This window comes from Salvelinus fontinalis, chromosome 33, assembly GCF_029448725.1.
Source record: "Salvelinus fontinalis isolate EN_2023a chromosome 33, ASM2944872v1, whole genome shotgun sequence".
In the NCBI taxonomy this organism is placed as follows: Eukaryota; Metazoa; Chordata; class Actinopteri; order Salmoniformes; family Salmonidae; genus Salvelinus; species Salvelinus fontinalis.
In genome coordinates this window covers 25,922,851-26,045,569 of record NC_074697.1, presented here as the reverse complement: position 1 = coordinate 26,045,569, position 122,719 = coordinate 25,922,851, and the positions used below count along the sequence as shown (strand labels likewise).

The window sequence follows — 122,719 nt, the reverse complement described above, 5'->3', positions numbered from 1 at the left end:
TTTTCTTCACACGAATGAAGGGGATTTAGGCCTGGTCTCAAAAAAAGTATATCCATTGCGTTAAAGAAAAAATGTAAGAAAAAATCTTCCAGGTGAATAATCACTTCATCATTTTTTTTCATAATTTCACCTTTATTTAACCAGGTAGGCCATTTGAGAACAAGTTCTCATTTACAACTGCGACCTGGCCAAGATAAAGCAAAGCAGTGCGACAAAAACAACACAGAGTTACACATGGAATAAACAAATGTACAGTCAATAACAGAATAGAATAATCTATATACAGTGTGTGCAAATGTAAGATTAGGGAGGTAAGGCAATAAATCGGCCATAGTAGCGAAATAATTACAATTTAGCAATTAAACACTGGAGTGGTAGATGTGCAGATGATGATGTACAAGTAGAGAATACTGGGGTGCAAAAGAGCAAAAATAAATAACAATATGGGGATGAGGTAGTTTGGTGGGCTATTTACAGATGGCCTGTGTACGGGTGCAGTGATCGATAAGCTGCTCTGACAGCTAATGCTTAAAGTTAGTGAGGGAGATATAAGGCTCCAGCTTCAGGGATTTTTGCAATTCGTTCCAGTCATTGGCAGCAGAGAACTGGAAGGAAAGGAGGCCAAAGGAGGATTTGGCTTTGGGGATGACCAGTGAAATATACCTGCTGGAGCGCATGCTACAGGTGGTGTTGCTATGGTGACCAGTGAGCTGAGATAAGGTGGGGCTTTACCTAGCAAAGACTTATAGATGACCTATATGAAGCGACAAATATGAAGCGAGGGCCAGCCAACGAGAGCATACAGGTCGCAGTGGTGGGTAGCATATGGGGCTTAGGTGACAAAACGGATGGCACTGTGATAGACTACATCCAATTTGCTGAGTAGAGTGTTGGAGGCTATTTTGTAAATGACATCACCGAAGTCAAGGATCGGTAGGACAGTCAGTTTTACGAGGGTATGTTTGGCAGCATGAGTGAAGGATGCTTTGTTGTGAAATAGGAAGCTGATTCTAGATTTAATTTTGGATTGGAGATGCTTAATGTGAGTCTGGAAGGAGAGTTTACAGTCTAAACAGACACCTAGGTTTTGTAGTTGTCCACATATTCTAAGTCAGAACCGTCCAGAGTAGTGATGCTAGTCGGGCGGGCGGGCGGGTGCGGGCAGCGATCGGTTGAAGAGCATGTATTTCGTTTTACTATTATTTAAGAGCAGTTGGAGGCCACGGAAGGAGTGTTGTATGGCATTGAAGCTCGTCTGGAGGTTTGTTAACACAGTGTCCAAAGAAGGGCCAGAAGTATACAGAATGGTGTTGTCTGCGTAGAGGTGGATCAGAGAATCACCAGCAGCAAGAGTGACATCATTGATATATACAGAGAAAAGAGTCGGCCAGAGAATTTAACCCTTTGGCATCCCCATAGAGACTGCCAGAGGTCCGGACAACAGGCCCTCCAATTTGACACACTGAACTCTATCTGAGAAGTAGTTGGTGAACCAGACGAGGCAGTCATTTGAGAAACCAAAGCTGTTGAGTCTGCCGATAAGAATGTGGTGATTGACAGAATCGAAAGACTTGGCCAGGTCGATGAAGACGGCTTTTATCGATGGCGGTTATGATATCGTTTAGGACCTTGAGCGTGGCTGAGGTGCACCCATGACCAGCTCGGAAACCAGATTGCATAGCGGAGAATGTACGTTGGGATTTAAAATGGTCGGTGATCTGTTTGTTAACTTGGCTTTCGAAGATTTTAGAAAAGCCGGGCAGGATAGATATAAGTCTGTAACAGTTTGGGTCTAGAGTGTCTCCTCGTTTGAAGAGGGGGGTGACCGCGGAAGCTTTCCAATCTTTAGGGATCTCAGGCGATACGAAAGAGGTTGAACAGGCTGGTAGTAGGGGTTGCAACAATTGCGGCGGATAATTTTAGAAAGAGAGGGTCCAGATTGTCTAGCCCAGCTGATTTGTAGGGGTCCAGATTTTGCAGCTCTTTCAGAACATCAGCTATCTGGATTTGTGTTAAGGAGAAATGGGGGAGGCTTGGGTAAGTTGCTGTGGGGGGTGCAGGGCTGTTAACCAGGGCAGGGGTAGCAAGGTGGAAAGCATGGCCAGCCGTAGAAAAATGCTTTTTGAAATCTCGATTATCGTGGATTTATCGGTTGTGACAGTGTTTCCTAGCCTCAGTGCAGTGGGCAGCTGGGAGGAGGTGCTCTTATTCTCCATGGACTTTACAGTGTCCAAAAACTTTTTGGAATTTGTGGTACAGGATGAACATTTCTGTTTGAAAGAGCTAGCCTTTGCTTTCCTAACTGACTGTGTGTATTGGTTCCTAAGTTACCTGAAAATTTGCATATCGTGGGGGCTATTTGATGCTAATGCAGTACGCCACAGGATGTTTTTGTGCTGGTCAAGGGCAATCAAGTCTGGAGTGAACCAAGGGCTATATCTGTTCTTAGTTCTGTTCTGATACTCGGTCATAAGAGACGGTAGCAGCAACATTTTGTACAAAATAAGTTACAAACTTACAAAAACACACACAAAATAGCACAGGCGGTTTGGAGCCCGTAAAACAGCAGCCATCCCCCCCCCGGCACCATTATCCACAATCATGCTTAGGATCATGTATAAAAATGCTGGGCAGGCCATTATTTTGGCTATCATGGCTATGCCCCCATAGGATGACAATACCCCCATCAACATGGAAAGAATGGTTACAGAATGGTTTGATGAGCATGAAAACGATGCCGTGGCCGTCTCAGTCACCAGATCTCAACTCAAATGAACAATTATGGGAGAATCTGGAGTGCCGCCTGAGACAACATTTTCCACCACCATCAACAAAACACCAAATCATGGAATTTCTTGTGGAAGAATGGTGTCGCATCACTCCGATAGAGTTCCAGACACTTGTAGAATCTATACCAAGGTGCATTGAAGCTTTTTTGGCTTGTGGTGGCCCAAAGCCCTATTAAGACACTTTCTGTTGGTGTTTCCTTTATTTTGGCAGTTACCTGTATGTTCCCAAACACAAAACAGTAAACATGTAGAAAAAAATGGTTTGCTGACAGTAACTGGTGGGCCCCCCTGGCCACCACAGATGGTTCTGGTGGTAAGGGGGAGCAGGCGGAATTATTAAACACAGACACAGAACAACCACGATGCCAGGACAACAACCTCTCCTTCAAAGTGATCAAGACAAAGGAGATGATCGTGGACTACAGGAAAAGGAGGGCCGAGCACGCTCCCATTCTCATTGACAGGGCTGTAGTGGAGAAGGTTGAGAGCTTCAAGATCCTTGGTGTTCACATCACCATCAAACTATCATGGTCCAAACACACCAAGACAGTCATGAAGAGGGCACGACAACACTTATTCCCCTCAGGAGACTGAAAAGATTTGTCATGGGTGCTCAGATCCTCAAAAAAGTTCTACAGCTGCACCATCGAGAGCATCCTGACTGGTTGCATCACCGCCTGGTATTGCAACTGCTCAGCCTCTGACCGCAAGGCGCTACAGAGGGTAAAACGTACGGTCCAGTACATCACTGGGGCCAAGCTTCCTGCCATCCAGGACCTCTATACCAGGCGGTATCAGAGGAAGGCCCAAAATATTGCCAAAGACTCCAGCCACCCTAGTCATAGACTGTTCTCTCTGTTACCGCACGACAAGCGGTACCGGAGCGCCAAGTCTAGGTCCAAAAGGCATCTTAACAGCTTCTACCCCCATTCCATAAGACTGCTGAACAGCTAATCAAATGGCTACCCGGACTATATTCATTGACCCCCCCCCTCTTTTTTTATGCTGCTGCTACTCACTGTTTATTATCTACGCATAATAGTTACTTTACCCCTACCTACATGTACATATTACCTAAATTACCTCGACTATCCTGTACCCCCCGCACATTGACTCGGTACCGGTACCCCCTGTATATAGCCTCTATTGTTATTTTATTGTTGCTCTTTTATTTGTTTTACTTTAGTTTATTTAGTAAATAACTCTTATTTTTCTTAACTGCATTGTTGGTTAAGGGCTTGTAAGTAAGCAGAAGAATTAGGATTGTACCCACTAATTTAAAAAATCAAGAAAATCCAGAAAAGCAATGCACACACATTCCACCACAACGCCCTCACCTACAGAGATGAACCTAGAAAAAGAATCCCATCAGCCAGCTTGTTCTGGGGCTCTGTTCACAAACAGAAACAGACCTCACAGAGCCCCAGGACAGCAACACAATTAGACCCAACAAAATGTTGAGAAAACAAAAAGATCACTATTTGACACACTGGAAAGAACCAACCAAAAAACAGAGCAAACTGGAATGCTATCTGGCCCTGAACAGAGAGTACACAGTAGCAGAATACCTGACCACTGTGATTGACCCAAAATTATGAAAATCCTTGATTACATACAGACTCGGTGAGCATAACCTTGCTATTGAGTGAGGCTGCTGTAGGCAGACGTGGCTCTCAAAAGAAGAAATGCTCACAAAATGAGGTGGAAACTGAGCTGCACTTCCTTACCTCCTGACAAAGTTATGACCATATTAGAGACACATATTTCTCACAGATCACACAGACTCACAAAGAATTTGAAAACAAATCAAATATTGATAAACTCCCATATCTATTAGGTAAAATAACACAATGTGCAATCACAGCAGCAAGATTTGTGACCCGTTGCCATGAAAACAGGGCTACCAGTGGAGCACAAACAACACTGTAAATACAACCAATATTAATCTGTTTACTTATCTTCCCTTACTATTAATACTACAACTATTTGCAAGATGTCAAAACACTGTACATAGCTGATAATATAACATTTGAAATGTCGTTATCCTTTTGAAACCTTTATGAGTGCAATATTGTACATTTGATTCATGTTGTTTTGTGTTCCTTCTCACTTTTAGTTATTGTTTATTTCACTTGCTTTGGCAATGTAAACATGTTTCCCATGCCAAAAAAGCCTCTTTGAACTGAATTGAGAGAAAGAGAGACAAAGAGAGAGAGAGAGAGAGAGAGAGAGAGAGAGAGAGAGAGAGAGAGAGAGAGAGGGGGGGGGGGTGGAGGCTAAGTAAAGAGAGGGGTGGAGGAAGAGAGAATGTGAGGGGAGGTAGGGAAGGATGGAAAGAAGAATGGGGGAAGACAGAGAGCATCCCGTTTCCTCACAGAGAGAATCATGGCACAGGATGGACTATACATCCTTAAAACATCAACTCTGGGCTAAAAATATCTCCGGCGCTGCACAGTAAGGGGGCGGGGTGGAAATGGGGTGGGGGTTAGGGGGGCATGGGAAGGGGAAGGGGAGCCAAGTGGGATAGTCAGGAGGAAAGCTAGTGAGAAACACTTCTCCGGAGGACGGTTATGTTGGGATAAGACTGAGTGTGAGTGAAAAGGGGCGAGATGGAGGGGGGATGGGATGGCGGGGTATTATTTAAGCAGTTGTAATCTAACCCCCTGGCTGTATCTATCTACCTCCACAGAACAGAACGAGGACTCAAATGAACTATCCTGTCATTAATTATAGGCTCTGGCTCTATAAACACTTCTCTGAGCCTGACCTGGTGGAGGGAGGGAGGGAGTGGAGGGAAGGGAAGAGGGAACCATGGGTTAGGGGCTTCTGCTGTTCTCAGGGTGAGCATTAGCAGGCCTCCATCGTTGTAGCAGCTGGAGTACCTATAGTATTACGGGGGGTTGTAGAGCTAAGTTTACATCCCTTCAGATATGTTAATGAAACCAAGGCCTGGTAAGAATAAGGGAGCATATGAGTGAGGGGTGGCAGGAGCGATGTCTTTCCCAGGGCAGACTGTAAGAAAGAATAGGCTCTGGACTGGACACTACCCAGACCCTGGTGAAAATCACTGACAAGCAGCAACATCTTCCCTCTCATCGCCCTGCCGTTGATAAGCCTCACTGCACCTTCACAGATCACAGCATAGATGAGCTGAGTGAGCCTGGCAGATCTACTTGTGTCACTTATGTTGCTATCAGCGCTAACACAATGGGACTAGGATGGAGTTACTGATTGTCCAAAACACACCGAAGAGAGAGTCACAAGGGAGGCTGTTTAACACTATCTCCCTCTTTACAAAGCAGGCAAGCCACTCCAGCTGACCCCTCTCTCTCTCCAGCTTCACATTGTGCTGCTCTCTTACCCTCCTCTCTAGCCCTCTTCTCTCTTTACCAGCTTTCTCTCACGCCTCTAATGACAGTATGTGTTTCACAAGCATTCAGAAAACCCCTCTTCTAATTACATGACAAGCATCTCGTTCTAGGCGGCTAATGAAGAGGAATAGTTAGTGGCGGTGCTGGGACCGGAGCCCAGGCTGGACAGAGGAGGGGAGGGGGCTGCGTGGGTGTTCGTTTTGGAGCCAGCAGCTTATCAAGGGCACGCTGGACTCAGCATCTTGTTCTTCCTCCTCTTTCCTCCTTTTCCCCTCTCTCCCCTTCTTTCATCTTTATTTTTTGCTTCTTGAGCTAAAACTAAGTTAAAGGCAGTCAGTTAACTCTGAAATGTTTTACAACACTGTTGTATTTCAGAAGAGACATATGGAGGCGATGATTTCAATCACTGTGTTGCAACTTGCAGTTAGTTGGTACATTAGCTGATCTTGAATTACAATTCTGAGAAATAACATTCCATTGGGTCAAAATCAAACTCTGTATACGTGCCACAACCTTCAAAAATGCATTTGCATTGCTCTTCTACCAAAGTTTTCAAGGGGCTTTAAAAATACTTTTACTTTCTGTCCCCTTTACTCAAGAGGTGAAGTGGGATGCATTTGTTTTAATAGTACTGTGACAGTGTCATGACCCCGTAGATATTTCAAGACAACAACTTGTGAGCTGAGATGAGCAACAGTCAAATTCAGGGGGAAATGCTCTTTAGATTGAACTCAACAACACAGTCCCTGACTGAGGGGAGGGAGAGAGAGAGAGAGAGAGAGAGAGAGAGAGAGAGAGCGAGAGAGAGAGAGAGAGAGAGAGAGAGAGAGAGCGAGAGAGAGAGAGAGAGAGAGAGAGAGAGAGAGAGAGAGAGAGAGAGAGAGAGAGAGAGAGAGAGAGAGAGAGAGAGAGAGAGAGAGAGAAAGAGAGAGAGAGACTCTTACACTCTTACACTCGCCCAAGCCAACGGCATGTACCAGATGCTCAGCAGGCTCTGCTCACACTTACTGGCCTGAGGCCAAACCATGACCAACAACATTGGACACTTTATGGAACAAAAAGCCTTCACTATATCATCCTGGAATATCCAAGGCCTGAGGTCATCTGCCTTTGGCCTAAAGAGCAAGAACCCGGACTTCACCAAAGAAATCGGTAATGCAGACATTGTCATCCTGCAAGAAACCTGGTATAGAGGAGACGGACTCACTGGTTGCCCTCTAGGTTACAGAGAGCTGGTAGTCCCATCCACCAAACTACCAGGTGTGAAACAGGGAAGGGACTCAGGGGGAATGCTAATTTGGTATAGAGCAGACCTAACTCACTCCATTAAATTAATCAAAACAGGAACATTTTACATTTGGCTAGAAATTCAAAAGGAAATGATCTTAACAGAGAAAAATGTCCTCCTGTGTGCTACCTATATCCCCCCACTAGAATCCCCATACTTTAATGAAGACAGCTTCTCCATCCTGGAGGGGGAAATCAATCATTTCCAGGCCCAGGGACATGTATTAGTCTGTGGCGACCTAAATGCCAGAACTGGACACGAACCTGACACCCTCAGCACACAGGGGGACAAACACCTGCCTGCAGGTGACAGCATTCCCTCCCCCATATGCCCCCCTAGGCATAACTATGACAACATAACCAACAAAAACGGGTCACAACTCCTGCAGCTCTGTCGCACGCTGGGTATGTACATAGTCAATGGTAGGCTTCGAGGGGACTCCTATGGTAGGTACACCTATAGCTCATCTCTTGGCAGTAGCACTGTAGACTACTTTATCACTGACCTCAACCCAGAGTCTCTCAGAGCGTTCACAGTCAGCCCACTGACACCCCTATCAGATCACAGCAAAATTACAGTCTACTTGAACAGAGCAATACTCAATCATGAGGCATCAAAGCCAAAGGAACTGAGTAACATTAAGAAATGCTATAGATGGAAGGAATGCAGTTTGGAAACCTACCAAAAAACAATTAGGCAACAGCAAATCCAATCCCTTTTAGACAACTTCCTGGGTAAAACGTTCCACTGCAATAGTGAAGGTGTAAACTTGGCAGTAGAAAATCTTAACAGTATATTTGACCTCTCAGCTTCCCTATCAAATCTAAAAATCTCAAATAGAAAACCGAAGAAAATGAACAACAATGACAAATGGTTTGATGAAGAATGCAAAAATCTAAGAAATAAATTGAGAAACCTGTCCAACCAAAAACATAGAGACCCGGAAAACCTGAGTCTACGCCTTCACTATGGTGAATCACTAAAACAATACAGAAATACACTACGGAAAAAGAAGGAACAGCATGTCAGAAATCAGCTCAATGTAATTGAAGAATCCATAGACTCTAACCAATTCTGGGAAAATTGGAAAACACTAAACAAACAACAACACGAAGAATTATCTATCCAAAATGGAGATGTATGGGTAAACCACTTCTCCAATCTTTTTGGCTCTATAACAAAGAATAAAGAGCAAAAACATATACATGATCAAATACAAATACTAGAATCAACTATTAAAAACTACCAGAACCCACTGGATTCTCCAATTACCTTGAATGAGTTACAGGACAAAATAAAAACCCTCCAACCCAAAAAGGCCTGTGGTGTTGATGGTATCCTTAATGAAATGATCAAATATACAGACAACAAATTCCAATTGGCTATACTAAAACTCTTTAACATCGTCCTTAGCTCTGGCATCTTCCCCAATATTTGGAACCAAGGACTGATCACCCCAATCCACAAAAGTGGAGACAAATTTGACCCCAATAACTACCGTGGAATATGCGTCAACAGTAACCTTGGTAAAATACTCTGCATTATCATTAACAGCAGACTCGTACATTTCCTCAATGAACACAATGTACTGAGCAAATGTCAAATTGGCTTTTTACCAAATTACCGTACAACAGACCATGTATTCACCCTACACACCCTAATTGACAACCAAACAAACCAAAACAAAGGCAAAGTCTTCTCATGCTTTGTTGATTTCAAAAAAGCCTTCGACTCAATTTGGCATGAGGGTCTGCTATACAAATTGATGGAAAGTGGTGTTGGGGGTAAAACATACGACATTATAAAATCCATGTACACAAACAACAAGTGTGCGGTTAAAATTGGCAAAAAACACACACATTTCTTCACACAGGGTCGTGGGGTGAGACAGGGATGCAGCTTAAGCCCCACCCTCTTCAACATATATATCAACGAATTGGCGCGGGCACTAGAACAGTCTGCAGCACCCGGTCTCACCCTACTAGAATCCGAAGTCAAATGTCTACTGTTTGCTGATGATCTGGTGCTTCTGTCACCAACCAAGGAGGGCCTACAGCAGCACCTAGATCTTCTGCACAGATTCTGTCAGACCTGGGCCCTGACAGTAAATCTCAGTAAGACCAAAATAATGGTGTTCCAAAAAAGGTCCAGTCGCCAGGACCACAAATTCCATCTAGACACCGTTGCCCTAGAGCACACAAAAAACTATACATACCTCGGCCTAAACATCAGCACCACAGGTAACTTCCACAAAGCTGTGAACGATCTGAGAGACAAGGCAAGAAGGGCATTCTATGCCATCAAAAGGAACATAAATTTCAACATACCAATTAGGATCTGGCTAAAAATACTTGAATCAGTCATAGAGCCCATTGCCCTTTATGGTTGTGAGGTCTGGGGTCCGCTCACCAACCAAGATTTCACAAAATGGGGCAAACACCAAATTGAGACTCTGCATGCAGAATTCTGCAAAAATATCCTCCGTGTACAACGCAGAACACCAAATAATGCATGCAGAGCAGAATTAGGCCGATACCCACTAATTATCAAAATCCAGAAAAGAGCCGTTAAATTCTACAACCACCTAAAAGGAAGCGATTCCCAAACCTTCCATAACAAAGCCATCACCTACAGAGAGATGAACCTGGAGAAGAGTCCCCTAAGCAAACTGGTCCTAGGGCTCTGTTCACAAACACAAACACACCCCACAAAGCCCCAGGACAACAGCACAATTAGACCCAACCAAATCATGAGAAAACAAAAAGATAATTACTTGACACATTGGAAAGAATTAACAAAAAAACAGAGCAAACTAGAATGCTATTTGGCCCTAAACAGAGAGTACACAGTGGCAGAATACCTGACCACTGTGACTGACCCAAACTTAAGGAAAGCTTTGACTATGTACAGACTCAGTGAGCATAGCCTTGCTATTGAGAAAGGCCGCCGTAGGCAGACATGGCTCTCAAGAGAAGACAGGCTATGTGCACACTGCCCACAAAATGAGGTGGAAACCGAGCTGCACTTCCTAACCTCCTGCCCAATGTATGACCATATTAGAGACACATATTTCCCTCAGATCACACAGATCCACAAAGAATTCGAAAACAAATCCAATTTTGATAAACTCCCATATCTACTGGGTGAAATTCCACAGTGTGCCATCACAGCAGCAAGATTTGTGACCTGTTGCCACAAGAAAAGGGCAACCAGTGAAGAACAAACACCATTGTAAATACAACCCATATTTATGCTTACTTATTTTAACTTGTGTGCTTTAACCATTTGTACATTGTTACAACACTGTATATATTTAATATGACACTCGTAATGTCTTTATTGTTTTGAAACTTCTGTATGTGTAATGTTTACTGTTAATTCGTTTTGTTTGTTTCACTTTTGTGTATTGTCTACCTCATTTGCTTTGGCAATGTTAACACATGTTTCCCATGCCAATAAAGCCCCTTGAATTGAAATTGAATTGAATTGAATTGAGAGAGAGAGACAGAGAGAGAGAAAGAGAGAGACACACACACATAGAGAGAGAGAGAGAGAGAGAGAGAGAGAGAGAGAGAGAGAGAGAGAGAGAGAGAGAGAGAGAGAGAGAGAGAGAGAGAGAGAGAGAGAGAGAGAGACACACACATAGAGAGAGAGACACACACACATAGAGAGAGAGAGAGAGAGAGACACACACACAGAGAGAGAGAGAGAGAGAGAGAGAGAGAGAGAGAGAGAGAGAGAGAGAGAGAGAGAGAGAGAGAGAGAGAGACACACAGAGAGAGACAGAGAGAGAGAGACACACAGAGAGAGACAGAGAGAGAGAGACACACACAGAGAGAGAGAGACACAGAGAGAGAGAGACACAGAGAGAGAGAGATGCAGAGAGAGAGAGACACACAGAGAGAGAGAGACACAGAGAGAGAGAGACACAGAGAGAGAGACACACAGAGAGAGACACACAGAGAGACCCACACAGAGAGAGGGGGATTCAGCATGTGATTCTGTGAAACCAGGTCTGTCAAGGCAATGCTTAAACAGAAGATCCCTGTCCTGGGCCATCCCTCATGAAACACTCCAGAAACATGAACTATCTGGAGCGATTGTACGCTCCCAAACCATCAAATACTGAGGATGTTAGTCTGATTTAGTAGGCCTATTTAGGCCTGTTTAGACAACTTGCCAAAGGGATTGGTGCCTTAATTAAAGATAATATATCTCCCAAGACCTCTGCTTCACAGTCAGACTGCAACAAACTCCCAGTTCTTTGAGTCAGAGTGAGACCTAACCTACCTAACCACTGCCACTTCTGTATAAACACTCAAACTAATACAGAGAGCCTTTATATGACTTTAGTATTCATTGAGTTGAGTACTCCAGTGTTTCACACTTTCTTTTTCCCAATGTCAATATAGCTTCTTAGCCTTTTCAACGACCTAAAACTCTACAACAGTGACCGCACATGGATAGTGTAATACAATATGACATCCTCACTTTAGTCATTTGAATTGGGGATTTAATAAAAAAATGTCTCGGCAAGGAATAAAACAAGTCTTGAGCAGAAAGATCAGGCCTCTACCTCTCAAAGCACCACATTTCAGAAACAGAAACACACAGGGACCAAAATAGACGTTCTCCTCATAAAGAGCTCCTTCTTTGTAGTCGGCGTAGCAACATCTGCGGGCCAGTTTCTTCGGGGGGGAAAGGAAAGGATTCGGGCATCATATCAAAGAGAGTGGCCATCTCCTGTGTGAGGGGAGTGGGAGGAGAACTCCCCATTCTCACTCTCCTTAGAAAGGGATGAACGCAGCCCAACCTACAGCAATCAGAACACTGCTAATAAAAGACCATTAATATCACCTGTCAGTGCTATCTTTAGAAGATCCAAAAATGAGAAAGTGAGACAAAGGATTTATGGTCTGCACCCACTCAACACACCACAGGACACCGTTGGGGAAAGGGGGAGGGTGTTGATTAAAACAATACTGGGAATTGGGATGACAGACGCATATTGTCAACGAGAGATGAGAACAGGACAGAGATCTTCTTAATGATATTCTGAATGATTTCTGATGTTCTTCTGGCTTATCTGATCCATGGAAGGAACCCTGGGAAGTACTGCTCTTACCTTTTACCTCCGTTTAAACACAATAGTTCACCCCAAAATTGAAGTGTGCCAGCTATACCATGCCAACCCTGTGTCAATTCATTGAGGACTGAGACCTGCAGAACTCTCCTGATGCCTAAAGTAAAACATTGTGAAATAAATAACAAGAGTACATACAGTGCCTTTGGAAAGTACTCAGATCTCATTACTTTTTCCACATTTTGTTACGTTACAGCCTTATTCTAAAATTGATTAAATAAAACAATTTCCTAAGCAATCTACACACAATAACCCATAAGGACAAAGCAATAACAGGTTTTTAGACATTTTTGCACATGTATCACAAATAAAAAAACAGAAAAAACTTATTTATATAAGTATTCAGACCCTTTGCTATGAGACTCGAAATTGAGCTCAGGTACATCCTGTTTCCATTGATCGTCCTTGAGATGTTTCTACAACTTGATTGGAGTCCACCTGTGCTAAATTCAATTGATTGGACATGATTTGGAAAGGCACACACCTGTCTATATAAGGTCCCACAGTTGATAGTGTATGTCAGAGCAAAAACCAAGCCATGAGGTAGCAGGAATTGTCTATAGAGCTCTGAGACAGGATTATGTCAAGGCACAGATCTGGGGAAGGGTACCAAAACATTTCTGCAGCATTGAAGGTCCCCAAGAACACAGTGGCCTCCATCATCTCTAGCGAGACCTGAAAATAGCTGAGCAGCAACGCTCCCAATCCAACCGTACAGAACTTGAGAGAATCTGCAGACAAGAATGGGAGAAACTCCCCAAATACAGTTGTGCCAAGCTTGTAGCGTCATACCCAAGAAGACTCGAGGCTGTAATCACTGCCAAATGTGCTTCAAGAAAGTACTGACTGAGTAAAGGGTCTGAATAATTATGTAAATGTAATTTTTTTTTTGGTTTGTTTTTTATTTGCAAACATTTTGAAAAACAGTTTTTGCTTTGTCATTATAGAACATTCTGTGTAGATTGACGAGGGAAAAACTATTCAATAAATAGTTTTATTGAATAGTTGATTGAATAGTTAATTGAAACTATTCAATGAATAGTTTCCTTTTGTCAGGCTGTAACCTGACAAAATGTGAAAAAAGTCAAGGGGTCTGAGTACTTTCCAAAGGCACTGTATAACTGTAGTTTTACTAAGACAAAAATCAGGAGGGAAACTGTGAACTGTGAACGTCAAGTAACACCATGCCTTTGGTGAAAGTACAGTTGGCAATAAGAAAGTTCCCACTGAATGATGGGGTTTACTGGTGGCGATGGCAGGGTGTTCACTATCTGTTTAATGTAAAGCATGACTGCAGTTGAGCCAGAGAGAGAAGGAAAGACTGAGAGAGAGTGACTGAGCGGAAAAAGGTGGCACAATAATGGGGAGGTGAAAGGCATGAGGCCAAGTGATGAGAGCTGCTTCATGTGGAGCAGAAGTGTATCGGGGCCTCCCCTTTGAACTCCCAACGTCGATAATTGAAACAGCATTGAGAGGGCATCAGAAGAGATCTGGATCGCATTCCTCCCCCTTTATTAAATTTAGCTCATCAGAGGGGTGAGCCTGATTTCCTCTCTCCGCATGGCAATAACTCATCTCCTCCCCTTTTGCCCCCGACGTGTTGCCCATGTGTGCCCTAAGGGGGCCAAGGGAGAAAAGGGGGGCCGGGGGCGAGAGGCCCGCGTCAGGGCTTCAAACGGGGCGCTGAGAAAGTACAGGCCGCCCACCCCAGCCCAGCTTGCCACTGGGCTCCTTGTCTACAGCACTCCTTCACGCCTCTCACCTTGGACTTGAAAGCACCCCCAAGATATTTCTTTAAAGAGGCAGCCACTGCCAGGGGCTTGGACCGTGCACTTTCTAATTCAAACAAATGTTGTACCAGGGTCAAGAGAACCAGGGTCAAGAGAACCAGGGTCAAGAGAACAAAGGTGTTTCAGATGAGTCGCAAGTGTTGAGCTGATAAAAACCTGATTTTCCCTCCTCACCATGATGTTTTCCAGTAGAATGTTTTTTTTACAGATAGATAAATACATATAGTACAGTTAATAACCAACTGGATAGATACATCTCCTGTTGTTACCTGTGTATAACAGCACCCTATCAGACAGAGGGCTTGTAGATTTCACAGAGCGTGGAATCACCTCTTCTCATTTCGCAGACGAGTAGCTGAGGTTTCCGTCAGGGCTCTAATCAGCGTCACACATGCATGGCCTGGGTGGGGCTGAACGGCGCTGAGGCACCAGCCACTAGAGAGCTCTGGAGGGGCAAATAGATGACAAATATTAAAGGGCATCCTTTAGTGACCCGGAGGCAGCCATGAGCCACAACGACATGTACTGTTTGCGACACCTTGGTGGTGACACACTGTTGATGAGCACATGCTTCCTGACACCAGGCAGGACAGAAAAAGCCCTTGGCCTGTATGTTCTAACAACTGACTGACCACTCCCTTGGTCTCACCCTGGCTTGACTCTTCCCCCGATGTGATTCTGTGTGGCCTGTGTGCACATAACTGGTGGCTTATTCCAGGCCACACAGGAAGCCTATCCATTGTCATCCATTGTCACCATTATTAGCTCAGTTGGCTTCCCTCTAACTCTTGCTTTGGTATGTTCCTGTCTCCTCTCCTCCTGTCTCCTTATGACAACCTAAACTGGAAATAAAAATGAATTTCATATTTCCAAGTTCCAACTACACCTGCAAAACCAACCGAGCTGATCATATCTTTGGCTTGATAGTAAGAATACAAGTTGACTTGTAAAGTCCACGATTGACAAACCTGTATAGGATTGATGATGAAAACCCAGATGCATCACGAAACAATTAGACGTTTTTCTATTTGGATAACAGCAGTTCGGTTACTTAGCGAATGTATGGAAAACCCCAAAAGGATTTTGAGTGGGTCTCGGTAGGATTCGAGGGTGGGACTTAAATCCGGCAAGTGCATTGTCCTTCCTCCTTGGACTCACGGCAAGCCCAGGTACAGCATCAGTGCATTGTCTATCGCTGAACTGTCACAGCCAAGTAGCGTGCAGAGCGCACCACTCAACCAGCCTGCAAGAAGTTTCACTCACAACACACGGTAAGGTTATATACTCTTACCAATTTTACAAATCCAGTAGATATATGTTGGTAGAAAATAATATTGTTTACATATAAATAGGTGAAAAAATAGGAATTTGATGTGTCGTGTTGTAAAGCTCGCTTTGAAGTGCTGTTGCGCTTCCCGGGAGGAATGCTGTTGGAGCGTGCATGAACCGTACAATCTGTTGCATTTTGAATGAAACGGAGAAGACATGGTTTTTCTTTCTTCAAACGTACATCAAAATAGTTACAAGAAAAATATTACAGATGAATAATATTTTTTGGTATATGTGCATTCATATGCAATAGCATTGTCACGTGCGTCTCTGTTTGGATTCTCTGCTGTGCCATTGGCCACTGACCCAGTCATTTGGAAAACATGTTTATATTTCCAAACACAGACGTAAAGCCAAATTATATTTATTTTTAATATTAAGACAATTGTTTTTTCGAAAATATATTTACAAAAATGTAGTACCTCACAATGAACTGCAAAGTATTTTGTGTCCTAATGTAATTTTGTGATAGACAGATAACCTATTTTTCTCTTTGTAGTCAATTACACTAGTTATCACTTGAAAATGATAAAGTCTTTGTTATGTGTGCTAAATAAGGTCTACATGCTAGGCTAATTGTCCCTGCCCACGTAGTCAGTCAGCTCCCCTGGACAAGCTCTCATCTCAGCTGGGTTTCTGCTCCCCCTGTCTGTGGATGTTGCTGCTAGTAAACACTTGAGAGATGCCCAAAGTGAGTGGGAGGGAGGGGGGGAGAGAGAGAGAGGACAAGGAGGGAAGGAGTGGTGGAACATCAGGCAAATTGAACCTTTATTTAACTAGGCAAGTCAGTTAAGTGATCACCTATCAACACTGGAGATAGTGTGACTAAACATGTTCAATTCGGAATATTGAAAAAATCTGCCTAATATAAATGTCCAAATATGCAGAGACAATAGCAACTGAATTCATTATAATTTGACTGGAATGTTGTAGGCTAGAATTTAGTATCTGTTATTGCATTGTTGTCCGTGCAAATGTAAAATTTGGGGGGGAAGTTCTTGTTCATTGAAGATCCTCTATTTCTAAACCCTTTTCCATCAAGTGATTATGTCATTTAAAGGCAACATTGCAAAAAGGAAGAATTCTAACAATGTTGTTTGGGATGTCTGCATTAGATGATACACAGGGCAGTGTGGGGTGGTGCCACTCTATGTTGACCTGTGGTGGCAGGTTATTGTAGTCACACACAAACACAGTGTAAACAGTGTGTGATTGATAGGGGCCCCGCCCGGCTGTTTGTATGCTGATTGCTTCCACAGGCCTGCTGCTCCATCCAAACCCCAGGATGAGTTACTACATGGATCCAGTTTCCTCCTACCCGACCCTTCACCCCTGTGACCGTCTGGGCGCGATGGTAAGACCCCGACCACCATAAATCACACTGCTGTTACAGACTGTGGATGGGCTAGCTCCCTACCACACGCCACAGTGTAGGCAGAGTGTGTTAGCACAGTACCTCTGGATTCCATCAACCTAGCTACCGCAATACTGACTGTCCATGTCAACTTAGTTCAACACTGGGGTGTTAGATTTACTAGAAAAAATGGACACTATTTGTTGTTAAACAAAATCCACTATCAGTTCTCCATTCTAGACCACTATGGGCCAGAGGTGAGTATAAGGTAGACATTGTCTTGGGAGGCTGAGGTGGAATAAAATATAGACTATAGTTCCAATCACCTCTGGATTGCACAACCTGCTCCACAAAACAATGATTACCTCCTAACCATGTCGGCAGTAAATATCTTAGTGTGAGGCCTAACCATCACTGAGTCTATTTAGAGCCATGCAGAGCAGCCCCACAGAACAACACAACACTTTACCACGTAATACCATCTTGATGTGCTGTAGAGCAGACTATGTGTTAACAGTCTTTTTAACACCATCCAAATGAAAGGACCATATGAATACAGTCTGTTTGATCACAGGAATCAGGGACATTGGGATTCCTGTCATTTGAGCTCTGAAAGGTGAAGGTTGACAAGCGTTGGCAGAAATGTTGCCATTTGTATGCAGAATGCAGCCCCGTTAGACAAAGAGGACGAGGTCACATGCAAATATCAACCCAACCTGGCTCTGGTACAAAACATGGAGGGATAAAGCTCCCTCGCCCCTAATTGGCTCAGGTGGTTCTGTTTGCCTTTGAAATTGAGATTACTGTACCCGAGGCCAGACGTGTTCGAAAGGTGAACCTGGGTTGCCACTGCTTTTCCTACGAATTGACATGTATTAGTAGAGAAAAGGCCTCTGATTCCCCTGCCCTCTTCCTTGGTAATTTTCCATGTTATTCTGGATGCAAAGAGGGTGTTAATGTGAAAGAAATGGCAGAGGTTTCCATGTTTTGTGACCATGTCCTGTAACAAGGCAGTTAACCCACTGTTCCTAGGCTGTCATTGAAAATAAGAATTTGTTCTTAACTGACTTCCCTAGTTAAATAAAGGTTAAAAAAAGGAATAACTGTGGAAGATGCTGTAGTTGAATTGCCCCTGACTCTCCTACTTTTATAAATCAGATGTGTGACATCAAAGGTTCATCCACAAAAGGAATGGGGAACTCCAAGCAACCTGCTTTTGCTGGACCTCCAATATCACTTTACAACAGTGGAGGCTGCTGAGGGGAGGACGGCGCATAATAATGGCTACAACAGAGCAAATGGAATGGCATCAAACAAATGGAAACAGTGTGTTCGATGTATTTCATACCATTCCACTTATTCCGCTCCAGCCGTTACCACAAGCCCATCCTCCCCAATTAAGGTGCCCCAACCTCCTGTGCTTTACAGTGCCGATACGACTGCCCCGCTTCCGCTGGCTATCACTCCCCTCTCCCTGCCAGACTGAACTGATAGTGCCGTCATCAGCCCACGTACCCCCTAGAGACTTCCCTAGATTAGTCCCCTCTCACTCACTATTAGCTGGCTGTAAAGCTGACAGCCTACTGATAAACCCAGCATCGCTTTAACAAGAGTCCTTATCAGATGGGCAGTCAGTCAGGTACCCTGGTCTGAGGTCTCTGCTCCTAGCCAGGCCTGTAGTGAAGACCAACCAGTCAGTTTAGTGGTGAGGTGACAGGAGCCACCACTATTGTCCCTATGGTGAGGTGATAGATGGAAACTGATACTGCAGAGGCTCCTATGCTTCTTGCTACTGGTCATCACATCCCTGCCAGGTGTGCATCAAATGTCACTTCCAGAGTGTGAACACCCATATCTTGAAGTAATGCATCAGAACTGCATCAGAACTGCATCATGTTCCATGTGCTTGCTTAGTGTGATTTTGAGTCAATGGACGTTTTTCTCAGAATAGTCCTGACCGTTATCTACTCACCTGATATATAATGTATCCACATACATACAGTATTCATATCTGGTCTTCCCCCTAACTACTCATTCACTTTGGACCTCCCCTCAGTCCAATCTCACATGTGAACAACAGGATGAAACAAAGATAAACCTATTGAATCAAATGTAGCCTTCATTGTATCTGTACGGAAAGCATAAAACAAAACCAGCTCCACTCCAAAATAGTATTTTTAAAACTCTAGCTTGGTCTCTTCTCCCCTTACAATCAAGCTCGTTGACGTTCTCGCAGTAAGTCAGTAAACTGTTGTATCACGTTATGTACAGCAAGTAAACCCAGTTTGAAAGTAAACAAGACGTGAGGTTGAGATACTGTGCCTTGCTGTTGTTGTAGGAACCAGGTTAGGGCTGGGCAATACATCGTCTTTTAAGGTATGCTGGTATGGATTTTTATAATACCATCTAAAAAGGTGATTTAGTACACTGCTACATAAATGAAAAATTCTAAGAATTTGAGTACTTCAATGTCATTTTTGTCCTAGTTTGGCTGAGTATAAAACAATTGGAATGGAGAAAGCCCATTAAAACCACTTATAATTCATTTGTTGCCATCCTCGGATTATGCACTACTCATAAAACAGATTTAAAACGTATATTATTCAGAAACTTAAAATACCACCAAATACCTCCATATCATCAAAAATAAGAACCATATTGTGATATTATACTTTGGCAATATCGCCCAGCGCTAGATCATGTCCAGGCCCAGTGACTTAACCCCCTGCTGTTTGTTGCCTTTACAGAGGCAGAGTGGAGGGGTGGCTATGGGACCACTGACCCAGCTCCCTGGTATGATGGTTCACCCCCAGCAGCAGCAGCACTACCCACCTTCCAGACCCCTCTACCCCCAGGATGTCACCCTGCAGGAGGTCCCCAACGGACATGACCTCGCACCCACAGGTAGGAGCCAAAGTAAGCCTCTCACTAAGACCAAATCCTACAGAACACAGTTTTTTTGCCTGTTTGTTCATGTCACTGCACTTAAAACAGCAAATTAACCAAGCAAAGTAAAATATGCCTTGCATTGCCTCATATAAAGGGAAACTAGATTGGGGTAAAAACGGAAATGAGATTGGGGGTGAAATATATTGTTCATTGTGAATGATGTGTTCACTGGAAACAAAGGACTTTGTGTGGAGGGGCGTGGTAAATGAACTGTGACTCACACACAGGCACCCACCTCCCCATCCCCACATCTTACATGGACACGCACGCACACACACCAGTCCAGGCAGTCCGTCTTGCTCCAGAGTGCTGCATGCACAGCGGCTGGGTGAGTGGACCCTGTGGGTCTCCTCCTCCCTGGGGACCATGGTGACGTTGACCCCAGGGCCTTTACCAGATGCCTTCTCCTCTCCTCCTCTGGGGACCGCCACATGCCCCGCATTTTTCTTCCTGCACTCTTTTTTTCCTACCGATTATTTTAAACTGGAACATTCCTCCCAGTGCGTTGTCTCTGTTTGACTCTGGCCTCCCTCGTTCTTAAGAGTGATTTATTCAGGGGACTGGGACACACGCCATGGGGAGTGGGGGTTGCTTAGGCCGGGCACCAGCTTTCTTCCATCTCCACCCAGGCTGGATGCAGGGGCACAGGAGGCAGGAGGGTCAAAGGGCGGCCGTATTTTTCCCAAGCCTCTGGTTCCCCTCGGGGGGATTGGGTCAGGGCTGGATCTGATGGGATTTGCTGATGTTTGTTGCTGGAGACACTCCTTTGGAGCCTCCAGTGCTTCCAATGCTAAACCGTTGACATAAACATTATCAAGTGGAAAAAAACGACCTCCAGTTGACCTCCTCTCCATCATGATGGTGATCATGCAAACCACTGCCGTTCATTCGTCCGCGCAATGCAACCACCTGTAGATGAAATTAGAGTTATTTAGTGACCCCACTGAGTGTCATTTGCATGTTGTTGCGTAGCCTCCCAGTATATGGAGCTGGAATCTCCAAACCAGGTCAGTAACCCTTGACACACTCCACTGCCTGAAACCATTGATCTGACCCATATGTTTCTCAAATTAAAATATTTTGACTTCTTAACGAGAGTCATTTGAGGTCATCTCAATAACCTACTGAGAAAATCAACTAGTAAGGATAGCCGTGAAGAAGTCTTCTTTGGCTGACTGTGCCACCAGCAGATGTGCTCTTTCTTTCCTGAAGCCACACTTTACCATGTGTGTAAGCTTGGCCCGCTTATCAGGCCACTCCTGCACCTTGCTTAGCTTTGAACACATTTGTGTGTGCTTCCCTTTCATATTTTACAGCCCGAGTCACAGCGCACGATTAATCAATGCCATATTTCTGTTAATGAACACGCATTACATTTTTCCTTTCATGGAACCAATGCAATTAAACACAGATACCACCTAAACTGCTGTTGAGTCAGGCTAACATTATGGAAAATGACTGTCTGTGTGTCAGTATCCACCTAGAATGTCCAATACAGTATACAAATTGTGAAGAACCTCTTTCTGTTTCACTATGTGTATGACCAATACAAACTGCCCTGGTTCCCTTTCACAGAGATGACAGATACATAATATCAGCACATGTGCACTGAGTACTGGGTCCAGTAATGAAAATGTTCTCTACTTTTAATTGAGGAACACAACTCAAAGTTTGAAAGACTGACTTCCTCATTCAGTACTGTAACACCCTTTTCGTTTACATGAGAGGACTTTGTTGGACTTTGGATTTATAGTGTGCTGTTACAGTAACTGTGAGAGAGAGCTGAGAGCAGATGTGGTGAAGGGATGTTGTATGTTGAAGGGCCTTTGCATGTTTGGCCCTGAGCCCACTGTCACACACAGCTTCCTGACATCCGCCATGCCATAGCACTGTTTACAATACCCCCCCCCACTCTCCTCTCTTTTCCACCCGTCTCCTTTCCACTCTATGCTCCGCTCTTCTCCTCTTCCAGAAACCTGGCCACTCTCACACCACTGGGTCTGATCATAAACGCCCACTTAGAGATCCATGGTGTGTGTGCTGCACAGTCTCACTGAAACACAGAAATGCACACACAAACACACACACACACACACACACACACACACACACACACACACACACACACACACACACACACACACACACACACACACACACACACACACACACACACACACACACACACACACACACACACACACACTTCCGGTAGTCGCTCACACCACACATGTCCATTCATTAAATTCACACCAGTTTTCTGGCATGTATTGTATTACTGTATCCTCCCATTCAGTAAAAAACCCACTTCCACACACATCCACTCCCAGGCACCTATGATCTCACTGTACATTTAAACATACACTCCCATTTAGAACACACAGCTGTGATATGGAACCCAGGGACCATTGGCCTAGGTTTTAATTGATGTGATTTAACAGCTGGATAGTAGGGAGGAGGGAGGGGATAGAGGGGGGGGGGGGGTCACAGGGCCAGAGCTGGGGGTGGTGGGAGAGAGGGAGGGAGGAGGAGAGTAAATGAGGGGAGGGGGGAGAGATTGTGGGGGGGGTCGCCTCTGATGAGGGGCACGTATTTTATACGAGTAAACAGGCAGGCTGCGGGGGTCTGGAGGTTATGGGAAAGGAGGAAACAGCGATGCTAATCAGGCCGGCACACACTTCCCCCGACAATAAAACAAAATGAGGGGAGAATGGAAAAAAGAGAGACAACTCTGGAGCAGAGGGTCACAGCGCAGCCCCACTTCGCTAGGCTATGTTTTTGTTGTAGTAGTGTAGTAGTGACATTGGCTTTGTTTGTAGTGATAGCTGATAATACCATCAGGCATACTTAAAAAATGTTCTCTAGAGAGCTTCTGTGTGTAGTGGCAATGACCAGTCCTGGGAAAGGTAAGTGGGGTCAGTTCCTCTACAGTGACTAACCAGTGACTACATATACAGAACATTCAGTCTTCAAGGACATATAGTACAATCACTGGGAGCGGTGATGCAACTAATGCCAACTCATTGGAAAGATGGAAAATGTGGGTAAAGATCTCTATTGTAAAAATGCTATTGTGTGGCTTAGTAATACAAACTGTCATTACACCCTTATGAGTGTGTCAGGACTGAACAATGTGTCAGTGTCGATAACAGGTAATGACTATGTCATTGTTCTAATCATAATGGTATCATAATCATATCACATTTGGAATAGAGTGAGCTTTTATAGTCAACCAATCAATCCAGCTAATGATTTTAACACAATATTGTAATGAAGACAAGCTTCTAATCAACAGGCTGTAGTGTAGCTGAGGAGATGAGGGGCTTTCCTTTAGCTGCAGGGGGTGGTGGAGCTTTATCAGTGAGCTCTCTCTCTAGCTCTGATAGAGAAGGAGAAATGCCTGGGGGGGGATTGAATTATCTGCACAATGGAGGGATGGGGGGCACATGGTAGCGCTAATGGAGGAAGAGATGTCCTTTTTATCGAAGCTAATTGTTCAGAAAGAACTGAACTTATGTTCAGGCAGGCCCAGCATACTCACTCAAACATACATACATACGGTCACTCACCACGCACGCACACACAGATGCACACACAAACACACAGCCTGTAGTTCTGTCCCTACTGGACGCCTGTGATCTCAGCAGGACTGCATCCAGCCTGTCTCATCCCCAGACGGCTAAGAGACAAGGGCCAACAAGGATCCCACTGTGTCATTAGTGTGTGTGTGTGTGTGTGTGTGTGTGAATGAATGAGTGACTGGTCAATAACTCGCTAAGTGGTACCTAAGAACAGGGAGGCCAATCCAGTCATGCCATACCGATTGGCTGGTGGTAACAGAATAATATTTTTCATTTCACTACGCTTCTCCACCACCAACCCTAGGGTCTGGGTTTCATATTGTAGCAAAAAGACAAACATGTCAAGGTGTTGCATTTTAAGGTACATAAAGAAACAACAGCTCGCCAACAATTCCCCAGCCTAGCCATTGTTTCTAAGCAAAGCATACTGTAATACATCCTTGTAAATATGATCATATCTAAAACCAGGGGGAGGCATGTCATCGTGATGTAATCAAGGAATGACATCCAAAACTTAAAGAGAGGGACCAATGTCAAAAGAAGGTGAGCTTCAATCCCCAGGATATAGTATAGGTCATAGGTTAAACTTTCAGCTAGCTAGCTGTCAGTTAACCCCTGGTAGCAGCAGCTGGTCATTTCAATTAGCTAGCTGTCAGTTAACCCCTGGTAGCAGCAGCAGGTCCTTTCAATTAGCTAGCTACCTGTCAGTTAACCTCTGGTAGCAGCAGCAGGTCCTTTTAGCTAGCTACCTGTCAGTTAACCCCTGGTAGCAGCAGCAGGTCCTTTTAGCTAGCTACCTGTCAGTTAACCTCTGGTAGCAGCAGCAGGTCCTTTTTAGCTAGCTACCTGTCAGTTAACCCCTTGGTAGCAGCAGCAGGTCCTTTTAGCTAGCTACCTGTCAGTTAACCCCTTGGTAGCAGCAGCAGGTCCTTTTAGCTAGCTACCTGTCAGTTAACCTCTGGTAGCAGCAGCAGGTCCTTTTAGCTAGCTACCTGTCAGTTAACCTCTGGTAGCAGCAGCAGGTCCTTTTAGCTAGCTACCTGTCAGTTAACCTCTGGTAGCAGCAGCAGGTCCTTTTAGCTAGCTACCTGTCAGTTAACCTCTGGTAGCAGCAGCAGGTCCTTTTTAGCTAGCTACCTGTCAGTTAACCCCTTGGTAGCAGCAGCAGGTCCTTTTAGCTAGCTACCTGTCAGTTAACCTCTGGTAGCAGCAGCAGGTCCTTTTAGCTAGCTACCTGTCAGTTAACCTCTGGTAGCAGCAGCAGGTCCTTTTAGCTAGCTATCTGTCAGTTAACCTCTGGTAGCAGCAGCAGGTCCTTTTAGCTAGCTACCTGTCAGTTAACCTCTGGTAGCAGCAGCAGGTCCTTTTAGCTAGCTACCTGTCAGTTAACCTCTGGTAGCAGCAGCAGGTGCACCAGACACATGTCTGGATTAAAGAGAAGCAGTCAGCCATCAGATGTGCCCGAGGAGCAGCTTTGCTTTAGCTATGGGTGCTAAAATGCAATGCCATTGCATGAACCCCTAACTGTCAAAACCATGGCAACAGCATTTGCCAGGTGAAGAAGCGAGACATTGAAACCCAAGTGCACATGTTGCCTTATCTGTGGGACATGATGGTGGTGCTGCTCAACCTCATTGGGAGGACTGTCACTTACACTTAAAATTACATAGAGACCTTTTCATTCCCATGACCATTCATCCTGTAACTGTACAATGTATAAATTACAGTACAATGACCAGTGACTAACTTGACGTGGTAGTATCCAGGAAACTGTTTGTGTGGTTAACAACAGCAGCCCCAGTTCTTACAGATGTAGTATCTTAATTTGAGACAGTTTGCTACAGCCGGAAAATAATTCTGCAGCAACAGGAAATGTGAATTATTATGTGGATTATAATTAATGGACAAGTCTGAAATTACAAACTTGAGAAGCCTTTTTAAACCTCAAATACAGTGCACGTTTTACATGTCCTGCATTGCAATCCTGCAAATTAAGATCCTACATCTGTAACTGGCTTTTGTAATAAATTAATCAACTTTAATATTTCCTCTCAGAGTTTCTCTTTGAACCATTGATTTTAGTAAAGAGAGACCCAGCTCTTATTCCCTCTGTTGTAACGCTCATGGAAATGAGTTTAGCCTGTCAGAAATATAATACTGAATGAAAACCAGAGTGTATTAACCAAGTGGAAATGGGTACATCCCCTCTACATTTTTGTCTGCATGCGATTATATGTGTATGTGGAGCTCTCAAAACATTAAACAAAAGTTTATATTCAACTTGACCTATTTCCAGAACTTAGTAAGTTTCAAACTAAGATATTAAGTACATCGATAGATAGATTAATACCTACTTTAAATGTTCACCATTAACACATGGATGGTACTTATAAGGGAGCGAGAGGGGGCATAATGAAAAGTGGCCTTGAAAAGGCCATTCAGCTAGCTCCGGTCCAGATATTAGTCAGCAACACTATTAGTCTTAATGGCTGCCCTCAGGCACAAAGGACATGGGCTGTCCTTTTAAGAGTAGATACAAGGAGCTCATTAAGCCAAAACAAAGAGGGCAGTGAGAGGGAGAGAGTGGAGAGAGACTGACTGACTGACTGAAATGAAGTAAGCGGTACCTTTAAACCACCCCTCCCCTCACACCCACCCATTTGACAGCTCCTTGTGAGGAGTAGTAAGACCGCAGAGGCCACACAACATCTCTGCCTGGCATTTCCACTATGGCTCATATCCAGGTTTGCTAATGGAAAGATCCCTATATAAAAATCCATACATGATCAATACCCCTGGCTTCCCTACCTCCCAATCCCATTTGGAGATAATGATACGTACATGCAGAATCATATTGCCTTGCAAATTAGGATGGATCATATTGACTTATCTAGCTATGTTATTTTGTGTATGCAGACCTGTGTAGATTGGATGCTGATACATTGGCTAAATCCTATGTCACTATATTGTTTGTTTGGGGCATTAATTCTACAGCTCACACACAATGAAACTATTGTACTTTATCTGTCTATTTCTACCAGTAATATTGTCTTGGACAGACCCTCCTACTGTTGTCAACATAACTAGGTTCCACTAAAGAAGCAGAGCAACCTGCATGTAAAAAATTGCAATGACAATCTGTTACAATGGCAGGTAATTTCTTTGTGGTTGGCATTGTTTCAAGTGGAGCACCAGCACTCTTTCTCTCTCACTCAGATATTCAGTCATTCTCCTACAAGAGGCATAACTAAATCTTGATTCAATATCCAAAATAACACATTGAGTGTCCCTCATCAGAGTAGCCTGAAAAACAGACTCAAATATAAAAAGGATCTTAGAGATTAAACAGTAACACATACAAATCAAATCAGCAGTGATGGCCATGATGACAGGGGCCCCAATTCTATTTGTGTCGATAAACAGACGATTGATCCAGTTATTTGGAACTCTCTGTGTCCACTGAGTGATTTGGATGTGTTTCAAGTTTCAGCAGCATCAAATCCTGTGCATTCCCCCAAGACGTCATCCCTTTTCTAAAGCCTGAGAGGTAGTTATGTAAATAGGCATGCTTGTTTTTTATTGATCAGTACAAGGTGAACAGGAAATAATCTGAGGTGTTTATGAGGGCCGGTTGCAAATTATGAGGACGCTTGGACCCTTGGAATTGGACACAGACGGACCCCTTCACCTGGGATGCTTTGTATACTGCTCTGTATGCTGGTCTATCAGATGTTTAACAATCCTCCCACACCTTTCTTTTAACTTGTGCTTAAGGCTGACTGTGAGAATGTTTCATAAACAATGCGAATTGTATAGGGTTATTGACTCACTGTATTAGGTCTCTATCTGCATAATTATGTAATTTGTTCAACATTTTAATTGAAGACCTTATGTTACGTTATGGGGGAGTCTTTGACATTAGGATTATAGAACATGGATGAACTTCTGTAGGTCTATTGTTGTGTGTAAAAACTCTAAACAAAACGTATCTCTAAATACAAGAAGTAGCCTAACTAATCAGATGTCCAAAATAGCCTACTGTCAGCCTCTGAATTTGACTAATTTGCGGGAACATGTGGATCATTGTTTCTCACAGAAAGACAGTGGACAAGAACGTAATTGAATTGTGAATCACTGGTGGAGTTCGTTTTGCATCGCCTGGTGCTCCGGTTGAGTGTAGATGTCACTTAATGGAATGTTCTAAAATGAGAACTCTCCTCACCCGGGGAACCGGGCCATGCAAAACGAACTTGAGCACTAGCGGTCGAAACGCCGCCCCTTCAGATGTCAAGTCGTACATTTAGGCTCCACAGAGGGAACAACCTTTTCCGTGCTTCTCAGTCAGCGCGACAGAAACGCCCTGACGGAGATAGAGGGAGAGAGGGAGAAAGCCATTGAATTGAGAGAGAGAGAGAGAGAGAGAGAGAGAGCGTGAGAGAGAGTAGAGGAGAGAGAAGTTTGTAGCCTACTGGAGAAATGTTGGTTGAGATAAATTGAAGCGGGAGGATAAGAAAAAACGCAATATTGTTTTTGAGTAAATCATAACTTTATTGGACGGCAAGGGAATAAAACCTTTTTTTATAAATTGTCTCGGAACTATTGTGTTAGAGAGAGAGACAAAAATAGAGCATCCCGTTATCGAACAAATTGATCTGATGATCATGACGGCAGCTGTCGATATGAAACCGACGTTAACCATCATAAAGTCTGAAAGAATGGACGGTGAGTAAATCAACTTTTTAACTTTGACATAATATAACATTGTAATTACAGTAGCCTGTGCTCCGTATGTTTCATATTACCCGGTCCATAGCGGCTTGCATTTCAAACTTGCGTCAACTTTTGTAAGGCAAAATGCTATCCTATGTAGTGCAACATGTATCAGTGGAGGTGATAAGTATTTCCCTATGATAAAGCCATCATGTAGCCTAACGGGACATAATGTCCGCGTCCTATCGCATCTCCATAATTGTTGTGTATGCATGAACAAGACAACATGTTTCGATAAATGTTTGTGGTTCCAGACAGTTGTGTTGGATAAAATAATGGACAAGGGAAAATGCATGTATTTTGTTTTACATGACTTTTATACAATTTAGGTTACAGTACATTATGCTTGGTTTATAACCTACTCCTAACCTACAAAATGAATGATATCCCCCGTTTACATAGTTGTATTTCTTAATCTTCTATCTCATGTTCAGTAGAAATGATGCAGGGACTATTCTGTCTATACTGGTCTAAAGCTCTGTATCACAAGGCTAGACTGTAGGCTGCTGCTGCTGAACCCTGCGCTAGACTGACAATCATATTTCAGAGGATGAAGAGTTCATTTATGAGGAGACATGATTGAACTATTTTACCTGTATGAACACTTACTTCAACTATGGTAAATAACGTAAGACTAAAGCAATCAGTGTGACATTGTGCATAAGCGTGTTAAAAAAATAATATTTGAATTTGACAGTTGACACATTTCCTTATTCATAAAAAGTTTGTTAATTTGAACACATTATTATTTATGTAGGTTTACAGTAGCCTTGTGCCTGTTGTGTATGCCTTTGGTATAATAGTAAAAAAAGTCTGTCCAAATGATTTCCCTCTAGAGAGTAAGCCTTCTCTTTCATCCTGAGATCATGCCTCTCCGGGCACCTACTATCACAGTCCCATCTCCTCTCCCAATCACATCCCATCTAACGGCCTCTCCCAGTCTCCCTCCCTGGCCACCCAGAGTTGCCCCAGCCCCAGCACAGGGAGGGGGGGTGTCATATCAGGCATGCTGCTCTGTCTGCATGGGAGACCACGCCCAGTCATCAGTATTCCCACTCTCCTTTCCCCCTCTCATCTCCTCCTTGCTGAGTGGTTTAGCTGGCGTCTCCAGAGAGAACCAGAGGCAGACGGGGTGATGAGTGTGCAGGCCTAAGGGCTGGATATCCTGCCTGCTGCCCGTAAGGCCAGGCCAGGTTGCACTGGGCTGTGGCATGGAGACAAGCCCACACAACACAGTGTTTGTGTCTGTATTTAGATCCTTGTGGTTTAATTCCCCTCAAAGTGACTCGGTTCTTTTACACAGAGAATCAGGCTGATTTCACTCTTTCTTTCTTCATTGATAGGGCTGACTGGGCTTTAGTAGCTAACATCAGGCTAATAATAAGACAAGTTTTTAGCTTCAGAAGTGTGCCAGCTGTTAAGGTGGCAAAGGCTTGAGACGTCATGGAAACATAATACATACTGTAACCCGATACGCTGAAAAAAAGGAAGAACGTGTAATGACTCCTTGAGGTGAAGCACTGGTGATGTGTTCACCACTTTAATTCAGATTACACCTGCAGAAGGTGCACACACGCACACACACACACACACACGCACACACACACACACACACACACGCACACACACACACACACACACACACACACACACACACACACACACACACACACACACACACACACACACACACACACACACACACACACACACACACACACACACACACACACACACACACACACACACACACACACAGGAATGGTAACACACTCATATAAAAAAGTTGCTGACAGCTGCAGTGGGGTTGCCAAAACATACTGCTATCTTGCAAAGCCATTTCGCAATGCTAGCTCCCTCTTCCTCTACCGACCATGTGTGCTGGGGTCAGGCTGTAGCTGCCAAGACTCTCTACATCAGACATACACATTCCGTCTACTCCTTCCCAGTTTCCATGTAGCTAGCTTCTCTCACTGCAAATAGGACAGTAGACCAGTGGCCCACTGATGAACTGAACCCTTCCTGCTCCTTCTGATCCAAAGAGGAAATTGCAATGTTCCTCGGTGGCTGGTTTATACTACAACAGCCCTTTGTCTGTGAATGGTGGAAAGGGTTAAGTGAGCTATAGAGTGATGATACTTAGGCAGAGGATTTGGTTAGTAACATTTACACTAAGATACAGGTATAACTTTTTTCTGTCTCTTTTTCTCTCTATGCGCACATGCACGCATGCGCAGAAACACACACACACACACACACACACACACACACACACACACACACACACACACACACACACACACACACACACACACACACACACACACACACACACACACACACACACACACACACACACACACACACACACACACACACACACAGAGCAAGACAATAGGATTAAGTGGTTGGAGTACATCTCATTGTCTTGTTTATTTTTCTATCTTTGTGAAGGTGCAGTGAGTGTCAGTTTACTGAAGCTTTTTTCACTCTATCCCACTGAGGTAATTCTTTTTAAGTGCCTACAGGCTGTGGTGGAGGTTAGGGGTGATCCAAAACAAAGCTGTTTATATTCCACAAAGCAGGTTCCCGAGTTACAGTAGTGGTACTGACATAGTAGATCCTTCATTCCTTCATTCCCACACACAGTAGTGCCAATGATATATTGGGAAATACAAGTTTTCCACATGCAAGTGAACAGTTGGCAATAAAGTGCTCCAATATTGAATTAGATATGTACTGTAAGCCCAGTATAACGTTGAGCATGGTGCAGGAGCTGATTACCCCATTTATCAAGTAGCCATAACAGAACTAGAAAGCTATGGAGTGGAGCTGCCAAGGCTTAGATAAGTCCGATTTCTTCTCAAGATGGAGGGTGTCGGTTTGCAATATAACGGCCTCTTTTTCTGATTTCAAAAGAATGTAGCTTATGGCTTCTTTACAGTACTGTATATACACTACTCCTACCATCCTGTATCCTGTATAAGAACATGTGCTGTCCTGTACTGACTGAGTCCTCCCTGCACGGTCTATGATCCCGCTCTCTCTGTTCGTCAGGTCTGCAGGTCAGGGTTAATTGACTGAGAGGAATGTGTGCGGCAGGCAGGACTGCTCGGTCACAGTCTCCCTTTTATCTGATTAAGACGCTGCTTGTCTTAACTGGCCCGCAGCACTACCAGGCCGGACGGCTGCACTCAGAACCCCTTATGCTACCACACACCCTAGCCACACACAGCCAGCCAGGGCTCTCAACGGGCCAGGAGCCAGAGGCTCGACCCATCTCTCCCCGGGTGGGTGCCTGTTGGCATGGTGAGGTGTGTTTTCCTCCTGGGCATGGTGGCTTGAATAAGCGTGTGTCGGCTGAGGGCTGGTTTGACGTTTTCAGCGCTCCTTCAGTAGTGGGGTATAAAATGCAAAATGTGCCCGTGTTTGATCCCGCCTGGCCACTTGGCAGCTGTGCAAACAGCGGTGGGGCGATTCAGCCTCCTCTGATGTGGGCTGCTGCTTCTGGACCCAACAGAACAAACATGTTTGCTCAGGTCCATTTCACTTTGCTGAGTCAAGTAATGGCCAACCAGGATGTTAGATCAAGAGCACTTTTCGGTGCCTGGTATTTGGTGCTGTGCCCATAGTAATTAGACAGTGTTTACCTTAACAATGTATCCATGATGCCAGGCTGCCGTTGTGCCCAGTGGGCATTGGATGCCCAGTCTCCTGAATGGGCCACAGTCTAATTTTATGCAGAGCAGACGTTGGTAGAATGGTTGTCTATGAGGAGAAGTACTTTACTACTGGCCACAATGACACAGTGTCTCTGCTGTCAATGGGCTGTGATGTCACCCTATAATATCATTAAATGGGTATCTTCTCCTCCCTCCTCATCCTTCATTCATTCATCTCTTTGACCGTGGTCTTCCCCTGTTAATCTGTGAAATGTTATTGTGAATGGGCAATATCGGGATGACTGCACGCATTAATTTAGCCTTTTAGAGTTTAGTCATATACAATAGGTGTGCTACCTTGTGATACATCAGTGTACTAAATAGTAAGCATATGTGGAGAGAGAGGGAGCAAGAAAGGCATTTGAAGGTGTGACATACTGTAAGATGTGCTGAAGCATAGGTATGTGTGGAATCATGTTGAAAAATGTAATTTGGTAGTATAATGGTATGTGAACTTCTTGAAAGATCATTTCTTTTGACCGTGTCAGAAACATCAGAGAAGATTAATCTCTTGGAGTGTAGCCTTCACCAATAAGTCTTCTCGAGACAGCAACCAAAACAAAGAAACATCATGTCCCTGAGTTTTACATCCTCCCCCCTCTCATTCCTCCTCTCCTCCTCTCCCTCTCTCCCTCCTCTTTCCCATCCTCTCTGTGGGCCACATGAGCATCTCTCAGTCTAACGTCACCTCAGGCCTTGATGTGGCGTCGGCTTGTCTCATCCCAGCCGTCTGTCAGTCTCTGCTAATCACTGAGTCACAGCACCAGCCGCACCACCGCATGCCACTGGCTGCCTCCTGCCGCCACAGGCCCTTCCTCTCCCCATTACTCCACATTACTGGACTGACTGGGAGAGCTGACTGGGAACTGACTAGTGGGGTCCACGCTGCCTCACCAAACCATGGCCAACCATCTCCCACGCATCCCACCATTCCCTGTGCATGGCACTACATGTATTTCTGTCCCCATATTGCTGTTTTACAGTTCCTCATCAGGAGGTTGTTTGCCCAGAGTAAGAATACCTTGCCTGGTATACACATCAATCTGGTGTCCTCCGAGGCCAGCCCGGTCTTTTGTTTACGGCCAGCGGCCCAGATTTTCCTCTTTCCTTTTTGTATGCATTTTCTGTTTTCTGCAGACCACCTGTTTTTGGAGTCAGCATGAGTGCTGCTTTTGTAATCAGGCTAGTAGTGAACGTCCCATGAGCCACAGCCTGCGCTTTAATGTCTGTCAACCCTACTATATCAGAGGGGTATTGACAAGCAGTTCTCCTCTACTTAGCAAGGAACAATAAGGAAAGCTGTGGCGGAGGAGGAGAGTTCTATGATGTAGGTGAGGCTCTGTGGCACTCTCATGTCGAGTCGGGTCTCAGTGACGCAGGCACAGTCAAATCGGAGGCGCATGTGCCCTTACCTTGCCCTGCTCTGGACCCCAAGGAGGGGAGGTTGGGGCCAGGGCTCAGGCTGTGGTTGGTTGGGAGTTGGGTGTTTGGAACAGCTGGATGCCTTAGCTTGGCCTGGGTCCTTCTCTCTCTTTCTTCATATCTGCATATTTGGGATGGAGTGAGTGGCCTGGCCTGGCAATCTCCAGACTGTGTGTTGCTAACGACAATTACTGTGGGCATCTGGAGGAGGCCCAAGGGTCCGTCCTAATGAGAACTTGACAGCGTTCACTTCCATCACTACAGAGCTGCTGGGACACAGTCCACTGGCAGTTTCTCATAAAACCACATGAAGAGGTCTCTCTACGTGCTCCTATCCTCAGCCCTCAGAGCTCAGACTCCAGTGTGTTTTTTTGGGGAACTTCTTAGGAAGAAATGACAAATAGTGAGTAAATGATGACATTTATTTAGATAGACTGATTGCTTGCATTATGTTTACTCACGTCAAGAGGAACACAATGTTAAGTTCAGTCATTCGTTGACGGTGTGAGTCACATCTACTCAATGTTTTGGAGGAGTCTGTGTGTGTGAGTGTTTGCACGCTCGCGTGCATGTGTTCCATGAGTTGCTGTTATCCATCTGTTACACATCATGATCAGCACACACACAGCTATCTCATTTTGTCTGAAGTGTTGCATTGCGTCAAAAACACCTACATTGAGATAAAGAGGTGAAAAGTAAGTAGATGTTTGATATGTTTTACCAATATACGATTGTTTTCCTCTCACTCAAACATCAATTTCAACTCTAAAACATCACTGTTCCATTGAAAATAGAGATTAATTCATCTATTTGAACTCCAACCATTTTCTAAGGGGCCACAGTCATTCTCTGACTCATTAGAGGCACACAAGAACGCTGTGGGAAGCACATTAGTGATTGTAAAACACAAGAGGAATGTATGGCACGCAACATGAAAACAATGTGGTCTGGAGGGAATTTATTTATCCACTATCCATCTGTCGCCCATGCTTTAGAATGAGCAGAGCACATTGAGCTGTATGATCTAGAACTGTATCCATATAGTATTTGTGTGCGTAGAGTGTCACAAACAGAACTGTGGAATTAATTAATATTCTGTTAATATGACGGATTCCCTCTACTTTCAGGCGGTAACGCTTCCCGCCACATTTCAGAACAGTGTCAGGACACTGTAGTCACGGAATGTTGCAGTTTGGGCTGAAAACGGGACAGGCATGGTGGGTTTGTTAGAAGAATCTAAGCGAGCGAGTAAACTGTTTGTCAGATATGTCGTGTGTTTGATTTAATGCCTAAACAGTTCCCTCAGAGCATCCCCTGTGTGTTTACAGCAGGGCTGGGGCCAGGGAAAGCTGCTACATGCCGCTAAGCTCACACCACCTGCTCTGCTCTCTGGCATGGTAGTCTAACAGATAGCCAGAGCCCTGCTAACTCACAAAGAACATGGAACAGCCTTTTCCTGCTTTTTCCCATGTTTTTTGTCTTGGGTAGATTGAAGTGTTCTGAAATATGCTGTAGGCGTTTTTCATAGGGAGCTGGGGCATTGCACAATGTGTATGTATTTTTGCAGAGTGAGACATTTTGCAACCCAGTCGTCACTTCTACTTTGAAGACGCATAAAACCATCTGCTCTTTCTCTATGATTGAAGTATTGAGTGTATGATCGTGCGTAGTAAGACATGTAGGCGGCTGGCGTGGATGGTGAGCATGAGCCATTAGTAAGAGCTTTGTCTCTGTTTTCCCCTCTGCAGTAAGCAGGGAATTTCCACCAGCTTTCAAGAGAAATACTTAGCATCCACCAGGCATAGCCTTGGATCAATTGAAAAAGGCAGTTAATGTCATCACACATGAACTGAGACTGGTAAACAATATGGACGAGTTAATGTACTTACTATACATCAGAGCTAGAATTTCAAACATAGAGAAGAGAGAGAAATAAAGAAGAGAAGCTGTGGGGGCATTAGTCTCTTTTAGCCTCAGAGCCTGGAGAGCTGTGTGTTTTGTATTGGAAAGAGAGACATACTGTAGTTATAGGTCTGGTCAACAGTAGTAATAGTTACAGGTCTGGTCAACAGTAGTAGTAGTTACAGGTCTGGTCAACAGTAATAGTAGTTACAGGTCTGGTCAACAGTAGTAGCAGTTACGGGTCTGGTCAACAGTAGTAGCAGTTACGGGTCTGGTCAACAGTAGTAGTAGTTACAGGTCTGGTCAACAGTAGTAATAGTTACAGGTCTGGTCAACAGTAGTAGTAGTTACAGGTCTGGTCAACAGTAGTAGTAGTTACAGGTCTGGTCAACAGTAGTAGTAGTTACAGGTCTGGTCAACAGTAGTAGTAGTTACAGGTCTGGTCAACAGTAGTAGTAGTTACAGGTCTGGTCAACAGTAGTAGTAGTTACAGGTCTGGTCAACAGTAGTAGTAGTTACAGGTCTGGTCAACAGTAGTAGTAGTTACGGGTCTGGTCAACAGTAGTAATAGTTACAGGTCTGGTCAACAGTAGTAATAGTTACAGGTCTGGTCAACAGTAGTAGTAGTTACAGGTCTGGTCAACAGTAGTAGTAGTTACAGGTCTGGTCAACAGTAGTAGTAGTTACAGGTCTGGTCAACAGTAGTAATAGTTACAGGTCTGGTCAACAGTAGTAATAGTTACAGGTCTGGTCAACAGTAGTAGTAGTTACAGGTCTGGTCAACAGTAGTAGTAGTTATAGGTCTGGTCAACAGTAATAGTAGTTACAGGTCTGGTCAACAGTAGTAATAGATACAGGTCTGGTCAACAGTAGTAGTAGTTACAGGTCTGGTCAACAGTAGTAGTAGTTACAGGTCTGGTCAACAGTAGTAGTAGTTACAGGTCTGGTCAACAGTAGTAATAGTTATAGGTCTGGTCAACAGTAATAGTAGTTACAGGTCTGGTCAACAGTAGTAATAGATACAGGTCTGGTCAACAGTAGTAGTAGTTACAGGTCTGGTCAACAGTAGTAGTAGTTACAGGTCTGGTCAACAGTAATAGTAGTTACAGGTCTGGTCAACAGTAGTAGTAGTTACAGGTCTGGTCAACAGTAGTAATAGTTACAGGTCTGGTCAACAGTAGTAGTAGTTACAGGTCTGGTCAACAGTAGTAGTAGTTACAGGTCTGGTCAACAGTAGTAGTAGTTACAGGTCTGGTCAACAGTAGTAGTAGTTACAGGTCTGGTCAACAGTAGTAGTAGTTACAGGTCTGGTCAACAGTAGTAGTAGTTACAGGTCTGGTCAACAGTAGTAATAGTTACAGGTCTGGTCAACAGTAGTAATAGTTACAGGTCTGGTCAACAGTAGTAATAGTTAGAGGTCTGGTCAACAGTAGTAGTAGTTACAGGTCTGGTCAACAGTAGTAATAGTTACAGGTCTGGTCAACAGTAATAGTAGTTACAGGTCTGGTCAACAGTAGTAATAGTTAGAGGTCTGGTCAACAGTAGTAGTAGTTACAGGTCTGCTCAACAGTAATAGTAGTTACAGGTCTGGTCAACAGTAATAGTAGTTACGGGTCTGGTCAACAGTAGTAGTAGTTATAGGTCTGGTCAACAGTAGTAATAGTTACAGGTCTGGTCAACAGTAGTAGTAGTTACAGGTCTGGTCAACAGTAGTAGTAGTTACAGGTCTGGTCAACAGTAGTAGTAGTTACAGGTCTGGTCAACAGTAATAGTAGTTACAGGTCTGGTCAACAGTAGTAGTAGTTACAGGTCTGGTCAACAGTAGTAATAGTTACAGGTCTGGTCAACAGTAGTAGTAGTTACAGGTCTGGTCAACAGTAGTAGTAGTTATAGGTCTGGTCAACAGTAGTAGTAGTTACAGGTCTGGTCAACAGTAGTAGTAGTTACAGGTCTGGTCAACAGTAGTAGTAGTTACAGGTCTGGTCAACAGTAGTAGTAGTTACAGGTCTGGTCAACAGTAGTAGTAGTTACAGGTCTGGTCAACAGTAGTAATAGTTAGAGGTCTGGTCAACAGTAGTAGTAGTTACAGGTCTGGTCAACAGTAGTAGTAGTTACAGGTCTGGTCAACAGTAGTAGTAGTTACAGGTCTGGCCAACAGTAGTAATAGTTACAGGTCTGGTCAACAGTAGTAGTAGTTACAGGTCTGGTCAACAGTAGTAGTAGTTACAGGTCTGGTCAACAGTAGTAGTAGTTACAGGTCTGGTCAACAGTAGTAGTAGTTACAGGTCTGGTCAACAGTAATAGTAGTTACAGGTCTGGTCAACAGTAATAGTAGTTACAGGTCTGGTCAACAGTAATAGTAGTTACAGGTCTGGTCAACAGTAGTAGTAGTTACAGGTCTGGTCAACAGTAGTAATAGTTACAGGTCTGGTCAACAGTAGTAGTAGTTACAGGTCTGGTCAACAGTAGTAGTAGTTACAGGTCTGGTCAACAGTAGTAGTAGTTATAGGTCTGGTCAACAGTAATAGTAGTTACAGGTCTGGTCAACAGTAATAGTAGTTACAGGTCTGGTCAACAGTAATAGTAGTTACAGGTCTGGTCAACAGTAATAGTAGTTACAGGTCTGGTCAACAGTAGTAGTAGTTACAGGTCTGGTCAACAGTAGTAGTAGTTACAGGTCTGGTCAAAAGTAGTAGTAGTTATAGGTCTGGTCAACAGTAGTAGTAGTTACAGGTCTGGTCAACAGAATTAGTAGTTACAGGTCTGGTCAACAGTAGTAGTAGTTACAGGTCTGGTCAACAGTGGTAATAGTTACAGGTCTGGTCAACAGTAGTAGTAGTTACAGGTCTGGTCAACAGTAGTAGTAGTTACAGGTCTGGTCAACAGTAGTAGTAGTTATAGGTCTGGTCAACAGTAATAGTAGTTACAGGTCTGGTCAACAGTAGTAGTAGTTACAGATCTGGTCAACAGTAGTAATAGATACAGGTCTGGTCAACAGTAGTAATAGTTACAGGTCCGGAGGCTGAGCACCACATGCTTGTGAAGGGAGTGGGCGCCCAGCAGACAGCGGTGGAGCCCTAAGAATAGCTGCAGTGTTCCAACAAGGAGGGATGGATGGATGGTGGGATAGCCCCAGCCTGTGACCTCAGAGCAGCGCCTGGACTGGCCCATGGTCGGCCCTGATGTAACGCAACTGCTCTGCCTGCCCGGCAGCTTCCTCTAGCGAGTGCCGAGCGGCCTCTTCTATTACTGTCTCTGTCCCTCACATGGGAATCCAAATAGAACAAGCAGTCCTCTCAGGACATAGACTACCCTCTGAACCCCCCCACCACTTCATTCCCCTGCTGAATGGTCTCTCTTTATGTCAGCAGGGTTTATGACACTTCGCTCCCAGACTGGGACTGATAGGAATCCCCATCAAAGCTCTATCAGATAGCGGTGTCACCTCTGGACATTGGGTCCCTGAGTGAGTTGGACCCCCTGGTGGTACCCACCACGCTGCCTAATAACCTATAAAGCCGTGGAGGGATATTTTCCATAAAGGGGTTAACCGGGGTTGGCCCTGAAATGACCGACTCGCTCAACCCACCACTCACCTCTCTCTTTCTTTCTAGGAAGTGACACCTTAGCCTCAGGAAGTGGACCCTCTCGCATACTGAAATGCAGCCTTACAGTGCTGCAGAGAGAGAAAGAGAGGTGTATTGTCAGCCACGGATGTTATTCTCACATCGGACTGAAATAAATCAGCCCTTTATGGCTTTAAAAGCATTTCACTGCTGAAATATTTGACAGTCCACTGAATAGCCCTATAGACATTCTCCCCACTTTGATCGCACACCCACTGTCTTTCTCTCTCACACACACAGTGACAGACCTAAATGGACACACACACATTCATACACACTCAGTCTAGGACTATTTATAGCCACATGATAGCACAGTGTCTCTTTCTCCCATTGTGTGGGTGGAAGTTGCCTGCTCCATGCATATCGAGGCAGCGTCGTAGCAGGGGGTTTATGAATGAACGCATCAGTCTCAGCCAGAGACAGCATCGTAGCAGGGTGTTTATGAATGAACGCATCAGTCTCAGCCAGAGACAGCATCGTAGCAGGGGGTTTATGAATGAAGGCAGCAGTCTCAGCCAGAGACAGCATCGTAGCAGGGTGTTTATGAAGGAACGCAGCAGTCTCAGCCAGAGACAGCATCGTAGCAGGGTGTTTATGAAGGAACGCAGCAGTCTCAGCCAGAGACAGCATCGTAGCAGGGTGTTTATGAAGGAACGCAGCAGTCTCAGCCAGAGACAGCATCGTAGCAGGGTGTTTATGAAGGAACGCAGCAGTCTCAGCCAGACAGCATCGTAGCAGGGTGTTTATGAAGGAACGCAGCAGTCTCAGCCAGAGACAGCATCGTAGCAGGGTGTTTATGAAGGAACGCAGCAGTCTCAGCCAGAGACAGCGTCGTAGCAGGGTGTTTATGAAGGAACGCAGCAGTCTCAGCCAGAGACAGCATCGTAGCAGGGTGTTTATGAAGGAACGCAGCAGTCTCAGCCAGAGACAGCATCGTAGCAGGGTGTTTATGAAGGAACGCAGCAGTCTCAGCCAGAGACAGCGTCGTAGCAGGGTGTTTATGAAGGAACGCAGCAGTCTCAGCCAGAGACAGCATCGTAGCAGGGTGTTTATGAAGGAACGCAGCAGTCTCAGCCAGAGACAGCATCGTAGCAGGGTGTTTATGAAGGAACGCAGCAGTCTCAGCCAGAGACAGCATCGTAGCAGGGTGTTTATGAATGAACGCATCAGTCTCAGCCAGAGACAGCATCGTAGCAGGGGGTTTATGAATGAAGGCAGCAGTCTCAGCCAGAGACAGCATCGTAGCAGGGTGTTTATGAAGGAACGCAGCAGTCTCAGCCAGAGACAGCATCGTAGCAGGGTGTTTATGAAGGAACGCAGCAGTCTCAGCCAGAGACAGCATCGTAGCAGGGTGTTTATGAAGGAACGCAGCAGTCTCAGCCAGAGACAGCATCGTAGCAGGGTGTTTATGAATGAACGCATCAGTCTCAGCCAGAGACAGCATCGTAGCAGGGGGTTTATGAATGAAGGCAGCAGTCTCAGCCAGAGACAGCATCGTAGCAGGGTGTTTATGAAGGAACGCAGCAGTCTCAGCCAGAGACAGTATCGTAGCAGGGTGTTTATGAAGGAACGCAGCAGTCTCAGCCAGAGACAGCATCGTAGCAGGGTGTTTATGAAGGAACGCAGCAGTCTCAGCCAGAGACAGCATCGTAGCAGGGGGTTTATGAAGGAACGCAGCAGTCTCAGCCAGAGACAGCGTCGTAGCAGGGTGTTTATGAATGAACACACCAGTCTCAGCCAGAGACAGCGTCGTAGCAGGGTGTTTATGAATGAACGCAGCAGTCTCAGCCAGAGACAGCATCGTAGCAGGGTGTTTATGAAGGAACACAGCAGTCTCAGCCAGACAGCATCGTAGCAGGGTGTTTATGAAGGAACGCAGCAGTCTCAGCCAGAGACAGCATCGTAGCAGGGTGTTTATGAAGGAACGCAGCAGTCTCAGCCAGAGACAGCATCGTAGCAGGGTGTTTATGAATGAACACAGCAGTCTCAGCCAGAGGCAACGTTGTAGCAGGGAGTTTATGAATGAACACAGCAGTCTCAGCCAGAGACAGCGTCGTAGCAGGGTGTTTATGAAGGAACGCAGCAGTCTCAGCCAGAGACAGCATCGTAGCAGGGTGTTTATGAAGGAACGCAGCAGTCTCAGCCAGAGACAGCATCGTAGCAGGGGGTTTATGAAGGAACGCAGCAGTCTCAGCCAGAGACAGCGTCGTAGCAGGGTGTTTATGAATGAACACACCAGTCTCAGCCAGAGACAGCGTCGTAGCAGGGTGTTTATGAATGAACACACCAGTCTCAGCCAGAGACAGCGTCGTAGCAGGGTGTTTATGAATGAACACAGCAGTCTCAGCCAGAGGCAACGTTGTAGCAGGGAGTTTATGAATGAACACAGCAGTCTCAGCCAGAGGCAGGGAGGAGAGGCAGGGAGGAGAGGCAGGGAGGAGAGGCAGGGAGGAGAGGCAGGGAGGAGAGGCAGGGAGGAGAGGCAGGGAGGAGAGGCAGGGAGGAGGCACCGTTCCAGACACTGAGAGTGTGTGAGAGCAGAGGGAGCACTTTGAGGCCTGTGATCAACTCACATTACAGCTCAATGACTCATCCTTCCAGTCTCCCTCCACTCCACTCCCCTCACCCACCCTACCCCACCCGCCTTGGTCTGCCGCACCCCAGCCCCACCACGGTTCCTTAGGGCCATGGCCCTGGCCACAAAATCCCAATTTCACGCCCTCGCTCCGGCGCACAGGCGAAGAAGGCTGCTAATTTGGTTCACTTGTGCCTCCCTCCTCCTCCTGTTCCCGACTGCTAACAGACCTGGCGGCCAGAGGTGTGGACTGGAACCTTTTGTCTGCAGGGAAGGTTAGGAGTGGGGGAAGGGAGATGGTTAGTACGGCACGCACAGCATCCATTCAGTAGGTGTCTCTCGGGACAGATATCATAGTGGCACTCCGCACATCAAGCACTCACTGACATTACTCACAGGATGACACCAGAGCAGTGGCTGTCAATATATTTTACAGTATATCTACAGCACATCTCTCTCCCAATGTCTGTCAATGATTATATAGTCCCATTTTACATACCACTTCTAATTAAAATTGGAATGATCCGTATGTTCTCTTAATTGGCAGGCAATAAAACTATTTACCACAAGCCACATGCAGACACGGTCCTCCCTTCCTCCACTCTGTAATCTAAGTTGTGGGTGTCATAGATCACCAACCTTACCCTTCTTCTGTCATAATCACACCCCATATTAAACCCAATCACACTGTCAGTCCACTAAATGGATGGGTCTTATCCTATGATAGACTACCACTCTGTGTTAGAGGTGGCTAGCGGATGCTTATTAACGCTCAGTGATAGTGACCTGCTCTGCCCAGCCTGCCATAATGGGACTCTCAGGCATTGAAACTATATCAGGACCTCATATTTTAGCAGAGACTCTAGACCCAAGCCTGCCTCCCTAGTTAATGGATGGACAGTACATTAGCTATCTTACAGAGAACTGCATAGGCTGTTTAGAGAGGGAGTGAGCACCATTCTCAGTATACTGTATGAAATGTAATCATTTGTAATGTGTAAAACAGAATCATATTCAGTTCAGACTATAGGAGCTTCATGCACCAGGAAATATCATGTTCAAGTTAAAACATGAATGTTATGCAGTACATTGGTTAAGTACAGACACACACACATTGGTTAAGTACAGACATACACACATTGGTTAAGTACAGACACACGCACATTGGTTAAGTACAGACACACGCACATTGGTTAAGTACAGACACACGCACATTGGTTAAGTACAGACACACGCACATTGGTTAAGTACAGACACACGCACATTGGTTAAGTACAGACACACACACATTGGTTAAGTACAGACACACGCACATTGGTTAAGTACAGACACTCGCACATTGGTTAAGTACAGACACTCGCACATTGGTTAAGTACAGACCCTCGCACATTGGTTAAGTACAGACCCTCGCACATTGGTTAAGTACAGACCCTCGCACATTGGTTAAGTACAGACCCTCGCACATTGGTTAAGTACAGACCCTCGCACATTGGTTAAGTACAGACACACGCACATTGGTTAAGTACAGACCCTCGCACATTGGTTAAGTACAGACCCTCGCACATTGGTTAAGTACAGACACACGCACATTGGTTAAGTACAGACACACGCACATTGGTTAAGTACAGACCCTCGCACATTGGTTAAGTACAGACCCTCGCACATTGGTTAAGTACAGACCCTCGCACATTGGTTAAGTACAGACCCTCGCACATTGGTTAAGTACAGACACACGCACATTGGTTAAGTCTTAACTAGGACACCTGTCTTTTCTAGGTTTTTTAAACCGCCTGTTTCAGCTGTTTCTGAAGGATCTGAAGCCCCACCTGCTCACCCAGAGGGAGCTATGTGTGTCTTTGAGTTGGTTTGAAAGTGCAGACAAACTCCGCTCGATCCATCTCAAATAAAATGCAACATTCCCTCAGTCTTTGCCTTTGATAGATATCAAAGCCCAGGCACAGTCTGACTCTGAGCATGCTCCATCTCATCTCAGACTGCGACCGCTCTCCGCTTGTGCTATCTAACACTACATAGTTACTCAACAACCAGCCGCCTTGGTGAAGACGGTCAAGTTGACCGTGCAGTCAGGGACATGGTGTACGCTATACAGTCAGGTCTCGTTTTATTTTAATTTCAGAATGCTTTCAGAATCGGAGCCTGTTTTGCTGCGTGATGTCGAGGGCCTTGTCTGACAAAAGCCTCTACAGTCTTTTGCAAAATGATACTAAAATAGCTTGATACTATAGAAATTTGTAACCTAGCCAACAGAGTGGATACTCTAATATGCAGTATAATCAGGTCTTCCAAATGGAGAGAGAGGGAGCATGGAGGCCTAATCCAATCACACACCGTTAGTGTTACGGTTCGCCTCCATTTGGGCACTCTGCATAATGTGGCCTGTCAGCTTCCAGCAGTTAAACAGAGAGAGAGCCTTGGGTTCCATTCAGGCAGTGTTGGGTTACAGTTCCACAGCCCAACGAGGAGAGATAGCTGTTGTGCATTTCATATGAAGTCGGGAACATTGACGAGCGTTGAAAACACGCATGAACTGCACATCGCCAAGGCCTCCCCTTCGCTGGGCTGGCAGATCAAACCAGGGCAGAGATGCCAGAACATCTGTGGCGTTGAGAGACAGCAGAGTGGTGACAAAACATCTCCAATCTCCCTCCGGGCCTGCTTGTGATCTGGTAGTTTACCTCACACGGCGAGGGGTGATAGAGACAGAGTGACATACAGCCGTGGTAGTCATTTATGCCTTTCTTTGTTATGAAATGCGGTGTGGGGATTTCTATATTTATTCACAGTAGATTGTCTGTCTCTCTGTCTGTCTCTCTGTCTGTGTTTGTCTCTCTCTCTCTCTTTTCATGTCTTTGTTTTTTCAGACTGTTGCCATCTTGATCCGAGTAGAGTTTTAGCACTCTAGTCTAGCTCTCCTGCCCTGGGGGCTTTCCCTCTCCCCCTCCCTCCATCCACCCCTCTGTAATCTGGTAGAGTTGAATTAGATCAGTGCGAGTCATCGTGCACTGTTTAAAGCCATCAAAGAGTGCTCTGTCTCCTGCTGTGGGCCCACTGGCTGTGAGGAGAGAACAGTGAGCCTGTGTGTCTGGGACCCCAGAGACACCCCTCACCCTTCATACACCCCCTCGACCCCCTCCAGCTTGGCAGGGCTCAGGGTGACATCATCACCTCGTCCCTAACCTCTGACCCTTGCCGTTTGACCACCGTGGTGTCGGGGTGACAGTAGACCCTCTGTGTGTCAAGGGAGGACATAGTTAGGAGGTCACAGTGGCCACTGATAGGTATTAGCCCCACCTTGTGAGTCCCACCCAGGGTGTGACCAGGTCAGTGAGAATGGCCTCTGAAAGCCTCTTAAAGCCCTTCTACCTTGTCAATGTGTGAGTCATTCATGTATTATATTGCCAAACAAACAACCCTTCGCTTTGAGGCACTTTGACAACACGGAGAGTGGAAGCTGGAGCATGTATTGTTTGTGGACACACGTATCTGACCAATGTGTTTGCGCCAGCTACCTTATAGTATAATTGATTCTCTCCCAAGTTGATACACTGTCTGTCTGGACAGTGTGTGTGTGTGGCCCTGTGCTCTGTCTCTGACTGCTAGTCTCTCTCTCCTGTGTGACTGACAGATCTGGAGTGTGGAGACGTGCCCCTGCTCACTCCAGGGAGTAAAGAGATGATGTCGCAGGCTCTGAAGGACACGTTCAGCGGCTTCACAAAGGAACAGCAACGACTGGCTATTCCCAAAGGTAAGGCACTTAAACAAGGGATTACTTTCTCTTTTTGTGTCTTTCTCTCTATTTCTCTTTCTCTCCCTCTATTTCTTGTTCTATCTCTCACTTTACATGTATATTTTTAGATTAACCACTGTGGCATGTTTCCCTATACACACTCAAAACCTAAACCCTTCCTCTCAGTATGACTAAAGATAGCTAAGTGGTGACATTATATTCAAAATGACAGATTGAGTGTACTAGTTGTCAGACAGACTGTAGGAATCAGAGAAAGCTGGGGTAGAGAGACATACAAAAATGATTCATTATGGTTCTTCGATTGAGGCATACCGAAGAGCTCATCATTTTCTTAATAGCAGGTCTATATTGGGTTTCCCCAGTCCAGCCCTACCAGGCAGTCTGCAAATAGCTGGGGTTTCACTGACAGTCTATTGTTACTGTCACCACGTATCTGCACCACTCCTCCTCTTACCTCTAATAGCAGCAGCAGGTCTAAAATCATGACCCACTGAAACTGCTAATGAAAATGAATGTGCTAGAGAAATGGCTCTGTGGCCTGATAATACCTCATCTCCATTCTAGTTCAGGGGAGTGTAGATTAAACCAGAGGAGTGGACTGGAGGTGTTTTGTGACCATGTATATGACTGTGACCTCAGGTAGCTCTTCAGTGACATGTCCCTCCCTCTCCCCCCATGTCCTTCTCAGACCCCAGGCAGTGGACAGAGAGCCACGTGGGAGAGTGGCTGACGTGGACGGTGAACGAGTTCAGCCTGAAGAGTGTGGACTTCCACAAGTTTTGTATGAACGGGGCCAGTCTGTGTGCTTTGGGGAAGGAACGCTTCCTCGATCTAGCTCCTGACTTTGTGGGCGACATTCTCTGGGAACATCTAGAGATGCTTCAGAAAGGTAGGCCCAGGCTATGGCATGATTGTACTACAGTAACCATAATGCTCCGTACAACATATCAATCAGTGTTGGGCTCAATTCGAATTGAAGTAATTTAATATTCAGAAATGTAAAAACTTTTTATATAAATACTTTTCAGTTTATTGAGAAGTAATTAAAAAAAGAAATGCCTTTGATATATTATTAAATTGTGATTTCGCTTTACTTCCTGAATTGACTACCTTCAATGAAAAATTGAGCCCAACCCTGGTATCAATCACAAGCCTCAGAAATGCTTACTGTTCCGGTCACATTAGCTGTAGTGTGTATTGAAGCACAGCATTGTCTATCTTTGTGCAAAACGATTTCAAGTGTTAGCGCTGTTAGCATTTACATGGTAATCTGAGATGAAGAGGAAGACCTCCCGTTCCTCCTGGTCATTAATATTTAATCAGCTAGGCCCAACCATACTGCATGCAGTGTGTTTATGGCTATTATAGGATACATGAAATCAATGACGGGGTCAGTGACAGTTGATATCTATTTTTCATGAAGAAGACACAAAGCATTTCCCTGTCAACGGCCTGACCTCTACCTTCCAGGAATCCCACTATACCTCAGACTACTTTGTCAGTAAGTATCACTGAGGGGACTACATCCTATGTACTGTAAGTCTGGATCTAATGCATCAATGGTTTGTTAATCCCTCTCTATCTTTCTCTCCTCCTCCCTTTCTCTCACCCCCCCCCCCCCCCCCCCCCCCCCTCTCTCTCCTCATCCGCCTCCTACTCCTGTGTTTCTCCAGGCTATGGCATTGAACATGCCCAGTGCGTTCCTCCCTCTGAATACTCCGAGCCGGGCTTCATCACAGAGTCCTACCAGACCCTTCACCCAATCAGCTCAGAGGACCTGCTGTCACTCAAGTACGAGAGTGAATACCCCAACGTCATCCTCCGGGACATGCCCCTCAATCCAGTTCAGGGGGACTACTTCTCCGTCAAACAGGAGGTGGTCTCCCCCGACAACATGTGTGTGGGCCGCATCAGCAGAGGTGAGGGGTTACACACAAGATAGTGAAGGAAATGGTTGGAAATCAAGGTTTAGTGTAGTGTGGCTGTTACAGCTGCTGTATTTTAGGTGCCCTATCTCAAAGAGGAACAAGTTAACTTGGGTAATTGGCGCCATTACGTGAGTAGGCCTTTAGTCCATGTCTCAGTTCTGCATAAGACTGAGACTCTGATTCAATCTGATTCAATCCATACAGTATGAATCTATGATAGATATGATTTGTGTGAGTCTTGAGGTCTAGCTAATTGTGTTGGGTTTGTGAACATCACTGTGATCGTGTGATTTTGCTGATGTTCTCCAATCTTGCCCTGCCACATCACTCATGTACCAGGATAGTAGAAAGGAGGCCCTATAGCTGGCTTGTGGATCAAGCAAACTCGCCTCGAGGACAAAATAAATTAATTGTTTGTGTCAGGAGTGAGAAGTGAACAAAGCCACATGGTTCATTAGAGCTGTCTGTCCCTATAGCTTTCATGTAAAACAGCTCAAGCGAGGTAACTTTAAAAAACAACCACATTTTTTTTTCTCTCTCTCAACTTTCTCATCTCTGTTTCTCACATCTCAACCTTGAGGCTGTTCTCAGCAAGGACAGAGAGTGACAGAGTGTCAGAGAGCGTGGGTTTTCTTTCTCAAGAATCGCTCTGTTTACTTTGTCACATGCACATCTGTTTGCTTTCCCACTGATCGTTTGGAGAAGAATTAACAGTGCGGTTTACATTGATACCAATAAAGCTGGGATTTTCTTCTCAAATCCCCCAGCTGAACAAATGAATAGGGGGTATCAGGGATTTTACAGTACACAGGACCAATCCAGTGGACTGACTGGGCATTCGCCTGCAAGGTATGTCCAGGCCTCGTACATAATAAATCCCAGGGTTTTTGGCAGCGCATTGTGCTTTCTCAATGTGGGAAAGTATTTGTGGCACCACCGAAAACCACACGTGGCTTCAATTTGTGCAATTGAAGATTTCAGCATCAGTCGAGGCACTGGATTATCTTTCATTCTTTAATAGCTCTCAGTTGAAATGCTCCTTTTATCTTTGCCAAGGCCAGAAATAGCAATTCAATTTGTATTGATCTTCTTCCAATTAGACAAAACCAAATGCCAGTTGCGTATGCTAAACTGAGTGTGAAATGAAGGGGCCAAGACCATACATTGCGTTATACAGAACAAAGAAGCTCAGTGAGAGTGTAATTTACTGCCAATGTCTAATGTGTATTCCAGCTATAAATATTGTCCTCTGTCAAATCGTAATGTCCCTGCTCAATACGATTTACTTTCAGACAATTATATTATCATTCCCTCTCACACCTTGAGACAATACAACTAACAGCTTCTGCTCTCTGTCTCTCAGGTAAGCTGGGAGGACAGGACTCGTTTGAGAGCATTGAGAGCTTTGAAAGCTGTGACCGTCTGACCCAGTCCTGGAGCAGCCAGTCTTCCTTCAACAGTCTGCAGCGCGTCCCATCCTACGACAACTTTGACTCCGAGGACTACCCCAATGCCCTACACGGACACAAGCCCAAGGGAACCTTCAAGGACTACGTCAGGGAGCGCTCAGACCTCAGCAAGGACAAACCTGTCATCCCCGCCGCAGCACTCGCAGGATACACAGGTCAGACGAAATTAATGAATGAATGATGTCATCAATAAATCCATCAATCAAATGTATTAATAAAGCCCTTTAACATCAGCAGATGTCACAAAGTGCTTATGCCAGAAACCCAGCTTAAAACCCCAAACAGCAAGCAATGCAGATGTAGAAGCACAGTGGCTAGGAAAAACTCCCTAGAAAGGCAGAAACTTAGGAAGAAACCTAGAGAGGAACCAGGCTCTGAGGGGTGGCCAGTCCTCTTTTGGCTGTGCCGGGTTGAGATTATAAGAGTACATGGCCATTGAGGCCAGATTGTTCTTCAAGATTATCAAACGTTTATAGATGACCAGCAGGGTCAAATAATAATCCCAGTTACACCCGGACAGGGCCAACCAGGCAGGATATAACCCCACCCACTTTGCCAAAGCACAGCCCCCATACCACTAGAGGGATATCAACAGACCACCAACATACTACCCTGAGACAAGGCTGAGTATAGCCCACAAAGATCTCCTGCACCGCACAAGCACGTGGGGGAGCAAGACCAGAAGATCACGTCAGTGACACAACCCACTCAAGTCGAGTAGAGCAAAAAAAGCCTGGCACGACGTGACACACATATCCTAGGGACGGCATGGCAGAGCACTAGTAAGCTAGTGACTCAGCCCCCGTAATAGGGTCAGAGGCAGAAAATCCCAGTGGAGAGAGGGGAGCCGGCCAGACAGAGACAGCAAGGGTGGTTCGTCATTCCAGTGCCTTGCCGTTCACCTTCGCACCCCTGGGCCATACTACACTCAATCATAGGACCTACTGAAGAGATGAGTCTTCAGTAAAGACTTAAATGTTGAGACCATTCCATGAAAATTGAGCTCTAAGCTCTGCCTCCAGCTGTTTGCTTCGAAATTCTAGGGACATTAAGGAGGCCTGCGTCTTGTGACCATAACGTACATGTAGGTATGTATGTATGTGTAGCAGGACCAAATCGGAGAGATGGGTATGAGCAAGTCCATGTAATGCTTTGTAGGGTAACAGTAAAACATTGAAATCAGCCCTAGCCTTAACAGGAAGCCTGTGTAGAATGGCTAGCACTGGAATAATATGATACAAATTTTTGTCAAGATTCTAGCAGCCGTATTTAGCACTAACTGAAGTTTATTTATCTCTTTATCCAGGTAGCCAGAGAGTTAGCAACACCTCCGTCTTCGCGCAATGCGCGGGGGATATGGTCAATAGTGTAACCAGGAGGAGGGGCCTCATTTAACAAAGTCAATTCATCAGGCTTGAGCCATGTTTCAGTCAGGCCAATCACACCAAGGTTATGATCAGTGATTAGTTCATTGACTATGACTGCTTTGGAAGTGAGGGATCTAACATTAGGTAACCCTATTTTGAGATGTGAGATATCACAATCTCATTCAATAATGACAGGCATGGAGTAGGTCTTTATTCCAGTGAGATTGCTAAGGCGAACACCGCCATGTTTAGTTTTGCCCAACCTAGATCGAGGCACAGAGACGGTCTCAGTGGGGATAGCTGAGCTGACTACACTGACTGTGCTAATGTCAGACTCCACTAAGCTGTCAGCCTGCTGCCTGGCCTGCACCCTATCTCATTGTGAAGCTAGAGGAGTTCGAGCCCTCTCTTTATTGATAGATAAGATGACTAAATGCAGGTTACAGTTTAAAAAATGTGCGATTAACTACAATAGGCATGGCCAAACATTCATCCCTGTTACTTCTTACAGGCGTGTTTATGCCACCCAACTGGGCCCTATGTTACATGTTTGCCAGGCAGTTGCAGCAGTTGTACATACTGTAGGTGTACCTCAATGTAACTGGGTCTCCGTAACTGTCAGCACAGCTTGTGGCTGAGAGCGTTTATATACACTCCTCTATATCAGCCTCTGTGGCACTGCAGGCCCAGAGTCATGCACTTACAGGAAACACTTGCTCTCAGCCTCTTCTCTTCTCTCCATCTCGCGTTGTCTTGCACTTTTGACTTTGTCATCTGCACCGTTTTATCTGTGGCCGCATCTCAACCAATTTTCCAGGTCGTCTTGGCAACCCGGGTGCAAACACAAAACGATACCTGCCCTGTGCACTTAACACTTGAGTAGATTTATCTGTTCATCTGTTATAGCCCCTTTCTTTCTACCTGATGAAAAAACTACTCTATCTTCTATTTAAACAGAAAGAAACACATTTTAGAAGTAAAAAAAAAGATCCAAGGTCTGGCACATTCTATTTTAGTATTCTTTTTATGAGGTTTTCAGTTCGTTGCTACTTAAATCCCTATTCACCATTTGACATTTTGGAACCTATACAGAAAAACCACATGATTTCACATGTGGAAAATCACATGATTTCACATGAAATTCATGTGGTTTTTCCGTAAGGGAATGGAATTCTCAATTTTTCAAAGTAGAGCTCATATACAGTATATAGACAGTGCATTCAGAAAGTATTCAGACCCCTTGACCTTTTCCACATTTTGTTACGTTACAGCCTTATTCTAAAATTGATAAAATTGTTTTTTCCCCTCATGACTCTACACACAATAACCCATAATGACAAAGCGAGAATAGGTTTTAAGAAATTCTTGCGCATTTATTACAAATTGTGTTTTTACATCTTGATTGGAGTCCACCTGTGGTAAATTCAATTGATTGGACATGATTTGGAAAAGCTGTCTATATAAGGTCCCACAGTTGACAGTGCATGTCAGAGCAAAAACCAAGCCATGAGGTCAAAGGGAATTGTCCGTAGAGCTCCGAGACAGGATTGTGTCGAGGCACAGATCTGGGGAAGGGTACCAAAACATTTCTGCAGCATTGAAGGTCCCCAAGAACACAGTGGTCTCCATTATTCTTAAATGGAAGATGTTTGGAACCACCAAGACTTCCTAGAGCTGGCTGCCCGGGCCAACCTGAGCAATTAGGGGAGAATGGCATTGCTTAGGGAGGTGACCAAGAAGCCGATGGTCACTCTAACAGTGTTCCTCGGTGGAGATGGGAGAACCTTCCAGAAGAACAACCATCTCTGCAGTACTCCACCAATCAGGCCTTTATAATAGAATGGCCAGACAGAAGCCACTCCTCAGTAAAAGGCACATGACAACCTGCTTGGTGTTTGCCAAAAGGCACATAAAGGACTCTCTGACAATAAGAAACAAGATTCTCTGGTCTGATGAAACCAAGATTGAACTCTTTGGCCTGAATGCCAAGCGTCACGTCTGGAGGAAACCTGGCACCATCCCTATGGTGAAGCATGGTGGTGGCAGCATCATGCTGTGGGGATGTTTTTCAGCGGCAGGGACTGGGAGACTAGTCAGTACGGAGGAAAAGAGCAAAGTACAGAGAGATCCTTGATGAAATCCTGCTCCAGAGCGTTCAGGATCTCAGACTGGGGCGAAGGTTCCCCTTCCAACAGGACAATGACGCTAAGCACACAGCAAAGACAACACAGGAGTGGCTTCGGGACAAGTCTCTGAATGTCCTTGAGTGGCCCAGCCAGAGCCCGGACTTGAACCCAATCAAACATCTCTGGAGAGTCCTGAAAATAGCTGTGCTGCAACAGTCCCCATCCAACCTGACAGAGCTTGAGAGGATCTGCAGAGAAGAATAGGATAAACTCCCCAAATACAGGTGTGCCAAGCTTGTAGCGTAACACCCAAGAAGAATCGAGGCTGTAATCGCTGCCAAAGGCGCTTCAACAAAGTACTGATTAAAGGTACTGAATTCTTGTGTAAATGTCATATTTCAGGTTTTTTTTTGTAATACATTTGCAAAAAATCTAAAAACCTGTGTTTGCTTGGTGGTATTGTGTGTAGACTGATGAGGAAAAACAACGATTTCATCCATTTTAGAATAAGGCTGTAAAGTAACAAAATGTGGAAGAAGTCTAGGAGTCTGAATACTTTCCTAATGCACTGTACATCTATGGAGACTGAGAAGCAATTTAAGGGGAAACAGTCTCTCAATAACTTTAATGCACTAGAAAGACTAGTCCTTTGGGGACTTTCTCCCCTCTGTATTAAATTGCAGTCACAAGGTCGCTAGTAGGGAAGAAGGGAAATGCCAGAATACACACTGTACGTCACTGACAACGTATACTTCAGATTGCTTGAAGCATTGCCTACATTTGGCATCTCAAGGTCATTTTTGATCTGCAAGGTTGTCTGTACTAATCAATTATGTAAATTACCTAATTCATGCATTAATCTTTTGATGATAATTGTATACTTACAGAGACGTACATTAGATGTAAATTAGAAATGTAAGATAAAGTGAAAGATAGATATAAACAATTGGCATGCCCTCATTGAAGCCTTTGACATTAGTATTATAAAGCCAGCTTGTGGTAAGATGTAGAATCTTAATTTGATCCACCCTGTTGAAGGAGAACTTTCCTGCAATGGTTTTAAAAGGCTTCTGAAGTTTGTAATTTCCACTTAGAAATTTCAGACTTGATTTTCCCTTATGAAAAATGTATCATCCCCTACAAAAATGTCCATTAATTATAATCCACATAATAATTCACATTTCCTGTTGCTGCAGGATTATTTTCCTGCTGTAGTAAACTGGCTCAAATTGAGATCCTACATCTGTAGGCTATTTGCTCCATGTCATCATGCATGCACGCATTTCTGCAAAGTAATTCACTTCCCTATGTGTACAATGATGTAGCATTAGATACAAAGCTACCATAGACTCATGTTCAGAGGCTAATGCATGTTCACATATTTTCATTGGAGTCAGAATATGTTCTCAGAGCTCAGAACTAAAGAGAAGAAAAGAAACATAAGACTTCAATATGCCTATGTCTAGCTGGCAACAACCATTGTTATTAACTGTTATCACCCTGTATCCTGTCCTGCAGCCAAGAGAAAGACCACCCCCATTAGGCCCCCAAGCAACAAATGCATTTTCTTACTATGTGAAAAATAGAGAGAATCTGCCAAAAAAGAGTAAGACGTGTATGTAGTATCTCAAATAGCTGTTGATGAAAACGTGTTTTGGCTTCCTGTCCCAGTAGCTGTGCACTGACAGGCACACACACGGTTCTCTGTCACACACAGTGATGAGTTGGTGTGATAAAGAAGGTGTGAGATAAGTGAGGCTCAGTCAGTCGTCAACTCAGAGGTTGACTGTGTTTCTCATCACCAATCACACTTCTGTCAGCTCTTGGGATGCAGCAGGCAGCCAGCCACAGTACCTTGGACAATTACAGCCTACTTCTCTCTCTCTCTCTCTCTCTCTCTCTCTCTCTCTCTCTCTCTCTCTCTCTCTCTCTACCCTGCATAGGCTTTACAGATGAGACTGTAGCCTAAGGGCAGATCCTTAACAGTACTATGAATGCCAGACCCCCACCCTTTCTCCACCGTAGATGTTTTTTCAATGAGGCCCATTGAGCTTGGAGGCTTTTAACATATTTTTGGAGATTTTTTGGGGGGGTCGCCAACATTTTCGTGTGAGCGCTCGAGGGGGTTGGAAACGGGCACTGTTGTATCATCCTTATGTGGGCCCACTGTTACAATAGCGGGATTCTTGGAATGTGACTTGATCTGGAGGATTATTTGCTGAAGTTTGGGTATTGCGTCTTTGCATTCATGTTCATAACTGAGTGAAGAGGGTAGAAGGCCTGGATTGAAAATGGCTTATTTTGCTTTCAAGTGTTCAACCCACGGTCCCATTTCTCTGAAAGCTTTGGTTTGTGTTGTATAAGGGTGCATTTATGAGCCAGTTCTGGGAGGTAACAGCTCTGCTCTGCTACAGCTTTGCTAAGCAGCCAGTGCATAGGCAGGTGTGATTTGAACTGAGTGGGGTTTTCTGTCTGTACAGAAAACCACAAGATCAAAGAGTACGGAAGCTTTGTTTTTCTCTTCTGCTACTCTTTTTCTTTTCAACACACATGTTGAAAAGCAGTAACCCCAGCAGTTCTGGTTGTCACATTTAGGCCATTTGTTAAGTCTACAAATATACAGTATATATTTTTTTATTCAAATTGTAGGTAATTGTATTAAACTGCTTTTATAGTATATTGCATTATCAGTGCATACCTGCACATTACAGAAGGCAACAACATTTATTTACCAATTAGATTAAATGTAATGTTTCTAATGGCTGATCTCTGGGAGTCTACACCACACACACACACACACACACACACACACACACACACACACACACACACACACACACACACACACACACACACACACACACACACACACACACACACACACACACATATGAAGACCCCCTCTTTTTTTAAACCACAGTGATTTCATTGCCATGGAATTCATACAGTCAGACAAAAATATGCTGTGAACTCCAGCTCCAGATACTGCAGAGGGAAAAGTGTACACAAAGGGATTCATGATGAATGGGACCCTTGTCTGTGAAAACACTGATTTCTCTCCACTATCTTGCCTTGTGCACGTCTGATTTAGAATTGAATATTTGTCTTTTTATAGTAGGAAATGAATGACCCTAAGATGAGTAGTTAATGAGAAGCATGAGGAGAACAGTCAGTCACAGATATGCTGTGTTTGCATGTGGCTGATGATGACATGTTCTGTAATACTGATCTGTATTATAGTGAAAACAAGACTGCTCTCTCTGTGTTCTAACCTTGTTCTCCTCTCTCTCCCTTATCCTGGTTCTGCTCTGCAGGCAGTGGCCCCATCCAGCTGTGGCAGTTTCTGCTGGAGCTTCTGACGGACAAATCCTGTCAGTCCTTCATCAGCTGGACGGGAGACGGCTGGGAGTTCAAGCTGTCCGACCCTGACGAGGTGAGAGGTCATGACCCCCCCCACCACTGACCTTACATGGCATGGGGGCCCAAAACAGTTAGACTGATGAGGTTGATGTCTTTTTAATGTGACGCCAACAACACTGTCATTTGCCTCACTTAGACTTAGAGGAACCTTAGTGGTATCAAGTACATTTAGCTACATTAAATATTGATCCATGTCAAGAGAAGACATGTACACGATAACACTGTATTGTGAGGTTAGTGCAGAGCTTTGTCTCAAGTTGGATACACAGTGTAACAGGGTGCCTTTTCCCTCTGTGACTCAGGTGGCTCGGAGGTGGGGGAAGAGGAAAAACAAGCCCAAGATGAACTACGAAAAGCTGAGCCGAGGCCTGCGCTACTACTACGACAAGAACATCATCCACAAGACATCAGGGAAGCGCTACGTCTACCGCTTTGTCTGTGACTTAAAAAGCCTGCTGGGATACACCCCCGAGGAGCTCCACGCCATGCTGGACGTCAAGCCTGATGTGGACGAGTGAAAACAGAGGGATGAGAGAAGAGAAGAAGAAGAGGAGAGTAAAGGAGCTGAGGGGACTGGGGCTCAGAGATTGATATTTACCGTCCGGTTAAAGGGGGCGTCCATTTTGAGACCAAACATGTTCATTCTTAACACCTAAACTGTGGTCTGTATCATTTTGAGCTGTTGTCAAACGATGTTCAGAAAGGAAGCACTATGCCAAATGTGACAATTCATAATTTGTTGCATTTGAGATAGATACAGGTATTACTTAGTAACTCAAGGCACATGGAAAGCTATCAATTAGAATAGAGTGGCCATTTAGCCTAAGTAGGACAAAAAACTGTCATTGAGGAAGAGGGCCAAGAGACAGTGAAGGATTCATCTTAGGGAAGGACATTGCATGGATGGAGAGTTCCTTCTATGGAATTTGTTGCCAAATAAAAAATGGAAAGTAGTGGAAGTAGGTCACTGTCTCTATGCCACTGCACACAATAGGCATTGGGTAGAGTTCTCAGCTTGGACCAAAAAAGTATTTTTATTTTTTACCGTTGTTTCAGAAGCATAATGTTTGTGCCAGTATTATCGTTGAGATTGTACTGTTGAGTCTCAGTCCGACCAGGGTTCCCCCGTTTAGTTTTTTTTATGCTGATGAAGCTATTCTGAAACTAAACATTGCACCGTTTAAGGCTAAGTTAGTCCTGTCTCCTCTCTGCGAAAGCCCAATAACTGAAACATGCTGATTTGGTTATACAGACGACACTAGACACTGGCCTTTTTACTCATTTTCATAGGTTGGATGGAGAGTAACTTACTCATACCAAGAGCAGTTGATAGACAACTGAAAGTAACCGTTGCTTTAAAACTGACGCTTTCACCTTTGCACATTTGCCGCTTCACTATAGAAATATACTGTCTGCCACCAGGACTTTGCAGATTGCATACATTACTGTCCTGCCACCAGTAATAAAAGTCCTTAGACACCCTTTCTGTGGTGAGTTTTGAAAGTATTTGGACATAAAAGAGACAAACGTGCTCAATCTGTATATTAAGTGGTTTTCCATGCCCCCATTTTAGCATTGTTTTAGACGAGAACAAAGAGGGAGGGACCTGTTGTCAACAGATTGAATTGCGAGCCATGTACATGAGGGATTGGTTTTGTCGGAAAGCTTAGGAATGTAGAGTATACTGTATTTTTGTGTGTTATGTGGTGTTCTCTGAATGAAGGGAAACTGCCATAGATAGGTAAGGTATATCGAGGATGCATTATGGTAGTAGGATGAAAAGATAAGGGTTCGAAGCAAGGAGTATAAACTTTGGATGACTGTTTGAATAAGAGGACTGGGTGGTTTTGGGAGGGAAGCGTGGAGTTGTGAAGTTAAAGAGAATGATCATCATTATGGCATGAGGATGAGATTAATGCTTGTGCCGCTGCACAGCTTGGAGGCTTTTGTTAACTGAAGTGTTTGTATTGATGCTCCCTTTCACCACTTTCGGAGGAGGTAGAGATCTATAGAAAACAGGACTACCATAAACAGTTGGGCTAAAGGACTACTTGGAGAGATGTGGCATTATATGCTATTTTCTTACCATGCTTTGTACATGCTTTTCTATTGTTTCTAAGACAGAAGGACATCCTATTCAGTATATGGAATCGATAAATGAAATTATATGCCCTGAATACTGTATGTACTTGTGCGGCTTGTTCCCACTGGTTGTCGTCAGTGGGAACATGACTGTACGCAGGCATTAGGGGAAAAGCCGAAGTCAAGAAATATCATCTTAAAATACAAATGTTATTGTTTACAGTGGCTGAATGTTACCCATATTGATGAAAATAGGTTTTGAAATGTCTATTTGTACAGATTGTATTTCATAACGCTTTATTAAGACCCAGATTAAACAAATAAGCAAGAGACAAAGCAGGAATAATAACCAAACCCATGTGAGGTCTAGGCGATAGATAGGGCTTTGGGTATGTCCACCATCTTGGAGGACAGGGACCGTTATTCCCTCACGTTCAAAGTGTTGTTTCTGCTTTGATCTTTTGATTTGTTGGAAAGCACTCAGCGTTAGGACTCAGCGAAGAGATTTGGCTGGACTGACTGTAGTTCCCCCTTGAGATTATAGGAAAGCGATATCTTTCCATATTAGTTACGTTTTAGTTGGGCAACTGACCACAGAGTTGGTACTTCAAGTGTCAGTCAGCATAAACACACACACACCCACACACACACATGTAATTGTGTAGAAAAGATTGAATTCTCTTGAACAAATCAATCCACCCAATCTCTGTGGTTCCGTCCTTTATGCACGCTACATTTCCAGGATTCACATCACTGTTTGATTATTACTGTTCAGATGTTTTTACTTCAAAGAATGTTTTTTTTAATGTTAGGACAACTGTTCAGATATTTAAATATATGCTTAACTTGTTGTTGACGATGCCTTCCAGCTCCAAGCCAGTCACCATTTTGAGTAGATCAGAATATAATATCTTTGTCTGTTTAAATGGAACATATACTGTGTCTGTTTGGACTTCAAAGTCAAGTTTGTTTCAGTAAATGTCATATACGTTAAGTTGTAGACACAAGTATTGCACAGCTATTTCTAAATGGACTAAATACATACATACACAGATACCTTAACATATTACCATATCTCAAACTGATCCATTAGGAAACCTGTTTTGTTATGGATGGTGTTGTTTTTTGTATATTTTATAGTGTTTCTGTATTTTTGTTAATGAGATACTTTTTATGTATTTAGTTCACAAACATTTGAATATTTTTCAATAATTTATATTTTATAAAAGAAAAAGACACAGACAGCTGGTGCTTTCATGGGAAATAAAGGTAGCACAGGAAAAAATGTAGCGATTTTCTTTCGATATAGAGAATAGACCTTTCTGTTAAAGAAAAAGGCTGATGCTGGCCCATCATTGATTTCTGCTGGAAAGTTTTATAAACTGAAGCTTCTATTTCTTAATGTACTTTAAAAAAAATTGTCATAAAAATATATGTCAACAAATATTTCATACTTTTGTGTGTATTGTGTGGTTATTTCTTCTGATATTACCAGAGCAAAAAAGGCTTTTGAAACGTTACATCTATACTGTAACTTACAGTACATTGAGCTCTTAACATGAAAGAAATCAGAAATTGCAGTCATAGAAATTGCAGTCTTAGTCAGCTCTTTGTAAACACAATAAAAGTAGATACAGAATTTTCTCCTGTACACATCATTATCCTCAAAATATTTCTGTGTACTCATTTTAATAACTACCTGGGCATATACTAGGCCTATACACATCACACATTGCATATTAATAACTCACATCCAAAACCTACCTGAGCAAGTCAGTATCTCACTCAACCATGATACCACTTAAGACTGTGTTTACACAGGCAGCCCATTTCTGATCTTTTTCCTACTAATTGGTCTTTTGACCAATAAAATCTGGTATTTTCACATCAGATCTTATTCAGAGCTGATCTGATTGGTCAAAATACCAATTAGTGAAAGAAAAGATCAGAATTGGGCTGCCTGTGTAAATGCAGCCGAATACAGTACATCTACAATGTGCAGATTAATAGTATGTGTTGGTCTCAGTTTGGGCCTGGTGGCAGATCCAGGTCCCCTCTGAAAGGCATGCTGGGATGTCGCTTCCACGGCGATGGGTGATGTCAAAGCAGAAGCAGGCACACTGGGCCCATTCATGTGTTTGTAACCATAGGGTCCTAGCAATTCCACTTCAAATAAAAACCATACAGGCCATGGCCCGCTCCCCAGCCGCTGCCCTGGCCGACACAGCACAGCTGTCTGGCTCCTATAGAACAGCACACTGGATAAAAGGCCAAGGACCAGTCCCAATACAGACTAGTGTTTTCATCCCACTGTCACAGAATGGTCTTTACCAAACTAAGCTTGATCAGTTATTGGCATAAAAATGAAAAATGTTGTATTCCTTTACTGGGATGATAATGTATAATGGCTTGGTATGAGATGTCACATCAGAACAGAGGCTAGACCTTGAAATCCGTACCATATTTAAGACGTTTTGTACATCAAAAACCAATTAGGAAGATCCTTGCTGAGATGTTCAATAGCGTGCAATATGCTCATGGTTCAAATGAGCTGTAGGGAACAAGCTTAGGTTAGAACTTGACTATTAAAACTATAGTCTCAGACTCCTTAACAATGGTATCATTTTTACTGGGACTTGGATGCAACATGACTAAAACGTCTCGTACCTGCAACTTTTTATAAATACAGTAGACAGGATGTAGATGCTGACACTCACGCATGCACGCATACGAGCACGTACACACAGACACACTGGCTAATTTTCTAATGGACTGGAGGAGCATGTGCAGAGGGTGGCTTAGGTGATGCAGGTGGCTCTTCTAACATTTACGATTCCACCCCGTGGGCCTGTGATCCAGACCAGACACTATAACCAGGCCCCTCGTGCCAAAGAACCCGGAACAAAACTCAACACATCATGATACCATTCACACCTGTTGGTTTCACATCCAAAGAGAGAGAGAGATAAAGCACTCAGATGAGGTGTGGACTTCACATGGTAATTTGTTTGTATCTCACTCAACTCACAGACCCCCAAAACTAAATCACTGCTAAATAGAGAAAAGAGAGAGAACATAACAGCGGAATAGAAAAGTAAACCGTAGCGCCTGGTGGTGGCACCAAGATGTCAGGAGACGGAGATGTCTGCCTCCCTGTCTGAGACCCCATGTCGCTCACAGCTTACTCCACTCCAGAAATGGAGAGAGACGCATTTGTCAGACTTCAACCCAAATATTTATCTAAAGGCCTCGCTTGCGAAGCTTCATCTGTCTCCTACGCCTAGTCTTTTAAACAGGAGTGAGAAAGGAGGAGGAGGATGAGGATGAGCATGAGGAGGAGGATAGAGCACACTAAGGTTCAGACTGAGATAGCTGCACTACAGAGGTTGGTGAATTGTGTTGTTCAACACGGTTCAGGATGACATGTTGTTAAGATGAAAAGACTGAGATGCAGGGGAAGAATAGAGTAGGAGGAGGATAGGACCTTTGACTGGCTCTGTGCTGTGTTTACTGCCATTAGATTCTCCTAACCACCGGACCGTACCAGGCAAAACTCCTAGCCCTATTTAGTAAGCACTCTATGTTGTGCAGGCCTATTGCGTAGTTGGTTAAGCAATTTGTCTAGGATGGTAGAACCCATAATACCTCCCTGATCTCTGCCTCTCTCAGTACTTAATCACAGCTCCTCTGTAGGGAGAGAGGGAGAGTGTGACGCAGACAGATACAGCTCACTGCTTCCATTACGCAGAGAAGGCATGAAATATGACCAACATTCCCCTTGGCCCCCCATTGGCAGTAACACAACAGAGTTGGTTCTATTCTGGTCTTATTGTTCTCCATGGTAGAGTTTGCTTGTTTGAGTTAATATGGACCCAGGGTAGGAGTGGTGTCTGGGGAACACATAAACACATTGGTCCATGTCCGTTTCAAGAGACACTATCTTTTCCAACGGTCTGACCCTTCTCATGGTTACTGCTGTGACCAAACATCATTCAGAGACGAAGGATTTACACAATCACCACAGTTGTCAGAGACTGAGTAAACACCCAGAAAATAGTGACACTTTTAAGATGTTTGACATTTACGGAACATTCATGTAATTAACAAACTTGATTGACATACAAAAGAAGACATTGTATTTAGTATGACTTCCCACTCCGGAAAAAGGAGGTAGTCAATCTCCTGCTTTTTTTCTTTTCATTCTCATTCATCTGTGTGTATTGTGGTGGAGGAGATGGGTTGACCCACATGTCATTGCAGGTGGAGGACTGTATTATACAGGTTTATGAAGGTCACGGCTGGGGCATCCTCAGCTTGGGCTGCAATTTGCATTTTTATTGCTGTTGTCGCATCCCCAGTTAATATGCCATTGACTCCCAAAGGCACCCCTGGTCCTCGTGGTAGCCCTGCTGAAATGAGAGGCAGTCTTGGGGCTGGTGGACTGCCCGCCCTGCATTCATGAGGGCCTGGGTACCAGGGACCTGGCATTCTGGGCAGGAAATGGAGTGGCTTCACATGGTAATGTGGACTTTCCATTAGTAATGGTGATTGATTTACAACCCAGGCACTACAGTACCTGTCAGATACAGGGCCACACTGAGGGGGTTGGCTTCATTGTGAGGAGGTGAAGGAGTAGATGTGTGTTTGAGGAGGGAGTGGAGTGGTCTTGCCCGGTTAAGGGGAGAGTGTGGAGGGTTGGTGGGGTGAAGGGATGGTCGTGAATGTGTGGAGCCACTCTCCTGCATTGATTACAAAATGTCTTCTCCAGACCACAAGAACAAAGGGGAACGGTAATACGCTATAATTTATTTTCCTGAATAAAGGTCATTTTCAATTCTGGTTCTTAAGAGGCCAATTTATTACTTGACTTGAATACAGACACTGCATTTGATATTTATAGGTCTAGAAGCGTTTCAGTTGGACATACTGTAAGAATGTGATTCCATGCATGTGTTCCTCTGTCTGTACAAGTGGATTGTGTGTGTGTGAGCATGCACGGGTGTTTGTGTGTGTGTGTGTGTGCAGCTGGATTAGAACAGGTTTTGGTCACTGTCCAGTTGTAGGACCGAATGTTTTCACTTCTCTTTTACAGCGGGTCGGCTGGGATTCAACAACTTTCCCAGGACATCTGCTCAGAGCGCCCACGTTAGAGCCCTTGGCCAATCAGACGGCATTGAACGCCCCTCAGACCAGTGTGTGCGTGCTTTGATTGGCAGCTGGAGCCAGGGCCCAGAAAGGGAAGGCCTGAGAATTTTCCGAAACATTTTCATCTCTGCCTTGGTTCTCGCCAACATCTGCTTCCAATCACAGTCAGCGAGTAGCCCCCCCATCCCCCCAGTCTGGCTTTCTTACAAACACACACCAGTCCCATGCTGGCCACCCCCTCAACCCCTGCCACTGCTGCCGCCCACCCCTCAAAGGCCCACAGTCCTCTCGCTTTCTGCTATGGACCCTCCACTCCCTAGCCCTCTCTATTCCCCCTCGCTTCTAATGACTCCTTGCATTACATTCATGATGAGGAAGATTTTTTCCATGGTTAGGATTTGAAAGCTTTCAAATAACCTTCAACAACTGAGGGAAGTGTTAATTGTCTAGCTTTGTCTCAGGTTCATTAAGTCTGTCAGCAAATTAAGTTGATTTCATTACATATGATAAAGTCATTATTACAAATCAAAACAATATTATCTTCTAATGTCCTTGGTAAGAAATATAACTGGCTTGAGAGGAGATGTTTTCCATTGTGGGTGTGAGAGTTGTGGGTGGGTGAAGAGTGAGTGGATCAGATACGAATGTCTTAAATTAAGGTAAAGTGAACACACAGACACTAACACACTAACACACACGCACACACACAGCTGCATCATGGAACTGCTGCTCTCAGCACCCCACTCCCACCCTCTCCCTGAGAAAACAGAGTCAACCCTTTTCCTTCTTCACCAAAGCCCCATGGCTTCCACTCTCTGTCTTTTCTCTTTCTTCTTGTATGTAGCTTGCCTTTCCCCCTTTACTAATGCTTCCAACCCCTTAGCCCCTCCCCCTTAATTAAACTACTTCAGCCTCATGTGTGGTCAGTTGTAGCTCTTCTTGCGTGACTTTCAAACATGCAGATTGAGTCAATAAACAGTGAAAACCCTGCTTATCATAGCAGGCACTTTCCATACATATTCAGAAATAAGCATGGTGAATAACTGTAGTCTAACAAAAACACACAATCTAAGGAGCTCTTACTGGAGTTCTCAGCGGCATTCGCAGGAGGTTGTCTTACTGTATTACTTCTGCCTCTGAGGCTTCAAGGCTAAACATGGGAAACAAGTTTCCTGGAGAGAAAAGTTAGTCAGAGAAAGGTTAAGGATTTTTCCAACTCCCACTAACATGTGCTGTACAACCTGTACTGTGCAGTACATGTGCTGTTGACAAACAATGAATGTCAAATTCTGTACATCAATAAATCAAGGGCAATGAACACTGTAGCTGTGATGCCAGTAGTGAACCACAACCTACCATCATTTAGTGAACAGCCACTGATAAAGAGTATAACAAACATGTTAGCTCTAAGGCACAAACACAAGTCATGGGTTTCTAGTGACCTAAGATGTAGATACAGACTGTTCTTGAGCTTCCTTCCCATTGACCTTTGACCCTTAACATCATTGGCTCTCTGGCCTGCTCCTGCTGAAGCTGTTGTGATTTAGTGCCCAGTAGTGCTGACTGCTCTTCCTGGGTAATCCAGGGCCTGGCCTGGACCTGGCCTGGCAGTAAATCTACTGTCTCTGTCTAGGGAGATAGGGTCAAACTGCAGACAGGGTTCTTAGGTTGTATCCTTTGCCTAAGACATTTTCTGGTAAATCGCATTGATTCAACCTAGACTGAATGCAAGTAAAACATTACGAGAGATATTTTGATGGACCGTCTTCTTGCCTGTATTTCCTGCACAGGCACTTGTGAAAGTAGAAGAGTTGAGTAAACCTTAGGTTACTTCTGACTGCGGGAATTGAGGTCTCCTTGGCAGAGAGCAGAGCTGAGGAGGCAGTAGACAGGCAGGTCATGTTTGGTCTATGGTCTCTGGTTACAGTGGTCTCTCACCCCTCCACCTCTCATCACTTCACCAGTCTACTCTCACCGTCCACCAGCCTCTCAGAGGTGGCAGTAATAACAAAAATAACAAAAATAGAACAACACGAAACAGTCCTGTCAGGTGCAGAAACACAAACCAGAAAATAACTAACCACAAAAATCATGTGGGAAAAAGCTACCTAAGTATGGTTCTCAATCAGAGACAACAATAGACAGCTGCCTCTGATTGAGAACCACACCCGGCCAAACAACAAAGAAATACAAAACATAGAAAATGAACATAGAATGCCCACCCAAATCACACCCTGACCAAACCAAAATAGAGACATAAAAAGCTCTCTGCGGTCAGGGCATGACAAACGCTTCCGCAATAGGGATTGAATAGAGCCCTAAGTATCTTTCAATATTTTTAAGGCTGATTAATCATGTTATAAATTTATAATACATCTCTATAGCTACTTTACAAATGGCTCCTCAACTGAAGCTAAAGGACAAACCGGGTGACACTTTAAAATGTAAGCAGTTTAGAAAATAAAATGCAAAATCTTCACAAAGTCTTACTTTGATTTAAAACACTAGAAAGTTACAGCAGATATTGTCCTTGTGAGGAATTCAACCCTCCCTCTCTCTTCAAATGGCCACACTGAGTAAAGTAATCTGTGACAACCTTTGGCATCTCAGAGGTTAAAGCTTTGTGGGAAAGGACAAGAGCATTTAGAGTTTGTGTGAAGGCAGACATACACAACATGAATGAACTCACACAACATTAATTAACACATTTTCTTGCAATAACACATTAAAATATATCCTCTCTGCTTTGAGCCATAAACTGGGTTGCATGTAAACTTACACAAGAAAACATTCCTAAATTGATCGGTCTGCTGGCCGGTGGCTTTGCCAGTGGTTAGGGCAGCCAGGCCGGCAGGGGAGAAGGCCACTGGGACTTGGGAGGTGCTCTGAGTGGTTTGCTGCCCATGAGTGGGCATCTAGATGGACAGCTATGAGCCCTAAACTGGCAGAAGATGGTCACAAGCAGAGTTGCATATCATTGCTCTTTGGGGTTGCAGTTGCTAATGGAAATACAATGTTCTTCAAGGGAACTCTCAAGAGCTCCTAAAGGTCAGAGATCATAGTCACTCTTACGTTTTCATTTATTTATTTTCTGTATTTAAAATGTCACAACCTTACTGTTGTAATATGGAAACATCTGAAGGAGTTGATAGACAGGCGATTATGGCTAGATAAGGTTTCAGTTTGGCAAGAACATGGAAACATGGTCTCTTTTCACTGTAGTTCAAAGGTTAACACTGTCTACATTTGGTTTCTTGAAGTCATTCCTGGAGTCGTTTGACCCCCAAGCTCTAAAGTTAGTCAGTGGCACATTTTTTGCTTGTTCAGAACACACAACAAAATCATCATCTCCCATGGCTATTTTCAGTGGAAGGCAAAATTCTACAAACCCACAGTGTACAATACCTAGAATTAAGCTTGGTAAGTCCCACCACTTCTTTCCAAGGAAGCTGAAATCATGCAATCAACTAAGCCATGTTGCCAGTAGTATTTTTCCACAGAATCGTTCTACATGACTAAGTAGACACATCAGGCCACTCTTACTTCTCTCACTGTCTCAGTGTGATGTCACAAGATGGCACTGTCCAAGATGACACTGTCCAACAAGATGGCACTGTCCAAGATGACACTGTCCAACAAGATGACACTGTCCAACAAGATGACACTGTCCAACAAGATGACACTGTCCAAAAAGATGACACTGTCCAAGATGACACTGTCCAACAAGATGACACTGTCCAAGATGACACAGTCCAACAAGATGACACTGTCCAAGATGACACTGTCCAACAAGTTGACACAGTCCAACAAGATGACACTGTCCAAGATGACACTGTCCAACAAGATGACACTGTCCAAGATGACACTGTCCAACAAGATGACACTGTCCAACAAGATGACACTGTCCAATATGACACTGTCCAACAAGATGACACTGTCCAAGATGACACTATCCAAGATAACACTGTCCAACAAGATGACACTGTCCAACAAGATGACACTGTCCAAGATGACACTGTCCAACAAGATGACACTGTCCAAGATGACACTGTCCAACAAGATGACACTGTCCAAGATGACACTGTCCAACAAGATGACACTGTCCAACAAGATGACACTGTCCAACAAGATGACACTGTCCAAGATGACACTGTCTAAGATGACACTGTCCAACAATAGGACACTATCCAAGATGACACTGTCCAACAAGATGACACTGTCCAAGATGACACTGTCCAACAAGATGACACTGTCCAAGATGACACTGTCCAAGATGACACTGTCCAAGATGACACTGTCCAACAAGATGACACTGTCCAACAAGATGACACTGTCCAAGATGACACAGTCCAACAAGATGACACTGTCCAAGATGACACTGTCCAAGATGACACTGTCCAACAAGATGACACTGTCCAAGATGACACTGTCCAACAAGATGACACTGTCCAAGATGACACTGTCCAACAAGATGACACTGTCCAACAAGATGACACTGTCCAAGATGACACTGTCCAACAAGATGACACTGTCCAACAAGATGACACTGTCCAACAAGATTACACTGTCCAACAAGATTACACTGTCCAAGATGACACTGTCCAAGATGACACTGTTCAAGATGACACTGTCCAAGATGACACTGTCCAACAAGATGACACTGTCCAAGATGACACTGTCCAACAAGATGACACTGTCCAACAAGATGACACTGTCCAAGATGACACTGTCCAACAAGATGACACTGTCCAACAAGATGGCACTGTCCAAGATGACACTGTCCAACAAGATGGCACTGTCCAAGATGATACTGTCCAACAAGATGGCACTGTCCAAGATGACACTGTCCAACAAGATGACACTGTCCAACAAGATGACACTGTCCAAGATGACACTGTCCAACAAGATGACACTGTCCAACAAGATGACACTGTCCAAGATGACACTGTCCAACAAGATGACACTGTCCAACAAGATGACACTGTCCAACAAGATGACACTGTCCAACAAGATGACACTGTCCAAGATGACACTGTCCAAGATGACACTGTCCAACAAGAGGACACTATCCAAGATGACACTGTCCAACAAGATGACACTGTCCAACAAGATGACACTGTCCAAGATGACACTGTCCAACAAGATGACACTGTCCAACAAGATGACACTGTCCAAGATGACACTGTCCAAGATGACACTGTCCAAGATGACACTGTCCAACAAGATGACACTGTCCAACAAGATGACACTGTCCAAGATGACACTGTCCAACAAGATGACACTGTCCAAGATGACACTGTCCAAGATGACACTGTCCAACAAGATGACACTGTCCAAGATGACACTATCCAACAAGATGACACTGTCCAAGATGACACTGTCCAACAAGATGACACTGTCCAACAAGATGACACTGTCCAAGATGACACTGTCCAACAAGATGACACTGTCCAAGATGACACTGTCCAACAAGATGACACTGTCCAACAAGATTACACTGTCCAAGATGACACTGTCCAAGATGACACTGTCCAAGATGACACTGTCCAACAAGATGACACTGTCCAAGATGACACTGTCCAACAAGATGACACTGTCCAATATGACACTGTCCAACAAGATGACACTGTCCAACAAGATGGCATTGTCCAAGATGACACTGTCCAACAAGATGGCACTGTCCAAGATGATACTGTCCAACAAGATGGCACTGTCCAAGATGACACTGTCCAACAAGATGACACTGTCCAACAAGATGACACTGTCCAAGATGACACTGTCCAACAAGAAGACACTGTCCAACAAGATGACACTGTCCAAGATGACACTGTCCAACAAGATGACACTGTCCAACAAGATGACACTGTCCAACAAGATGACACTGTCCAACAAGATGACACTGTCCAACAAGATGACACTGTCCAAGATGACACTGTCCAAGATGACACTGTCCAACAAGATGACACTGTCCAACAAGATGACACTGTCCAAGATGACACTGTCCAAGATGACACTGTCCAACAAGATGACACTGTCCAAGATGACACTGTCCAAGATGACACTGTCCAACAAGATGACACTGTCCAACAAGATGACACTGTCCAACAAGATGACACTGTCCAACAAGATGACACTGTCCAAGATGACACTGTCCAACAAGATGACACTGTCCAAGATGACACTGTCCAACAAAATGACACTGTCCAAGATGACACTGTCCAACAAGATGACACTGTCCAACAAGATTACACTGTCCAACAAGATGACACTGTCCAACAAGATGACACTGTCCAAGATGACACTGTCCAACAAGATGACACTGTCCAAGATGACACTGTCCAACAAGATGGCACTGTCCTAGATGATACTGTCCAACAAGATGGCACTGTCCAAGATGACACTGTCCAACAAGATGACACTGTCCAACAAGATCACACTGTCCAAGATTACACTGTCCAACAAGATGACACTGTCCAAGATGACACTGTCCAACAAGATGACACTGTCCAACAAGATGACACTGTCCAAGATAACACTGTCCAAAAAGATGACACTGTCCAAGATGACACTGTCCAAGATGACACTGTCCAACAAGATGACACTGTCCAACAAGGCGACACTGTCCAACAAGATGACACTGTCCAAGATGACACTGTCCAACAAGATGACACTGTCCAAGATGACACTGTCCAACAAGATGACACTGTCCAACAAGATGACACTGTCCAACAAGATGACACTGTCCAAAAAGATGACACTGTCCAAGATGACACTGTCCAACAAGATGACACTGTCCAAGATGACACAGTCCAACAAGATGAAACTGTCCAAGATGACACTGTCCAACAAGTTGACACAGTCCAACAAGATGACACTGTCCAAGATGACACTGTCCAACAAGATGACACTGTCCAACAAGATGACACTGTCCAACAAGATGACACTGTCCAACAAGATGACACTGTCCAATATGACACTGTCCGACAAGATGACACTGTCCAAGATGACACTATCCAAGATAACACTGTCCAACAAGATGACACTGTCCAACAAGATGACACTGTCCAAGATGACACTGTCCAACAAGATGACACTGTCCAAGATGACACTGTCCAACAAGATGACACTGTCCAACAAGATGACACTGTCCAACAAGATGACACTGTCCAAGATGACACTGTCCAAGATGACACTGTCCAACAAGAGGACACTATCCAAGATGACACTGTCCAAAAAGATGACACTGTCCAACAAGATGACACTGTCCAAGATGACACTGTCCAACAAGATGACACTGTCCAAGATGACACTGTCCAAGATGACACTGTCCAACAAGATGACACTGTCCAAGATGACACTGTCCAACAAGATGACACTGTCCAAGATGACACTGTCCAAGATGACACTGTCCAACAAGATGACACTGTCCAAGATGACACTGTCCAACAAGATGACACTGTCCAACAAGATGACACTGTCCAACAAGATGACACTGTCCAAGATGACACTGTCCAACAAGATGACACTGTCCAAGATGACACTGTCCAAGATGACACTGTCCAACAAGATGACACTGTCCAACAAGATTACACTGTCCAAGATGACACTGTCCAAGATGACACTGTCCAACAAGATTACACTGTCCAAGATGACACTGTCCAACAAGATGACACTGTCCAAGATGACACTGTCCAACAAGATGACACTGTCCAACAAGATGACACTGTCCAAGATGACACTGTCCAACAAGATGACACTGTCCAACAAGATGGCACTGTCCAAGATGACACTGTCCAACAAGATGGCACTGTCCAAGATGATACTGTCCAACAAGATGGCACTGTCCAACATGACACTGTCCAACAAGATGACACTGTCCAACAAGATGACACTGTCCAAGATGACACTGTCCAACAAGATGACACTGTCCAACAAGATGACACTGTCCAAGATGACACTGTCCAACAAGATGACACTGTCCAAGATGACACTGTCCAAGATGACACTGTCCAACAAGATGACACTGTCCAACAAGATGACACTGTCCAACAAGATGACACTGTCCAACAAGATGACACTGTCCAACAAGTTGACACTGTCCAACAAGATGACACTGTCCAAGATGACACTGTCCAAGATGACACTGTCCAACAAGATGACACTGTCCAACAAGATGACACTGTCCAACAAGATGACACTGTCCAAGATGACAGTGTCCAAGATGACACTGTCCAACAAGATGACACTGTCCAAGATGACACTGTCCAAGATGACACTGTCCAACAAGATGACACTGTCCAACAAGATGACACTGTCCAACAAGATGACACTGTCCAAGATGACACTGTCCAACAAGATGACACTGTCCAAGATGACACTGTCCAACAAGATGACACTGTCCAAGATGACACTGTCCAACAAGATGACACTGTCCAACAAGATGACACTGTCTAACAAGATGACACTGTCCAACAAGATGTCACTGTCCAAGATGACACTGTCCAACAAGATGACACTGTCCAACAAGATGACACTGTCCAAGATGACACTGTCCAACAAGATGACACTGTCCAAGATGACACTGTCCAACAAAATGGCTCTGTCCTAGATGATATGGTCCAACAAGATGGCACTGTCCAAGATGACACTGTCCAACAAGATGACACTGTCCAACAAGATCACACTGTCCAAGATTACACTGTCCAACAAGATGACACTGTCCAAGATGACACTGTCCAAGATGACACTGTCCAACAAGATGACACTGTCCAAGATGACACTGTCCAACAAGATGACACTGTCCAATATGACACTGTCCAACAAGATGACACTGTCCAACAAGATGGCATTGTCCAAGATGACACTGTCCAACAAGATGGCACTGTCCAAGATGATACTGTCCAACAAGATGGCACTGTCCAAGATGACACTGTCCAACAAGATGACACTGTCCAACAAGATGACACTGTCCAAGATGACACTGTCCAACAAGATGACACTGTCCAACAAGATGACACTGTCCAAGATGACACTGTCCAACAAGATGACACTGTCCAACAAGATGACACTGTCCAACAAGATGACACTGTCCAACAAGATGACACTGTCCAACAAGATGACACTGTCCAAGATGACACTGTCCAAGATGACACTGTCCAACAAGATGACACTGTCCAACAAGATGACACTGTCCAAGATGACACTGTCCAAGATGACACTGTCCAACAAGATGACACTGTCCAAGATGACACTGTCCAAGATGACACTGTCCAACAAGATGACACTGTCCAACAAGATGACACTGTCCAACAAGATGACACTGTCCAAGATGACACTGTCCAACAAGATGACACTGTCCAAGATGACACTGTCCAACAAAATGACACTGTCCAAGATGACACTGTCCAACAAGATGACACTGTCCAACAAGATTACACTGTCCAACAAGATGACACTGTCCAACAAGATGACACTGTCCAAGATGACACTGTCCAACAAGATGACACTGTCCAAGATGACACTGTCCAACAAGATGGCACTGTCCTAGATGATACTGTCCAACAAGATGGCACTGTCCAAGATGACACTGTCCAACAAGATGACACTGTCCAACAAGATCACACTGTCCAAGATTACACTGTCCAACAAGATGACACTGTCCAAGATGACACTGTCCAACAAGATGACACTGTCCAACAAGATGACACTGTCCAAGATAACACTGTCCAAAAAGATGACACTGTCCAAGATGACACTGTCCAAGATGACACTGTCCAACAAGATGACACTGTCCAACAAGGCGACACTGTCCAACAAGATGACACTGTCCAAGATGACACTGTCCAACAAGATGACACTGTCCAAGATGACACTGTCCAACAAGATGACACTGTCCAACAAGATGACACTGTCCAACAAGATGACACTGTCCAAAAAGATGACACTGTCCAAGATGACACTGTCCAACAAGATGACACTGTCCAAGATGACACAGTCCAACAAGATGAAACTGTCCAAGATGACACTGTCCAACAAGTTGACACAGTCCAACAAGATGACACTGTCCAAGATGACACTGTCCAACAAGATGACACTGTCCAACAAGATGACACTGTCCAACAAGATGACACTGTCCAACAAGATGACACTGTCCAATATGACACTGTCCAACAAGATGACACTGTCCAAGATGACACTATCCAAGATAACACTGTCCAACAAGATGACACTGTCCAACAAGATGACACTGTCCAAGATGACACTGTCCAACAAGATGACACTGTCCAAGATGACACTGTCCAACAAGATGACACTGTCCAACAAGATGACACTGTCCAACAAGATGACACTGTCCAAGATGACACTGTCCAAGATGACACTGTCCAACAAGAGGACACTATCCAAGATGACACTGTCCAAAAAGATGACACTGTCCAACAAGATGACACTGTCCAAGATGACACTGTCCAACAAGATGACACTGTCCAAGATGACACTGTCCAAGATGACACTGTCCAACAAGATGACACTGTCCAAGATGACACTGTCCAACAAGATGACACTGTCCAAGATGACACTGTCCAAGATGACACTGTCCAACAAGATGACACTGTCCAAGATGACACTGTCCAACAAGATGACACTGTCCAACAAGATGACACTGTCCAACAAGATGACACTGTCCAAGATGACACTGTCCAACAAGATGACACTGTCCAAGATGACACTGTCCAAGATGACACTGTCCAACAAGATGACACTGTCCAACAAGATTACACTGTCCAAGATGACACTGTCCAAGATGACACTGTCCAACAAGATTACACTGTCCAAGATGACACTGTCCAACAAGATGACACTGTCCAAGATGACACTGTCCAACAAGATGACACTGTCCAACAAGATGACACTGTCCAAGATGACACTGTCCAACAAGATGACACTGTCCAACAAGATGGCACTGTCCAAGATGACACTGTCCAACAAGATGGCACTGTCCAAGATGATACTGTCCAACAAGATGGCACTGTCCAACATGACACTGTCCAACAAGATGACACTGTCCAACAAGATGACACTGTCCAAGATGACACTGTCCAACAAGATGACACTGTCCAACAAGATGACACTGTCCAAGATGACACTGTCCAACAAGATGACACTGTCCAAGATGACACTGTCCAAGATGACACTGTCCAACAAGATGACACTGTCCAACAAGATGACACTGTCCAACAAGATGACACTGTCCAACAAGATGACACTGTCCAACAAGTTGACACTGTCCAACAAGATGACACTGTCCAAGATGACACTGTCCAAGATGACACTGTCCAACAAGATGACACTGTCCAACAAGATGACACTGTCCAACAAGATGACACTGTCCAAGATGACAGTGTCCAAGATGACACTGTCCAACAAGATGACACTGTCCAAGATGACACTGTCCAAGATGACACTGTCCAACAAGATGACACTGTCCAACAAGATGACACTGTCCAACAAGATGACACTGTCCAAGATGACACTGTCCAACAAGATGACACTGTCCAAGATGACACTGTCCAACAAGATGACACTGTCCAAGATGACACTGTCCAACAAGATGACACTGTCCAACAAGATGACACTGTCCAACAAGATGACACTGTCCAACAAGATGTCACTGTCCAAGATGACACTGTCCAACAAGATGACACTGTCCAACAAGATGACACTGTCCAAGATGACACTGTCCAACAAGATGACACTGTCCAAGATGACACTGTCCAACAAAATGGCTCTGTCCTAGATGATATGGTCCAACAAGATGGCACTGTCCAAGATGACACTGTCCAACAAGATGACACTGTCCAACAAGATCACACTGTCCAAGATTACACTGTCCAACAAGATGACACTGTCCAAGATGACACTGTCCAACAAGATGACACTGTCCAACAAGATGACACTGTCCAACAAGATGACACTGTCCAACAAGATGACACTGTCCAACAAGATGACACTGTCCAACAAGATGACACTGTCCAAGATAACACTGTCCAACAAGATGACACTGTCCAAGATGACACTGTCCAAGATGACACTGTCCAACAAGATGACACTGTCCAACAAGGCGACACTGTCCAACAAGATGACACTGTCCAAGATGACACTGTTCAACAAGATGACACTGTCCAAGATGACACTGTCCAACAAGATGACACTGTCCAACAAGATGACACTGTCCAACAAGATGACACTGTCCAACAAGATGACACTGTCCAAGATGACACTGTCCAACAAGATGACACTGTCCAACAAGATGACACTGTCCAAGATGACACTGTCCAAGATGACACTGTCCAAGATGACACTGTCCAACAAGATGACACTGTCCAACAAGATGACACTGTCCAACAAGATGACACTGTCCAACAAGATGACACTGTCCAAGATGACACTGTCCAAGATGACACTGTCCAACAAGATGACACTGTCCAACAAGATGACACTGTCCAACAAGATGACACTGTCCAACAAGATGACACTGTCCAAGATGACACTGTCCAACAAGATGACACTGTCCAAGATGACACTGTCCAACAAGATGGCACTGTCCAAGATGATACTGTCCAACAAGATGGCACTGTCCAAGATGACACTGTCCAACAAGATGACACTGTCCAACAAGATCACACTGTCCAAGATGACACTGTCCAACAAGATGACACTGTCCAAGATGACACTGTCCAACAAGATGACACTGTCCAACAAGATGACACAGTCCAACAAGATGACACTGTCCAAGATGACACTGTCCAAGATGACACTGTCCAAAAAGATGACACTGTCCAACAAGATGACACTGTCCAACAAGATGACACTGTCCAACAAGATGACACTGTCCAACAAGATGACACTGTCCAACAAGATGACACTGTCCAAGATGACACTGTCCAACAAGATGACACTGTCCAACAAGATGACACTGTCCAAGATGACACTGTCCAAGATGACACTGTCCAACAAGATGACACTGTCCAACAAGATGACACTGTCCAAGATGACACTGTCCAACAAGATGGCACTGTCCAACAAGATGACACTGTCCAACAAGATGACACATTCCAACAAGATGACACTGTCCAAGATGACACTGTCCAAGATGAGACTGTCCAACAAGATGACACTGTCCAACAAGATGACACTGTCCAAAAAGATGACACTGTCCAAGATGACACTGTCCAAGATGACACTGTCCAACAAGATGACACTGTCCAACAAGATGACACATTCCAACAAGATGACACTGTCCAAGATGACACTGTCCAAGATGAGACTGTCCAACAAGATGACACTGTCCAACAAGATGACACTGTCCAAAAAGATGACACTGTCCAAGATGACACTGTCCAAGATGACACTGTCCAACAAGATGACACTGTCCAACAAGATAACACTGTCCAACAAGATGGCAATGTCCAAGATGACACTGTCCAAGAAGATGACACTGTCCAACAAGATGACACTGTCCAACAAGATGACACTGTCCAAGATGACACTGTCCAACAAGATGACACTGTCCAACAAGATGACACTGTCCAAGATGACACTGTCCAACAAGATGGCACTGTCCAACAAGATGACACTGTCAAAGATGACACTGTCCAACAAGATGACATTGTCCAAGATGACACTGTCCAAGATGACACTGTCCAAGATGACACTGTCCAACAAGATGACACTGTCCAACAAGATGACACTGTCCAACAAGATGACACTGTCCAAGATGACACTGTCCAAGATGACACTGTCCAACAAGATGACACTGTCCAACAAGATGACACTGTCCAACAAGATGACACTGTCCAACAAGATGACACTGTCCAACAAGATGACACTGTCCAAGATGACACTGTCCAACAAGATGACACTGTCCAACAAGATGACACTGTCCAAGATGACACTGTCCAACAAGATGACACTTTCCAAGATGACACTGTCCAACAAGATGACACTGTCCAAGATGACACTGTCCAAGATGACGCTGTCCAACAAGATGACACTGTCCAACAAGATGACACTGTCCAACAAGATGACACTGTCCAACAAGATGACACTGTCCAACAAGATGACACTGTCCAAGATGACACTGTCCAACAAGATGACACTGTCCAACAAGATGACACTGTCCAAGATGACACTGTCCAACAAGATGACACTGTCCAAGATGACACTGTTCATCAAGATGGCACTGTCCAACAAGATGGCACTGTCCAACAAGATGACACTGTCCAAGATGACACTGTCCGACAAGATGACACTGTCCAAGATGACACTGTCCAAGATGACACTGTCCAAGATGACACTGTCCAACAAGATGACACTGTCCAACAAGATGACACTGTCCAACAAGATGACACTGTCCAAGATGACACTGTCCAAGATGACACTGTCCAACAAGATAACACTGTCCAACAAGATGACACTGTCCAAGATGACACTGTCCAAGATGACACTGTCCAACAAGATGACACTTTCCAACAAGATGACACTGTCCAACAAGATGACACTGTCCAACAAGATGACACTGTCCAAGATGACACTGTCCAACAAGATGACACTTTCCAAGATGACACTGTCCAACAAGATGACACTGTCCAAGATGACACTGTCCAACAAGATGACACTGTCCAACAAGATGACACTGTCCAACAAGATGACACTGTCCAACAAGATGACACTGTCCAACAAGATGACACTGTCCAACAAGATGACACTGTCCAAGATGACACTGTCCAACAAGATGACACTGTCCAACAAGATGACACTGTCCAACAAGATGACACTGTCCAACAAGATGACACTGTCCAAGATGACACTGTCCAAGATGAGACTGTCCAACAAGATGACACTGTCCAACAAGATGACACTGTCCAACAAGATGACACTGTCCAAGATGACACTGTCCAAGATGACACTGTCCAACAAGATGACACTGTCCAACAAGATGACACTGTCCAAACTCCCTCTATGACCTAGCAGTGCATGCATGGGGGGGGGGGGGGGGGGGGGGGGGGGGAGTTCCCTGGGCCTGCTTCCCAAGTCTGCATTCCCCAGAATCAGGCAGCAATATAAACAGGGCCCTCCAAGTGACTAAGGCCTAATATAAACCAGAGTCAGGCGTCTGTCTGTGCCAGCTGGGTACCACCCCACTGAGTCAATGAAACTTTAAAAGACGAGAGAGAAAATACAATGTAACACATACCATCAATAGTGAGGGAACGTGAGGGGGCGGGTCGGAAAGCAGTTTTTCACACGCTGCGTAGGAGACAAACTCACCTCAGGTCACCGACTTTCCCATACAAGGATCACAGTGACATATGGACATCGAGTTAGTGTTGTTCATCGACTGGAAGAACAGAACTTCCCATAACTTGTGTGAGTGCATGTGTGTCTGTCTGTGTATATTTGTGTTGTTGTGTGTATTATGTCTATGTGTGTGCGTGTGTGTGACTGCCCAAAAGCAGCTATGTTCCAAGAGAAGGTGTAGGCGGCGGAGGAAGTCCTCCTGATTCTCATAGCATGAATGCGTACTATAGACTGAACAGGGATGTTGAAACCCCTCACTAAGCCCAGATGAATGTTGATGGTCTAAGTTTGGCCCTTGGGTGGCCCTCAGTGTTCTCCGTGGGGGTGTGGTGTCTAGTGGAGAGGTGTTGGGAGGGGAAGAGGGGAGGAGGAGGGTCTGGTTTTCAGGTCTGAGCCAGAGCAGACAGTCCTGCTCTTTATCAGTGTAACATGGTGGGGCTAGACTAGAGATTAGTCACCAAACCACCCTGTAGTCTCTTCAGTTATGATAGTGGTTGTGTAATACATAACACACACTAACAGTCTGTTGCGGTACCTGGATCTGAATCATAACACACACCAACAGTATGTTGTGGTACCTGGATATGAGTCATAAAACACACTAACAGTCTGTTGAGGTAGCTGGTATGATTCATAACACACACTAACAGTCTGTTGAGTACCTGGATATGAGTCATAACACACACTAACAGTCTGTTGAGTACCTAGATCTGAGTCATAACACACACTAACAGTCTGTTGAGTTAGCTGGATATGATTCATAACACACACTAACAGTCTGTTGAGTACCTGGATATGAGTCATAACACACGCTAACAGTCTGTTGAGTACCTAGATCTGAGTCATAACACACACTAACAGTCTGTTGAGTTAGCTGGATATGATTCATAACACACACTAACAGTCTGTTGAGTACCTGGATATGAGTCATAACACACACTAACAATCTGTTGAGTACCTGGATATGAGTCATAACACACACTAACAGTCTGTTGAGTACCTAGATCTGAGTCATAACACACACTAACAGTCTGTTGAGTTAGCTGGATATGATTCATGACACACACTAACAGTCTGTTGAGTACCTGGATATGAGTCATAACACACACTAACAGTCTGTTGAGTACCTGGATATGAGTCATAACACACACTAACAGTCTGTTGAGTACCTAGATCTGAGTCATAACACACACTAACAGTCTGTTGAGTTAGCTGGATATGATTCATAACACACACTAACAGTCTGTTGAGGTAGCTGGATATGAGTCATAACACACACTAACAGTCTGTTGAGGTAGCTGGATCTGAGTCATAACACACACTAACAGTATGTTGAGTACCTGGATCTGAGTCATAACACACACTAACAGTCTGTTGAGTACCTGGATCTGAGTCATAACACACACTAACAGTATGTTGAGTACCTGGATCTGAGTCATAACACACACTAACAGTCTGTTGAGGTAGCTGGATATGATTCATAACACACACTAACAGTCTGTTGAGTACCTGGATATGAGTCATAACACACACTAACAGTCTGTTGAGTACCTGGATATGAGTCATAACACACACTAACAGTCTGTTGAGGTAGCTGGATATGAGTCATAACACACACTAACAGTCTGTTGAGTACCTGGATATGAGTCATAACACACACTAACAGTCTGTTGAGGTAGCTGGATATGAGTCATAACACACACTAACAGTCTGTTGAGTACCTGGATATGAGTCATAACACACACTAACAGTCTGTTGAGGTAGCTGGATATGAGTCATAACACAATGATAAGTGTTTGTGATACTAGTAATAATTCTGACAGTTGTTTGTAGTAAGAACAAGAGAGGTGGTAACTGAAGAAAGAGAAACTTTAGCAACAAGTTGAAAAAGGACAAAGGGCAGAAAAACAACTGAGGGGCACATGGGAGAAGAACATTAATCAATAACCCTGGAGTGACCAATTTCTGCAACAATGCAAACACGTTTACACACTGGTCTTAAATGAAGTCACAAAGAGGTCCTAACCCCTGGAACCACTTGGCCGCGTAGACTCCAGTCCCGACCACTTGTGTGGCACTGTTGTTAGGTCTCTGAGGCAAGGCGAAACAACAGAAAAGAAAACACACACAGAGCTAACTATCTTTAACTGTACGAGCCGGGCTGGGTGCCTGAGTCTACTCAGTGGGACAAACTCCCTCGCTCTCTCCCTCCCTCCCAGGCTATTCCAATTCCCATATCACGGGGTTGAGCGAGGCGAGGCAGACTCGCTCCATGGCAATCTCCTGGGCCGTGGCTGTTGGCTGGGAAAGGCCAGGGCCCACCGTTCTCACATTCTCCCCCTGCAGCACAGCAAGGAGGCTCGGAGCAGCCCACAGGCAGATGTGTGGTTGGGGACTTGGCTCGTGCTCCCAGCCTCCAGCCCCAGTGCAGAGGAGAGAAGCAGGGAATGGGAGAGCCAACCAGTGCAGCAGGGGTGTGAGTAGTGTCAGGTGATAAGGAGACTTATATAGAACAGGACAGTCATTGACCGCAGTGTACAGACTAGTAAGAGTAGTTTTATCTTGTTACAGCAGCTTGGGTTGACAAGAACAAACTCTTCCTGAAATGTTCATGCTGATGAATACTTGCATTTATATACTCTGCAGACTACAAATACGCCAACTTTCCAAACTAAGACACTGCACTGCCTAAACACTGACAAAGGACAGACGTGCACCCACCAAGAGTGCTACTTTAGCTCGAACACCCCGTCCCCCATTCTCCCCTGTGCTGCAAAGTAGATAAGGGGGAGGAGAGAGAAAAGGTCTGTTTTTGGGTCAATGACCTGGCAGCCATTAGTGTGTTGCTGTGGAACTGTAATCAGGGGCTGTTAGAAAGGACTCCCCTTCCCTGGGCTGGCCAGAGGATGTGCTCCGCTAATCAGACACACAAACACAAACACACACACACAAGCACACATACGCGCGCACACACACACTGGATCTTCCCTTTCAGCTGTGATTGCACTTTTCACTATCTCTCCCAGCTAAGTGGAGCAGTGGCAGGAAACCACCTTTATCAGACACACATCGCAGCGCGACAACACCCCAGAAGACATCTCTGCAGCGCACCACAACACAGAGCGCTGTGCCCTCACTGGGTTTGAACTAAAACAATAGCACTCTCTGGGACCTGCACCCCAATGTATTCTCAAGTCTGTTTAGACCGTAAGAAGCTTAAAGAAAACGTAATGCAGCTGTAAACATAAGTGTGTTACACACAAATTCATTTACAGACTCCCATCTGCATCTCATAACTAAATCTCATATAATTTGAAAACCCACCCTGACTAACACCAGCACCATACATTGGTTGTGTAAACACATTGTCTCAAACCAAACTGTTCTCAACTTAAAGACGTTTGTTTATAGCACAGACTCTCTCCAGCGATGGAAGCTGCTTTGAAAGTAAACTCTGGGGCTTGAGGAGCTCCAATGAGACGAGAGTGTGTTGTCATTACTATACTGTAAGTGATGACTGTCAGTATGCTACCAGACCAAAGCCAGAGCTTCATATCTCCCTACACTACATTGCTTTGAGAGAACATCTGGAGGGACAAAGAGTGTGTGCAGGTGGGGTACTGAACAGCATGCCTTGCTCATAAGAAACATTTTCAAAACTCACTTGGGCTTTTCAATAAATTGACTGAACACAGCTCTCTTGGATTCTTGAATATATCAGACCTTGTTCAATGTAATTAGGAAAGCCTTCCATTTAAGTAATTTACTCCATTTGAGTCATTTAGTCCTTAAAGGGAGTCACACAAAAACACATTAATTAAAACTCAGATCTAGTGTTGGATTTACCCTACCATGGCTAGATCGTTTATGAAGTTTAGTTACTAGCAAGGCTAGAAAAAAACATTTTTTCTGTGTACTATCAACTCACCAGCCCACTGGGGTCAATCTGAATAGCTTCTATATCTGCATCTCCGCTGTAACAGATGTGCATACAGTACATACATGTGCAACACACACCTATGCTCTCTCTCTCTCTCACACACACACACACACACACACACACACACACACACACACACACACACACACACACACACACACACACACACACACACACACACACACACACACACACACACACACACACACACACACACACACACACACACACACACACACACACACACACACACAAGCTAGCTAGCTACAGTATGATTGTTTTTGAGAAAAATATGTTGAACATTGCTTTTGATTTAATGGTCTGCAGAGCACTGTGCTATTGTAGAGATAAAACACGTCTGTTGGGTCTGTATGTAAAAACAGTTAATAAATTACAGAGCTACTCCGAGGAAGGCCAGGAAGACATTAATGTGGAGCATCTGTGGCACGTCAGACAGAGGATCAATGTATTTTTAACCAGGGCCAGGTTTTTTTATTTACCTGAGGATGCATAAAGAAATGATTTATCAATCCACCGTTTGGCTCCCCCTCTCCACAGGAGAATTAATCAGCTGTCAGACACATGGCCCAGGAAGACAGGGAGGCAGACAGAGGGAGGAAGGGATGAGAAGAGAAAGAGGGGAGACAGGAGGAGAGATGGGGGAGGAGGAGGGTGGCACGAGTCAAATTGGAAACATATCCTTTCAACATGTCTAATCTACGCATATTATCTGTGAAACGGGCAAGGAGAGGCTGATCCCCATGGTTCAAAGCCAAGCTCAATTTGGAGATGAGACCGTGCAGACACTCCAGCCCAGTAGAGATGAGCATGGACGCACGCGGCTGCCCACTGCCCCAACCCAGCCCTCGACCCTCGCCCCAGCTCTGTACCTTGTCTCAAGGGCTTTGATGTGCGGCTGGTGTGCCTTAGCTACGGCCCATCCCCCTGCAGCCTCTATTTTTATCTACATGGGTCCAGGTGGGATTGGATCCAGATGGGCACCTGATCTCCTCCCCTGGGGTGGGCGGGGTCTCCTGCTGATGGAAGCAGTTAACCCCTTCATCACTAGGCTGCAGTCTGAAGAGAGCAGAGGATCATGTGAAGAAAATCATGGACCTCTCTTAGGCTTTTGTGTGTTTTCTTCAAAAATAATAATATTCTTCCAGCAATTCTAGACGTTGCATTATGTGTAATGGGATTGCGTTTTTAATGAACAGTGACTCAGAGATCTACCTTGGTGGTCTATGCTAAAGCAAAATGACCACTGAGACCTGTTGAGTGGTGAGTTTGCAGCCTTGACCACATAATGGACCCAGTTTAAGTGTGGGGGTCAAATGTGAGGATCTAGTGGCAGATCTAAAGTACCCTGGGCCCAGGGTTCCGGGGTTAGCCTAACAGGAAGCCTGGAGGATACACCTTATTAGGTCTCCACTTCCTGCTACTTTGAAGCATCCAGAATGTATGGCACTGGGGTTGGGTGCTGTGCTGCGGATCTGATGGATTTCCTCTCCTTCTCCAAAAGACTCAGCTGATTCTTTTCATGAAAAAGTACATAGAGGGAGAAAGAGAGGAAAAAGAAGAGAGAGAAGAAGGTGAATAAAATAACCATCTGCTGGGCCTGGGCACTCCCCAAAGCCCAGCCAAGCAGTCTGGAAAAAATCACATATCTTGGCAGTACTATAAATATCCTGTCATCCTTAGAACTCAAATGAAACGTAGGAGGATATTAAATAGATCCCATTGCCTGAAAGCCCCTGTATATCAATGCCAGTAGGTACAGTTCCTCACTAGAAATAGATGCTCACTGGAAATAACTCTCAATGAATCCATCACAGATTCAAATCTGCCAGCACCTCAAACGGTCTTCATTTCCTCCAAGCCAGTACCTTTAAAAAACGGTTCAGAAAATGCCCAGGTTGAACTAGTCACACTGTAGATACCTGAAAGCATGCACACTGGACCTGTATGTCAGACATTGTCTTGTCAACCGTCGTCTACCAAACATCGTCAACATTTGGTTGATAATTTGAATATTTATTTCAGATCTCATATGCAAATAACTGTAATCAAGCGATGCATATTTGAGCTACCTGAAAAATGTGATGTGGTGAGTGAAATCCAAGCTATAAATGACGTTGAGCCTGGGGTGATACAATGAGAAAACCTCAGTGACAAAACATTGCAAAATCATTAACCATATGGGAAAGATATAGAACATCAAACTTTAGAGTCAACAACCGCATCTAAGTCTATCATGGCTGTCTGCCAACATCAGAGAAGGTGAACAATCTCAGAGTCACACTCATAACAGTCATTCTTCAGAATCCTGTCTACACTAAAAAATAAAATTAACCAATGAAAATCCAGACTAGGAGCCTGTGAGTTCTTTTCTTCAAGTGTGGGTGAGGAGAGGAGAGATGGAGGCTGCGTTTCTGCAAAATCTGCAAGCTAAAAAGAAGAAGAAAAAAGTAACACTATGTCTCTCCCTGATATCTGCCTAGATATAGAACTCTGCAGAAACCATGTGATGATGTCATCATGCATGGTGCATATCCTCCGTAGCAGGGGCTTCGTGCCTGCAGGTTGCAGACTAGTGTGACAGACACCTCACGCTGCTCTGTGCACTCAGCCACATGTTATTTTCCACTACGTAACAGAGCAAACAAGTGGAATGTGTTAAACATACAAAGAAACATGCCAGGCCAAAGAAGCACTAGCAATGGGAAAATCTCACAGGGGATTCTATTAGTTCGCTGGGGCAATGCGATCAAACCACACGTTGAGGTTGTTTGTACATTAATGGATAGGATAATCAAACTTTTGAGCTGTATATAAACAAGATCTATATACAGGTACGTTACCCACACAGCTATACACTACAGGTCGTTACAGCCTGAAATAAACAAACAACCATCGAACAATACTGGCAGGATATGGGGTATGAAGCTATAGTTAGACAGATCGAGACCAATGTATCTATACCTCTCTGGGTATTCATGTGGTTCTAGCCACTGTGTACTGTATGGAATCATGGCTCCCTCTGGGCTCCAGACACTGTTATCTGTCCCCCTCCATCATAGATAGCTCCTCCTCATTCCAGAACCCTAGACTGGGGAGAGACTGAGGAGAGACTAGGGAGGAGAGAGGCAGGCAGGCTCCAGGCCTGACAGATGATCGAGTGGCTCTCCCTTTCGTAAGATATCCTACTATCAGACTGCGGTAACTGTAAAGTATACTCACACTTCTGAAGTAGCCAATTTGCTTAAAAGTTGTGGAAATGACTTCAATGTTCAAAGCCCTGGCCCAGTTATCCAAAGACTGTACCTATTTTTACAATGGGTGGGTCTAATCCTGAATGCTGATTGGTTAAAAGCGCATTCCAGCTGGTGTCTATTCCACTAGTTACCACAGGCTAAATCTATGACGTAAAAATGCATATTTACTCTGTTCCATCTGACTGCGCAATCCACTATCTCATCAACCCAGGCAGGGAAATTATAAACGTCATCTCCACTATAAAAAGCATCTAGATATTATCTCACATTTATTTTAGACCAACATTTAGTTTTCAACAGCGGAGGTTTGTATTAACTTGCTGTCTGTCGCTCTGACATTTCCAACATTGTTTCAATATTCAAATTTGATCCCCAACTGTCCCATAGTAATGGACGTGTAGGGTTCGGGAGTCGGGACGAGATAAAGGCAGGCAGCGTTTCTCAACCAGTCGAAATCATGTTTATGGATACAAAGAAATTGCAATTGAAAAAAGGTAAAAGGAAATTAAGTGCAGCTAGTTTGCAGTCTTTCCAGCTTCAATTCGAAGTTACTGTGTTAACTGTGTCCTTGTGTCCTAACGAGTGAGCACATGTTCTATGCCAAGCGAAATCGTGCCTCATTAGCTCATAGTTATGGATGTATCCAAATAAATGTCACTAGAAAACATCTTAAACAAATGCAGCTACTGTTGTTATTCTATCTGCACTGTTTGACGTGACTGTAAGTTAGCTGTAGTTGGCTAGCTAGCAAGCAAGAGATAAGGACGTTGGCAGCCAGTGTGGAAATGAAACATTTAGAACTTGGTCTCGTCTCTGGCAACCGAACCAATAGAACGAACGACCAGCCGGCTTAGGTAGCAACCCTCGATTTGTTTTCGGGACTATATCTTGTGGAAGGATGAAATAGTATAAACACATTGCCGGTGTTGTGCCGAACATCTCCCCCCTGTCAGAACCCCCCTCCCTTCGCGTGAACGCGCACACACTCAATTCTTCATTGCTGCGACTTGCTTGCTAGTTGAGATTTCTGCTCTTCACTCCGTTGTCTGTTTAGCCTACATTTCACTGATTTTAGTAGCAGAAATTATTTTTTATTTGTGTCCTTCAAGGCAACTGTCAATTATCACGTTAGACTGCGTTTCATTTTTTTGGGGGGGGGGGGGGGGCGGTTTGATAGCAGGGGAGGCACTAGTAATGTATGCAGTTTTAGGTTTGGCTATTTGTTTCAAGTTTATTAATCTATAAATTAACATCTTTGCCAAAATTTGTCAGATTTTCGGCACAACACCGGCCCGACACGAACAACACCCGTGCCAATATAACCTCCAAACACCGGCCTCTCGGGCGTTATCACTTAAATAATTTAGCCTGGCTGTATAAACTGTTGGTGTGCACAGTAACAGAAAAGGATGGGAGCAGAAGAAATTAATTAGAAAACACTTTGTGTTAGATTATGAAAATACATAAAAACATGTTAAACCTCAAATACATCAATGTAATGTATATAATAATAATAATAATAATAGATTAATAAATAATAATAATGTATTTTGCGGTGACATGGATATCTGATAGTGGCTGGGTGGATGAATGTTCAAACCTAGTCTTCTATACGTTCATGTGCTCAAAGGAAGTTGATTAAAAACACATTTGATGAAGATTTGATGTAATGACTGATTCTAATAAAGGTAGTGTGTAGATAGTCATCTCTGTTTGCACATGTTAAATATAATGGCTGAATAATCATTTACCTTCCAGTCTGGAAGGCAAAGGTGCTTTTGGTGCTTCTCCAAGTCATGTCCATAAAACAAAACAAAGGCCATTATAAAGGAGAGAGTGGTGTGGAGGTTGTCACGTAGGCCTACATTGATATACAGTACCTGCCAGATTACTTTAACAAGCCTAATTCTTGATTCATCTTATTTTAGCTAAGCATTTGTGGTGTTGTTGACAACTTGACACACTGGTTCTTAGTACAATTACATATAGTAATGTGCTGTGGATGAGAACGCTTCAAAATGAAACCCTCCTGTTTGTCCTCAGGGAAGAGTCGACATGCTGGTCATATTGAGCACAAAAATAACAACGTCCTCCACTCCCTACAACGCATGATGATATTTTGGAATTGTTTGGTCAAGTTGCCAAGTTACTATCAGCATGAAACGCCTTAGATAAACACATTTGATTAGACCTGGAGGTCTAGCACCCACTCTGGAGAGGACGAGAGTGTGCAGACTCCAGCCAAGTGCTCCACTACCACCACTACCATACAGCAGCAGCAGCAGCCGCCCAGCCGGGCAGGAAACATCTGGGAGGCTCACAGCAACAGATGCCTGTGTGAGATAAGAGCAGAGAGAGTTTACCCCCCCGTCTGTCTGACTGGGCGTTTTACATCCAGGTGGGCCGTAACCTTGGCTCAAACACCCACAAGTTCCGGGTCGGGACAAGCATCTGGATCTGGATGTTGTCAGTGACTTGGGGGCTCATTGTCTGTGGTCTCATTTTGATCCATTGTCAGACAGCCTCTCTGGGGGCCCTTTTTAACAATGTTTTTGCTTATCCAGGTGCATCATTTCCTTTCATAGTTTAGTTGATGGGGGTGGGGGGTGCAACAAAGAACAAAATATGTATCAATGGTCCACCATTCATGCATTATCCTCATTCTACAGCTCTTTGTTGAGTTTGAATGAATTTGTTGAATTTCTTTATTGAATTCTTGTATCAACTTTGCATTCTTCCTTCTCAATTGTTGATTTAAACACTTTGTCCATTGTTGTGGAAAACACTGCACATTCCAGCACGTGATGTTTACATGAACATTTTAGAGTTTTGGAATTAAGGCTCTAAAACATCTTTGGACACCGTCGTCTCATTAACAAAAATATAAATATTTTTGAATTTGGCTCAGATTAGCTGTCGATCACTTCACAAATGGAAGGCGTCAAAACAATGGAGAAAAAAGCAGACTGAATATAAAGAAAGTGTGTCATGCCCACAGATGAAGCAAAGCCCACAGGGGAAGGTAGGTTCCTGTTTTACTATAAAAAGGCCTCTCTTGGGACCTGAGATCTTAAGTGAGACTGGCTGAAATCTCTGTAATCAGAGACGACTATGCAGCTAGCGCTAGCCTTATTCTTTATAGATTGATAAATAAAGGTCTCCTTGCTTTCCAAACAAAGACTTCTTTGTTTGGTATATGGACATTACATGGTATAAGCCTATCCATATTCAGATACACTAAATTGTCATAACATTTTTTAAATAATCAACCATGCAATTGCGAAAGCTATGTTTTTCCACCCCCGTGATTTTCATTTTAGAAAATAATTTGACCTATTTACAGTACATTCAGAGAACATATTTTCCATCTACTAAGAGACAACAGTATTAAAGTGAATAAAATAGAATATTCAAAAATAAGCAGAGGCTACATTCAATTCAAAGCATGACCTTTAAGCAGAGAAATGGCTAAATTAATTTATTATGAGTAGCATGACCAATCAAGTGGATGTTGACTGGAGTTTCCACTTTCCATTGATGTGTGTGCACATAGGCCTACTCCATCCCAACTCATTGTGATCCAGATAGGAAGATGAGTATAGAATATAACAGGTCCAGACATGACTGGTGGTCCAGTGGCAGTCTGTGCTCTGCTCTCTCCAACACACCCTGCCTTTAGCCCTGGATAATTAGGAGAGACGACCAAACAGCCCCCAGATGACCGCCCGCCAACCCACCAGCCAGCCATGGGACTAGCTCACAAACAGGAAGTGGAGGAAAGGACAACGAATGAAAAGAGGAAGGGGGGCTGTGGAATGAGGTGGATGGGATGATGACAAAAGAATAGGAGGAAATCCACCATTATAAATAGGAACCGGAACCACCCCACAGTGGGTACGGTGCATGGGGTCAAGGAGTCATGGTCGGTGGCTGAGAGACAATAGGAGAGACTGAGGAGGGGAGAGGGCCGGTGGAGGTGTGGGAGATGGGGAGTGGGCCAGAGAGGGGGAGCCAGAAGCCCTCGGCTCATCTCCTCATCTTGGGGGGCTCTTTACCCCAACCAGCCCTCCACTGAAGCATCATTACAACTTTTCTAGCCGTACACTTCCAGGAGGAAATCCTCGCCCTGCCTAGCCAGACGTAACATGTAATCATCACTATGCACTTTCTCACTATGCACTGTCTTACTGCATTGGTAGTGGTTTGTAAGCAAAGATACGGCCTACACATTGCTGAAGTAGATGGCATTAGCCTGCATCAAATTGTTCTGCAATATGGACACATTATCTAGTCTGTCATTCTTTTAGAATGATGTCAGTTTATTTAAAACAAAGTTTACTTCCAGTAACTTCCAGTCAATGAGCTTCTGAGGGTACAGAACGTGAATGTTTTGCAGTTGAGCACCTGCTGTCAAGCTCTCTCACTTTTTATTGTTGAATACGTTTGAGATTAAATTATCACTGTGAATGAACTTGGGATCACCACAAATGACATGAGAGACAAAATATTCCCATGGCCAACGTACAATCGTCATCTTGAAAGACATGCTCATAGATAAAAAATGACAGGTGCCATTTTGACAAAAATAGCAAAAGGTCTTTGGGCATTTTTCGGATCAAGCTTCAATTACAGCATTTCAATTGGCTCTGACAAGTTCAACTGTGGTACATAAAATGATAATAGTCTGGGAGATAATCTAAATTTCAAACTGGGTTGAAAACTGCCACTGTCAAAAAGACAAATGGCCAGGTCAGAACAGGGGTCAAAACTCAAACGGAATATTCAGTTGAAAACTTGGCCATGCATTTAGCATATATTTGAATGATCATGATTTAATTTTACATTGCAAACTACCTTGGAAAACATCTTATTCTATCTGTGAAATCTAAGTACATTTAAATTTATTTTAACTGTATGGTAGCCTTAATATAATTTTTGACTCAATATCTGATGAAATAAAGATACAAAACTGTAAATCAGTGGTTGGCCGTGACATAATCTTACCTGTCTTACCTGTACCACGTGTGGGATTTAGTGGCTTAAGAATTTGGGATATGCATAGCAAATACATCCTCAACCTACATGTATTTGGCCAACCATCATCTCAATGGCCTGGTTTAAGCAATCAAATATGTCTACAAGGGGGTTCCTTTACTGAGAGGGAGGAGGTTTGGTAACATGGGGAGAGTCTAGGGCAGAATGTAGAGGAACCTTTCCCCTTGTAGCTGTTAACAGCCAGGGTCCTGATCTCCAGGACGTTAAAGACTCTCCAGGGTTTAGGACTGTAACCAGATAGTTGGAATAACAGAGCAGGGAACACCAGTGGTGCCTCACGCAGCATGGGCAGATCCCAACTCTGCGCTCTTGCAGAGAGTCATGGGGAGGGGTCTCAGGGTGGCTGGGTTAGGGTCAGAGGAGTCGCCCTCCCTGGAAGCGTATATCACAGAGAGACTTTAGATGGGCCAGGAGACCCGGGAGAGAAGAGAGGGAGGGGCTTTTTGAGTTACAGACCCAAACCGTGTCAGGCTTTAGCCAGGAGATCAGCGGTTCAAAGGTGGACACACCGTCTGCCTTAACTACCAAGGCAGGGCCATGCCCAGAGCAGAGCATCAGACATGCAGGCCAGACCAGACCATAAATATTATAGCCCTCATACCAACGCACTACTCTCCTTTTCCCCACTCATATGGGACCACAGACACCAGGCCTTAACTCATTCTTTTAAATGTAACCTTTATTTAACTAGGCAAGTCCCTATATTGACAATATTAAAGCTACGGTAGATATAACATGATTTGATGTGATTTTATCTGTGGCCCATGACCTTGAGCCTTCTTGGATCGGCACTTCTAATGTAAATCTAGGGCAGCACCCAAGGGGGCTTGAACATTCTAACTCTCCCTGTAGATTTTGGGGTGATGTAGTATCCCCATGAGTGACAGCACAATGAGCCAAATATTTCTGTTCGACTTAGAGAAACAATTCAAACCTTTTTAGAAACTATAGACTGTTATCTATCCAACAGTAGTAAATATATGCATATTGGAAAATAAAAAGTTTCTTAGGAGGCCGTTTGAAAATGTGCACACATTTTCCAGTTTTTTCAATATTCAGCTTGCAGCCCAAACAGGTTAAGAACACATTCTTATTTTACAATGACGGCCTATTCCGGCCAAACCCTCCCCTAACCAGAACAACGCTGGGCCAATTGTGCACCGCCCTATGAGACTCCCGATCACGGCCGGTTGTAATACAGCCCGGGATCAAACCAGGGTCTGTAGTGATGCCTCTAGCACTGAGATGCAGTGCCTTAGACCGCTGCGCCACTCAGTGGCTAGAGTTCAAAAGATGGGTCTGGGTAGACCCCAGTCCCTTAAAATAAGAAAGCTGTGGTACTTCTGAAGACCAATTAGAACAAAAATGTGCCTCCATGTTAGAGATTTAAAGGAGAAGTTAGCTTTTTTACAACCAAATCTGGACCTAAGCAATGATTGTCTATTATATTGACAGGATAGTCAAGTGACCAGTCTAACAATGGAAATACATATCCTCAAAGATGGAAGGCAGGCGGGAGGAGGCGAGATTAGGTGGGACCCTTCTAGCCAATGAGAGGGCAGATGTGCACAACAGGCCATAGAGATAGATAGAGGACTCATCTTTGTATCTGTGCCACTATAGCGTCTCTGACAGCATTTTCATTAGCTGAACACTCCCAACTCATATGAATCCACACCCAGTTGACTGTTTTAAAATGGTGGAAGCCCTCAATGGCAAGGTCGATGCTAAAACAGATTATATCCATGATGAGTCCTCTATATATCTCTATGACAACAGGCACAACTCCGATTTTTGTATTTGTTTATCTAAAGTTGACGAAATGCCACGTGCGTCCACTTATATCAGTGTATTTGTAACAACCTAACCATTATGAGACTTCTATTCAATAAAAATAAGCCTCACGTAGAAATTTTACAATTACATTTTTTGTTAACCAAATTCAACACTGTCTCATAGATTTTTTGTTGTTGATTTTTTAGACCTCCATACAAACATTTCTCACTCCGTGGGCTTATTTTTGTGGACACATTTTGGGTGTAGTAAAACCTCTTGCTTCTTCCTCTCTGGCCTAAGCCATCTCTTTCCTGGCAGCGTGGCCCTTTAACTCACACCTGACATGGAACACTCTGCCAGTCTGTTCCAGGTGATAGCAATTACTGTCAATTCAGATGGTATCATATTGAGTGGTCGCACAACTATTTACAGCAAGCGCACAGTTGGCAAAAGAGAAAGTTGTCATAGAATGAGTCTGATATTCCAAAAAGAACATTGGCAGTATTTGTAAAGCACTAACTGCTGAATATATCTATGGTATCCATCAAGATGGGGAGGCTGAAATAAGCATGTCCTCTGTACAAGCACAGTGCAGAGCAGTGTGTCCCACTCAAATACAGAGTAGTATAAATCCGCACTATAACCAGTCTAGAGACCAACACCCTGTCACCCACATAATCTCTGATCTAACCTAGCATGCACCTCCTTGCCTGAGTAGTGCAATGGAAACATTGAAAGGTCAAGCTGGGTGGCGGTTGGTTACTTTTTCAGAGTGTGAATAGGAGAGAGGTAGAAAAGGGACTAGGCGTTGTTGTATGTGCAGCACACACACACACATTTCTTCAAGCCTCACACCTTCACAGGGAGCCGGTAAACAAATGCTGTGGATCCCTTGGGTGCGGTGCTCGGCGAACCACAGAGCCTTCATTTGCTCCCTCTTGTCTCAGTCTGCGGGCGTGTATTTCAGTCCCTCTGAAGGCACGAAGGTAACACGTTACACACACACACACACACACACACACACACACACACACACACACACACACACACACACACACACACACACACACACACACACACACACACACACACACACACACACACACACACACACACACACATACACACACACACACAGTACCTTGCAACAAGAGGACCAAAATAACAGGCACCTGTTGCTGTTCACCACAATGTCTACAACAAGGGCCAAATTAGAGCATCGTACTAGCAACAACAAATTCAACCACGTGCGCAACGCTGGCCTAGAATAAACTACTTTACGCAAACCTATGATATGCTTCATGCAAAGAGCAGCGTCAGTATGAATATTGAATGATGTTGAGAGAAAAAAGAAGCCTCTTATGATGCTGCATGCACTCAATATCTGAATTGAGTTAACCTATTAACCAGGGTTATTGTAAATGTTAGCAGTGCAGTCTGACTTTTACATTATCAAACTGATTTCTGACACAAGGGGTTATTATTCGACCCCTGTGGTTAGATCATCAGTGGACATACCCTGTTCATGGAGTCTCATCCACCAAGTATGCAGAGACACAAGAAGACCTGCCTAAGGGTTAGTAAGGGCTATTCTTTAGTTGCAGGCAAATCACAAGGCCTGCAGTACAATGACCACTGTAGCTATGGTATGATGAACCTCTTGGCAAGCTCATTATATCAGAGAGATATATAGATTTGAAATATGTGTGGCCCTTGAGATTCACCTAGTCTTCCAGCTAAGCTGTTGACACTGAGGTAAGACCTATCAATAGCATTACACAGAACTGTAGGTGTTTCTGTTTTTACCTTCAGTCATTTATGACTCATTGTAAACAAACAGATAAGCAGAAGACATGTCTGTAGGTAGTTTAGCACTACACCACTATTTTGATTGTTCAAAATTAGCACATTAGCAGAAATCAATACCATATAGTGGCCACTGCCTTTGATAGCAAATCAGCTTGGGAGCACGGAGCTATATTTGAAAGCCAAAGTAACCGAAGCAAAATCCGCTATGTTGGCGGAAGTTAACCAGAACACCCCGACCCCCGCGCACGCTTGTGAAAGAAGTCATGACTACAGCATGGTTGTCTTCAAACTACTATTTTTGTCATGTGAAGCTAAAAGTTAGATTCATCATCGATGAGAGAAGTTGTTTGTCTCATCTTTTTATCCATGCCTTACATAGTTGGTGGTAACTTTTACATTTTTGTTTGAAATTAGGACGTTTTGCCACCATCTTGTTTCCTGCTTACAACGACGCCATCTTGGTTCCTGCTTACAACGACGCCATCTTGGTTCCTGCTTACAACGACGCCATCTTGGTTCCTGCTTACAACGACGCCATCTTGTTTCCTGCTTACAACTACGCCATCTTGGTTCCTGCTTACAACGACGCCATCTTGGTTCCTGCTTACAACGACGCCATCTTGGTTCCTGCTTACAACGACGCCATCTTGGTTCCTGCTTACAACGACGCCATCTTGGTTCCTGCTTACAACGACGCCATCTTGGTTCCTGCTTACAACGACGCCATCTTGGTTCCTGCTTACAACGACGCCATCTTGGTTCCTGCTTACAACTACGCCATCTTGGTTCCTGCTTACAACGACGTCATCTTGGTTCCTGCTTACAACGACGCCATCTTGGTTCCTGCTTACAACTACGCCATCTTGGTTCCTGCTTACAACTACGCCGTCTTGGCCTCAGTTTGGCCGCCGAAGGCACCAGAGAGGTAAGATTATGTCAGTGAGCTGTTGCTTGCCTACTGCACCTTCACTCTTGATTTATGACTAGTCACTCTAAACAAATATACAAATAACGTAGCCTACCTGTTGAAAGTTATCAACTACACCACTATTGTCATGGGGTAGGTACATATGTTCTGACTCATCATTAGCCTACCTGTTAGAAAGTAGCACATTTATTTCACAGGGCTCTGACATTACATCCACAATACTGCAATCCAATAGAGAAAATCTTTGATAAAATAGCCTATTGCCATATCATGTGAAGGAAGTTTTGGAAACTTGTTACATGTAGTTATCATTATCACTATGTTGTGTAGTTGAAGTTAAGTTACCTGCTTGTGAATGCTTTGTGCTTTTCACAACTAAAACTGGTAGTGGTTGTCTGAACTTGTCTGGTGAGGTAGGGGCTCCTCTAGTGGTGTGTATGAGAATTGCACCATGAGGCAGGGGCCTTCAGTCAGATTCCCACTGTTAGGTCCTTTTTTACATGTTGTTTTTACATCACATCTCCAGGGGCAAATCTCAATGACATCCTATAATCAATTTAGAAGATAAATACACATTTCTTCAGTGAGCATTTTATGTGTGTGTGTGTTATAACAAACGAAAAGCTCATTGGAGGCATATGTTCAGCATTGTGTTGTGCTGTGCAGGGGGTGGAGAGAGAGGGTGCTGCTATTGTGAATGAGCGTGTTGCTGATGGGGGAAAGACAAAAAACCTGGTTTGGAGGAGGGTAGCTGGTGGCTGGGAGGGCATGAGAATGTAAACCTCTACTAAGTCCATGGGAACGCACGAGGGGGAATGGTGTTTTTGAGTGAGCTCAATTTAAACCACATTGTCCAATAAACAATAGAATAACATCAAACCATAAATCTGGACATGATCTCTGCCCCACTATGACCACAACGATCTGCTATTCAGTGTCAGTCACTCAGTGCTTTCTGACACTCATAAACATCTGCAGATGGTCTAAATATGGACTGTACCAGTGGTGGTGGTGTGTAGGGTTGTTACATGATGGTTCCCATTTAGGTTATTTGTGGTGAAGCACATTTATGGGTTTTCTCCCCATCAATCTAAAGGGAAAATATAAGACCTAAAAAGTATTTTACTAATCTGATATTTGCTGGATAGTCTAATCTACCCATAAACCCAAACATACAGTACATCAAATTAAAGCCCTCTTTCTTCGTTGTGAGATGACATTATATTCGGTTCATCTGTTCATTTTTTTTGTTTCATTACTCCCCAACCCCCCCCCCCCCACTGTCTGCTGCATGAAAACACATGATAACATAAGGCCAGGGGATTTAGCATCTAACTCTCTACTGCCACTCAGATTTATACACTTTCATAAAACTGGCCCAAACAGTCTGGCAGGCCCAAATCTCCTATTCTCACCTTTGGGCCGCTGCCAGGAAAGTAATGGTTACGGCTCACCAGAAAAAGACAACACTTCATTTATTAGTATAAATTAGAGGATCATCAAGTGAAAAAACTGGGGCAGAAAAAGCAATATGAACAGAGTGATATGAGTGATATGAACAGAGGAGTAGGAAAAAAAGGAGATATTAGGCTTCGATGGACACTAGCTCCGGAAGTGAAGCCCCCACTGCTTCTCTTCCTCCTCCTCCTCCTCCTCCTCCTCCTCCTCAGAGCACTGAACTCTGGGCCTCATCAGAGCAGAGCTACCTGCCTGCCAGGGATTAGAGCTGGGACTTGTGCTGCCCCCCCCCTCTCGCTATCTCTCTCTTTCTCTGTAATGGGAAGCAGCTGTAGCTTCAAGGGTGTAGGAGAACCAGACAGGCCCATTCATAACCCTCCAGTGGGTTTTAATGAAGGCTGTTTCACTACTAGACCAGGGGAGTGTGGGAGGACGATGGAGGGAGGGTCAACTCCCCCACCCCCATTCCACCTCAACCCCCGTCCGATGAATATGACACCTGAGCCAGATCTCAGACTACAAGTGACTACAACTTTAACTTAATTTCTTCTAATTTGTTTTCAGCTTCTTCCAATCTTATCATATTCTCTTTCCAGACATACAATTCTATTGGAAAGAAGGTAAATGCCATGAGCAGAGTGGTGGTTTGAGAGTAACAAACCAGACCGATAAATACTATGAAATGCCTGCTGTGTCAGTAATATTCATAGACCCTGAAAACACCTACTGCTTTTCATTGTTCTGAACTGAAACCCCACACCGTGTACTGACTCATAGAGCTGGGGTAGTACTACTCAGTCTCATAAAGACATACACATTTACAGCATCTATCACAGTGTCAAGTATCACTCCACTGAGTCATTGTGTGATGACATTTGATCTTAATACAAAAAACATGTTTCCATAAAATACTTATTGTTGTGTGAGGAGTCTGGTCAGGAAAAGTTGAATGCAAACTCTGTCGTTGGTCGGCTGTTGTCAGAAGATCAAATCCAGATATCTGTTTCCAAGGTCAACACCCCCCTCCCCTTCCCCTCCCCATGTATGTGTAGTAGTTATAGCGAGTCAGCTGATATGAGGTGTCACCTCAGCCTTCCTAAATGGCCCCTGCTGTTCACTAGCAGCCATCGTGGGCCCTGGAGCATTTCATTTACTGGCTGCTGGGGCCGCAGTGAGGAGTGGGGTTGTAGAAAATTTAACTAAACTTTTATGTGGCCCTACCTAACAGGGTTAATGGATCCCATATGTTGTGTTGTGTTGTGGGGGGACAGACAGGGCATGAGAGGGAGAGGGAGAAGGAGGTGTCTCAGGGGAGTGTTCTCCATCTTGTTTTCTCTCAGGGTGGACAGTGTAACCTGAGCTGCTGAAGTTGCTCTGGAGAAACAACCTCTACACCCTGAGGTCAGATCAATGGAAATGCCAATAAATTACTACTTTGGCAACACAGACACACGCACGTATATTCACACACACGTCTGCACACGTACACACACACATTTTCAGGGTGAATGAGTTAGGATCAGGATTTGTTGTAAACCTCCCACATTCTCTGCTACAGCAGTGGTGTGTGCTAAGCCTTTGATATTTCTTGCGTAGTAACTCTGTGGTTCCTAACCCAGCCTCAGGAATGCCTTCACCAAAAACATATCACAATATGTCACTGCTTTGCCATGTGGTGATCCAGAAGACATCTGATTCATGTCAAATTCTATTAACTTTCACTAGATCCCTTACAGAACCATAGGCATCACCTAAAAATGTTTCCTCAAACCACAACACACTTGATCTCTCAATGTCCACACTGTAAACCCCAATGTGCTGTCATTACACCAAACTTTTGAGGAAACCCGTTGCACTTAATCTCAGTACAGTTACTTAAAGTCATTTTGTAGTCATTCCTTAAACCGACAGAGTAACTGTGTAGGGGGTCCAGATGAAAATTGTATCAGCTTGAACATACACTCGCACTGAGCCACGCCTCAAATATAATTTGCCAGTGTGCCTTGACTTCTAAAGTGAATTGTGGAGTTACCACCCATGACTGTATTTGTAAAGGACAGACATGGTTGTTGAATTCATTCATTTTCAGTCCTGTGGCCTTCACCAAGTGAGTTCCTAGGTGAACATTATCATTAGAATTAAACTCTTTATGACATTACATACAGTACCAGTCAACAGTTTGAACACACCTACTCATTCAAGGGTTTTTCTTATTTTTTAAAACTATTTTCTACATTATAGAATAATAGTGAAGACATCACAACTATGAAACAACACACATGGAGTCATATGGTAACAAAAAAAGTTTTAAACAAATCAAAATACATTTTATGTTTCAAATTCTTCAAAGTAGCCACCCTTTGCCTTGATGACAGCTTTGCACACTTGGCATTCTCTCAACCAGCTTCATGAGGTAGTCACCTGGAATGCAGTTCAATTAACAGGTGTGCCTTGTTAAAAGTTAATTTGTGGCATTTCTTTCATTTTAATGTGTTTGAGACAATCAGTTGTGACAAGGTAGGGGTAGTGTCTTCACTATTATTCAACAATGTAGAAAATAGTAAAAATAAAGAAAAATGATTGAATGAGTAGGTGTGTCCAAACCTTTGACTGGTACTGTATATCATAAGGTCTTATTTTGAGGTCTAGCAAAGTTATAGTACCCTGATTGAAGGATTTACAGGAATCTTCTAACCGGAATTTCTGAAAAACAACAGAATTTTGCAACATACATGCAAATCACATTATGCTGATTTGTAATTGTGTAATTCCTAATTATGTAATTCCTATTGGAATCCAAACAGAGTTAAGATATCCAACAGTTAAAATGTGTATTCACCCGCAACCTGCATTCGTAATGACTGCCAGGGTTAGGAACAGTGTGAGGTGGCTAACTACAGTAAGCCATTTAAACTGGAACAACCATTTCAGTAAAGGGTGCAAAATGTAACTAAATGACTGGATTAGTTTAGAAATGTCACGTATTATCCCTCTCTGGCCTCTAGGTCATCAGGCTGCTGATTATACCGCACACCTTTAACCATCGTCTCGCACACCTACGCCTCATGACACTCACCTGGACTCGATCACCTCCTTGATTATCTTCCCTATATCTGTCACCCCCCTTGGTTCTTTCTTCAGGTGTTATTGACTCTGTTTTCATGTCGGTGCATTGTTTGTGTTTCGTGTTCATTGTTTCTTTTATTTATTAAAACACTCACTCCCTGAACTTGCTTACCGACTCTCAGCTCGCTCGTTACAGAATATCACCTCACCTAAGGGAAGCATCAGGGAGTTTTTTTGTGTGTGTCAGAGTAATGACGGCGGGTCCGGGAACTGCTACAGGCTCTCATGCCTCAACCAGATCACCAGGCTCCCCTGCCTCAGCCGGCTCGTCAAGCTCTCATGCCTCAGCCGGGTCGCTAGGCTCCCCTGCCTTAGTCGGATGCCAGGGTCCCCTGTTAGTCGGCTCATCTGGCTTTCATGCCTTAGCCGGATCGCCAGGCTCCCCTGCCTCAGCTGGCTCGTCAGGCTCTCATGCCTCAGCCGGGTCGCTAGGCTCCCCTGCCTTACTCGGATGCCAGGGTCCCCTGTTAGTCGGCTCATCTGACTTTCATGCCTTAGCCGGATCGCCAGGCTCCCCTGCCTCAGCCGGTTCGTTGGGCTTTCATGCCTCCGCCGGATTGTCAGGCTCCCCTGCTTCCACCAGCTCGTCAGGTTCTCATGCCTCTGCCGGATCGCCAGGCTCCCCCGCCTCAACCGATCTGTCAGGTTCCCAGCCCCAGCTGACTCGACAGGTTCCCGTTCCTCAGCTGGCGTGACAGGTTCTCGCGCATCAGCAGGGGTGACCGCTGGCGTGACCGGTCCGCTCCTGATCCCCCTGGTTTGTCCCCTTTGATGGCATCCTGCGGCAGATGCCGCGCGCCGGGGAGGGGGTACTGTCACCTATAGGCTGCTGATTATCCCGCACACCTGTCACTATCGCCTCGTGCACCTGCGCCTCATGACACTCACCTGGACTCGATCACCTCCTTTATTATCTTCCCTATATCTGTCACTCCCCTTGGTTATTTCCTGAGGTGTTATTGACTCTGTTTTCATGTCGGTGCGTTGTTTGTGTTTTGTGTTCATTGTTTCTTTTATTAAAACACTCCCTGAACTTGCTTCCTGACTCTCAGCACATGCTTTACAAGAAAAATGTATGTTTTTGTATATTTGTGTAGCCTTAGATTGACTAATCACTCAATTTAAATGCAAGAACACATTTCAAAAACAATTCCAAAAAATCTACCTGCAGTAGTGTGCGGGGAAAATAGTTAATTTGTTATAACTTAAATGTAGTTGATGTGACTTCTCATTTAGTTTTGAGTCAGTACCGCATTTTTTATTGACTTTGAGTTCAAATTACTAGAAGTATTTGAGTTAAATGCCTTGGTTTACAGTGCATGTACAACCGTATGTAGTATATGGTTGAGGGTGTTGAGAAGAGTTCAGCTAGAGTTGAAGATGAGATGGGCCTCTTTGGGTTTTCGGGTTGTCCTCTTCCTGTACTGTCCAGCTCTGGGGTGAGCTAGCCCCACCTCGGCACTGTGCCAAGAATGCTGTAGCTGCTGGGTGATGCGCTTGGTGAGTTCCTGTCCGAGGACTCTTCTCATAGTCGTAACATGACCCCCAGTCCAAAAATAACCGCTGTCACTGCAGGAGCTGATGCTGTGAAGCCAGAGAGGCACTAACGCAGCTCGCTTCCTTCCTGAGAGGATGCTCTCGCACTGATAGCGACTTTACGTAGGCTAACCATTCAGTCTCTCACTACCGCTGCTGCCACTCTGAGCCTCTGGTAGAGCCACTGGTGCCTGCAGTATTAGCTAAAAGTTGTGCACTGTCTGAATGTGTGCTTGGGATTCTTGTCATTATTGATCACAAAATCAATTGATGACACTTGATGACACATTGTGCTGCCATTTAAGACATATTTATATTGCTTCTCTGGCCAGTATATTGGACACATCTTGCTGCCTCATTGGATAATTCCATTTGATCCCGTTCCTCACTCAATGAGAAGAAAATGTATAAACTAATGAAATATTTACTGTTATACTCTCCAGGTTTTGTTCAGTGTGATTATCTGAAGAAACGTATTCCTGTTTGTTTCTGTTAGGATGGTAGATTGGGCTCTGTGGTTTCACAGTTTCTCTCTACTGTGACCTAGAATCAGCAGCTATATCAAAACACAATTATATTCAGTCAACACTTTCATCAATGTGCTATGACTTGAGAGAGGGCGAGAGTCAGCCCTTGGATTTTATCACAAGCTCTTGCAGGGGACTGGGGCCTGGGGGTTGCTGTATCAGAATGAGGGGAGTGGGTGTGGTACAGTAGCACACTTTGAAAAACTTGACCTTAATAGGCCCATTATATCCACGGGCTCTTCCTTGTTGATCTGCGGAGAGAAGCGTATTTATGCAGGTTTGTCGATGTTGTTTCAGAGAGGTGAGGTACTCCAGAGCCATCCAGGGCCATTTCACACAGCCATTACAGAGTCCTTTGGGTGGCTTGGACAGCATTTTTCAGACCACTCCAAAACCACAGAGTCGAGATAGCACGGAGGTGGAGACGCAAAACCAATAGACGGTTCCCCCCCTCTAGAGGTTCACTTGTGAGGGAAAGGAGAAAAAAAAGCGGTGAAGTCGTGGCTCAGAATGAGAAAGTCCAACAATGAAATAAATCTGCCCACAGCTTTTGTGTAATGAACATGGATCTGATTTATTTTCTGCATGGCTCTGCAGTTCTGTCTGGGTGCAGAACAGTGCACGCTCTGTTCAGTGCCACACTCAGAGGCCAGGTGTGGGACAGAGCGGCTGAAACAGTTAAAAGTAAATGGAGCGCGGTGGAAATGGATCCCCCTCTAAATTACATGGCCTAGGTTTTTTTTTACAGGTTTTCCAGGGGAAGAGAGCCGGTGCTTTCTGTCTGCTTGGAGCAAAGCCGCAGCATCTACAATGGTCTGGTCAAACCTTTTAACTTTTTGTCCAAACAAAGTGCTTTTCAGAATCATTAGATAATAGACATGGCAGAAATACAACAATGGATCTGTTTTCATATTGTGTGTTTATAATTTCACCTCTAGTGTGCAAAACACTAACGTACACTGAAATATGTGGACTTTGTTTAAAAGATAATATTTTATGACCTTGATCATATATTATAATCTATTATAGATAGATAGATATAGATAAAATAATTAACAAGAAAAAAAATACTCTGTTATTTCTAACACAGTAAAACAACATCAAGTCCAAATCAGGCCATGGCAATCCTCGCCGTAAGTCCTGATATGAGGCTGGAGGAAAAAGAACCAAAAACAATCAAAGAGGGAGAAATATCATAAACAGATCTACTGAGATTATCAAGGAATGTAAATATGATAAATGCCAAGCTCAAGTGCATGAACTCTTGCGTGGATCTTTTGGCCCAATGTAACCTCTGTTTACAGACCTAAATAGGAGAGTACAGTAGAGGAGAGTTGCCAGTTAGAACGGCCAGTTCCCTGGACCTTGTAATTAGCTGCCTCCCTCTCCTACCCCCTGGACCTGGCAACACAGCATCCATCTTGGTTGACTGCCACCGAGGGAAGTGAGGGATAGGGAGCGATAAGGAGGCCAACACTGCAACCCTACAACACTGAGGAGATCCGGTCAGTCTCATAACGACCCACATTCCAGACTGTTGGAGGCTGTTGATGATCACCAAAAATCATCCAACTGCTTTCATATGATTTATACTGGGAGGATAACATTTGCCTTTATTTCATCGATAAATCTGATGATGTAGAATAAAATAGCCAGGAGCCTGGTAGTGTTTCTACCTATGGTTATAACACTGTCGTAAAGGATTGATCAGTATGAACAGTAGTACACTTTCTGAACGTCAACTAAATCAAACCTAAGTGGAGCTCAGGCATAGACCTTGGAGATGTGTAACCTACACCACCACAGAAGGCCAGTGCAGTGGGATAAAGACAGGGAAATAAAAGCAGAAAGCTGTGAGCTGCCCCGTCTTTACTACCTGTCATAGAGGGTATCACCTTTCACAGTCTGTGTCTTTGGGGTGATGTAAACTCTGCAGGTGGCTCTGTGGGCGCATAAAGCCTGTGAGCTGAGAGCTTGTCTCTTCGATGTGGAAAGGCCTGGTGATAAAATGGCCTTGAGGACCTGCACAACAATCTGAATAATTTTAATGAGAAAGTGATAGAGCAAACAATGTGTCTGATTCAACAGATCTTCAGCACTATACTCCCCTTTTCTACAGTTGTGTACAGTACTTCAGTCAATTTGCTTTAAAGTACTACTTACTACTTTATTGGGGGTATCTGCACTTTACTTTACTATTTATATTTTTAACAACAACTTTTACTTTTATTTCACTACATTCGTAAAGAAAATAATGTACTTTCTACTCCATACATTTTCCCTGACATCTAAAAGTACTCGTTACATGATAAATGCTTAGCAGGACAGGAAAATGGTCCAATTCACTTACTTACTTACATGCACTTAACACGTGGTCATCCCTACTGCTTCTGGTCTGGCACACTCACTAAATACAAATGCTTCGTTTGTAAATGATATCTGACTGTTGGCTATCCATACATTTTAAAAACAAGACAATGGGGCCGTCTGCTTTGCTTAATATAAGGAATTTGAAAGTATTTATACTTTTACTTTTGATACTTAAGTATATTTCAGCAATTACATTTACTTTTGATACTTAAGTATATTTACAACCAAATACTTTTAGATTTTCACTCAAGTAGTATTTTACTGGGTGAATTTCACTTTTACTTGAGTAACTTTCTATTAAGGTATCTTTACTTTTACTCAAGTATGACAATTGGGTACTTTTTCCACCACTGTTTTTCTAGAACAGGGAACAATTGCACAATACTGGAATGCCTAGAATACAAGCCTTTTCATATCTCAAGTTACGCTGTGTTCCGAGGTGACACATTGCCTCTCTTGGTGAAATGAGTGCAACCCAGAAAGTGCTGGCAGATGGAATAAATTAAAAAAAGATGTAGCAAAAAATGTTTGTCTTTTGCTTGAGGAGAATCAAACGGAGACAAAATGGGACAAACTAGGAAGAGTGTGATCTACTTAAGTTCATGACTTCATGTCATTAGTGTGTGATGTCGACTCGTTCGATCCATTTAAACCACATCATCCTCTCAGCAGCTTATTGCTGCCCCCTGTCAAACTATGTGCCTCACTGCAGGCTTGGATCCCTTTATATGTGACACACTTATCAGGCTTTTCAATAATGCAAAGTAAATAAAACTCACAATGCAGGATTAACTGTTTAGCCTTGTGTTGGAGTACAAGCCCAGAGTACTCAACCCTAACATTCGTCCTCGATTATTTTCGACCAGCCATCCTGTTTCCACAGTCACTCATACAACTGCAAATGCAACATTTCTGCGATCCAATGTGTCTTTCATTTGGGTGCACTCTGCTCAAATACACGTGGCCCAAAATATGTGGCCTGCTGCTCCAACAGAAACAGACAGCTCTTGTCTCAGTGACCCTAAAGTAAGTCAGACAGGACCACATGTTCTGAACTCTTGACACACCACTTCTGTCATGGCCTCATGATGACAAACAGTATCCAGTTCAAAAATTGGACCAGTGAGTTGAAGAGATAGTCACCCTGAACTGAATTTGAACTAGCAGCCAGGCCACTCACTATCCCTCCTTACCCATCAGTTTATATTGATCCCAATGTTTGTCTTTATCCATCCTTTCCAGTGAAGACATACCCTACTAACCTACTTACAACAGAGGGTATGTACTGTTTGAGGAAGCCAGCAGAAAGGTTGCCAACGGAAAGGAGAGGATAAGAAGAGAATCGGTGAGGACAGACAGCTCCTGTACCTACCTGTTGTCCTGTAGTGACTGGGTCAGGATGTCTGTACTGTACAGGCTACACTACAGCAGTCTGAGCCACAAGCAGACAGACTGATAATGGAGCAGGGAGTGGCAGCCTCAGCCCAGGGCTTGTGGATGTAGCGTGAGTCTCTCTCTGCCAGACCCAGATACTGTGAGGATCCAGTGGAAATCTCCACGGCGAGACTCAGCAGACAGTCTGTAAATATTAGCCCCCAGTTTAGCATGGTGTGGGTGGGGGGCACGCATCAAGGGGAGTGTAAATCAGGCCCGGGTAGCATTATTAGGTGGAGAAGGCTGTGTGTGTGTGTGTGTGTGTGTGTGTGTGTGTGTGTGTGTGTGTGTGTGTGTGTGTGTGTGTGTGTGTGTGTGTGTGTGTGTGTGTGTGTGTGTGTGTGTGTGTGTGTGTGTGTGTGTGTGTGTGTGTGTGTGTGTGTGTAGGGGGGGGGGGTTCTGCATACGTTTGTGTGTATGTCTATATGTGACCATGGAAACAGCTTTTATATGTTTGTCTTTGCGTCCTTGTTTATAGCCCAAGGGATGGGAACATTAAGTTCGATTTTTTTTTTAAAGAAATGCAATCCAACAAATCGGGAGAGCCACAAGTCTGTAGCCAGATCTGAACCTCTGCACTGACTGTGATTTATTATAGGGACATAAATACACTACAAGACCAAAAGTATGTGGACACCTGCTCGTCGAACATCTCATTCCAAAATCATGGAGTTGGTCCCCCTTTGCTGCTACAACATTCTCCACTCTTCTGGGAAGGCTTTCCACTAGATGTTGGAACATTTCTGCGGGGACTTGCTTCCATTCAGCCACAAGAGCATTAGTGAGGTCGGGCACTGATGTTGGGAGACTAGGCCGGGCTCGCAGTCTGTGTTCCAATTCATCTCAACGGTGTTCGATGGGGTTGTGGTCATGGCTGCTTGAGAGAATGCCAAGAGCTGTCATCAAGGCAAAGGATGGCTACTTTGAAGAATCTCAAATATAAAATATAATTTGATTTGTTTAACACTTTTTTGGTTACTACATGATTCCATATGTGTTATTTCATAGTTTTGATGTCTTCATTATTATTCTAGAATTATATTTGGTGGGATTTTAGTTTTGGGAAATCTCTTCCCAAGTATTCCCACAAATAAAAAAAAGACATTTGATCATGTCTCATTGTAATCAAGGTATGACTTGATTTGAGACTGAAGACAAAAAGGCTGGTTGACAATGTGAAAGTGTACAGATATATTAGATGTTAGTCACTGCATTTGTGGACGTAGCACTGTTTCATCATGACTTGTGATATTAGGCCTAGTTGTTGTGACACTTTTTAATCAGTAGTTAATATTACGATCTGTTTAAACATAGTAGCATACGTTCATTTGTCTGACACTCTTATCCAGGGTGACTTTACAAGTGAAGATAAAGGTCTGGTTCATCAACAAATGCACTGCGATTATCCAGACCTCACTTTGTTTCTTTCGAAGCCAAGCAGTGCAACATTGCCATTTTATTATCCATCCAAAAAGCGACTTTTTGTAGCATTTAAAATGAAAAACAGAGAGCACAACAAGAGAAAGAGAGAGGGCGGAAGAGAGAGAGAGAGGAAGAGGAGAGAGGCTGCATTCAAGGAAGAGCAGTCCGGTTGCCAGATGTGCTCTCTGCAGCTGGGTGACAGATTCAATGAAATGTAATATCATCCTATAAATACCAAACCAGCTGCTTCTAATTAATATCAGATGATTATTAAAATGTGCCACAGATTACACCGTGCTTATTAATAACCTTTCTCAGCACAAGGGGGCCTCAAGGACTCCCCCGGGACAGGCTTTTGGAAGTCTGTCTTATTGCGCTGGTTTATGTAGAGATTTAGAAGGAATAATATGGAGAGGTCATGGATGTGGAGCTGACGGCATCTTTCACTGTGGCACCCAGGGTTCCCCCAATAACCCTAACCCTATCCCTGAGAGCCTTCTCTTCTTACCTGCTCAGCCTCCCCTCTGGACCACAGTCAGTCACAGCACAGTCAGGGTTCCCCCAATAACCCTGACAGTGAGGGCCTTCTCTTCTTACCTGCTCAGCCTCCCCTCTGGACCACAGTCAGTCACAGCACAGCCAGGGTTCCCCCAATAACCCTGACCCTGAGGGCCTTCTCTTCTTACCTGCTCAGCCTCCCCTCTGGACCACAGTCAGTCATAGCACAGCCAGGGTTCCCCCAATAACCCTAACCCTTAGCCTTCTTTTCTTACCTGCTCAGCCTCCCCTCTGGACCACAGTCAGTCATAGCACAGTCAGGGTTCAACACAACTAACATGTCTGGTCAGCATTCTGCTCTCTCTTTTTCTTTCTCCTACTTTCACACAAACATACACACACACACACAGAAACGCACACACATGCACACAATATAAACGTTGCATTTTGTTTTCCATCTATACATTGTGATGTGTTGTTCATTACCAGATGGCATAGATGTAGATAGGCTGGCTGTTAAAAAGCCACAGAGAAGCAACCCACCTATTTGGCCTGCTTGTGATGATGTGGGTGGCTCGGTGGCACGGTTGACTGGGAAAGTTACAAGCTTCCATGAACGACTTTGAACTTTACCTCTAATTTAATCATACCTTTACTTTACAAAAACAATCATGCAAACTATGCCTGTCTGAGAACACCTGGATAGCTTTAATTCCATGATTCCTGCTCCTCAAGGTGTGTGCGAGGGTAGGCTACTGTTCTGTTCTGAGACGGTGACAGTATGTTTGCGTAAATGTGCTAACATGCTGTGGTTAAATATAGCGGAGGTCTGGTCTGACCTTGTGCTTTTGATTGATGTTCACTCAAACTGTAGCAAGCCAACGGCTGTCTGGAGACTGTTGCCCCTAGCTGCCTCCCTTATCCAGCTGTTTCCTTCCTCCAAACTGCTGAAACAGTGGCGTAGCTAGGCCCTGGGTTAGGCCAAGACAAACAAACCCCTCACTCACCCCCCTCCTGAATTGGCTAGCTACTGGTCACCATGCAGCACTTCCTCTTCGGATTGTGTCATTTCCTGTTCTCCCCATGCAGGAGGGTCTGTTGGTTATTCTTCACTGTGACTAAAGAATAGAGAGAACGAGGGAAAGACTAGGCCACAGTTTCCTGGTTTCACCCCCCCTTTGTGAAACACTCCCTGCTCTCGCTTTCTCTCTCTCTCTCTCTCTCTCTCTCGCTCTTTCTTGCTCTCTCTCTCTCTCTCTGTTTCTTTCTCTCTACCTCTACCTTAACACTCTCTCTCCTTCCCTTACAACATGATGTGGAGACCAAACTGCTGTCTGGGGTTTCCGACAGTCCAAGCATCTGTTCACCAGTGACACCCTGAGAAAACCACACGTCACATGTAGCATGTTTCAAACATGTGCCTTGAATGGAACAGTGTGAGAGTGAAAGGGAGAACACATTGGCTCTGTGAATGACACAGCCACAGCAATCACTGAAGATACAACAAAATCAAGATAAAGGAAAACAGATTGAAACATAAAAATGTGCTTTCGGTGTCTTGGGAACATGGCATCAAAAGTTAAGTGTATGTCATGCTCTTAGCATTCCCTCCATCTCTGATGACGAATCAAAAACAACTTCCAAATGACTGTTTATCGTCTGACTCCAACAAAAACAACTGTTTAAAAAAGGATCCCAGAACGCAGCTAGGCTGTTGAAAAAATGCTTCTGAAAGGCTGGGCGCTGACTTCAAAGTGCTCCCAAATGAGCTGGCTCATAAACAGTTTGCCCCTGTAGTACGCACTCCACAATCACAGCACAGGGGAGGGTAAAGAAAACTGGGCAGATTGTTTGTAACAATTAGGCTGATGCCAGATAATGCCCATTCGGCCTCCACAATCGCCATCCCCATCACCCACTCTGTTTATCTGTAATTGCAATTTGGAAAGAACTCTGTGGTAATTAGACCCAGGGAGTGGTCTGAGAGAACACACCCTGCCCTAAACAAGAGGCCAGTGTTTGCACAAGGCCTGCTGAGAGAGAGAGAGAGTCTCAATGTCATTAATGCTTTCTAAGAATGAAACGAACAAGGACCCTCGAGAATGATTTTCAAATAAGACCATTCTTTTTTAAATGAAATGTAACCTTTATTTAAGAACACATTCTTACTTACAATGACAGCCTACCAGGGAACAGTAGGTTAACTGCCTTGTTCAGGGGCAGAACAACATACTTTACCTTGTCAGCTCAGGGATTCAATCCAGCAACCTTTCGGTTACTGGCCCAACACTCTAACCACTAGGCTACCTGCCGCCCCAGCAGTAATTTTGGTATCTTTGTCTATCTATCTAAGAGGTCATCCTTTACAAAGTACAACACATTTTTTAAAGCACAATGAAGCTCTTAGTCAATGCAATCAAATATGCTGGGATAGTGCTTCTCCCCCAAGTTACACATAACCCTGGTGACATCATGGAACAGGCAGGTGCACTGAGGGACTCCATGTTCTCAACTCTAGATGAGTAATGTCACGTTGGGCTCCTTCCCTCCTCTCTTCGGATCAGAGCAATAAGGACAAAGGACTTGATGGGAATTGGTAGCCTGTTAAATATCTAATTCAGCTTTTGATAACCCTCAAAGATGGCTCTGCAAAAACAGTCTGGCAGAAAGAGAGAGAGAGAGAGAGAGGGAGACACACACACACACACACACACACACACACACACACACACACACACACACACACACACACACACACACACACACACACACACACACACATCTGGAGAAGTCATTGAGAAGTCATGTGCACATTCTTTGCCTACATCAAGCATCTGCATATTCCATCAAATAAAAAAATCAAGAAGGCTTCACAAATACTAACCCTAATCATATGCATTCCTTGTATTTCATACCTCACCATTTAATACATCTTCTTGGTTGAATGCTATTGCTTATGCCCTAGCGATCTACAAGTAGAAATGTGCAGGGCTTGCCTGCCATCTAGTGGTAGGTGGTGGTACTTGCATGTCATCCCCACTGGTTGTACACATACATGGGGATGCTAATTGCGATTTCCCGGGCTTTACACAGCACTCGCAGAGGGGTTGTGGTCCATTAGAAAACCCGCTAGTGTGAAATGCAGTGGACTTAGGTGCTAAGAGCTCATCCTGTTAACTATCCTGCTATCCTGTGCTGCATCGTCCTTCCACAACTCACGCCTGCCTGCCAGCCGCAACAAAAGAATGAACTTAATTTTGTATTTTGCTATTAGTCAATTTCCTGGGGAGTTGCTCCATGTAGTCCAGAGGCAGGTGATATAGAAGATTTCGATATAGAATGAGGACCTCCTGTGGAGGGGTTTGATGTCTCACTCTCAAGGCTTCTATTGTGTGCTCCCTCTGGCTCAAAGTATAGTTATGGCTTTAGTCAGTCAGCAACACACAGGTCATAATTACCCCCTGATTACGTAAAAGGCAAGATCAATTGATGTGCCATTTTAATAAACATACTTCTACTTCTTTCAATCCACAACTAAAATTATGGGGAATGTTCACCATGTAGGGTAGCCTAGATCATTGTGTGTTTCAAAGTAAAGTGAATATATATTTTTTTAAATTGGCAAACTAATGGGAAAAGTGAGTTAAGTGTTTGCCTCAGCTGAGTATTTAGGAAAAAATTGTGATATGTGGCTGTTTCACCTACTTTAGTTGAATGCACTGACTAAATCGCTCTGGATAGGTGTCTCTGCCAAATACACATGACATCTGAAGTTATATATCAAATACCTGAAAATAGTAAATGACTGATTGCTCCTGAAACAGATAATACTGAAAAATTCACGAACCAAGTAATAGTTAAAATGCCAAAGAGTGTAAGGCAACTCACATATTTTCATCCTGAAGTCTAAACCCAAGAGTTCAGGAGGCTGTGAGTTTTCACTACTTCTGATTCAACATGTGCCAAGCCTCTTTCACTTTGACTGCTTGTCCCCAAACCCTCGAGAAATGCCCCATCCCTGCCTTTCTCTTTCTGGGTGTTCATTGTGACAAGATAGCTTCACACATAACATCAAATTAGCTTGATCTTGAAGAGAGAGAGTGAACTTTGAACAACAGTAGGCCTACATCTCATTCACTCATCAAATAGATTTGATATCAAAGTGAGAAGTGAGAACAAAATAAAAACCACAATGACAGGGCCTTGAAAAGAGGTGGTGAGCCATCTCACAGACCAACAAACAACAGCAGTGTTTATTATGTCCCTTTAATTAGACGGCTGCCTTGTAAAGACCTGTGTTTGGCTAGCTGGTGTGTTTGGCTAGCTGGTGTGTTTGGCTAGCTGGTAGCTGGTGTGTTTGGCTAGCTGGTGTGTTTGGCTAGCTGGTAGCTGGTGTGTTTGGCTAGCTGGTAGCTGGTGTGTTTGGCTAGCTAGTGTGTTTGGCTAGCTGGTGTGTTTGGCTAGCTGGTGTGTTTGGCCTTGGACCTTTCTTTATTATTTCTTTAATTAAGGATCCCTATTAGTTCCTGCCAAGGCAGCAGCTACTCTTCCTGGGCTTCAGCAACATTAAGGCAGTTATATACAATTTTAAAATGTTACTTGACATTACATTTCATAACACTTTACACAATACATTAATAAGTGTGTTCCCTCAGGCCACTACTCTACTACCACATATCTACAATACAAAATCCATGTCTACGTGTGTGTAGAGTGCGTGTCTTATCATGTTTATGTGTGTCTCTTCACAGTCTCTGCTGTTCCATAAGCTGTATCTTAAATCAGTTCTACCAAATTTCCATCAACATGTTAAATGTGCAACCAGAGGGAAAACAATTCTAGATCACCTGTACTCCACACACAGAGAAGCTTACAACACTCTCCCTCGCCCTCCATTTGGTAAATCCGACCACAACTCTATCCTCCTGATTCCTGCTTACAAGCAAAAATTAAAGCAGGAAGCACCAGTGACTCGGTCTATAAAAAGTGGTCAGATGAAGCAGATGCTAATCTACAGGACTGTTTTCCTATCAAAGACTGGAACATGTTCCGGGATTCTTCCGATGGCATTGAGGAGTACACCACATCAGTCACTGGCTTTATCAATAAGTGCATCGAGGATGCCATCCACACAGTGACTGTACGTACATACCCCAACCAGAAGCCATGGAGGCAACATTCACACTGAGCTAAAGGGTAGAGCTGCCGCTTTCAAGGTGTGGGACTCTAACCCGGAAGCTTACAAGAAATCCTGCTATGCCCTGCGACGAACCATCAAACAGGCAAAGCGTCAATACAGGGCTAAGATTGAATCATACTACACGGGACCGATGCCCGTCTTATGTGGCAGGGCTTGCAAGCTGTTACAGACTACAAAGGGAAGCACAGCCGCGAGCTGCTCAGTGACATGAGCCTACCAGACGCGCTAAATCACCTCTATGCTCGCTTCGAGGCAAGCAACACTGAGGCATGCATGAGAGCATAAGCTGTTCCAGACGACTGTGTGATCACGCTCTCCGTAGCCGACGTGAGTAAGACCTTTAAACAGGTCAACATACACAAGGCTGCGGGTGGGGTGGGGGGGGGTGGGGGGGAGAGAGAGAGAGAGAGACTCCAGACTCAATCTCATCAGACCCCCCCCCCCCCCCCCCCCCCCAGTGTTAAAGGGCAGACCACCATGCCTCTCTCCTGTAGCCTTATCCCCTCCAGCCCATTATCCCCATGCAGCCAGCCCCTCTGTCTTCTCCCATCCTGTTTTCAGGCTGCCAGGTCTAGATAACGTGTCTTGGCAGGGAGTCGGAGCCTCGGCCTTCGCCTCGCTGAGCGGGAATCCAGGAAGCTGCGTCCACTCCACACCGCATGAACAATAGGCAGAGAGGAAGCAGTAGGAATAAAAAAGGAATGAGAAGACAGGAGAGCAGCGAGGCTTTAGTGAATCCCGGACCCAGACACTATTCTAATCCACTGGCACACAAATCATTCCCAAAATACAACTCAAAAACAAACTATTTGATTTCTGATTTTATTGTCTATGTCCTTGCTGCATAGTATACTGTTATCTCCACATGCCAAGTGGAATTCATTTACTAGATAACTGGTTCTGTTTCAACATGCAGTCATCAATACAGCTATTGAAAAAGACTGCCTGTTCTGGATGGCTCTATGAGGGTGGGTGCTGCTTCTCAGTTCTAGACGTACAGTTAAGTCGGAAGTTTACATAGACCTTAGCCAAATACATTTAAACTCAGTTTTTCACAATTCCTGACATTTAATCCGAGCAAAAATTCCCTGTTTTAGGTCAGTTAGGATCACCACTTTATTTTAAGAATGTGAAATGTCAGAATAATAGTAGAGAGAATGATTTATTTCAGCTTTTATTTATTTTATCACATTCCCAGTGGGTCAGAAGTTTACATACACTCAATTAGTATTTGGTAGCAATGCCTTTAAATTGTTGTATGAACTCTGTGTGTGGAGTTCATACATGGTCAACAAAGAGTTGCAGTCTGTTTTGGAGTGGGTGGCCAGTAATAAACTGTTCCTGAACATCTCTAAAACTAAGAGTATTGTATTAGGTACAAATCATCCCCTAAGTTCTAGACCTCAGCTGAATCTGGTAATGAATGGTGTTGCTGTTGAACAAGTTGAGGAGACTAAATTACTTGGTGTTACCTAAGATTGTAAACTGCCATGGTCAAAACATATAGATTCAATGGTTGTAAAGATGGGGAGAGGTATGTCCATAATAAAGAGATGCTCTGTGTCACGTTCCTGACCTGTTTTCTGTTGTTTTGTATGTGTGTGATGGTCAGGGCGTGAGTTTTGGGTGGGCAGTCTATGTTTTCTGTTTCTATGTTGGTTTTTGGTTGCCTGGTATGGCTCTTAATTAGAGGCAGGTGTTTTGCGTTTTCCTCTAATTGAGAGTCATATTAAGGTAGGGTGTTCTCACTGTTTGTTTGTGGGTGATTGTCTCCTGTGTCAGTGTCAGTATGTTACGCCACACGGGACTGTTACGGTTTTTGTTAGTTTGTTTGTTTTATGTAGTCTGTTTTCCTGGTTCATGCGTTCTTCACGTTGTATGTAAGTTCGTGTCCAGGTCTGTCTACGTTCGTTTATTTGTTTTGTAATTATTCAAGTGTTTGTCGTGTTTTTCCGTTTTGTCTTAAATCATTATGTATTCACAACCCGCTGCATTTTGGTCAAATCCCTGCTACTCCTCTTCGGATGAGGAGAAGGAGGAAGCCCGTTACACTCTGCTTTTTTTGACACCACACTTCACAAAGCAAGTCATGCAGGCTCTAGTTTTAGCTTATTTTGATTATTGTCCAGTCATATGGTCAAGTGCTGCAAAGAAAGGCTGAGTTAAGCTGCAGCTGACCCAGAAAAGAGCGACATGTCTTGCTGTTTATTGTAATCGGAGGGCTAATATTAATAATATGCATGTCAGTCTCTCTTGGCTAAGAGTTGAGAAATGACTGACTGCGTCACTTCTTGTTTTTATAAGAAATATGAATGTGTTGGAAATGCCAAACTGTTTGCATAGTCAACTTACACACAGCTCTGACACACACTTACCCCAACAGACATGCCACCAGGGGTCTTTTCACAGTCCCCAGGTCCAGAACAAATTCAAGGAAATGCACAGTACTATACAGAGTCATGAGTGCATGGAACTCCCTTCCATCTCATATAGTGCAAGTGAACAGCAGACCTGGTTTCAAAAAACACGTACAGCAACACCTCACAGCACAATGCCTCTCCCAATATTGTGTGTATGTACTGATATGTATGTGTAACTGATAGATGCACACACAAACTACATGTTAATGTTTTTAAATGTACAGTATGTCCATTGTAAAGTCTATGTCGGACCCCAGTAAGACTAGCTGTCGTCTTTGGTATCAGCAAATGGGTATCATAATAATTCAAATTAAAAACCCTGCCCAGACAAGGCCTCTCCCAGGTTCACCTCTCCGCCACCTCCGCAACACACCACGCCACTGACGTAATGTCTGTATTTATAATCTGAGTCTGAGGGGAGCAGATCTCCCACCCTGCCTTCACTTTCCCACTGTTGATGGAAACACGTCTGGAGCATCCCATGGGGATGGAAGCTAACTGCCCTGCACCACCCCAACCTCCACTTCTACACTGGGCTAGACTAGACCAACACTGGCATGTATGGAGTTGCTGGTTTTGGCCGACAAAGCCCTCGTCCCACAGACCCTTCAGGTTTGCTCAGGCAGTGTGTCTATTGTATGTGCTGCAAACCAACAGCATGTGGGAGGGAGCACCATGGTCTACTCGGAGGGGTTGAGACCGCAGAGACAACGCTGGTCAGCTGTGGGGGAGATGTGAGGAAGCCACCAATTTAGGGTTAGAGCAGGGAAACCACAACAAGTATACAAGATATAATTCAAAACGTTTATGAGCTTAAATGAATGAGAGTGGCTACACAGACAGGCCTTCCCAGTGGAGATCCAGTCAAATTGAGAGGACATCATATCATTACATTTTCTGACACTCGTTCTTGCTGAAACCATTGCAATGTGTTCAAAGTGTTGTCTTACCCTGAAAACCAGTCAACAGACTGAGATGCTATACAGGAGACCATTGGAGACCCAATGATTACTATTCTATTCACTAATTATAAAACAACCTACACAACCTTTTTGTGGTTCCTTTTTCCTTTTCTTAACATTTTCAGTATTATGAGAGCACATAATTCACATTCATAGTATTATGTTTTTAAATCACATTCTCTATTTGATGTCCCTATCAATTACATTTTTATTCGAAAAAAGCAATACATTGTCAAAGTGGAAACACACAATCCACCCATTTGAAACAAAGGGTCGCGGTTCTTTGCATACCTTAGATGTTCAGTGTGTTGTGTTGTTCACTGTATTGACAGCTCCCAGTATTATTGTTTTCTTCAGAGGCTCGGCTGTCCCATCCCAACCCACCTCCATGGAGCCTCACCAGGGACAGAGTCAGCCCGGTTTAATCCCTAAACCGTATCTAAATTCAGCAACACACCTCCATGGAGCCTCACCAGGGACAGAGTCAGCCCGGTTTAATCCCTGAACCGTATCTAAATTCAGCAACACACCTCCATGGAGCCTCACCAGGGACAGAGTCAGCCCGGTTTAATCCCTGAACCGTATCTAAATTCAGCAACACACCTCCATGGAGCCTCACCAGGGACAGAGTCAGCCCGGTTTAATCCCTGAACCGTATCTAAATTCAGCAACACACCTCCATGGAGCCTCACCAGGGACAGAGTCAGCCCGGTTTAATCCCTGAACCGTATCTAAATTCAGCAACACACCTCCATGGAGCCTCACCAGGGACAGAGTCAGCCCGGTTTAATCCCTGAACCGTATCTAAATTCAGCAACACACCTATCAAAACTCTTTTAGGATCACAGGCTAGAGGTCCAACCATTTACACGTCCAACCATCTATCCCCCCTTTTCTCCAATGCTTTTCTTTCAAGGCAGAAATAAATAAATACATAAATAAATGAAAGTGGGATAATCCTCCCTCTTTCCAAAAAGGAAATTATTGTATTTGAAGTTATGGCAGCAGAGCTTCCTGAAGTGGGGGAAATGCACTAGATTTTTATGCTTGTGTCCTGATCTAAGAAAAACACAGAGCATCCTGGCAGACAGACAAATATATCCCCCTCTGCCCCCCTGCCACCCTTTCAGCCCCCACCCGCTACCTCAGTCCCACTATGTGCATTGCAATTTATGTCAGGAGGAAAAAAAGGCTGGAAAACTCCAAAGGTTCCTCTGGCCAGAGAAGTGAGGGGAGGAAATTGCATTGATTTAAGCTCAGCTTCTTTTGGCATCTGTCCTTTTTTTTTGTTTTCTTTCCCTAAGTGAGAACGTTTGTTCCAGGCAGTTTGGTTTAGACACAGTAGTGTAACATGTTTTTTTAGTGTTTTTTTATATATCCATGGCAATGGTAAGAGGATGTGACAGAGGCTGCCTGGTTTAAACCAGCTAGCGTTGTTTAACCTGAACTGGTACCATATAGAAAAAGCTGAACAGTCTTACAGAAATACACAAACATACTAGTTTGTTCATCCATGAGAGGGTTTCAGGATGTAAGACTCTAAATGCAAAAAGGTTTATACAAAGGCTTAAGTTGTAATGGCATATTTATTTTGTTTTATTATTTGCATATCATTGTAAATTTCATTTTGGTGACTGTCCTTGTCTATCAGTGTATGGGTTTTGATACTCATCACGTTTTGTGTGGACCCAAGGAAGAGTAGCTGCTGCTTCTGCAAAAGGGGATTTAAATAAATAATAATTTTATGATGATGAAAAAAGTTAATCTGTCCATTCAGTGGCACTGAGTAGATAATGGACCACTACTCTCCAGTAACCTTTGACACCAGTTTGTGTTACCACTGTATATGCTTCCTAAAATGACAAACTTTCTCGAGTTAGTGACACTTGCTCGAGTTAGTCTTTGCTAGAGGTTTGTGAGACTTCATGACAGTAACTCAGAGTCCATCTATAGTTTTTTAGGTTTCTTTCCTCCCTTCTTCTATTTGTGGCATGGGAATGTAGTGCAGGGTAAGATAGTTGACCAGCAGAACAGTGGAGGGAGGCCAGGGCTTCACATAGGGACGATTTGATGGTCCCTACCCCGCTGAGTTCACAGCCCATCGCCCATTCCCTGCAACCTCCTGGGTAATCGCTTCATTTCCTTGTGGCGTAAATCCTGCAGTTCGCCGCACTCACCACAAATGGGGGACACCCACAGGGCCGTTTCAGTATGCCCATCTGTTTGCCTGCGATTAAAAACAACAACAAACTGTTTTGCACCATTGTTGTCCCCACTGCTTCTTGTAAATGACACAGAACAGTACACAATGGTAATGTAAAAGAATGGTTGACTGATGGAATTTCTCTCTCTAAGTAAACAGTATATACAGGTGTTCTTGGAGATTAAACAAAGAAACAATGGAAGCAAGAGGATATTTGACCATCTTTTGCATTATGTCATTCCAGTAATGCATGATTTGCCATGTACATTCAAATCATTTCCTTGACCAATGTGTCACACCAAACCTGTCACTGCCTTAACAGAGGATCATTATAGGACTTCAAAATGTTTCACGGACTTCACTCTGCTCTAATCTGTCCCCATATCTCCTCTTTCTTACTAGCAGCTTTCCTGGGTGAAACCCTAGCCTGCTATTACAATCTGACGGACTCGGGTTGACATCTCCCAACACACTGGAACGGTTAGAAGGGGCTTGACCCCTGACCTCCTGACCTCACCTCCACTAACACGTACATGCAGCCTCCCTGAGATGCCCCCAGGGAAGACATGGGGAGAGGGGTTTGGGGGGGTCAGAGCTGAATGGGCCCCTTACTCCTGGTTTGGACCTTTTCAACACACGCACACACGCACGCACGCACGCACACACGCACACACGCACACACGCACACACGCACACACGCACACACACACACACACACACACACACACACACACACACACACACACACACACACACTGTTGTCTGACAGCTCCGCGCGCTGCAGACCCAGTGGTCCTGTGTTCTTTGAGGGAGGATAAGAAGCCCTCTGACATTCTTTCATGGCCTGAATCACATTCCCTCTAGTCTGAGGTGGCGTGATATAAATGGCTTTGTAGTGAAGAGCTGCAGCCCGGCTGTCAGAACATGAGGTGCAATTGAATACCGAGGCTTCATTCCATATCAAGCCAGCTCCAGCTCTAGTTCCAAACTTCTTCCAACTACCTGCCTTCCAGCAATCCACGTTCTCCCTTTATCCCTATCTTTGCCTCTCTCACACAGATCCCTCCTCTGCCCCCTCTCACTTTCTCTCTCTTTGTCGCTCTGTCTCGCTCTCTCTCTGCTCCGCTCCTGCATCCAAGCAGTCTGGATTTCCTTACCTCGGGTTATAATAGTTAGACTGTGAAATCATCCATACCGCCCTCCTCCCCCAGTCACTTATAGCAGATCTTTAATATTTATGGATGCAAAGCCTGGGGAGCGGGTGGGGGTGAGGGGCTGGTCTACTGCTCCTTGCATTTTGTAAGTGGACTGGCCTGGGTGGTGGTGGTGAGCAGGGCAGGCAACCCGAGGCCTAGGCCCCCATACTGAAGTGATTAAGGCACAGGAAGCTGAACCTGACATTGCTGACACTAGGCCCCACCGCCACATCCTGCCTGCAAAACCCTCGCCACACTGACACTTGATTCGCCGTGACAACCCCTGCCTGATTTACATCTTGTGATGAAGGGAGCTGGGGTGGTATTGACGTGGAGGAGCTATAGATGAGAAGACAATTGTAGAGGATTGCATTACTGGCAGGAAACCCAGACAAGGAACAACCGTCTTTGTTGGCCGCTTCCTTTATTGTGTTCACCTTGCTAGTGTGATGTTGGGTGTAAACAGGAACAAACAATAAGGACCGCCAATTTAGGCCCATTCTCAAGAGAGCAGGACGAACAGTACTTCTACTTCTTTATTTTGTCAATCCATCACTCACAACCAGAGTCACTGATGCAGTCCGGAGTTTTCCTGTGAGGGATACAATTATTTCCTCATAAGCATGCTCAAACCCTGGTCGTCTCATGTACATGAGCCTCTCTGAGAACGTGAAGCTGTGAGACAAATTCTCTCTGACTCTAAAATATACAGTATATATATTGTACGAATACGCAGAGAGAGGAACCATACTAGTTCCTCTGAATATGATTTTATGTGGCAATGTGTCTCACTTTCCTTCCTTCCTGAAGCAGTAGGTTAAATGATAAATGTTTGCGTTAAATATGTGTCAAATGTTCAAAAGCACGTGTCCAGTTCTATTACACGTCTGCATTCCACTGCAACATTTACATTTTGCTCTCAATAGGAGGCATCTTTATACTCAATTAGTATTTGGTAGCATTGCCTATAAATTGTTTAACTTGGGTCAAACGTTTCGGGTAGCCTTCCACAAGCTTCCCACAATAAGTTGGGTGAATGTTGGCCCATTCCTCCTGACAGAGCTGATGTAACTGAGTCAGGTTTGTATGCCTCCTTGCTTGCACACAGAGTTTTTTCAGTTCTGCCCACAAATTTTCTGTAGAATTGAGGTCAGGGTTTGTGATGGCCACTCCAATACCTTGACTTTGTTGTTCTTAAGCCATTTTGCCAAGGCCAGCATCCCGGAGTCACCTCTTCACTGTTGACGTTGAGACTGATGTTTTGCGGTTATTATTTAATGAAGATGCCAATTGAGGACTTGTGAGACATCTGTTTCTCAAACGAGACACTCTAATGTACTTGTCCTCTTGCTCACTTGTGCACCGGGGCCACCCACTCCTCTTTCTATTCTGGTTAGTGCCAGTTTGTCCTGTTTTGTGAAGGGAGTAGGACACAGCGTTGTACTACATCCTCAGTTTCTTAGCAATTTCTCGCATGGAATAACCTTCATTTCTCAGAACAAGAATAGACTGATGCGTTTCAGAAGAAAGTACTTTGTTTCTGGCCAATCGAACCCACAAATGCTGATGCTCCAGATACTCACCTAGTCTAAAGAAGGCCAGTTTTATTGCTTCTTTAATCAGTACAACAGTTTTCAGCTGGGCTAACATAATTGCAAAAGGGTTGTCTAATGATCAATTAGTCTTTTAAAATGATACACTTGCATTAGCTAACACACGTGCCATTGGAACACAGGAGTCATGATTTGCGTATAATGTGCCTCTTTACGCCTATGCAGATATTCCATAAAAAATCTGCCATTTACAACATTAGCAATTAACAACTAACAGACACTGTATTTCTGATACATTTCATGTTATTTTAATGGACAAAAAATGTGCTCTTCTTTAAAAAATAAGGACATTTAGGCCTCCCGGGTGGCGCAGTGGTCTTAGGCACTGCATCGCAGTACTAGCTGTGCCACCAGTACTGTGGGTTTGAGCCCAGGCTCTGTCGCAGCTGGCCGCGACCGGGATGTCCATGGGGCGACGCACAATTGGCCTAGCGTCGTCCGGGTTAGGGAGGGTTTGGCCGGTAGGGATATCCTTGTCTCATTGCGCACTAGAGACTCCTGTGGCGGGCCGGGCGCAGTGCACGTTGACACTGGTCGCCAGGTGTACGGTGTTTCCTCCGACATATTGGTGAGGCTGGCTTCCGGGTTGGATGCGCGCTGTGTTAAGAAGCAGTGCGGCTTGGTTGGGTTGTGTTTCGGAGGACGCATGGCTCTCGACCTTCGACTCTCCCGAGCCCGTATGGGAGTTGTAGCGATGAGACAAGACGGTAACTACTAACAATTGGATACCATGAAATTGGGGAGAAAAAAGGGGATAAAAAAAAAGAGACCCCAAACTTTTGAATGGTAGTGTACATGTAGGCCTAGATCAAAGAGTGTATTCTAAATGGACTGACCAAACTGCAATCTTCTCAGATCAAAAGACTTTGAAGAAAGAGCACTGCTGCCACCTGGTGCAATGGGTTGGGAAGGAGAGGACAATCATGTAACCCAACGGTTCCCAAACCTTTTCACTCGGCCCCCCTACCATCATTGGGGACCCCACCCCTCCCACCCACTCAGTCGAATGTGATATCTGAGTAACTCAAACATTACAACTAAACCCCTTGGTTTGGGAACCACTGATGTCGTCCAGAAGAGATATCAACGCACCAATAAAATAAAACACATTTACATAATATCAAATTTGCTACATAAACTATTGTCCTTATTGATAAACACAAACATACTTTGCCTTTTTCTAGTAAATCTGTAATTTGGTCATGTGGATTGAAATGCATGTTATTTTTATCTACAGATCATTTTACAACTGAGACATTTTCGAGGAACACATTTGTCATTAGAAAAGGGAACCTTTTGACATATTGCCTAGTTACTGGAAGGGAAGCTTTGAGCTCTTACAGCAGAAAAGGTGAGTAATTTTTATGGAACCCGATGTACTTTAATATTAGGAGAAACGATGATGGGTTATAGGGCAGGGGTGTCGGCGCTGTACCCCTTTCCACCCTCACAATTTTTTCCGTAATAACAGACCATCAGTGTTGCCATAGGATACAAAAAACTCTAGACGATGTGTTTAATAAGGTACCTTGGGGTTGCAGACAGGAGCTTTTAATCCAAGTTTGTAATTAGTCTGTCTCTCAGGCAGTTTTTTTTCTCTCTTCCATTTCGTCGTCCTTCCGAGATACTTCCTATAGCTTCTCTGCCATAGCTAAGAAGATTCATTGAACCATATCTTTGAACCATATCTTTGACCA

The 122,719-nt window shown here is 44.2% G+C and overlaps 1 protein-coding gene across 3 annotated transcripts; it reads left to right on the top strand.

Annotated features, from left to right (window-relative positions):
* Positions 1-15,549: 15,549 nt before the first annotated feature.
* LOC129831878 (protein c-ets-1-B) lies at positions 15,550-59,225 on the top strand. Of its 3 annotated transcripts, none has more exons than XM_055895423.1 (10): positions 15,550-15,652; positions 16,970-17,064; positions 19,812-19,968; positions 45,258-45,377; positions 46,069-46,269; positions 46,804-46,881; positions 47,054-47,299; positions 48,672-48,932; positions 55,585-55,703; positions 55,993-59,225. In XM_055895423.1, exons 2-10 carry the CDS (start codon positions 16,996-16,998, stop codon positions 56,206-56,208), a joined length of 1,467 nt encoding a protein of 488 aa, XP_055751398.1. In that variant the 5' UTR covers positions 15,550-15,652; positions 16,970-16,995; the 3' UTR covers positions 56,209-59,225. The 3 variants fall into 3 exon arrangements, with proteins under 3 accessions (XP_055751398.1, XP_055751397.1, XP_055751399.1); XM_055895422.1 differs by having other exon boundaries at positions 19,812-19,980; XM_055895424.1 differs by lacking the exons at positions 15,550-15,652; positions 16,970-17,064; positions 19,812-19,968 and adding an exon at positions 27,915-28,316.
* Positions 59,226-122,719: the final 63,494 nt, after the last annotated feature.

What these genes read in the sequence shown, in the direction of transcription:
- LOC129831878 (XM_055895422.1), top strand. Translation starts at nt 16,996, where the DNA reads ATGAGTTACTACATGGATCCAGTTTCCTCCTACCCGACCCTTCACCCC. An exon ending in ACGACTGGCTATTCCCAAAG is followed by an intron (nt 45,378 to 46,068) that starts GTAAGGCACTTA and finishes TGTCCTTCTCAG; the next exon opens with ACCCCAGGCAGTGGACAGAG. An exon ending in AGCACTCGCAGGATACACAG is followed by an intron (nt 48,933 to 55,584) that starts GTCAGACGAAAT and finishes TCTGCTCTGCAG; the next exon opens with GCAGTGGCCCCATCCAGCTG.